At 39.4% G+C, this 113449-nt stretch overlaps 4 protein-coding genes across 9 annotated transcripts; 3 read left to right on the top strand and 1 right to left on the bottom strand.

Annotated features, from left to right (window-relative positions):
* The first annotated feature begins 24731 nt into the window (after positions 1 to 24731).
* Positions 24732 to 34564, top strand: ednraa (endothelin receptor type Aa). Its single transcript, XM_038713133.1, has 8 exons — positions 24732 to 24965; positions 25891 to 26422; positions 28153 to 28280; positions 29818 to 30016; positions 31250 to 31402; positions 31545 to 31678; positions 32072 to 32180; positions 32522 to 34564. The coding sequence occupies exons 2-8, from the start codon at positions 25934 to 25936 to the stop codon at positions 32657 to 32659; spliced, it is 1350 nt and encodes a 449-aa protein (XP_038569061.1). The 5' UTR covers positions 24732 to 24965; positions 25891 to 25933; the 3' UTR covers positions 32660 to 34564.
* Positions 34565 to 38352: 3788 nt separating this feature from the next.
* tmem184c (transmembrane protein 184C) lies at positions 38353 to 43721 on the top strand. Its single transcript, XM_038713132.1, has 10 exons — positions 38353 to 38887; positions 39637 to 39767; positions 39852 to 39888; positions 40012 to 40217; positions 40829 to 40903; positions 41014 to 41107; positions 41237 to 41349; positions 41515 to 41614; positions 41693 to 41864; positions 41963 to 43721. Exons 1-10 carry the CDS (start codon positions 38771 to 38773, stop codon positions 42268 to 42270), a joined length of 1353 nt encoding a protein of 450 aa, XP_038569060.1. The 5' UTR covers positions 38353 to 38770; the 3' UTR covers positions 42271 to 43721.
* Positions 43722 to 43761: 40 nt separating this feature from the next.
* prmt9 (protein arginine methyltransferase 9) lies at positions 43762 to 54092 on the bottom strand. Its single transcript, XM_038713131.1, has 13 exons — positions 53742 to 54092; positions 53004 to 53202; positions 52701 to 52849; positions 52328 to 52564; positions 51955 to 52122; positions 51730 to 51832; positions 51156 to 51265; positions 50752 to 50944; positions 49749 to 49932; positions 47547 to 48240; positions 47271 to 47424; positions 45011 to 45133; positions 43762 to 44403 (listed from the first exon to the last, which is right to left on the bottom strand). Exons 2-13 carry the CDS (start codon positions 53199 to 53201, stop codon positions 44161 to 44163), a joined length of 2556 nt encoding a protein of 851 aa, XP_038569059.1. The 5' UTR covers position 53202; positions 53742 to 54092; the 3' UTR covers positions 43762 to 44160.
* Positions 54093 to 55879: 1787 nt separating this feature from the next.
* arhgap10 (Rho GTPase activating protein 10) lies at positions 55880 to 111462 on the top strand. 6 transcript variants are annotated; one of them, XM_038713127.1, is made up of 24 exons: positions 55880 to 56443; positions 70003 to 70098; positions 70354 to 70415; positions 71752 to 71823; positions 72051 to 72152; positions 74077 to 74187; positions 75336 to 75440; positions 76116 to 76245; positions 76801 to 76907; positions 77075 to 77169; positions 78011 to 78092; positions 78269 to 78311; positions 78421 to 78489; positions 79632 to 79706; positions 83669 to 83753; positions 86439 to 86497; positions 88833 to 88938; positions 92594 to 92753; positions 95134 to 95275; positions 98794 to 98959; positions 106127 to 106228; positions 106998 to 107090; positions 107699 to 107768; positions 110001 to 111462. In XM_038713127.1, exons 1-24 carry the CDS (start codon positions 56290 to 56292, stop codon positions 110001 to 110003), a joined length of 2289 nt encoding a protein of 762 aa, XP_038569055.1. In that variant the 5' UTR covers positions 55880 to 56289; the 3' UTR covers positions 110004 to 111462. The 6 variants fall into 6 exon arrangements, with proteins under 6 accessions (XP_038569055.1, XP_038569053.1, XP_038569056.1 ...); XM_038713125.1 differs by having other exon boundaries at positions 107699 to 107790; XM_038713129.1 differs by lacking the exon at positions 106998 to 107090 and having other exon boundaries at positions 55881 to 56443.
* Positions 111463 to 113449: the final 1987 nt, after the last annotated feature.

The raw sequence follows: 113449 nt of genomic DNA, 5'->3' as shown, positions 1-113449 counted from the left end.
GAGGAGTAACTCTTATTGGATATCATGGCTCCAATGGCAGTGCACGGATTCTTGTACTGATGAGATGATAGATAGATAGATAGATAGATAGATAGATAGATAGATAGATAGATAGATAGATAGATAGATAGATAGATAGATAGATAGATAGATAGATAGATAGACTGCAAAATAACTTAAGGCAAAGAGGGGCAATTAGGAGCAGAAGTCTCTCACTAATGTCCTGCCTCTGTCAGGCCAGCATGACCATTGCAGGTCTTCAGGTTATTAACATGTTGGCAGGGGTTCCTACATGAAAAGACCCCTGTTTCTTTGTCTTCTGGTGTGTAAATATTGTGCTAGCGGAATATGAAAGTAGTGCAACTATAAGGTACAAAAACATAGGGAAAAAAGATCAAGAGTGGGTCTCACATCAAGGAGGACCCTGAGGATGTCTTTGTTGTCAACTTCAGAAGGGGGAAGAGAGGAGCAGAGGAGGAAACTGGCAGAAGGGGGAAAGATGCCAGAGAGAGCTCAAAGGATTCGGTCTGGGCAAGGTGATCGGTATTCCTCGGCAGTCTGCCTTCTGGCTCAGATCAGTGGGAGTAAGCTGGCAGCCAAGCCAGAGGGCATAACAGCACAAACACACCTTCAGCACTACAGTGCTAGAGGCTTGGCTTCACAATCTGGAGGGGCGGGAGTTCGAGGGAGAGACAGAGGGAAGAGCGGGAGAAAATAAATACACTGTAATTATCTTCAAATCATCAACCCCTGACATCCATTGTAAATATGTGCATGTGTGTGTGTGTGTGTGCACATATTCCAGTAAAAGCCATAATGCATCACCTACTGTTGTTTCAAAACAATGGTGCGTTAGATGAGATGCAGCCGTGGGTTATGCGTGGTGAAGGTACTGAGGTCACCAGTCAGGCAGACTCATCCTCAGGCCAGCGATGTCGTATCTACTCACATCATCACCTCTCTCTTGGATGAAATCCAAAAACCCTCAATGACGTGACGCATGGAGAGACTGTACACCTCTTCAAGGACTTCCTACCACCATGCTGGGACACAAGCCTGACATACAAGCCTGACACACTCCTTGCATTAGACACCTACATGGCCCTGTTACATCTCTGACTAAAGGTCTAACCAGGTACCTGATGGGTGGGCAGAACTGGGCAGGGCACACCAATGAAGTGCTCACACACCCACAAAGTGTTGTGACAGGTACCAGATGTCCTGGCAAAGGCCAACTGTCTCCACGGACAACCACTTCCCACACACACACACACACACACACATTGCATTTGGCCTTGATGAGCATTCCATGCAGTGCGTGTCCCAAAGCACCTGCGGTCTGACACGCAGTAAGTGGATTGTCCATTCTGCTGTCACACTAATGCCCTGCTACACACATTTAGCTTCATACCCAAGCAAAACAAATGTCTCCTGATATTATGAAGGTTTTGGCCACCCGATGATGAAAAAATGAAGAACAATATTCTCACACAAGTCGATTAAAATGTTTTGTCTGTCTGGCAAAAACACGACAACAGAGCATTTTCTTGGCAATTGAGGGCTGATGCAATCGCCTCAACATAGAAGTCAGTTAGGTTTATTCTTAAACTACGGCAGACACCTTCACCTCCTCATGCCCTCAGATAAAGGCAACGTAAGATTTCAACAATTTTCCCGCAATATCGTAATTTTTTCTTTTCTTTTACTTTCTGAACCCCACGTTTTACATCATGTGCTCACGTGGCACCGCTGACCAAATTGATGCCTCCCCAAATTTAAATAGTACACTAACATCTTTAATTCTCTGTTCACAGATATTAATTACAGTTATAAAGGTATGTCACCTAGTGAATTAGTGGCTTAGTGAAAGCTAAAAAGCATTTTTCTTAATGTTCACTTTTCTCAGAACAAATCAGAACTTTACAAAAGCACTGTGTCCAATTCAAGGTATATTTTGAAATAGTGTACATTGGTCCTTCAGCTGGTCAGTACATTATCACTGCAAGCATGCAAAACATTGATTATTCTGAATTACTAATTAAATGTTAAATATACTGGGCATGCTTTAGGTGAGAGTCCCATCAAAACAAAAAGAGCCCTGTCCCATAAATGTACAGACTGAATGTATCTGTGTAGATTTATAATTTTCGGGATGGATATTGGCCACAAACATTAAACAAACTTGGTTTAAGTAAATGTTAAATTTTAAAACTATTTTTTAAATTTCCTCTTTCACTATTTATCCCAAATATAATTCTGTTCTCATGGAGTTAGACCTTGAGTTTCTGTCAGGACTGATGTGTAGAGTAACTAATTTAAGAGATATGAATACATTTTTGATGTGCTAAATCCAATACACCCTTAATGATGAATAATCTTCATTATTATTCTATGTCTTGGATAATGTAGTGTTGTAATTGATCAATATGATGCCATCCCGAACCTTCAGTAATGTCTGTGGAGATTTTCAAGAGCATCACTCTTCAAGGCTGCGGTGAAGACGAAACTAAACTATCACCCGATGTTTTCTCAACTTGCATTGCCATTCTGCTTATGCTTTTCAACCTCATGAACAGATCATAACCAGCATCTTTTTCTTGGATGGAAAGGAGAGAGAGAAGTCCTTGCTGTTTTAATGTTTTAAGTGGAATCTTAATATGTGTTTTTCCTCTTCTGAACAACCCTTATATTTCCTGCTGCACAAGGTCAGCACATTCATATGGCCAGAGATGGAATTAAATAAATAACTGCAAGAAACAATTAGCAATGCATCGATAGTCGGATCAATAGTGATGTTGGTAATTATCACTTTTGGGATATGGGAGATGGTCTTTCCTTATTGATGCTCTCTAATTCACGGGTATAACCTCAGGGCCTGCAGAATAAATCAAAACACATCAAGGTAAACCACATTCCCAATTCATTTATGACAGATGTGAATAAATATTGCCCCATAACTTAAAATATTAAAACCTGAACTTAGCTGGCATGAACATGGTATTATGGTCATGATGAGCTGTTTTATATTTCGACTCCGGCTTTGATTAGATCATTATGCTTGGATTCAACAAATGGAATTTATCAATTAAAAAATCGGATAGATAGAAATAATCTGATATTTGAGGTAAAGGCAAATATGTTTTATGTAGCTACAAAATAGAAATGTTATCTCTGTTAAACTAGCTAACACATCCTTTTTGAGCTTAATGTTTTACTTGATGTTTTTGCACGTTTTGTTCTTCAATCAATATTTCTCCTATCAAATGACACCACTATATTTTATTAATTGGATACAACAATTTGTTTGTTTGCAATTTAATCCGTATTTATTTAATAATCCCTCCATTAATGTTTTCCCACTCAGCCATGATGTCTGATGAAATGTGACACTTAATTTAATTTTAGACAATTTGTATTGGGCTGAATGAAAAAGCAGATGCCAAATTAACTCTGACCCAGCAAGCTTCTTGAGCCAATTACGGTCTATCACATTAACCCCTATCGCAGTAAGAAAGATAGTGTACACTGCTCTACACCAGAACAAAAAGCTATGCTCCCAGTGCATTTAACCAATCACTTATGCTACATCTAATTAATAGTGTGTTTCATAGAACTGTGCTTCAATTAAAATGTAGCCCTGGAAGGCTGGAAAGAATTGAAAATCTCAAGTCTTGTTACGTTATCCATTTGGAAGCAAAGCATTTCTACAGTTCCTGCAGGGGTCAAATAGAAAAATTTGCTGTATTGTGCATAACTTCTGTTCAGAGATTAAACGGTTTATTAATGTATAGTACAATATTGTCAAACATTATTTCCATGTTTGTCTTTTGAGACTATGCCACCAGAGTATATTCAGTCAATTTATCACAGTTCTTATTATATTTTGACTACTATATATTAGGGCTGCTAACAATTGATTAATCAATTAATTATTTGGTTGATAAAATGTCAGAAAGCTGGAACCAAAAAATGACTGGCTTTAAAAATTATTTATCAGTGTATCGTAACAGTTTATAACAGGTTATTTTTCAGACAAGTATGATATTAAACTGCTCATTAATGACGTCACCCAATTCCTGACAAATTTGCTTCAAATTGGAACGACAAATGTCTACTCCATTGAATCATTATTATTTATATTTGTGCATATGTGTATTTCAGGCCTGTGTGTTTAAAAAAAACAAACAATAGCTTATCCTTCTTCTTTATTAAGGGATACAATCTAGTACATAAACTACATCATAGTACAGATTTATTTTATACTATTAACTATTGACAAAATGGACTTAAAAGGTGCAGAAAATGGTGAAGCATTCTATATACAATAAAAATGTGATTCCCCTTCGTTCCACATTGCCTCTGTTGATGTGTCTTGTTCTCTGTGCTCTTCATCATTCCCCTGTGTTGCTAAATAAGACGCTGGAGCAATCCCTGACCATCAACTCTCCCAAGAGAGGCCTTGCTACCATTTACTTTCAGTTAAACTGGAATAAGTTGGCTCAGGTTTTCAGCTTTAGGCCTCATTTTAGTTTTGTCCTAGCTTACCTCTGAGCTCTCTGAAGAACCAGACTCTCTCCAGGCACACAGCAGAACATTTTGAGCCTGTGTACCATCTGAGCCTGGGCCCCTCAGGCCCCTGCTGTATCAATAATGCAGACGTGACCACACTGATTGGAGGAGACAACTGGTGTTTAAAAGGAGTAAACCCGAAAGAGTTCTCTGTCTCTACACAAGTTAGCCCTGCTCTCTCGGTTTGCCACTGATTTAGATGTACAACTGCCTGAATCATTGCTCGGCTTTCTGAAAGAGCTTGCCGCCATGGACGTGCTATTGCGTACATGTACTCACACTCACACACACACACACACACACACCAAAGAACATGCACACACTCAGTCACCCAGGTGAGGGAAGGCACACAACAGCCAGTCTTGTTGATGGATCCATTGATTTTTGAAGGCCTCCTCTCTTGCTTTGATTATTAATTCACAGAAGCAAAAGAGAACTGCCCAGTGCTTTTAAATCTTAACTGCTCACTGACTGAAGTACCATCTATGGGAAAGATGTGCGCTACAGTGGGTATTATTATGTGTTTGATACAAGAAATTAACAACAAAGAGGTAACTTTGTTCCTTTCTGTTTTTATATATTGTTGTATAGTGTATACTATATCAAGCCCAAATTAAAAACTAAGGATAAATTAGAGGATAGACATTAAGTAAAATTTCATATCTGTTGGATACATCGGCAGTAAAAATGACTTCCTCAACAGTTTGAAATTTCCCAATTACCTACAATCCGGTATGATGATGAAATCAAAGTGTAAGTACTGCACTATGACCAAAGGGTAAGAAGTGCTGGGTGTTTGGAAATGGCCAAGCTGACTAACTGAGCTCGGAGCAATTAAATTTTTCTCTGGCTGAATACAATATTACATGTAAAATAAATGCATGCAAAGATGCAAGAGACTGTGTCTGGTGTTTCTCTGCTCATGTACAAACAATTCCTATACTCCTTTTGTGATCAAGTGTCCAGTTTGTCATTTTCAAAATTATTCACTAGAGGGAGTAAATACAAAGCACTTCAGTACTTCCACACTCAGGAGACAAAAGTGGACAAAACGCACTACAGGTTCTTTGGATTCATTATTTATCATCCATTTATATCTACAATCCAATACTTTACACAGCAAACAATATACAAATTACATTTCAATAACATTTTATTATTGAAAGGCAGTTTACATTCTTCATACTGCACCCCTCAGCATTCCGGTGCAATACTTTTCTTTAGACAAATTGTTTGTGCTGAGAGACTGTGACATTTTGAAAACTTTTCATTTTGGATGAAGAACATTCACAAATAGCAGGGGGGTAACAAGGTTTTCTCCAAAGCAAAGCCACTGAATGTTTATGCCTCCCGAAGATGATTTCGCGAAGGGACGGTGGTTCAATACTGCATGCTGGACTGTTTTTGATCAGTTGACTTAGCAGTGTTTGTTTGTCCAATGTTGTGGTGCTGCTGATTAGTAAAGACAGATTAATGAATCATAAAAAGACATGTTAGAAGTGTCTTCTCCAAGGAACACATGCATTCATCTGCAGAGAAACTCAAAATGCATTTTTTACTTTTCACTGCATAATTACACATATTGATGAATATTAACAATTAAGTCTTCCAAATGTCTTATTTTATCTGACGCCAGATAAAGACTCTTAGTTAATTTAATCTTGAGATGCTCCTTGCAGAAACATCTAAGATTCACCCAGAAGGCTGTGCTCTGCTTGCTCCATGCTAGCTGCCCCCCCCCCCCCCCCCCCCCATGCCTACATCCCTCAACTAGCACCCACCCTTCCACGCTTCCTTTTTTCTTTTTTCCCCACCATGATTTTTTCCCCCTTTTTGCTTGTTTGATATATTTCTTTCCACCCCACCACCGTATTCAAAGAGTTATACAATATACATGCTCCATCTGGTCAAACTTGGTGAACTTAAATATACCTGTCAAGTGCAACTTTAAAGTTTCCCTCGCAACCTCTACTAAGTCTCGCCCAATCCACTAAGGCTTTAATTAAAAAGCAGCCCCAGTTCCAGGATGTGCTTCTAAATGAGGGAGTTTGTGCTGGCAGACGAGGAGCTGGGGTCTTGCAGTGGGACCAGGCTTGTGGCTTTCATCACTTCCACTCCACAGCTCTGAAGTTCCGGAGAGGCATCTGTCTGACTTGAATTGGAAAGATGGAGAGATGCACAGTGAGAGAAATTTAGACAGAGGAGAAATTGAAGAAGCAAGACATGGGGCTGGGGAGGAGGGGGTGAATCATGTGGGGGCTGATACCCTTACCCTCCTTTTGTTCTGACTGTGCAGAGGGAAAGTGAAATGTTAAAGGTAGACTTTTTTTGGTATTAATGCAGGACTTTTACACACAAGTTTGAATGATTTCCTGTTTATATGAGATTGAACTTGGTGGAATTTCATTGTGCTTTACATACTCAATTCTACTATTTTATTTCTCTGTCTTCATTCATGTTAAAAGTTAAATGTTAACACTTTTGATATTTAGAAAAAGATTAAAGTAGAATTCATGAAGTTAGTATTTTTTGAATGTTAAAAAACACATAAGAAAACACTGAAATGATCAGAAATGTAATGGTGAATTAGATCAAAAGCATTTATACTGCCTTTGTGTCTATTTATGTGTCTATTTCTGCAAAAGTCTAAAAGGAAAATGTTGAACTGTAAGTCAGTCTAATGAACATGCATGATTTGAGTGTAAGATTGGAAATATTTGGATTTTGCAAGCCCATTAACAGAGGTATAAATAGTCTAACCTCAGTGTTTTTCTCAGTTTAGCGAAAGGTCTGTAAAGAACCATACTGGTGGATATTCCTGTAAACCAAGCAACTATGACATCTAGTGGTCATTTCCTTAAAACACAGTATTACTGGAAAATGTTAGAAAACTCAGTGAGCTCCATAAACAACTTATTCAAATTATCAAATTGTAAGATATTGAGCATCCAAGACTTCACATCAAAGGAGACAATATTTAACCTAAAGATTAAAGTCAGACTACCAGGTGAAATAAAACTACAAAATGTGCAGTATATTCTCCATTCTTTAATACAATGTTTACATAATATTTATATCCATTTATGAGAAAAGCTGTCAGTAGGGATCGCAAAATACATCTGAAGGGTTACAAGATGATTAACAAAAAAAAAAAGGAAAGATAAAAAAGCACATAAATGTTCCACATAACATTTATTTATATTTTATCTTCTTATATTCTTCTTCTATCTTCTTATATTCTATCTTTATTTTCTTCACTGGATAGTTTTCCATCATCTTGTTAAACTTAAACTTATATTTCAAAATAACATAATATACATAATATCTGAAAAGGTAAAAAAAAAAAATCAAGTGCTGATAGTTCATAAAATATATCACCTTTGACAAGGGGTCGCGATTTGGCCTTTCTTTGTTTTAGAGGGTCAAAAGTCTTAGACATTTATATCTTATTCTAATTCTAATTTAGAAGTAGTGTTAAATGTTAAAAGAGACTTTCCTAATTCTTTAATTTGCTTATTACTGTTTATAAAAGCTGTCCTTTTACATTGTGCAAGTCAAAAGGCCCCAGACATCATCCAGAGTATGACGATTTTAGGCAGAGAGCCAAAGTCCACTGAACCCTGTGAAGGGTTAGAAATTTCTCATGCATGTTTCAAGCTGGTCTCCAAGAATGCTTTTCGCTTAAAGTCTGTGCTCCAGTAATGTATTGTCAATAACAGTATGCAACGCATTTCCAAACGCTTACAGTATATCCATTGCTGTGTAACTTTAAGTTCAAGGTACTGGAGGATAGTAAAAGTTGCTCTGAGAGGATTACCCAAAAGTATGGTTACACAACTGGCATAATATCACTCTAATTAACTTGATGACAGACATGATTATAAATAAACTTTGCATATTTTCGTCCTTTAACACACAGACAACTGTTAGATGTACCCTATTGAATAATTTTATATCTGTCTCCCCTGTAGTGTCATTACACAACAGCTGTTCGTCTCTGATGAAGGGCATCAAAGGAAGGATTCAAATATCAAATATGGACGTATGAAGGTAGTCAGTAACTTTGTATAATCTGTCCCAGTGTTACCTCTCTTAGATTTTTTTTAATCAAGATTGTATAATGGGCAACTACTGGAGGTATTTTGTTGCTTCTTTGCAGCTTTAGAAGGAACACAAACACATGCGGTGCGCAGCTGCTATGTGACATGCACTAGGATTTGACCCTGTGTATTCCATCTTCCCAAAGGAGGCTTAGTGGCAGAAGAAAATTTGTTTCAGATGCCATAGTTAAACCCGGCAGTACATTTTACACTTTATCTTTCAGCTCTTTTGATTGCAACATTATCTTCACAGACAGTGAGTTAACCAGCTTCATGGCACTGGATTACGTAACATAATTTATTTCCAACAAAGCCAATAAATCCTTAGTTTTGAAAAAAACAACAAATAGCCTACTGTATATATTTGATATCATTTGAAAAAGTTAATTAGCATCGAACAAAATAAACTCATTAAAACTATTGCCAGAGAAGGTCAAAACAAAAAAAATCCTCCCCAAAGTCACCATTTTGTACCACCAGCAGTCACAAAATGTTTTGTGATATCTGCTAGATTAATCTTGGAAAGTAATCACAGCTCTGTTTAGAGAGCAGAGTGTTGTATATTTGTACTTGCTTGAATCAAGTCAGGCCAGTGTTTGTCATTCTCTTCCCATCTGATCTTTTATTTCTAATCCCTTTTTCTTTGACCAAGCTCAGTCTTGCCATCGACCCGCCAAGGAACCATTCCAGCCTTCAAGCCTTTACCAATTAAATGTTACCATATGTAGGGTACTACTGAAGCAGTCACATGTTTGCGATTATGCACTACAGAAGCAATCACAAAGGCATCAGGGCATTAAGGTTTTTGTTTTAATATTTGTTAACGTGAATGAAGAAGCAAAATTGTGGGAAAGCCTTTTAATGCTGAGGAAATGTCTGTGAAAGTGCTTTATCTCTACCAATATTAACAAGAAATGTGTTCTCCAGAGATTAACACTGAATTTCAGGGTAAAATAGTGTGACCTTCGCGTGCTTATGGATAGATGTGATAGACCTGTTGGCTGACATTTCACGGACAAAATGCTAGTTTATCAATGTCTGCACTCTTCAACCTATGTCAGTCACACTGTAGCAGTCTGTTTTCATTTTTATATGCTCTGGTATGTAAATAAATCATAACAGTCGCTAGAATCACTCTGTTTCTTGTCTGTCTGGTCTGTGCACATTCTTTCAGCCATGTCTGTGCCTCTAACTTTGTTTGCTTTCAAGACCATGTTTTGTTTTGTTCTTACCCCCCCAAACACCTATTTTTATTTTACAATAGCCCTCTTGTTCCTTGTTTGCACATGTAGTTTTAATGTTTATGGTTTTATACAGGGAGGTTTTGTTGATAAAGTGGATCATTTGAACCGAAGTGTAGTGTGGGGACCACTTTGGAAGCAAAAGTGTCCCCGTTGCTTTTCAAAATCTTATTCTGAATTGTTGGTGGCTTGGTGGGAGTAGCAAGGATGTTACTGCACAATATAACTTTTAATAGGTGTGTTTGTGGGGAATGATTGGATATATGTGGTATGCTGTGGATTTATGATGGCCAAGATTCATAATTACTATAATATGTAGTCACTTCTTTGGTTCAGCAAGTTGTAAAATATGTTATTGTGCGTACTATTAGCATAAAATAGTCTGGTTGTGTATCTGTGTTTAAATTGTATGATTTGGACAAAAAAAATTAACTTCTTCTGTTTTATCTTATTCATTAAAGGCATAAACATTTTCTTGCATAACGCACCTATTTGCCTCTCTGTGGAATAGTGAGATACTTCTACAATTTCTTTGCGGAGTGGAGGACATAAAGAGAACAAACAGAAGGAGCACAAGACACGTAAAGAGACGACATTTTAGCCAGATCAAAACCAGCTCTGATCTCATCTGGGTCCACTAAACACACACCACTGGCTCGCCACAGACACCAAAACACAATCACGGATGTTCTTTCTATTTGTTTCCTTCTACACTCCCTCATGGATTCACTCCAAACCATCGTCTTTTTCCATCATTCAAATATTTCAGCGGACTACTTGGAAATTAGAAGACACATGTAAAAAAGAAATAATGTGGTCCAAACAGTCCCCGGTGCTGCGGTCAACACAGATAGTTAAACCAAGTAAGGGAAGTAAAACATGGCTATATATACACATACACATAACACACACACAATGTTTTCCTAGTGTAATTAAATCAACCCATGCTCTGCCCCTGAGATCTCCCTTGAGGATTCAGAGGCCCACACTGACAGTCCCTACGGGTCACGGGGGTGGCTGTTTTTCTTGGACATGTTTCATGAGACTGCATGTGTTCTCTCTGGGAATTTGGTCCTTTGGAGAAAAAGGCACAATGGTGGAGATCAGGATTCTGGACATCAGAACAATTGTCGAGACTGAGACTCATCTCAGTCCTGCAACCAACACCACAAGCGACCCAGGTCTTTGATTGAAGAGGCTCCCAGTGGGTGACCTCGCATCCACAATATACCAGAGGTCATCTCAGGTCTTCTCATGTTTGCTCTATTTGTGTTTTATTAAGGAACTCACAATGGCAATGTTTCTGCAAAACAGGCAGAAAATAAACACTTGATGGATCTAAATGTAACATTTTTCCTCTTTCACCTAAAACATTTTATTGTGTGTGAAATGTTTTGGTCCTTTTGTGTATACAACATAAAACCACAGATTACCTTTTACAGTTTTTATCTATTGCTTAAACACATTTCTTAAAATGATGCCTCTTTTTCTTCTTATGGTCCCCCCCCCTCAAAAACCTTTTCACATGATGAACACAACAAATGAAATAACAAACGTAAAATTTTGCATATTTTTTATTCCTTCGTACTATACAGTACAACACAACAAACAACTAATTATTCTTCCCCAGTGTCTTGTCTTTGGTCCGGGACAGGCCAGGGATTCTCCACTTCCCTCTTCATCTATGCCTCCTCCTACTCCTCGTCCTCCACCGCCTCATCTTCCTCCTATCCCATTTCCTCCTCCAACTCCTACTGTTCCTCCTCTTCCTTCACCTCTTACTCCTCTCCATACTGATCCTCCTTCTCCTCCCCTTTATCTTCCTCTTCCTCTTCTCTGGTGTCCTCTACCTCTTCCTTCAGATTTTTCTGAATCCATTGTTCCAAAAATGAATGAACTGACTCTGGCCCTTGTATCTATCTATTGAAACTTCTGATTGGTGTGTTATCAATTATGACTCTTTGTGTTTCCACCTGGGTAGCTTTGCTGACATGAGTGAACAATATTGACTGTTAGTGCTTTCTCAACGACGACATGGTGTAGGCAATGAGAAATGAATGGATTTGTTTGTAGAGTTAAGGAAAATGGGTGTGCTTTTAGTTCAAAAGCCTGTTTATAGTGTTTAAGCAATGGAGAAAAACTGTAAACATCAACATTATGTCTGACATATAACGTGAAAAACAGACAAAAATACAAGACCACATCCATTATCATATGCAAATGGGTGTTCTGTTTACAAATAAGGTGATAAATAAACCGAAAATAAGGAGGGGCCTAGAATTGACCCCTGAGTAAGGCCTCAGGAAAAGGGGAAGGAGAGGAAGATGCTCTCCCAACTAACATCTGTTAGTAATAATAATAATAGTCAGTTAGTACTACATTTGGATCAGAACCTATCAAGACCTGTATCTGAAATGGAAATTAATTTATATGCAGTGGATGAGTGATTCAATTTGTGTGATCAACTTTGTCATTAGTTGAGCCCATCCCAACATATCAAATGATCACCAGGGTCACCGGAAAGAAGTAAAAGATTTGTAAACTTAATAAGGGCAGTTTAGTGCCATTTATGGTTTGCAAACCAGAGCTGACTACTAATCATTAACATAAATGGATTTGGTAAATATCATTTAAAGTTTTTAAAACAAGCAGCTTAAAACTTTGTTTAAAACTGTGTCAAATGAGGATTCAAAGTAGAAGTCTAAGGGCTCAGCAACAAGTTAAAGTGTTGCATGTTTCTTGAGTTACAGTGGATATAAAGATAACACAATCACAACTTCAGTCATACCAAACTTTTTGTGCTAATGCCATAAAAAATAAAGATCTTTAAACTAACTCTAGTGCTAACTATTGGGAGAAATGCTCTGAAAATCAACTTGAAGGACAGTGGACCTCCTGCTGATGTAGAGCTTCAAGTCCATCCTCAGGTTAGACATATTGATGACTGGCCCATTTGAGCAGAGAGCCAGCAGGCTTAGGTCATTAGCCTGGCCGTGTCTGGCTCCGACACCAGATGGAGGTGGAGGTATGGCTGTAGGCTGTACTGTGATCCAAGACTTCTGAACATGTAATCCACTCTCCTCTGAGGGTCCCTAACCACAGGAAGCCTCTCATGCTGCTCCACTGAACTCTACCTCACGGCCACCTTAACACGTTTCACCCAGTTTCGCCAATAGCTAAATAAATAAATATATGACATCATGTTTTGTATGGCGATAAAATGTGTGGTGAAATGACTTCCAAAGCACTGATCTTGCTTCTTATTGTTTATGATGTCTGTGTTGTTTGTTCAGTATGAAAGACTGAAGTCAGTGTATGGATTTTTTGATGTTGTTAGTTCAACAAGAATAGATATAATCAAATTGTCTTCAAGGGGACTATGTAACATGAGAGATTTATGGGGTTAAGATTATCTTTGAGGAGTGTGATCTCAAAAGTAAACCAGACCTATGACAACTACCTCAAAAAAGGCAGTTATTATGCGGCTGCTTCTTCCAAGTACATTAGGAAACTTTAGTAACTGCATACTTCTCATTACATTTAAATCCCTCAAGGAAAGGCAAAAAAGTGGGGATTATTCGAAATGATGATACAGAACAAAGGGAACAATTATGAAAATAAATAAAACAAAGTGTTTATACTGATTGGCAACATTATGATTAAATCAGTATTCATGCTTTGCCAAATCATCTTTTCTACACAGTATGTCCTTTTGTGGGTACCCTGGGTCACAATTAATGTCTCTTGCCAGAGCAACTGTTAAATACAAATAATGAGTCTGCTGATGACGAATTTTGTGGTGGGTGATGATAATGATGATGTATTCTGGCTTTTAGGGGGTGTTGTCACATGATGTATATGGTATTTTATGTGAGCTCATAGGTTTTAGCATATGTTTCACATTTAATATTATTACCAGTATAAACTCTGTAGCTACTTGTCAAAATCCTTAATTAAAAAGGGGATCACTTTACTTGAGGGGGCACAAAAAGAGTAATTAATGATTAAGTAATTAGCCGCTAATAGTTTTGTGCTGCTCAGCACCTGGTTCAGTGTTAACCAGGAATAACTCAAGAAAGTGGTCAGTAGGCCAATTCAAAGATATTTATTACGTAATCATTACCTGTTAATTAATTAATATTGTATTTCAGTTCTCTAGTAAATTATCATTGTCTACTTTTACAGTCCTCCATTTGAAATGATTCACTAAATACCTTTTAACAATTTATTAGTTATCAGGTCATCCTGATTCGTTCCTCACTCCTTCCTTAGTAACTACTCACAATTTTATGTACCAGAAAAAGAAATTTAAGCACTCACCAACTATCAATTCTTCCACTGATTCTTGTACTTTCTCCAATTTAATGCTCTCCTTTAATTTTTGTTCAATTCTTGTGTCTTTTAAGATAAATATATATTTACATATACTGTATATACACACATAACATTTTAAGACTTTTTGTCACATATAATTAGAGGAAAAGTTATGTTCCTAGTGTAATTAAATGCTTCAAGAAACTAACATTGGAGTTTTGTGTGCATACGCTGTACTGTATGTATACTCTAAATTAACTACAGCACAGCTGAGTGACCAGTGAAATGGTCTATTTCACATACGTACAGAATTCAGGCAATTAACAGACATTTTTGATAAGTCTTTCACATTTCAGATAATTATAGTTTTACGGCTATACAGCAGTCCTGTCTTCTGAAAGAACATCCAGTGTAAACAAGCACAGGAAATGATAATGATGTCAGAACATGCTCATGGTTTTCGGGAAGCCTGTTTTTTGGCATGCATACTCGTTTGACGTGGACAAAGTGTATGCCCTTTGTAAGTCATTAAAGTGTTGACACATTGGCTGCCTGACTGTACTTAAGCCTTGTGTGAATATTCAGTCAGACTACTTCAATTTGTGAAATTACACTGGACCTCACTGTCATCATATCACGCTGTTTTATAGCATTTTATTGGAGGTCTCAGTGAGACATGCTTTGCTGTCAACACCAAATCCCCCCACATGCCATTAGGATAATAAAACCATGCTACCTTTGAATATCTATGGTGAAGTCCAGTTCTGATATGCAATGATACTGAGAGAAACACATCCAACAAAAGGAACATAGAATTATGAAAGCATGGAGGCTGCAGTTAATGACCCGTATCTCCAAACACACAGTAAAGTTCTCAGTAGCCCTGTCCTGGCATGCCTGGCAGTGCCCATTTCCTCAGCTTTGATCATCAAGCACAGGAAACACTAGTCAGTGTGAGAGGCTTGGTCACTATTACTCTTTCTGCACTGAAGCTGATTGCATGAGTGATAAGTAAAGAAGTTGGGAAGCAACTATTTTGGTACCAGGACATGAAAATAGTGGACAGAAAGGACAGAGTACAGAAAACACAGTATGTTACACATGGTTCATTATTACTAGCTATGTAAGATTTTTGGTTTGTAACTGATGATTCATTTACAGGATAATAAATAATTAATGCTTCACAGATCAATCATAATCATAAGCTGTTACAAAGCTGTGTTGCCAGATTGTGGGCTAACATTTGCAGTAAGAGGGGAAACCCCTGTTAGTTGTTAGTAGTTTGTTTCTGTCTTTTTCGTTATTTAAAGCTGCAAAGGTTGAACTTCAATCAATAGTTTTCTGTCGGTTCATCTTATATTACTACACCTAGTCATTTGTTGTATTGTTTACATAAAAGTATCTCCCTTGTAGTTCCTTTTAGCACTAGAGCATTTTTAGCTTTTTTAGCTCATTGTTTTGGTTCACTCTCATCAATTTGGTCTCCAGCTGCTGCGGACAGCTGTTTGCATGGAAACACTACCTGCCCAGCACCAAACAGCAGACAGACAAAGTTTGCGACTAGCTGGTGAACAGGGTGGAGCTGGTAAACATTTAGCAGCTAAAGAGTCAGATATTTCTCCTAAGTAGAGCGAAAAAGTGAATATTGGACTTGAATTCATTGGGTGGACAGAAACACAGCTACAAATAAGAACTAATGTTCCTCTATGTCTGCTGGATGTGTAATAATTAGGCAATTTTTGGCAAACATGTTTACCACGACAACTTTATTCAGCCAGTGTTCTGTTTATTGGTTGTTCCGCTGCCCCAAGTGCCTAAACATCTATTAATAGTGCTTTAAAAGTACATCATTCAGATCAAATCAGATAATTTCTTGATGGTTCATTGCAACGTAGATAACGTACAATCCATTATTATTATTGTTGTTCTAGCAGTTCAGTCTGCAGACTTGATAGGTTGAAAACTGAGAAAACCCACAACCTTTTACAACAAGCCATCAGGTTTGCAGTAATGTTGGTAAGTCATAAATATTCATATGTTTTAAGGTTAGTGTAACCCGATGCTTTGCAAGCAATGAGGCTTTCATTGAAACGTGAGCTCACAACGTGGCAACGCAAATGTTTTTTATTTATGCATTATAACCACTTATTGCAGATCTGTGAAGCATTATAAAAGATTCAGTAACTGTTAGCTCAGTCAGCAGAGAGACAATGAAACCATTTAAAAGTATGCCACATTGTTAAGTATTACCGCTGAATTATACAAATCAGTGCTTGAAGAAGAAAAAATGAGTGCCACCACCTCAATATTTATATAACAGCAATAACTTTAGTCAAATACATATAAATAAATAGAACAAGGGGACCATGTTGCTCTTAGGAGCAGGCTGTCTAGACGCAGCACATACTGGCACAATGACACTGGCATCGGCTGAATCTAGCCTACATCAGCCCACTATAGATGCACTATACACAACCTTGATTTAGCATAAATGACTGTATTAACACAACACAGCAGTATGAGAAATACACTACTTACATTTATCATTTTTGTAGGTTTTATTATTTCATTAAATCCTTTTGCAAACAAATTATCTACATTGGTAGTTCGTCTCTAATTTGTTAATGCTCAGTACTAACTCAATAACTCAGTACTAACTCAATAACTCAATAACTTTCAGGAAAGAACAGAAACAGGTGAGCGTGGTGTAGTTATGTAGTTACGTAGATTTACCATTAGCTGCTGCAGCATGTTAAAATGATCTTTTTAGTGTTGTGTTTCAGTTTGACAACATGCTTTCTGTTTTAATTGCCTACACAGGTGGGCCTCAGTATCCTTTGACCCTCAGGGTTGAATGAGGTCCCCATTATACAAGTCAAAGGTCAGTTTAGTGCTTGAGGCTAGTTAATCTGAGTGGTGCTTAGATATGCATATCCCATGAATCACAGCAATCAGAGCTGACCAGTGTGATAATCTATGCATGTTAACATGCAAGGCCATCAAAGGTAGTATCGTTTTTATTTTGTGTCAGCCGTTTACTCAATAAACTGTGTGGTATTAAGCAAATTGTAACTGTTACTTTTTTTAAGTTATTGTGTGTAAATGATTGCAGCTGAATGCTTTTTCTTTGCAAAGGCCTTTATTAATTAAAAGATTAAAACCCAATATTACAAGGCGTTCTGTACACAAACAGACCACCACCACAAATACACATCAAGCACATCACATATGATATCTCAGCCTGTCATCAGAGACATAATTACTGCCAGACGGTGCCAGTCTTCTCTCCTCTAACCTTTGACAATCCCTTCTCTTCTCTTACTCATACACAAGGGAACACGATAAGGTCCGGGGCATTGCAGTCCAGTTTGCTGGAGGAGTAAAACTCAGAAGGTCATTCAGTATGAAAGGCCAGATGAGGCAAGGAAATCCCTCTGGTCTGTTAATCAACATGGAGGAAGGAAAGGTAATGTATCATGCATGAAGGTCTTATGAGATAACCAGTCTGCAACACTGCAGCTGTTTGACAACGTGATGACATGAGATGCCAATATACATTTAAAAACACTGATTATCATCACAATATAGTGCGTGAATTAATTTTTGGTTTCATCAAGAGTTCTGGGCAATATGGGTTATCTGTGCTATGAGGATGATGATGACAACCGTCTTAAAGGATAAGGCTGGCGTTATTTTTCTTATTGGTGACCAATCCCGTGAAAAGACCCAAACCAACAACATTTTAGTCTATCAATATATTCTGATTTCTCTACACTGTCTACTCTGCCCTCAAGTCCATTGGTTGCTTCTGAAGGCATAAATCTCAAAAACAGGTCACAAATAGTTAGCTCAGTAATTACCTAAAACAGCTCACTGCAGTTTTCTGAGCAAAAATTACTCAAACAGGAATAAGCAATGCATTGCTGAGGGACAGCTGTTGATTAATACGTGCTTGGTGCTCTAGTGAGTATTTACAAAGGCAGGATGATTTTCATGGGATCAACTCAAAATGGATTACACTGCCCACTGTAATGAAGAAACACCTCACTCAATGCTACAGTGTGTTGCATTGATGCGTTTTTAATACAAAGAACCTCTATGGCACAGAGTGGCTTTGGGTACTCACACAGTACTTGTTAGTTTGCTCAATTCCTGTTGGTTTTAGTCTTTTCATGGAGTTTGATTATCACCAGACATTTCTTTTAAATGTTTTAAATGCATTGCCCATGTTATGTGAGAAATATTATGCAAATTTACAGAACATGTTCAATAAGCGTCCACCAACACACAGTCTAGCTTCCAATTATGTCTGACTACTCTGACAGGTGCAAGTCATACAATGAGCATGTGTGTGTGCATGTGTTAAAAACAGACTTAAAAAATAACCTTAATAATTATTAACGCTTTCCAACACAAGAAAGAAATTTTCTTACTCTTGTGAATGGCAAGACTACAGTGGCACTATTTCTGGTATACTTTTAGCTCATCATTATATGTCACTTGTGGACTTCAGCGCAAGGCATTTTGGTGGTTGGAAATAACCAGTGTCAGTTCTGCTTCAGAATGAATCATTTGAGGTCCCTATTTAATGGATTATCCCATATTGCCATGTAGTTATGAAGCAAAAATAAACTTTGTTCAACGTGAGGCCCCAGTAGATCCCAATCAGCTTTCACAAATGTTAAGTATTCATATAAAGTAAAAAAGCATTGTATTCAGTAGTAGTTCATAAGGCAGTCTAAGAGAGGAATACAACTTGGCCAACTGCCCTGCACCAAAGCAGAAACAACACTACTAGCAATCAAGGGAAATAAGTGGAGGGATTAAGTGTTCTGGAGGGAGGGGGACGGTGGGTGGGGTAAGGCAGGAGGTTGATCCAATTAAAATAGCAACTGGATATGATGGACAGTTGGTAACAGATTGTCAGGAACGCATGCACAGAGTGGGCGGGCAGGCGATCACATCTTGATAGACCGCCATTGCATGCTGCACATAAATCAACATAAATCAACATCCACCTGTAGCTAAAAACAGGGGCCATTTCATCCAACATTCTTTTTTGCCACAATTGTTTCCTAAAAAGACTGCTCTTACCAAGCAGATGGATGCAATTACAAGGTGAAATACATTCAAATTGTTGTCTGATATCAGGTCTTTATCAGGTATCAAATTGAGCAACATCTGGAAGTTCAACAAGGTAACCCCTTCAGTCTCTCTTGACTGAGGTTTGTTATCTTCACTTCTGGCCACTTGGTTTTCACAGCTGTGTTTACAAGTAGCATGCCACGTTCAGATTGCCCACAGATGTTGGGGTTTTTTTGTCTAACATGACCTACCTGAAGTAAAGAATGCAAAGTGATCACAGCTTCAGTGGCAGTTTATATGTTGGTGAGACTAACAACCTAACACCATCACAACACTGTCTCACTGATTATACGTTTATACAGAAAGTAATCAGGTATCTATGTTTTAAAAACACCACAGCACAAAATGTCTAAAAGCTGAATTTTATCCAAAACAGAAATGGAGTTATTATTATGTCCCAGACATTTTGAGCATGCACTCAGGGGCTTTCTGATAGGGGGAAGCAAAGTGTGATGGACTCAGACCCTTGTGTTTATCAGCGCGTTTAGGGTCTGTCCGACAAAAGTCAGATTGTAAGCAGGAATGTGTCTGGCTGTAAGTGCCATGTCAAAGACTCCAGTTACCCTGTCATCTGAGAGCTCTGTGTTTAGCCTGTGAATACTAAAAGCATTGGGTCTTTATATTATGGCAACATGGCAATTAATAGTTTTTACAGAATATATCACTGGAGGATTTTACTTAGTATAAATGGTTTTACAATTAATAAAAGAAAACTGAACATTTTGGGAAACATGCTTGCTTTCCAATCCAGTAAATTCCATCTCAGTGCCTTCAGACAAGAGATTGATCCAAGATGCATTTAGCCTAGCACTGTACAAATAGTGGAAGCAGCATGGAAACTGCTACAGCGATATGTAATATGACAGTTTTAAGGACAAGTTTGACAGAGCTAAGCTATCACTTTTCCCTTGCTTCTAATGTCCAAGCTAGGCTAACATACTCTGTACACTGAACACACAGTTGACACTGATAGATACATTCTCATCTACTTCCTTGAAATTTATTTTACAGAAAGTACTTTCTCATACTCAGCATGAACAACACAACAACAAGTGCAATATTGTACATAATTAGCCTCAAATTTGAGGGCAGTAAATGTGAACATTAAGCAGCAGCGCAAAAGGTTCTGTTTTGAAATTTGAACTTTGTACAGCTTGTGATAGGGGAGTAAAATTCTGGGGCTGATTAAAAATAATTGTGGGTTGGAGTGGGCTGTTTAACTGTTGGCTGTCCACAGATGTAATGAAGTTTTATCACAGCTTAACATTACATTCTACTTCAGATCAGTTCAAATCAAAGAGCCTCTAGCCACATAAAATTACAGTATTACCTTTACGCACACCACACCTGGACAATCCTGTCTTTTACGAATAACATTATTGCAATATAATAATCTAGAAGGCAATGTTTTCATATAAACGTAATAGCAAATGTCCTGTCAAAAGGTGCTGTCTGGTTGGAATGCAGTTCTGAGATGTGATGCAGTTCTGAGATGTGAAGCAGCAAAGACATCTTTAAGTGCAAAACACACTGGCCTCATGCAGCACACTTCATGACAGCTGCCCCTGTTACTCTTGCTCTTCAGGTGGTAATCAAGTGAAAAAAAACTCACAAAACACTCAATGGCAGCAATTCAAGGTCACTTTGTATGTTAAATATGAAGCTGCGGAAACAAGTTCCAGCTTGTGCTGTAATCTCTGTATTGTCCATTAAAAAAGCGCAGTCGGCATAGTTTCTCTTTTCAGCACTAATACTAATATATTTAAGTCTTATACAGTAATATCATTGTCCATTGCTATAAATTTACCCTTTGTTTCAACTCAAAACCTATATCTCTTACGAGACGAGAAAAAACTGGAAAAACAGTTGCAAACAATTTTCATTGTTGTCATGTGGTCTTGAGGAAAACACAGTTCCAAAGATAATCTGCTGAGAACTCCAAGAGCCCCAAATTAGCTGTGTCTGCAGACTTCATCATAGCAAAGTTGCACAAAAGATAACCCCCTTGTCAGTTACCATTTACCATACACCTTCAGATAGCTCGAAGCCACAGCAAAGAAAGTTGCAGGAACTTTACAACAGCCAACACAGACTTTTCCACAGGCTCTTTTCATCACATATCATCATCACTGCTTTGAAAAACAGCTTCCCTCCTTCTAATTGAAATAGTCTGTTAATATTATTATATTGATTAATTTCAGATGAAGTCTAGTGCTGGCACTAACAAGGCTATTAAGAAAATTCTTCCATCAAGATTCACATTTTCCTTTCTCTCTGTAACTTTTTGTTTGCATGAACCATATGTCCCAAATTAATAAAGCCAGGCGGTACACTGAACCCTCTTCACTCTGTCACTGCTTGTCACAGTAGAATTGGCCTCAAACTTATTCTCTCCCTCTCTCTCCTTGTATCTCCCGCTCTGTTCTTTCTGTTTTTGCGCAAGTGTCCCAGTTAAGAAATTGCTTACATCCCACTCAGTCTGGGGCTGGATTGAAATTTCCCATAGGGTATGTACCAATATGCAGAGAGCACACTTCGACAGATGCCATCAGAGAACAAGCATATGAATTACCAGGCAGCCTGCCATCTTTGAGTTCAGACAGAATGGCATTAATACCTGATTACGAGCCAAACAACAACACAACAACAACATGAAAGCAAAAGCAACTGGGAGCAGGTAAAGGTTTCATCATTTATATATTAATGGATTTACTAACAAAGACTCCACTACCCCCTCGAAAGTTAAAATGTCATAGAAGCTGCCAACAATCAAGGGACTTTGGAAAAAAAGAAGGGGTAAGAAATTTAGATGCCGTCAGCAAATCACGTTCCAATAAATTAAATATTCGCCACTGCTGACCATGACTAATTCAGAAGCCATGATAAATTCATGACTACAATTAAAGAAAACATGATCCCTTTAATTTTAAATGGCTGTAAATATTGGCATTACCCAATTAAGTCACACTCGACTGTAGGAAAAGTACCTGCAAACGAACCATAAACACTGAACCAATATTTTCTGGTAGGAAGCATAAAAGTTTCACTCAAAAGTTAAAAGTTTTATGGGTAAGGTTTTATTGTTCATTAATTGTTCATTTTGTGCGCATTTAATGCTTGATTTACATGGAATCTAGAAAAGTTATTTCCATTTTACAAAATGTTTCCCATGTACGAATGCAAAATAACAAAATAATTCCTTGGTTCACGTAATTATGGTTATATAGTTTAAAATATATTATTTCTGGAAGTATATAGTAATGTAGTTGCATGATCCAAAAAGCTTTTATTATGTAAGTATTTGTATAACATGGCTGAGAGGAAAAAGCTGTCCTCACCAACACTGGCTGTTTGTTCAAATGCCTTGATCATTCCCTGACTTTAACCAAGTTGCTTTTGTGTGTAACCCTAACCAACCCTAACAATAACAGATAAGAAAACTGTGATTTGATTTGTGATTTTGTAATGGTCATATGCATTTTGGAATGCACTGAAAAACAATGGGCCAGCAGATCAGAAAAAGCGCATACTTTTTGAAAACGTTGACAAACTGCATATTTTGTCATTTAGATTGGAGGACTTGGTTGGCAAGAAAGACGCCTGTAACAAAAGGTAGAACATGATGATTCACATCAGCAGTGAAAATTTGAAAGCAACAAATATGTCAGCGGAAAAAGAAAGAATTGGAAACACAATGGAGCCACCTCAGAGGATATTCAGTCAGCACCCTTTGACACTGAAGATCTCATGGTAATGTCAATCGGGTTTTGTTTGTACATGTGCATGTGTGCATGTATGAGGAGAACGTTCCTACCTTCACCCAGATTGCTCTTTCTTTCATCATATAGGGTTTTAGTTGAAGGTGCATTTCTGATTTTTGCAACATCTGGTACATAAATTTACTCTGTACTAATTATTAATGCTATGTATTTGCATTACTTTGATAGATATAATATTATATTCTCATTAATAAAAAATAATATCATTACATTTCTGTTTAAGCTATGTACATTCTATAGATCGCATATACAAGTCTACTAATATACAAGTATAAACTCCTAAAATCACACCAGTGCAAACCTTTAAATTAAAATGAACCAAAAATAGTGTTTGAGGTGCTTTTGATTGTACCCAGTTAATTTTGCAATTTGAATTGAATAAAACAATTAGTTTATCTTTATTAAAGTGCATTTTGTTGTAAAGCAAACCCCGCCAACTCACAAAATCAAAATCAAATCTCCACCTTATTGTCAATGAACCAGATCTAGTCTTTACAAGTATTTATCTATTTTTTTGTTTAATGTATTCATCGGAGAATAGGTAATATTCAACAAATATTTACTGAATTCTGCCTGGCAAGAGGAATATCATATTCATTTTTTAATTGAGTGGTTTTCTCTTTAAGCAGTTGCTGCGTCAGCTCTTTGGCAGTGGGAAAGACTGTGGTGACTTTGATAGCCCTCTTCCTGCTCTCAGCGCACATCATAACAAATGGTCCGTATTGGAATCCATAATGGACACTGATGTAAAAGCACTCTTCATCTCTCTTTCAGGCATTTATCCATCTCACAGAGCACTGTCTGTTTGGAGTGTGTTGTTTTTTAAAGTTTATATTTGTTGTTTTGCATGCAAGGAAAACCAATTTATTGTATTTTATAGGGTGTTTTATAGGTTTTGTCATATAGATGCTTGGTAATTGAAGGGAACACGCATCTACACTCAACGACTTTCCCCTCACCTTGTAATTTACCACACTGTGATTATCCACATTTTTATTGTTAATATAAAGATTTATTACACTGCATGAGACATTCACATTTGGCAAGAGAAAGATAGTCTGATGTGGTTCGGCCACCCACACAGTGGTTAGTTTGTAAAAATAAAGGCAGGCTGATGGTTAGCTCCCACTTCCCGTCTCAGTTTCCCACTCTCAAATGAAGGAAACTTTACATCACAACATGGACACTGACTTCCTCGTGCCTTCCTCACTCCCATCTAATCTGTGCTGCCTCTCGTGTGAGGAAACAGTTACATGTAATGTATACAAGACATAATGTGAGTCAGAGAGGGATTGAAAGAGAAGGTAGGAGGGATTTAAGGAAAGGGGCAGATTGGAGGGGCGTTGTGTGTGTGTGTGTGTATATGTGTGCGTGTGCGTGTGCGTGTGCGTGCTGCTGTGTCTTGGAGATGACTGTCAGCAAGCGGTGCCTCTGAGGGGGGGGGGTAGATGTTTCCAAAGGGGGCCCAGTCTGTTACCAAAGGGAGGTGGAGATTTACTATCCCACCCAGTCAAAGTGTCTCACTGGTGCTCTGACACACACACACATACACATGCAGAGATACACACAACTTAACACACACACACACACACACACACACACACACTCAGACATACTGCAAACTCTCCACAGGAAACTCTGAGCCATAATGCGAAGGCACCTCAGAGCAGACGGGTGCATTGCTCAAACCAAGTGGGATACGGTGCGGCTTTGATAGTGCGTTAATTACTCATGTGATGTGATACAGATGTCTGGGGGCTTCAGCCGAAAGTTTGCCTGACGGTTTCCAAGGGGGCCAGGCAGACATTTTAGAAGAGGTAGGTGAAAACCAAACGTATTTATTATTTATGGATAGATCAGTTTGTGTGCTGTCACAGATCCCAGCAGTGTCATGCTGATGCTAAACTGTGCTGCTACTTGAAGGGCTGGCTGCTAAATAGTTCTTTGTGTACTTGGTGACAGCTGGGACTTTGAACAGGAAGAACTCTGGGCTGTAAGAGTTGCCAGTGCTGTGACATGATGAAAAGGGCTTCACTATCGATCTGACACTTGGAAACTTTATCTGCTCTTTACCAGGAGTTTAGTGCAATGAATTACTCTATTTTGTCCAGAAAGTTTGTGGGGAAGATATGTAGTTGTCTATCTATGTATACATATACATTCATAACAGTAAGTAAAGAAAGGGGAATCCAAGGTATTAATGTGTATTTTGTTTGGCGGATTTGGATGTTCATCAGATTAGGATTTGAACCTTTATGCTTGTACTGAAAACTGTTGACTGGGAATCAGCCCTGCAGCACTTCTTTCACGTTGAAAAAAAAGCTCTTTGTTTTGTAACCACATATTTAAACCTATAAAGCCTCACTGTGTAGCTGCAACAGTATTGACACAACTACATAACTGACAGTTTCAAATTTCAGAGACGACTGAGAGCAAACAAGATGCCCAATGCGCTCTGCTGATGCCTCATCCTTAACTGGCTGACTCTAACTAGTCGTGGCATCTGCCATCTGTGCCCCCTTGGCAAAACCTTTTTGAAGTCTTGAAGAAGTTGTTTAACTGTCTCACAGCTTTTGAAAAGACCGTAATGGCATTTAACTTTCTTGTAACTGACATATAATATTCCACTTTGGTTAGATTTTAAGCGGAGGCAAAATGCGAAACTACCAGTGAAGTTGTTGTATTTTCTCTGAAGAATAACCAAAATTTCCTCTTGTTATCTGTTTTCTTTTCTCACCAGTGATATATTGGGACAGTCTTTCAATCAGAGAAATCAAAGCACCGAATGTGTTTCATAATGGGCACCCCAGCTGTGCATATGTTGGTGCTAATGGCCTGTATGGCAGCCAGAGGAATGTGCCAGATAAACACAGCTGAAGCAGAGAAAGACTCTCTCCCGGACTCTCTCGTCCACTCCACCCTCCAGTCTCTGGGTTTCTACAGCACCATCAGTCCCAGTATGGGACCTGGACTCCACCAGTGGGCCCCAGAGGCTGATGCACAAGCTGTGGGATCTTCAAATAACTCTATCGGAAATACGCCTGTACGATATCCAAAGTGCTTGGCACCTCCCTCTATTAATTATTATTTTAAGTACATCAACACCGTGATTGCCATTAATGTGTTTGTGATTGGCCTGGTCGGCAACGTCACCCTGCTGAGGATTATATACCAGCACAAGTGCATGAGGAACGGGCCAAACGCCCTCATTGCCAGTCTGGCACTGGGAGACCTTCTCTACATAATCATTGCTATTCCCATCAATGTATACAAGGTACAGTTTTTACCCTGTTGGTGCATGGTTAATTAAAGTCTTAACCTTATTTTCAAAGCCAAGCTGCTGACTGAGTGACAGGTCTCCGTGCTGGTATGACGAAATGCAGCAACAATGGAGGCAATACGCAGAGATAAAGTGGAATATTACAGACGGGAAAGGGGGGGGAGTGGGAATGGGTGTAAGGGAGTGTGCAAATAGACGGGAAAATGCAATCAGTTGGACGTCGTTATCTTCTTCTTGTGGGCAGATTAGTGATGAGAGGAGCAGGGATATGGCTTTCTTAAATAAACACAGGAATCAGGCTGTAGTCACACATGGCAGTGGCCTTGTATTGACCTGGGGCATTAGTCAATGACCCTTATCTAGAGGCTTTATTTTTTTGTGCACTGCAACTCAAGTGATAAATCACTTGTGAGTTTTGAACTGAGGTGAAAAAGCTTAAGTCGTAAAGTAGTATGTTAGCAGCATTTTAGTTTCTCAGCTTGTAATAATTAAAGTCTCCTTATTTTATTCCTGTGTTTATAACTGATGTAAATAACAGTATCATAAACATTGAAAACATTCAGTAGTTGTCTAATAATTATGAGTGTATTAAAAAAGATATGTTAATCAGTTTGAGAACAATAGCTGGTTTAAATTTTGTGTTTAGATTTTTGGTGACTTTTGGACCACACTGTGCCTTTACAATGTTAAGCGTGTAATGACGATAGACTATGCTTAGGGTTGCTGTCTTGTGTTGATTTATACCAGGACTTCTCAAGAATGATGGTAGAATGGAGTGATCAGTCAACCTCAGCTTCCCAGTGCTTTATGAGAAGAGAAAGATGGGATGGCCACCTGGTCAGAATTAACTTGGGACTTAGAGGGTACAGCGACTTTGTTGTCTGGGCAACACATGTGCAAAAAGGAAACAAAAATCTTACTGGGGGAAACAGTTTATGCTCAAACAAAGAAAGAGCCACGTCTACAATGTTGAAACCATGTTGAAGCTCCTTGTTCTCTTCCTTGAGGCTGTCACAGTGTTTCCAAAAATAATCAGCTTATACACTAAAAACAGTGACGTGGGCTCCTTTCCTTTCTGCTGCTCTTCTATGCTCCTGGGAACGGCACAAGTAAACAATAGAGGACCGGGAAGCACGATGAAGTTCTTCCTTTGGTTTCAGCTTTGAGAAAAATGTTTAACGCAGGTGATGTTGTACTGAAGGAAAAGTGCCAAGACCACTTTGATGTAAACAAATGTCTCCTCTCACATGGCCCTGACTTTGTGGAAGTGGCTGTGAGATGCTACTGACAACATAGTGAGTTATTATTAAAGCTCGATTGAGCAATTTGAGAAATGTATTTTTGCAGAAGATGTGAAAGTTTTGCAAAAGATCTGCAAAGTTTTGTCAGCTGATGAGTTCCATATGGTCTGTGTTACTAAACTCACTATGACGTTAAGATGACGTTGAGAGGTCTTTGATGTGCCTCAGCCAGTGGTAATTTTGCCTTAAATAGACTTCAACGATCAGCTTGAATTCAGTAATGATAGTGAGACCTAGCTCCCTAAAGACAGATTACTTAATTAAAATGATTTACTTTGTAATTAAGCCAAAGGGGATTTAATGACAAATTATATTAGTGTGCACGTGACGAATGTTCACCAACAAACGTTCTTACAAATATGATCTAATTCCTTTTTAGATAAGTGTTTATGTGACACTTGTTGTATGTCCTTTTTTCACCAGCTCCTGGCATCACGCTGGCCTTTTTACGACAGTGTTGTTGGCCTGTGTCTGTGTAAGATGGTGCCCTTCCTGCAGAAATCCTCTGTAGGCATTACCGTTCTCAACCTGTGCGCCCTCAGCGTGGACAGGTCAGTGCTGTCACACTCGGCATGTTGTTTTTTATAATTCCACAGGATCATATGAAAAGCAGCAGCTTTCCATTGAAGTCACATTGCCTTGTAAAACCAGTACCATCTTTGTGAACACGCTGTGGCCAGAAAGAAGCACAATGTTTCACATATTTTCATAGTTGGAAGAGCGGACACTAGGAGGGTTTAAAAAAACATACAAATATTTTGATTTGATTCCAGTTTAATGACATGGAGATCTGGTTAGTTGGGATGAAGATCACTTCCAGGAAAGGTCAACACTTATTATGCATTTTCACAGGGACATTATTTATCACTCTGCTCTTCTATTTCTTGCCTAAGTGTTCAAAACCTTTGAGATCAGCTCTTTTATATGATCTCTTTACTTCTTTAATGTATTTTTTTAAATATGCAACATTAAGTGCATGATACACACACTGTAAACTCTCTATATGATGTTAATAATAAATCTCTGACAAGGTCTTTTTTAATTGTGCCTTAATAGAAATGTCCTAATGAATAAATGATGATCATGAAGTGCTGAAGCTCAGTGTCATCTCACTTTATGCACTAGACACAACTTTAGAGATAAGAGGCTTGCTTGCCTTTTCTAAATAGGCTCCAAGGTTCAACTAGGCAGACATATTTAATGACCTGAAAAAGACAGGCTACAGTGCTGTACAGTTGTGTTCAGGAGCAGATGCTCTCCATTTGTTTCCAGGAAATGTGTAGCATATCTTTTGTGTGTGTGTGTGTGTGTGTGTGTGTGTGTGTGTGTGTGTGTGTGTGTGTATTTGTGTTATGAAAGTACTTGAGACTCTTTTGTATCTTTTCAATGTTGGAGGAAGAGAAAAAGGTGGATACATTACCACTTAGTAAAATATAAATGCCACCATGTTGTTCAACAGAGAAATTCAAATGTGTCATGAAAAATATATTGTTTTTGCCATAAAATCTTGATGCAGGATTTTACTAAAACATTTCGACAAGTGGTTTCCATTAATGAAACAAACAAGCAAACAAGTATTCAGTGCATGGGAAACACAAGCCAACAGACAGACCTCTCTGCCAACATGGGCCAGTCTGTTTGGAGGCTTCACAAAAATATAAATATTAGATATTTAAAATAAACAATTGATCATCTCTCCTCATTAATTCTTAACATTTTGATATTCTTTGCTGACTGAGCAGTTTGTTGTGTTTGGCGTGCTGCCATGCATAAAGGAAATGTTGTTAGCTTCATCAGTCAGGAGAGACAAAGGAAATGATGACTTTGCTGATTTCTATTTAATGATAGAGCGGTGACTGAAAGCGACTGAACCTCTGCGGCCCCGTTTCAAATAATAAATAGGCTCTTTTCATATAATTGTAATTGTGTTACATGTTATACTTTCTCATTTAAATGTTTAAATGTATTTGTTTCCCAGGAGTGCCATATCGCAATCATCCCTGCTGCATCCCCTGATCATATTGTTTTAATCTAATCTATTTCCATCTGTTATGCCTTGACTTTGAACTCTGTGTCTGCCCTTCACAGGTACAGGGCCGTGGCATCGTGGAGCAGAGTTCAGGGAGTGGGCATCCCTCTCATTACAGGCATTGAGATTGTTTCTATTTGGGTGCTGTCACTCTTCCTGGCAGTACCGGAGGCTATCGGCTTTGACATAATCACCTTCAGCTACGAGAACAAAACCATACACACCTGCATGCTTAACCCCAAGGGTGGCTTCATGGAGGTAAGCTATCACGCTTTCCTTATCATTTTTGGATAACCAACTTTCTGTTAAGTGCTTTTCTGCCCCAATGTTTTCTTGCATTAAGGCCAAGATGTGCTGTGTAGTACACTCAGTCAAGGTACTCACACAGAAGGGTGGTTGAATTGTACAATAAAGAAACAAAACATTGCTGGGCTAAAGAGATAGGAAAGTGAAGTGAATCTGCCAGTTACAGGGTCATATATTTTTTGGAGCATTAATACACCAGTAAAATCAACCACCTACAACATTTCCAGTTTGAGCAATAAATAATTAAAAATATAAGACAATTAGAATACTAACCCAGTGGTACTTAGGAATGTGCCTAAAGATAAGAGTATTTGATACTAAAAAGATTTTGTGGAGTATCGCTTTAAGAAATAAACCTGGTCTTTTTAGTCTCTCCAAGTGATAGTGGCCTTTTTCACAACCTTTGAGCACATAATGGATTACAGGCCAAGAGCAATTACTGAGGTCTGAAATCTGGGGCCTCAAGCTGAGCCACATGTGTGTATCTATTCCATATGCACAACTGGAGTAATCTCTCTCAGATATCAGCAATACAATGCTGAGGTCTAAGCTACACTAGCCTTGTAACCGGAGTATTTAAAAGGGATGACATGGCACACTTTCTTCCTTGAAAGATTTTCTCACAAATTTTCTTTGATTGGTACTCAGCACAAAAGGCCAAAGTTTAAAGTGGATCTGCAAAGTTAAAATTTTAGTTTTTGTCTGTTCACAGAACTTTTTAAAGAGTGTTAGATGTTAGAAACACAGATAGGCCAGAAGTGGTTTGTTTTCACTTACTACACTAGCCATGAAGCACTCACATGGACAGCTATGGCATTGGGAAAAAAGGGTTTGGTCTGGCTCAGGTTCAACTACAAAAGCATGATCTCTCATTTGGAAACATTATCACTATTTGTCAAATCTTAAAGAGAGCTCCTCAGGATCAGTGAGAGCCATAGATGAAAAATGGGAAATTACAGAAAATTCATTCTATTCTAAAAAACAAAACAAAGCAAGGATGGAAAGATGTTGAAGTTGTGTGAAGGTGGATAGGGCAGCTCAGAGGATGTGTGTGTGGCAGACATCATGGAGCAGGCAGAAAACTCTTTGTTTTCACGTAACTACCAGGTCACACAGTAACTCGTGCGTTTATTTCAGTTTAAATGTATTACTGTTTCACATGTGTGTGTTTCCTTGTTCCCCTAGTTCTATAAGGATGCAAAGGACTGGTGGCTGTTTGGCTTCTACTTTTGTGTACCACTGACCTGCACAGCTGTGTTCTACACTCTGATGACCAGTGAGATGCTCAACCACAGGAAGGGCAGCCTTCGGATAGCCCTCAGTGAGCACCTCAAACAGGTTGGACGATACTTCTAAATGATAATGTAGTAACAGGCCCTTAACTCTAATTACCTCCAGCTTTTTGAAGGTACACTAAATTACACAAACTTTGTCATCACCTCTCTAATGGTGGAATGAAATCTGTGGATTCTGTCTGCAGAGGAGGGAGGTGGCCAAAGTCGTCTTCTGCCTCGTCCTCATCTTTGCCCTCTGCTGGTTCCCTCTGCACCTCAGCAGGATCCTTAAGAAGATGGTTTACAATGAGACTGATGAGGCACGCTGTGAGCTGCACAAGTGAGTTACTGGCAGATCAACCCTCTTACACAGACGTTACTTAAAGGTCTAAAGGCATCAGAGTACGCAAACGTAGATGACAGTTCTGTGGTTTTGTTCTGTGGGCTTTTTAAAATATTAATTCAGGATCTCACGTGTCTCTCTGTGAGCTGAGAAACACCCAGTGAATAGACTTTCACAAAAAATGACACAAAAAGATGTATCTTATGAAAATATATATGAAAATTAGTTAGTGTTTCTTATTTTCTAAAAAGTTGACAGAAACAAGGCTGACTGCCAGAAGTGTTTACCATTAAATGCTATTGAAATAGCATCCAATTTTTTAAATGGCCTCTGTGGTGCTCTATAAAAATAATGATAATAATCAGCCTTCCCTCTGTTTTCTATTTTCAGTTTCCTCTTGGTGATGGATTATCTTAGTATTAACCTTGCAACAATCAACTCCTGCATAAACCCCATTATCCTCTACTTTGTCAGCAAGAAGTTTAAAAACTGCTTTAAGGTATGGTACTTCCATACAACAAATGGATTTTAATGCATGCAATACACTTAAATGAGAACCCCTTTGCTCTCTCTCTCTCTCTCTCTCTCTCTCTCTCTCTCTCTCTCTCTGTCTGTCTCTCTCACTCCCACACAAACATGCACACGTCAGACCTAGTCTGGCCGGTAAAGCAAACAGTGAACCCAGGCCTTTGACGGTGATGTCATTCCATGAGCAACATGTTGAAGCAGCCCGTTGATTTATGTATTCACTTTATGTGGCTGAGGTCAAACAGCTAATCTGCCTCTGTCCAAAAAAACTCACAAAACACTTTCTCTTTTTCTCTTCACATGCTCTTCAAGTCATGTTTGTGCTGCTGGTGTAACTCTGAGCTCCAGTTGAGCAGCATCGGACCCATGAATGGTACCAGTATCCAGTGTAAAAGCCCTGAGCCCAACAACCTCCTCACCGATCGCAGCATGAGAAAAGACAGCGACTGAGGAATACTTTTAAGCTTTTCCATATACCCAGCAGGTTTTAAAACCAAACCAAATAAAAAGCTCACCCTAAAATATACACATCAAAAACTTCTCTTTCAGACAATAAATACACATCCTTACGACCACTGAAGCAACATATGAACCCGGCAGGGATGGATTAGGAACTGGACTTAAAAGGAATAAACAATGGATTTGGTGGACAATGCGCCGAAGTTGCCCGAGCCTCTCAGCGGGCAAAACTTCCTAAAACAAACTCCTTGTATTCCCACACCCACGAACAGTGATGCTGTTGCATGAGACAAAAAGGGGGAGAGTGGGTGAGGAGGAGGAGGAGGACTCCTTAACAGGATGCAGCTGAACAGTGACTATATATTACTCTCAATCAGTAGCCGAGTGTGCTATTCCTGTAAAGGGCAGCACTACTGGGAAGGATGCACAAAGCTACAGGAAGGAAAAAGCAGACTGCATGCTGTCAGAGGGAATAAGAGAGATGAGTATGTGTTGTCCCCAGGAGTTCACCACTCATTGAAAGGAAAGCATGTTACTGACTCGAGCAACAATTAATTTTCCATTAAACATGCGAGAGGTTGTACAGTGTATTTTACTCACACTCATTATAAATTGAGCTACTTAGTGATATAATTAGAAAAATGTTTTGAAGTTCATTTGCTTCATGACTCCTACTGTTTGGCAAAAACATTTTGTGATTCGTCAGGAAAAGAAGGGAAACAACAGAACACAAAACATGCATCTCTACATCAATAAACATCTAATTTCTGCTTAAGGTGATCATGAGCCACAGACCTCCAAACTTATAGCAATGCAAAAATTAAAGCTTTCACAACAGAATTACGTCCGGTGTCAGAATAAGCCAAAATACACTGGCACAAAATCAAGTACAGGGTTGTAGATTTTAGAGCTGATAAGGTACAACTCTGTATTTCCACATGACATGTCAAGCAAATTATAAATATGAAGGAATGCATTATGACAGGTTTGATACCACCACAGATTTAAAGTGGACAGGAATTAGCCTTTTTTCTAAACACTGTGAATTTTAGCAGATATAATCAACAATAATTGTGACTTTTATGCTTGTATAACCCATGGAAAATATATATGTCCACTTTTAAAAAGTGTTATATTGCAGTAATAAGTATAATAAGTATTTTACTCAGACAACATTACCTGTGTAATGACAGAGGCAAATGAGTTGATGAGTTTGACGGTGATGGTCATCGCTCCAAATATTAAAGTAAATAGTGTGATGTTTTGTAAAAATACGCTTAATGGCTTTCTTTCCAAGAGTTAGATGAGAAGAACGGTACTACTCTCATATCTGTACAATAAAGATTTAGCTACAGTCACAGATGGTTAGCTTAGCTTAGCATGAAGACTTGAAACAGAGGAAACAACTTGCCTGGCTCTGTCTGAAGGAAATGTCCAGTGTTTAAGCTAAGCAGGGCAAAGAAATCTCATCTGACTCTTGGCAAGAAAGTAAATAAGGGCATTTCCCAAAACTATTCAAATTGTTCTTTTTATGTGGAAATCATATTCAGCTACCAAACTAAAAACTATTTTGCCTTATACTATTTAACATGTGAATAAATGTAAACCTGTGTATGTGTGTGCATGTTCGAATGTGTGTTAGCATTTGTGTGAGTGCTGTGTGTATAATTACTTGCACTTCTTTAGTTGGAGTGTTTTGCACACTCGTGTACAGAGGAAAAGGAGATATCTGTAGACTCCAGTATTATTTTACCACTATTCATCGAAGCAATTTATAATAATCTGTAAAAAAAAAAAAAAATGAATTTCATGTGTTTGTTGTCATTGATTCGACATGTTAACCTCATGTTAATGCTGCTGCTTATACCAATAAATCAATTTCCATCTCCAGTGTAAGGAACAAGGAGGTTTATTTCACCATCATACTAATATTGGTTTCTCTGGGAAGTCAAGGGGGCCCCTTCTGTTTCTCATTTGCGTCTGTGAGAAAGAGGCGTCTTGGAGTGATTTGAAGCACACTGTGACCTGCTTGGCAACTGAGCCCTTAGGGTTGCTAATGTCAGCGAAGAGGATGTGAACAACTTGAATGGTGGGAATTTGATACACATAACTCACTTCTCATCCGTGTTGCCAAAAGAGGAGAGTGGAAAGCAAAGTTTGACCATTGCTTATTCTTGTTATAGTCACCCAGTCACAGTTTTGTTGTGGCAGGATTATGTATGTATATATATATATATCTACATATATATATATATATTGCTTGTAAACATTGTCATAATGGTCATTTGTAATAAGCATTTGCTGACTTGATTTGTACTTGTTTTAATGCAGCACATATTTCAACTACTGTTACTTGTGTAAAAAAGCTTTTTTGTCTTAGTGTCTACTTTGTTGTGACCAAAAGCCTTTAACCCAGGATTATGCTTAACTTCTCAAAAAGAGACAATTACCAGAGCCATGTAATCACATATGCAAAGTTGAAAAACACCCAAGACCAACACATATTGTAGCAGCTATGATTTTATTGGACGGTGGCCTGTTATTAGTTTCGGTGTGTTTGCGATATGTCTCAGCCAAGTCATAAACTTTATGAAAGTGGTTCATATTCCTCATATGAAATCATGTCTCAATCAGGTTCCAGCAATGCAGAATAGCTCAAAACTTTGGTTGCTAAGCTATAACAATTCATGGTGTAGCAGAGAATGAATAAACAAAACAAAAACATATTTTTACTTTGAAACATAGTAGAACATACTCGTTCTTTTCTGGGATGACAGAGAGAAATCAGAGGGTGACAGGGAAAGTGAAAGAGACTGAAACAGGAGTTTTAGCTCTGTGGTATTTGGTGGGAATCTTGTTCCTTGCCAGCAGTGAATTGAATAAAGCTCAAAAACAAATAATAAAGGATCCCAGAGGTCCAAAGAGCTTATTCAGATTTGTTTGTTCATACAGTAAATATGTTCAAAACAAATAAAGGTTCATGGCAAAGACAATAGAATTTTTTATTAGGAAATAAAAGAAAGCATGGTTTTAACTTAAGCTTTTTGTTAATGTTCATTCTCAACAACTCGTCACAGTATGTTGCATTTTCCTAGATGAATCATTTGTGTAATCAAATTAACATACAGCATTGCTAGTCCCAGGGTGTATCGTCATAGAAAGACACAGTGCACAGAGGGTGGGAAGACAAGGGGGCTAGTAAGGGCTCCTTTTTGATCTGGGGCCCTTAACCTGGCAGGTTAATCCTGCTATGAGTGTCACTAAGAATGACTCAGTGAAGTACTTTTGTCATGGCCTATAATTAAAGGATAAGGCTGGCGATATTCTACATTTTTGAAAAGACCAAAACCATATCTCTGACATGTTAAAAATATCTACGTTCACTTTTTTAAAAAAAAGGCTCACTAATTCCAAAACACATCTGCATTTAAAATGAAAAATGTTTCTGCTGATACCTGTTCAGAAAAAAAAACAAGACAACAAATTTATATATGTTGCTCAGAAGGTGCCTGTTCTGATGTTATGATCGTGGCTCTGGACTGTAACTTGTTTTAACAAGCTAGATAAAAGGTAATGCCCTGGCAGTGGCAAATAGCTTTGGTTTGAATAATAAATTTGATTACATTAATGTTTAAGTTGAGATTTACAAGACATATTTTATTGCTGCTGTATAAAGGGAATACTGCTGGTAAAAAGCACCTTATTTGTCTAAAGTGTTTGCAAACCAGATGTTATTGCACTTTTGTGTATATAGCAGTACATATAAATTAAAAGTGCGCAATACACTACTTTAGAATTCATATATATATTTATATATAGTACCAGGCATACTTTATAACCACTGTCCATGCTTCTTTAACATCATCCTACATTACTTATGTTGTTCTTTAGGAACAGATGAATTAAAGTGAACACCCTCAGCGAGACTGAACATTTCCTGACACAAAGGCCTATGGCAGACGTATTAAGATAAATAAGTAATTGTTGAACAATTGCAGACTTGTGTATTCCTCTGACAAAGGAGGTGCACTTTGGCTGATACATTATATCTCAGGAATCAGACAGTGTGTCTCCTCCTTTGTCGTGCATTGATTATTATTATTCCTCAGACCTATCCATTCTGCTTATACTGTCTATGTGTGTTTCCTGCAGGGTACATACTGTACGAGTTGCTTCACCCTACAGTTATGGCTATGATTCAATGAGACATAATGGACGCCGCATTCTTTATGCTAAAATCTGTTTTGGGTCTGATCAAACACAGCATATGTTTATCCACCCTGCCCTTACATGGCTGTACCCTGTATGCCACTTTGCATGGCAATCCCTTCAAGCTATCCACCATGGCACTCGGTTACACATCTTGTGGCAAAGACTATTTCTAATTCATAAAAGCCAAAAGGATCAATTCAAAATTCATGAACAATCTGTCCTGTTACAACCAGTGATTTCTGTGACTGTGGGGCAGTGGAGACATGGTGCAACAAAAAGGAAAGTTCTGCCTCCCCTCATTTTACAGGAAGACACACAGACACAAACACAAATGTACTCAAGAATGTGCACATACACGTGAACACACAAGCAAAAAAGTAAGAAGGATGTTATGATATTGTGCATGTCCGCTCTCTGTCACAGTCATGGCTGGGACATATGAATAGAACAAATCCATTGTTAATATTATAAGTAACACCTGTGCTTTTCCTATTATACCAAGTCAAAATGTCTGCTGTGGAGAAAGACTATGGGGATGCAGTTTTACTGACTTCATACGTATTGTATGATTGATTGTATTGCACTAGTTGTTAACGTTATGTGTTTATACTGCGTTTTAACTGGGGAATAGTTTATTTTACTGATACCAAATACTGACACAAAGTACAGGCTGTGCACAGTTTCAGTCCAGAACTACTGATCTCAGGCTTGGAATTTGAAAGATTGCGAGATTTGTGGACAAACAACAACAAATGTACAAGAGCGAAGAAAAAGCAGATTTATCACATGTCATTTGTCTTGTATTTTCATACGAATGAGCAAATATAGACATGAGTCTTGTAAAAATGGACTATAATGAACAGCTTTGTCCATACTACATCTATACAACTACTTGGGCTGGTTTCAAAGTATACAGACTGAGTCTTACTTCTAGGTGTCAGACTTAATATATTTCTTTTAATTTGAAGTGACAATTTTTTTTGTTTCATTTTTTGTAAATATAAGTTTAAGCAGGCAAGATTCCTTGACATGCCTGTCATTCCAATAGAAATGGTTTTTAACTCTCATTTCAATAGAAATGAGAGTAAAAACCATTTATTTTCAAATTGTTTTTTTTTTATGGCACCAGTAACCAAACAATTGCATAAATAGCTCAAACAAGGCCACAATTTCACAAGGTCTGGATGGCCTAAATGTGAACAGTTTAGCAAACAACATGATGGCAGAATATGGTGACCAGTCTGAGTCCTGCCGTTTTCAAACCAATGCTACACAAAATTATTTTGGATTTGGTATTCTGGTAATTGTTAATTCACATTGCCATCTGCTGGCGAAAGCACAGACAATATGGTTAGTGAGAATGCAGAGCAACCAAACTACCTACAAGTCCGATCCGCTTGGGTTGTAAACTCTCATTGTCCATTGGCTAATTTCCGCAATATCACCAATCAGATTCTAGATTGTAGGCGGGACAACTGAAGCCAATAACAGGAAGTGCACACTCGGTAGCAATTACTTTTCTGGGAACTTTTACTAACGTAAACGTACAGAAAATACTTATACGTGTTCAGTAATGTATAGATTGATATATAAGCGGAGAGTTTTATTACATTGCGTTAGACACTTTCAACGGTTAAGAAAGGATGCATCTTCTTTGTTGTTTACATGGTGAAACATTTGACAAGCTAACGTTAGCTCTGTAAAATAGAGTCATATGAGCTGATAATTATCCAGCAGCTTTGTCCTCACGAAGGAAAGTAAACATCAGTGAAAGTGCCGACATACATGTGTACACAAGTGAAGAGTTGTCGTAGGTCGCAGCGAATTTGCGAAATTGGTCTGTTACTGAACCTGCGGGGTTTAAAGGACTGACAGCGTCTTCATGTCAGTATGCCTTGTTCCTGTGGGAACTGGAGAAGGTGGATTCGGCCGCTGGTCGTAGTGCTGTATATTTTGTTGTTATTAGTCGTCCTGCCATTGTGCATCTGGGAACTGCAGAAGTCACAGGTCAGTTCGAACAATCAGTGGATCTGGGTCATGTTGCCTAATTTTGATTCTGGGAGCCCATTTGGTCTAACAAAGTGTAACTAAGCACATTTGGTAACTTACTCAGCTACTGCCCTTAAATACAAATTTTAAGGTATTTAAGTAACGTTATATTCTTTATATTCTCATTTATACTAATTCTCCTAGTTACTGATTAGATTTATAGATTCATTCACAACACATGACTCACTATTTAAATGTAAAGCATTGTTGTTTTTAATGAAGAGTCAAATTGTTTCAAATATTTGATATCTAAAACAAAACTTTGAACATGTTTATTTCAGTTCATTTCTTAAATAACTCTTTTTTTTTTTCAAGAGTTAAGAAAATAAAGCAAGAATTGTCCTTGATACATTTTTAAAATACCACTAAAACATGAATGCATCCATGATTAACTTTACAAAATAATATCTAAACACTATTAATATAGATACACTACTAAGTGACCATTCTGCATTATGTGTACCATTACTTTTGATATCTTGAGCACATTTTGCTGTTAACATTCTTTTCTTTTAAATTGGGAACTTTTTTAATTAATTGCTATTTTACTTGAGTAAAGGATCTGATTACTGCTTCCACCCTGACTTCTAATCAAATACATAGAAACAACGTTCTTCGTAGCCAAATTGCCAAAACCTTCCCAGACTTAAATACATAATTAAGTTTAATGATAAGTGTGTTGACTGTTTCTTTTCATGTAATGACAGGTTGGCAGTCATAATAAAGCATGGTTCATCGCTGGGATATTTGTCTTTATGACCATACCCATATCATTATGGGGCATCCTCCAGCATCTGGTTCACTACACTCAGCCCGAGCTTCAGAAACCTATTATCAGGTAAAGATGTCAACAGTCATGTCTTCCATGAACAATAGTCTGAAACTGGTTTTTAACTGTTTGTGTTTTTATTGTGTTTTTTAGGATACTATGGATGGTCCCAATCTATAGCTTGGACAGTGTAAGTTGTGCATTATATAATCTAATTATAGCCATTGAGCAACACATTCTGTATATGCATGTACAATTGAGAGAATAGCTTTACAGTTTCTGAAAATTAAATCCATGTAATCCCCTCTTGCAGTGGATTGCATTAAAATACCCCAGTATAGCCATTTATGTGGACACATGCAGAGAGTGCTACGAAGCCTACGTCATCTACAACTTCATGACCTTCTTGCTGAACTACCTGGAAAATCAGTACCCCAGCCTGGTGTCGATGCTGGAGGTCCAGGATCAGCAGAAACACCTGCCCCCTCTTTGCTGCTGCCCGCCCTGGCCAATGGGAGAGTAAGTTTCCCTTAGAATTATACCACTTTTACAAAAATGACTTGTCTACATACAATCAATGTGGGAGCGTTGACACCAAACTTGAGCGCTGTAATATTGTCTTGTCCAACTGTTACTTTTTAACTATTGAAATGCTTAGTTTGCATCCAACACAAGTTTGTTTGAGTTTGTCATAAGGTATTGAACTTTAGAGATGGAATTGTATTTTTGTCAGTAAACTAAAGAAACAAACTGATGACAGTCACCAGCTTCATATTAGCCTTAGTCAGGCAACATCCATAATTGGTTAACATGCAGTTCATTTTATCCAGAGCCTTTCTTAACATTATTAGTTTCAGTTAAATTCATACACATTTGCCTGAAGGTCAGCAGCTTCAGTGTCATTCATTAACTTTGTGTTAATAATAATACTGCCCTGTTTGAACCCTTGACAGTATTATTGCATTTTGCATGTGGATATCATAAACCATGGTTGAATAGTTGTTAATGAAAATCCACTCGCCATATTTCTTATGGTGATTGAGTTTGATTTTCAAAATTTACTAATATCCGCAATCTAGATGTTGTTAAACCAATTCAATTCTAATTCACATCATTCCTTTCCTCTGCAGGGTTTTACTGTTGAGATGCAAATTGGGAGTGTTACAGTACACGGTTGTAAGGCCCATCACAACAGTGATTGCCTTGTAAGTAAGCTCTGCTCTTCATGCACTTAATTTTATTCTCTGATACCGATCGCAGCTTTTTGTTCACCGTTTCTGTTGTGGCTGCTTCTTCTTCTTCTTCTTCTTCCTAGGATCTGTCAGCTGTGTAGAGTGTATGATGAAGGCAATTTCAGTTCAAAAAATGCATGGACATACCTGGTCATCTTCAACAATATGTCACAGCTGGTAATACTGCTACTAAGCCTATATCATACATTAGGCCCTGGGATGCATGCTAATAAACATAATGTAAAAAAAAAAAAAATTACAAGCAGCCTATTGTAAACTAGATTCATCTGTCTTCTCTGGATCTAGTTTGCCATGTACTGCCTGGTGCTGTTCTACAGGGCTCTGAGAGAGGAACTGAGTCCAATCAAACCAGTAGGAAAATTCCTGTGTGTCAAAATGGTGGTGTTCGTCTCTTTCTGGTAATTCTGAGTGTGTTCAAACTTAATGACATGAGCTGGACAAGCTTGGAAAACACACTTTGTATGAGCTGTTTTTTACCTTGCTTGTGTATATTGAAGTCTCTTGATTTACATACACTATGGTAGTGGTAGCTATTGAGAATGGTTATTTTGTAACTCTTCTAGGCAAGCTGTGTTTATTGCTTTGCTGGTGAAAGCGGGCATTATCTCAGAGGAACATACATGGGACTGGAAAAGTGTGGAGGCTGTAGCTACAGGTTTACAGGTGAGCTAAAGTGTCAGCAGAGTTAATATATATAACAAGTGTGAAACACAAGTAGACTCACCAAATTGTTATCTTCAGGATTTCATCATCTGTGTGGAGATGTTTCTAGCAGCCATTGCCCATCACTTCAGCTTCACCTACAAGCCTTACATCCAGGAGGCTGAGGAGGGTTCTTGCTTTGACTCTTTCATGGCAATGTGGGACATCTCTGATGTCAGAGCAGACATTTCTGAACAAGTCCGCAATGTTGGTAGGTGCCTCCTGGCCACTGGTGTACTTGTTACATATTGCAAGTATCTCAAAACCGAGAAGACAGTAAAGACTTTTTTTTTTTGTCCTCACTGACAGGGAGAACGGTTATGGGTCGGCCAAGGAAATCCTACTTCGGTGAGGCGCAGAATGATGGTGAGCGATCTGGCCTGCTTTCTCCGGGCTCCCAGGATGCCATCACAGTGGCGTCCAACCCCGTGTCACCCAAAGGTCAGTACCAGGGCCTGGGCAGAACCCTCACACCGCATTCTTTGTCTGCCCCCGCTGGGCTCAGCACAGCCCCTTGGGATGAAGGATACGAGGCTACACCTGAAAGAACCCAGGAAGAAGAAAGAACCAACCAAAGCATAGAAGTAACAGAAGCAGATCTCATCGTGATCACCTAGCCTATCGTTAAGGCTGCTGTCACCAACTGACTCTACCAGACATGGTTGGGCAGGACCCAATTATAGCCTTGCAGTTTTCTTTCAGATATGACCGTGATCATGCAACATTAAAAAGCTGTTGTTTAAAAGGGCACAACAACAAAGTAATAGTAGAAGTTTGCCAACAAATGCAAAACCAGATGGACCTCTCTGCCAGTGACAGCTCCAAGAATGTTCAGTGACGTTATGGTACTCAATCATTTGTAGATGACACGCATTTTATGCAGTTTTACTAGCATAATTGGCTCAGTAGGCAGAACGTCTTTTAGTTCATTGTAATTGGGAAAGACTTCAGGTACATTTTAGGTCAGTTTAAACTTGTGTCCCAAAGAGGAAACTTGTATTGAAAGAACCCAGTGTTTGTGCTGTTGTGTGTCTTGAGATGAAACGCTACATAACGCTTCCTGAAGTCTGAGTGATGCATGCATGTGTATCATTTCCAAATAGAAAATACAGTTTTCTTCCTTTTGACATCTTAGTCATATCATGTTCTCAGATGTGACAGTTAAGTGGTAAAGAGAAATATGCAACTTTTAAAATACAAGTGTTTTTTTCACTCTATATCTTTTGGTATAGTGATTTCAGGACATCAATTAAAATGAGTACTTGTAAATGAATATCTACTATGTTAAAGCACATTAGATGTCCAGAATCAGCTTTTTATGTGTAGCCTGCAGACTGTGTATACTTGAGGGAGGGGATGAAAAGAGCAGAAAAAAACAATTTTTGGGATGCACAGTTAAGACTAAACTGTTTCAATGGAGAAATTAAATTGGGACTAGTAGGTTAGCGCTATGCCTGCTGAAAGATGGGTCCTAACTGAGTATGACATCACTACAGAATTGATTGGTATTAAAATAATGTACATAAGTCAGACTAAAACTACAAATCAGCACATTCTATTAAATTCACAATAGTGCTTTAGTGCATACAGCTCACTCTGTAGTGTTTAACAAATGTATTCACTAGTCTTCTCAGATGCCTTGTTCTGTGTGCCATGGAACTAGTTCATCCACTACATCAATTTAGCATATATATTCCAGGGTGTTATTCTTTCATTGTTAGCTATTAATGTTATCTGATGATCTTCTTAGCCTTCAGTCTGGTTCCTGCATCTAAGCCATTTCCTTTTTCCCAAAACTTTCCCAAGCTCTTTAGTCATTGTGATTTACATGGGTTTGTGCAGGGATATTGACATGTTTATTGTACAGCTAATGTCAGAAGATACATAAATGTGTCAAGTCAACAATATAATCTGCATCATGTCCAGCTAGAGAATGTTGCCTTACATGATTTTATTTTTCTAAATAAAACTGACAGGATTACATCCGAGCTGATGTAAATGTTCCACATTCTTAATTTAATTCTCTCTCCGTCTCCTCAATAAATCCGATTAACTACGTTTTCGCCAATTTCTTTTGTTCTTGCATTTATTGAGGTGTCACATTGAAGGTTGTTTTTTTTTTAATTGACACAGACAACTTCACAAAAACAACTGTGCTCATAATCAAGGGACATCTATAATATATATATATATACACTCATATTATAAGTACAAATTATAAATGTGCTATGATCTTACAGCACAGTTTAGAAATAAACACCTGAAGGTTCATTGTTACAAATTCTTTATGATGGTGATTCCAACTGGTACAACGGTGTAGGTCATGCAGGCTTCTGCTAAATCTCAAAATAGAGACCCATTGTGTGTTTGGGAGTACATTTATGAAAAATGACACAGGAGAAGATAAATCTTTACAAAGATACCAGAAAAGGGAATGTGTCAATGGCCTCTATTTGATTGAGGCATAAAATACATAGAAATGAAAGTAGTTGCAAGGGACTACGAGATTATTGCTCCATTGGCCCGAGTACATTCTCTATATGGGCTGATATGGAGATGGTGCTTTTGTGAAGCTTCACAGCGAGGCGGACCCAGTCTCCGGCTTGTACCTCCAGGGGCTGCTGCAGCACGGCAGCCGCCTGCTTCCAGTGAGAGTTCTGGCTGAGGGTGCTGACACTGATCTCCTGGTCCAGGTAGATGTGGTACCAGAAGGGAACTGCAGTTATTTTGCCTGCAGACGTAGCCTGGACCTGCGAATGAGAACATACAGATGAACAGTCATCTGCGAATATACTGGGCTTGATACCAATTACCTATGAATCCTATGTTTTGCACCTGTTAGTTTAAAAATAATATATGATGCATGCATAAAAAAATTTAATAAATTCATTTTTTTAAATTCTTCACAGTTCTACTCTGACCAAAATGTTTCAGTTTTCACATTTAATATTTATGAGCATTGGGGAAATAGCGAGGGGATCAATTCAAATTGCACCTTGTGTTAGATACTGTCTGAATGTTTTAAGAATCTTGCAGAGATGAAAACTAAAACATTTCAAAAGTTTCTCTTGAAATTCAAACAGTGGATTTGTGCTGAATTTACATAGGACCAAAAGAAAGGTAAAGTAGAAAAGGGAGTTTTGGGTACACGGTCTTAGTAAGTATGAGTCATTTCTAGGTTGTTGGTGAAATATGTTTATGTACCAGAAAGTAGCTCAGGATTTTTTTTTTTGTATTGTGAATTCAAGTTTCGGCAGTACAGTATGGTTCTAGCACAGCACTTGTAAAGACGTGACTTTTTAAAAGACAGTTTACTTATATTAATTGCAGTTGCTAGCAGTCGGTAGTATGTCTTACCTTTACTTCTCTGTTAGTGTAGTTTGCATTGGCATCCATAAGGTCAAGAACAAAGAGCTCCACAGACTCACTGAGGTGCCTGCACTCCAGTGTGGAGAAGTCCAGAAACACATGGACCGGTACCTAAAGGACATAAAAGATAAACACAATGTTAGTGAGGTAAGAGAATGGACTGTCTGGTGACAATATCAATAAGTACGTACATATTATGGAAACCCAGAAAAGACCAGGGAGGAAGAAAGACGGGGAAGTTAAGGCACACTGCTATGGTTACATGATTTTTACAAAAGCTTCAGAAAAAAAACCCCTAAGAAACAGCAGTATATTAAACATCCTGTAGCAGAGTCAGTGCAGTAAAAGCAGACTCATAGTTGCACTCCCTCACATATCCACATTAGGTGTTAATTTATAGTGTCAGTGCATAATCACTCAATCACTGATATTAATGCTTGGAAAGTAATCTTCCACCTCAAACTCAACAAAACAGGCCATAGCTGCAGGGCAGCAGACTTAAAAGTTGAGGGAGAAACCAAAGTGGCAGCACAGAAAGTGTCACTGTTTCCTTTACTGCAGAACAAAAGAATCTTTCCTCCTCCCTGTCACAGTCGTGTACACTTCAGAGCCCCACTGTTTGATGTGCTTGATGTAATGTGTGCTGATGGATTCAGGTAGGAATGTCTTGGGCCAAGCTGTGTGTTGTGTCTTGTGTGACAGTGCCCTCCACTGAGGGCTTCAAAGACAACATCTGTTAAAACAAACGACCGTCCCGTGTGGGGCCATGCAAAATTGGAGCACAAACAAGATGCTGGAAAAAATTTTTTTTATAATTTCCAGACCAAATAAAGAAGAAGAATTCAAAGGGATTTCGCAGCTTCTTTAATGCAGCTGGGAAGCACACATCAAAGACGAGTGCACAACAGAAAACAGTCCTGGACCTTCGTATTCCAAGTGAAATACCTTGTTCAACAAAAGACAACCCATACATGGTAGGAAACAAAACAACTGGATGTGGTCTGGCTGAAAGTAAGATCTGTTCGGAGAATAGTTTTTGTACCTTTATCATATTGCACTATATGTCAGAAATATTTAACAAAACCCATAGGCAACATCTTTTTGGCAAACTTTGAATGTGAATGATGCAAGCTTACAAACACAGCATAGTGTATGTGAAAAGCATCAGTATTGCATCAGGAACATGAGATTGACTTTTGCCTCAGTAACTTGAGACAGAATACAAGCTATGAGTGACCAGAGATATACTAAAGGAAGATTTTGCTACTTGGGTTATAAAGACTGAAGTTTCAGCTTGACAATATGGTTTTAGTGTACTTCAATCAGCTTCTTGTTCATTCTTGTTATTCTAGACCTGGAGCCCTTTGAGATGGACATTCATTTTTGAAAAGAGTGTGTTCTCCAAATTGAAAAGATATCCTTGTATTTGGTATATTAATATTACACCCAGAAAAGAGATCTGCAAGAATATTAATTGATATATAGTATATATAGTATATACACAATAAACTTCAGTGCTCCCTGGTGGATAAACTAAATCATCTTTGACATTTCTGTAGTGACATGCCAACATCGCCCCTGGCAAGACCAAACTTTGCACTGATGGGTTGGTTAGGGTTTACTTACTTACAAGCAGAGGTCAGAAATTTAAATAAGTGATATTTCACTAGAATGAAACCAGAAAACTCTCGATGTTCATCACAGTGGATGCAGGGCCCTGGCAGATGTAGCTGTGAGCCTCTTCAGCAGGGATGCCGTTGTTTGATTTTGATCAGATACTTGTGTGAACCAGTCACTGTCTGCACAGCTTAGATGTCCCTGTTGAAGCTGACCAAACTGTAGCAGTAAACATGTAGTGCAGCGCATATTATGCCATATTTTCAGGGACCGCCGAGTACATTTTTACCTGCCCAGCAAGACTTTAAAAAATGTTAAGTCATGTTTGAACAGCATGTGTGCATTGCTGTTCAACTATCTTTACACAATCTGCAGACCAGTGTGCAATCATATTTTCCTTTTTGCTTTGTTAACTATACTATGTGAAAATACTACAGAGAAGCATTTGACATTCCTTTGTTTTCAAATCCAAGATAAGAAAAACTGAAAAATACTAAAAAGGGGTCAGTGGCCATGGCTGAGCACTACAGCAAACCCCGTGGTTACCATTAGAGTAAAGATCTTTACATGCAAACTAAATAGCAGAAATAAGTTAACCTTGATATGTGGTAGCTTATGTAGGTGTACTTACAGTGAACTGGTTGATGAAGGGAGCAATATTGAATCCCAGTGTTGGCTCCTGACCCTGGACAGCGCTTTCCAGTAGCAACGTGTCGGACTCTACCAGCATACCATGCACCACGATCTTCTCTGGGAAAATACGCCCTCCGTCCTCCAACAGACACCTAGTATAGATCATAGGTATATATTTTAATCTAAAATATCTAAAAAATTAAAGTACGAAAATGATGATCAAAACAAAATGAGTGATCACAATATTTCTGTCCTCTGGCCGCTGCCCCCTTACCTGGCCAGTGAAGCTTTTTCCATCAACTTCTGTCTAATGAGACCACAAGTCTCTATACAGTCCAGAATGATGGCACTCCACAGCTTCTCTCTGGACGGCCTTTGCAGCATCCCCTGTTCATCCTCCGTGTGGTTGAGCCAGAACTCCAGATGCTGTTCTGGGATATTACTGGAGCGAGCCAGTCTCTTTAGGACTTCCTGTTGCTTCTTCTTTTCCACAGAGCTGTATGCTTTTACATGACCATGGCTGGCAGCGATGAGGGAGAGCAAAGAGAAGCCCTCCGATACATCGAGGACATAGAGCAGGTCACTGGAGGGTGTGGAGTCAGACTTAATACCTGATCCCTGCTCTTGTTTTTGACTTTTAATCTTCAGATAGGAGATGAGCTTGGCCAGTGCACTGCAAAAACTCTGATGGTAATCCTCATTGTTCAGGAGCGCAATTTCTGAACATTCCAGCATGCAGAAGTCTTTAGTTTGAGTCTGATCAGTCTGAAGGCATGCTAGTGCACTGCACAGTTCCGCCTCTGGGTTTGGATTTGAAATGGGGTTTCCAGAGTACTGTAAACCTTGCGGACGCTTGTCTAGACGGATTTCATGCCCATCTCTCAGCACAGCGACACTGCAGAGCCTCAGGAAGGCATCTCGGCAGGAGACTTCAACAATCAGCTCGTCTTGAGGTTTCAGGAGAAAACCTGGAAAGAGACAAAAGAAGAAACCCCTGACTTCCTAATTACACTAACGCTGTGCAAACCAAATGTAATGTAGCACAGAGTGCAGTGAAAGTGAAAACAAGTACTGAAAATGGCATAGGTCAGATTTTTAATATCGTTTACTCCTCTTTTAATCAGAGAGTTCCTGATTTAAGTCTAAATTTTGCCAGTTTTGTTTTAGGTTAAGTCCAAGGTTCTTTGACTGCTTGTGCTTAGACAACATTTAAAACAATTCAGTATGAGACCTACAGTACAGGAATTCAGCTAAAGGCTTTATCTACGCCTGCTGTTAAAAACAACTTACAAAACACCTGAAATGACAAACAGAAAGGGAAACATAAATACAGATAAACAATAACATTAATTTTTTAAAAGATAAAGATAAAGGGTGTTGTATGATATACAGACTGTGAAGTATAAATTTGACTTGACTTGACAAGGAACAAGGAAGACTGAAATGTTAAAAGGTTGAAGAAAAAAAAAAAAGTCAATAAAAAAAAAGCAGGAAAGGGAGAGCAAGCCCAACAGAGAAATGAGATTCAGGGGACCGTGTGTGTGTGTGGTGTGTGTGTGGGGGGGGGGGGGGGGGGGGGGGGTAGGCACAGATATTCCTACAGGAATAACATCTGTTCATGTCTCCATGTCAGTGCGTGGCTCATCAGAGGCATTTGGGAAAAATGCATATTTATTGCCTATAAGAATTTCATGAACACTAAAGGGTGTCACAGGCGATCATGGCGCACACGTCACAGCGGCCGGGAAACGGATGTCGGTGATCACCGGGAAAGGTGGCGGCTCCCTTGACGCTGTCTTCCCCAATTAGGAGTGCAGTGAAATGCTGTTGAGCCCTGTCTGAAAGATGATGTACTGCAATGCCAACTGGAACGTGTCACCTCATGTCAGCATCTATTAAGTTCACAGTGGCATGGCATAACACCAAAGTAAAGAATACACTGTGCTCTTAGGGACATTTGGCACTCTTTAAAAATTCATTGTTACTTAATTTAAACTTTTCACAGTCACTGTCAGTTGAAGTATGATGCTTAACAAATATAAATTTTACTTTGGTATTATAGCTTTATTGCAAGCCTATAAAATGTGTATATATTAATTTGGACTCCAGTGAGGATAAAAAAGTAATGAAGTGTCAGGGAGCTAAATCTTTATGTACTATCATCCTGTCATTATAGTAAATTATTCTCACTATTTCCACACGGAGATCAAACACCGCCCTCCTCTGATGTAACATGGAAACAAATCAAAGTACAGAATATAAGCGGAGGAAAAAAAATACTGCAAAATAACTATAACTATAGTGAACATGCTGAATTCATGAGAATTTTAAACTAGCGACAATTAAAAAGACAATGCCCTGGACACACTGGAACAAATGGACAATGTTGATTAAACTGAAACCAGTGCAAATCAGTGTGAAATACTTTTGCCCAACATCCACCATGGTGTCTCCCTGTTTTTCTACTGAATCTTACCCTTGGTGTTGTGGACAGGGTAGATGGCTTGCTCCCAGCAGGTGTCCTCCTGGGGTCCAGTAGACAGACTGCTCTCCTCATCCAGATGGAGCTGGAACCAAACAGCCAGAGCATCCAGTTCCCCCTCCTGAGTGACAGGCAGGCGGATCTGCTGAACCTCCCTGGTGCTCAGCCCCTCAAGTTCCTACGGGTTACCAACAGTTCATGAAGAAACAACTGACCACAAAATCCTCAATGAATCCCTGTACTTTATATGTTAAAGTGAAATGGGAGAGAGTTCACAATTATTTTTGTTTTTAAATCAATTTGAGGCTAATGTGGAGCATATGCCTGAGTACTACATAACCAAATGCACTACAATGCAGTGCTCTTAAGTCCAAGTATCACTCCGCCATAGTGAGTTTGCCGCATTGATTCCTGACATATTATCTTGGCTCTGTCGTCAGGCAAAGTTTGTCTGTAAGTCCCAGCTGCACATGTGTGGAGAAATGTTCTTAGTGATGAATATCAACAAAAGATCCTATAGGTAATGTATGGCAGAAAAACACCATCTCCCTTAAAAATGACATGCTACATCTCAAGGGGCTATCCCTTCATTAAATAAAATATTCCTGTCTGCCAGGTGTGCACTCGGAGCTACTAAATCTGACAACAATCCCCAGAGGCCCATAGCTAAATAATAAGTGCCCACTGATGTGCAATATTCCAACCTGGGAGTCAGCCAATGTGTTAGTTTCATGGGACCAGTAGACATATGGTCAAATTAATTAATTATTTTTTCTCAGAGTTACATTATTCTCAAGCAGCAAATACCAGACACAAAGAAAATGCAACAGTCAAAACACATTAAATTGGTAGTAGCTAAATTCATTCCTTTCATCATTAGAAGCTGTATTTTAAGCAGATGATACATTAGTAGGGTCCATACATTTGAGGGTACATCATTTCTGAATGTAGCCCACACAGTTTATCAGCATCTGTTGTCTCCCCCATTTCTGCTAACCTGCATGTTGTTGAAATCTATGTTGAGGGCTGTGAATGGCTCCGTGAGAGTTTTATATCCCCCTGGCAGTCTGCTCAGCCTCTCTGTAGTGTAAGGCTCCATGGAGTCATCCGGCTCAGAGCTGCAGCTCACTGGGCTGCGGAGCTCCCCGGCTGCAGCCATGGACAGACTGCCCACCTCTGACACACAGAGCCTGCGAGAAAAACAAACAATCGATCTAATGATAGGTCCAGACGCCTCGTGCTGCTGCTTCAAAAAGCACCACCTTCTGTTTGTCTCCAAACTATTTCTAAAGGACTAAGAATGTAACAACTGGGTGGACAGCAATTTGTTCTTTTGTTCTGGTAGTTCAATACAGGAACATATTTTATCTTACAGGGATTCAGATGGACTCCAGGGCCTACCTGTGATGCCTGCGGATCTCGAGGGACTCAACAGCCATACCAAACACAGTGGCTCTGGCAGGGATGACCCGTCCGGTCGCAGACTGTTCCTGGAATTCATTCTCACCTCTCTTTGGGACAAGAAACATGTGCTTTTAATGAAACTACACATTAAGCCCCTAATTAAGTCACTAACACAACATGTAAGTTAACTGGATGCATTTACCATTCACCTGGTACACTATTTTCCAGTTACTGCATATGCTGAAATGAGGACGTTCAAAAAAATAACCTTCTGTAGAACTTAAGACATGTTTTGACTTTACGGTGGGTTGACAAGAAGCACCCTAAAGCCATTGTTAATTTTGTTCTCTGTGAGGCTAAAACATTTCATTGCCTGGCATTTGAGTCCACCAAGCCCACACCCTGAATTGTGACACAACTCCTTGTGTTTTTCAAAGATTTTCAACCCTGTATGTCGGCGGCAAACAGCAATAGATTTTTGGTGCCGAGAACTCACTGAAGCATTAATATTGCACTGTTGCAACTGGAGAACAAAGTTCTGTTTCCTGTTTGTGTTAATATTTAAAGTTACCTGTGGAGGCAGCAGGAGGTGGTGCCAGGCATGAATGAGACTCTCTATGATGCCCTCTCCAAACAATCCTGCGTCAACCGTCTCTGTCACCACCAAGGACACCCTAAGGAAAACAAAACATTGAATGGAAAAGCATGATTAACACAACTCAACTCTAAACAAGAGATGTCAGGTTTCATGCTTATACTATCAATGTAAAATGGTTTCGGTTTCATATGTAAATACCTGTGTGGGATGTCCTTTGGCACTTCCATCTCCAGAGATTTCATATGGAGGATCTTGATTTTACCATCCATTCCATTAGCGGTCACCACCTCACAGGCCAGTTCATACATCGTCTTTGACAGTTCACAGGCATACACCTCAGCAGCCCCTGCCTTCTTAGCACACATACTTAACAGAGAGAACCAGGAAATGAAAACAATAATACCCACGCATTAAAACACAGGTCCTATTCTAGCTGCAGGCAAACTTAAGATAAACTTAAGTATGTGGGTTTGGATTGACAAGGATCGAGTGCCAACTCAAATAAACGAAAACTCCGTAGTAACCTAAACAATTAAAAAAGGTTTCCAAATTGTCACAGAAAATATCTCACCCAAGGATCCCAGTGCCAGTACCTATGTCAAGTACAGTGTTGCAGCCGCTCTGAACGGCCTTCTGAATGGCTTGCTGGTACTTCCGGTTCCTCCCATGGTCGTTGAGCATTAAGAAATGCCAGCGCTCCACTAGCCAGTTGGCCACACGGTAGAAGTTCTCCCTGGCTTCTGGATAGTCTGGTCTCACCTTCAAGGCTTTATGGAAATGACCTGCGGCTTCGTCTCTAAAGCCCATTCTGGATAAGAAAAGGAGTCAAAAACAGTATTAGAACATAATTCACCTAAATAATGCATTAAGCCCTATGATTGCGGGAGTGGTGACGCATTATAAGAACAAATTTATATATTTGGTTGCGCAGATGGGGATAATACCTGAACAGGTGTTCACCCATGCTGTTCAGAATAACCTCATCAGCAGGAAACAGCTCCAGCGCTTGTTCATAACAGTCAAAGAGGTCTTGAATCCGGCCCACAGAGTCCAGCTCTTCTGCCCATTTGGAGAGAGTGAATCTGAAGGACTCCTAAAAAAGGGATACGTCACAAAACAGAGTTCCAAAACTGAACATCTTTCAAATCTGCAACAGTAAAAACTGGCTGGTTGACATGTAGGTGCGCACAGTGTTTTGCAGTGGCTGTACGCAAACAGGTTTTCAGAGTAGTGTAAGTAGTCATTACCTTCGCAAAGTCCTTAAACGCAGGCGCAAGGTTGAGGACAAGCAGGTAGTGCACAAACGCAGTTCCATAATCTTGGTTGAACAGGCACTGCTGGGCACTTTCTAGTGAACTAGAGACCAGCTCGTTCCTGGCCGAGTCCTCTCTGCGTCGCCTCCGGGACCTCCTCCCGTGCTTCGGCCTAGCACTGGCATTAGGCATCCTTGCAAAAAAAGGAGAGTGGAGAGTCTATTATGAAATGAGAATGTCTGATAATACAACAAACATATTAATGCTACTTTAATACAATAAGGTTCCACATATATGACACTGTTCTGTACGGCTCATTGACTAAGGAAGCCCATTTCTGCCAGGAAAACACAATTAAATGTCATACAAGTTATTTTTTGTATTTCTTAATCAAAATGTTTAATGTATAACAGGTCCAAACTTTGATTTACTAATTAAAGTAACACAGTCGAAATTATGAAACAATGAAAAAATAATGAGTAGATGTTAGGGGATCTCTTGTTTTTTTGTCATTCCAAAATATGAGCTAATCCAGTTTTTGCTTCCTGGAAATGGGCCATCATACATGCCAAAACCTTGTAAATTCAAAATAATTATCCTAATAACTTCAACACAAACTGAAAATATTTTACATAAGTAAGCTAACTTAAGTTAATAAAAACATTAACAAAGAAACTTTAAGCAAATTGCTAAGTAGTTTACAGGCATTATTGACAATTTATGTTGACTTACTGTATGTTTTTTTTTTTAAGATTACAGGCTGTAGTAACGTTATGGGATTGACTTTCACGGAAAGATCACTGCTTTCTTGGTAACGTTAAGGTGGCGTTGCTAATGTTGCAAACACGCCAACATTAACGTTACGGTTACGTCCAAAAAGTCGTTAGCATCATTCTTCTGGCAGCAGCCTAACGTTAGATAAAAGCTGGTCTGACAGTAGCTACTAGAGCTTAGCTTCATGTCCAAAAAAATTACCGTATCTGTTTATATTCGCGTTCAAACTGCAAGACGTTAATTAAAACTGTAAATCACATTTCTGCTGCCGTTAAACAAGAAACGTGCCCGTGCGCTAAACAGCTCGGAAAGAAACATGTAACGACACATGGTTCCAGGGGCGCACTTATAATCAAGTTTATTACATTTATGATTTAAAGTAACAAGCAGGACCTATTAGTCACAGAGAGCAAGGTGAATAATACTAACCGTGTTTATTTACAAATTACGCTACAGTAAATGTCACCGCCTCAGATTTGCCTCTGATGTAACCAATTAAACCTGAAGCACAGCCAAAGATTACAAAAGATCAAGATAGATCCCATGCGCAAAAACCACTACGGTTAAACATGAAAGAAGCGTTCTTATGTCTTGCGTGTGTTATTCTAGTGGGTTAAACCCTTTAGTACTAATTCTTTTCTTACACTTGTCCATTCCCAAATGACCCATTGACATTGCTTTACATTGTGATTTTTTCTGTGCATGCACAGGAGGTGGCTAATGGCACCTTGTCGCCATGGGGGTTGAAGACTATGCAGGAGCTTAAGCACTTAACCTTCATAGGCTTATATTCAGCACTTGGCTTCTGGTGTAGGCTACTTGATGGTTTATCTTGTTTGTTGACCTTGCTGCCTAGGCACTTAAGGATCCATATGGGCAGTGACTCACAGATATTCCTGTAAGGCCCTTTAGCTGTACAGTTTTATTAACATGTTGTGGGTTGTCTACTATATTAGGACATTATGGTAATCAGTTACTGTAGTTACTGAAAACTGCAGATTTGAGCTTTGTTGTAATGTGATCATTTGTTCTTCCATCTGCTTCTCCACCACTTTTCACTGCTCTTGCTACTGCACTGCAGCAGAAAATTCACTTTCGAATTGTTGTTTTGAGAGCCTCTGCTTCTCTGTTGTATTCACCTTGCCTTGTTGTAAGCCTTTGCTGTCGCAGTCCTGGACAATGGTCGGCCCATTTCGCTTCCCTTCCGTATTTTTTGTTTCACACTGCTTGTACAAACTCATGTAGTTATACTTTATCTTGTAATTATTTATCTTGTTCATAGTGGTTCTTTTATATTGCATGCATTACTGTATTATTATTACTTTTGTGAATTGTAATTAACATTTATGGTTTGCTTTGCATTCCAAGTGTTATCCCCACCATCCGGTTGACCCCAGTTAGCTTTCTAGAAGTGGTGGATGTGAACTAAGTACATTTACTCAATTACAGTAAATGCAATTTTGGGGTTCTTGTCTTGAGTATTTTTTCTTTTCTGCCACTCTATATGTCTACTTGACCCCATTTCAGAAGGAAATATTGTACTTTTCACTCCACTACATTTATCTGACAGCTGTATTAGTTACTTCGGGAAATTATGATTTTACATGCAAAACATATGATGAGTTTATATGCATCGTTATTGATTAAACGGCCTATAAAGTAGGTACAATTAGTACTACTTATACCAACTACAATGGTAATATGCTAATTATACTTTGATGATCAAATAATATAATAATAATAAAATCTTTTCACAGTCATTTTCTTTTTAATATGAAGTACTTTTTAATTGTAGCCTACTTAAGGTAATATTTTCAACCAAGGTGATTAGCATTTCCTTAACATATGCCTACTATTTTGAATGTAATTCTTTAACTTGTAATTAAATACTTTTAATCATTATGATATTGTTACTTTTACCTAAGTTAAAGATCCGAATACTTATTCCACCATTAATGACATCATTTGACTTACACAAAACCAAATCAGCGCTCCCGGTGCAGCGAAGCAAAGGCGGAAGTAGATATGACTAAACAATCTTCCAGAAGCTGCTTACTCTTTGGTAGAAGTTTGCTACACGCACACAGATGTCAAGAGTAGAGTTTCTCAATCTGTCACTTCGCTGGGTGGAGTGTTGTTTGATGGAGGAAGGAAAAATCGGATACAGGAACTCCATGACTTTCTGACAACTCCTGTGAACTGACTTCCGATGAATACTTCACCCGATAGCGTGTTGTTATCTTTTCACCGTTATACCTGTTAGCTACTCTTTGCGTTATCTTACAACTGTGGAACAACATCCGAGCGCCTGTGTCAGAAGTTAACATGCTAACCACCGCTAGCTGCTGCTACTTGACGTAGCTATGGTTCATCTGCTAGAAACTGCCAGCGAAAAGAGCGGTAGTTTGAGTGTCACGACTATTTTTTTTTTTTTTTAGCGACAAAGTGAGCGGCTTTTTGACCGATTTTGCCTTCTAGAAAACGAAGCTATCAAACTGTCACAGAAATGGGACTACACCCGCTGGAGTTTAGTGAGTGCTATCTGGACAGCCCCGGCTTCAGGGAGAAAATAAAGGCACACGAAGCAGAGCTGGACAAGACTAACAGATTTATCAAAGAACTGTACAAAGATGGGAAGAACCTCATCAATGCAACAAAGCGTAAGTTGATTTGAAGGCTTTTTAATTAGGTGACTTTATACTGTGAGAAAAGTTAAAAATAAATAAATAAATACATTTAACGTTACTTGTCCTGGGAAGGGGTCTTGGTGTGCAGTTTGCCAATGATTGTCGTTTCCATTTGGTTATGTTATGTAAAAAAGGGGAAACGGCTTGCTTAAGAGTTACAGCAAAGATTAAATAATTAAATAATATAAGAGGCTGTCTTTCTAATCTGTGTGAATATTTCTTTTTGAACAATTCTGTTTTATGGGGGACAGCTAGTCAATGTTATGAGCTGAACCAACAACCCTGAGCGCATTTAATGACCTCCTGCTCTATTTCCTCGCTGTCACACACACCTCAACTGAGTTCAAGTTATTAGATCGTTATCTCTCTGAACTCTAGTCTTGTGGGCTGGGCTTGTCTGTAAGGTGCCCAGTGCTTACAGCCAGACTACAACACACAGTCATCTGCTGTCAATATGCTTTGTTTAAAATACCTGTAGCTTCTTTATATAATGTTTTATAATTGTATTAAATCAAATTGCCCTGAAAGATGTCTTGCAAAATGGAGTATCACAATGTTAAAGTATTTTTAAAACGACCAGCCAGAAATGGCAAACTATTTTAGTCCTATGTGAATGCAATCTTTGAGACTAATATTCTTTAGTTCATCATATCGCTACTAATACCGTAGTGTCAAAGCTGTAGTGTTCACAGATAGGCTTTAGCAGCAGTGCCACAATTGTGCCTAACCTAAGTGCTTTTGGGGCTGGCACACATCAAGTTTTTCTGCTCTTCAACCCTCAGACAGACTAACTTCCTCGTGTTTTGTTTCTGTGCTGCTAGTTGGTCACAGGTATTCAGGTATGTTGCCTCATTTTGTCTTTAAGGCAGCCTAAATTCTTCATGGCACCGATCCAGCGAGGTCAAGCTTGAACAGCTCTTAGTTCATGCTGACTTCAAAGTGTCAAACAGTTCTAGTGGCACATTTACAGCTTGGATGCAATTTTATGTCGAAAAGGTCAAAACTCCAGCAAAAACATGTAGTATAAAGAACAGCCTTATTGTCAGAGATACATGTTTTGGCCTTCTTTAGGGTCTAGGCCACAAGCTGAAACTCGTTGGTCTTACAATTAAGTTGTTTTTTGATGCTACAAGTGTTGCTGGAGTTGTGACCTCTTCACACTTTTCCCCTTCTCCGTGCACCTTGGAAGTAGGTGAAGTATTGGCGTGTCATGAGGATATGATCATATTGTGTTGTCACTTTACAAGATTATGTAGACCAAATTAATGATTTTAAGCTAGTTAAAAATTATTATTTAAGTTAGTTTTACTCATTTTAGGAGTTTAGTCTGGTGTAATGAACAAGAGCAGAATACATTTTGATTGTACTGAACTTCGGAAAAATATTATATATTATTGTGACATTATTCATACATGCTGCAGCTTCAGTTTTAAAATTTTGCTTGGTTAGATTGAGCTCTGAGGACATTCCTGGTTTCTGGAGGGAATTGAAATCACTGACACTCCTAAATAAACACCTTGAAACAGCAGGTGCTCCGAGATTTAGTGGTCAAGTATATACTTGACATGGGGTCGATATGGTCACAAAGTAATGCTGAGGTATTCAAACGAAGCAGCAGCACGTCTGTGTCAAAGAAACCTGTGCACACCATCGCCAGCAAACTTTGTACTGTTGACACCAGGCCTCTTCTACAGATTCAGTCTGGTACTTACAGTAACATGAGAGGAACCCAGCATTGCCTAATGCTGCTGTAGCTCCGTCTGCTTCACGCTGTCGTCCTTTATTGTACATTACTCAACTGTAATACACTTACTTGTGATCTATTCTACCTGTTACCTTGAGTGAGTCTTGCTCTTCTCCTCTGACCTCTCTCACCATGGTGAATATTCCCCCAAAACTGCAACGTTCACATATTGTATACACTTTCAGTTGTACTAATTTGCATCAAAATGTCAGGGCAGTTATTTTTAAGTTAAGTTATCATACCGTGTGTTAAGCATTGTCTGAATAAAAATCTTTGCAACTTTCAGGTGAACTGTAATTGAGCGTCATGACCTTGTTCTGTCTTCTGTTTAATTTACCTGCTGTGACTTAGAGTTGAGAGTTTGCACATGCCTTTCTTCAGCCTTGGTTTTGGCAGCCACGCCGAGTTACCAGGCAGACTTCCACAGAACACTGTGGTGAACTCCGGTATTCACTGTTGCTCAAAGATGAGTTGATATTGATTCGCTGCTATGTTCGTGTAACCGGACACACGGTATCCCGTTTCAGGACATGTCACGTCTTGTATTTTATGCCTTTATATGACTGTGGCTAAACCATGCATCGCTTTTTTTATGTTGATTCTAAGTGTGTCCAACATAGTGACGTATAGATATCAAATTTCAAGTCTGTTAACCCTTATTAGGTCCGTGTTGCCTATGAGAATATGACAAGAAATAAGGAAGCTTGGTCATACACTGGGGAAAAGGCAAAGTCAGTTAAAGTTTCAGAGAGGAACTGGTGATCACGCTCTTTTGGTGCTGACATTAATGAAGTACTCTCAGCCTCAACCATTTTTGAGAATGTGGCCTGACCCTTCTTCCAGTGTCAAATTTGTCCGCATTCTTTAGATCACTGTAATTGTGAGGTGTTTCACTCCCCTTGCCGAAAGCAGTAGTAGAGCAACTTCAACATTATCCAACTGCAATAGCAAAATATTAAAACAATAATTCCCACTGCCTGGCTGTCTTGTTTTTTTTTTTTTTTTTTTTTTTTGCTGTTATCCAGATGTAAAAACAATACATGACTGTTTACAAAAGGTGGTTCCTAACTTGATATTTAATTTAAGGCGAGGATAATAAATCCAAACTGGGCTGAGTAGCTGTCAGCAGCACGTCTTTGAATGATAACACGCGTATTAAAGGTAGAGCCAAAAAAAATTAGTCGAGCATTAGAAAAATTTGTCAACCTCAATTTTAATATTTGATTCATCGTTTGAGTAATTTTAGGAAGGAAAGGGGAAAAAATGGCCAAAATGTGTTGGTTGTAGCCTCTCAAACATGATTTCCTGCTTTTCTTAGCCTTATTGCAAAGGTTTTTTTGGGGGTTTTGTTGTTGGAACAAAGGAGTCTCACAGCCTGGGGAAAGAAGTTGATCTGTGGAGTCTTGTGGTACGGCAGGGGAAACTTCTGTATCTCTTTGTAAGATGGAAGCAGGGTGAACAGGCTGTGGCTGGGGTGGACTGGCATCTCACCTCACCAATATCACTGATACTTCACTGATGCTAAGTTCCCAGTAGTTTTAGCCGTAGCTCAAGTTTAAATGAGTTATAAAGTAATAGCGCTGTTTATTTACACAGGGTGGAACTCAGTGCCAGCCTAACTGTTATTACTTTGACATTACTCTGATAATCTTCCCTCGTGAGAATGTGACCCTGTGGGTTTTTTTCTTTCTAAATCTGTCTTGTTTGTGGTTTGTAGCTTTGAAGTAGGTAGGGTAGATGAACCTTTGAGCTCAGACAGTGGTTTTTGATGAGTTGATTTGGGGAGGCTAAGCGGTTTAATCCTCTCTGTATATAATGGTCACTACCGGCTTCACTATTAGATCTGACACTCAGGAGAGTTGTAAAAAACTGTCTTAGTACCAACGTATAGTAAATGCTGTGGATTAAGTTTGACCTCTGAATGATCTGCTGTTTGGACTTTCCAAAAAGACAATCGTTGATGTCCATGTCCCAGGCCCTTCTCACCTTTCAGTGACTCCCTACACTCGTACTGCTGGGAGGATGTCCCACTATGGAAAGTCCTTGGTTCTGAGAGGAAGCTTTAGCAGGGCTCCGGGCCAGAGAGCCATGACATGGAAGTGCCCACTAGAGGAGCAACATGCAGATGTGCTTCTGTTTCAGAGGGTTTCTTCCACAGGAACTGTGTCCTGTCTCTACCCTCTCAACCACCCTTCACTGATTTGTTGTTTGCAGCAGAATATTTATACTCTACAGATCTCTGAAGAGCTTGTTATTGTATGTTATCTTGGCAATGCCCATTACCAATAGTTTTACAAGTTTCTCTTGCATGTTCTTTTATTGCTACAATCATCTGAAACATGACGTTGGCCAGAGGTGCAGTGGCGTCAGTCCTAGTCACATTCACAGCTGGACTTCCTCTGGTGAATTGATCAATTGGCTTATAAACCAAAATGATTTGTATTTTTTTTTTTTTTTCTCTCCACTTTCAGTTCCATGTCGGAAACCCAGCCATGTGAAGGTCTTTTTCTCACTGGCAGGCAGGTTTAAGAGTAGGCTGCCATGGTGTGCCTTGGCTCACTGCGGCACTCTGTAATCACATTACTGATTCTGCCAAAGAGCCACATCACAATCTTTCATTAAAATCGCATTAGCACAAGAAGTGAAGTCATGTGGGAGGAACGCTTTTTCATCTCCAGAAAGAACAAGGCCTACTATAAAAGTGAAATTGCTTGATGGCACAACTATGCTTTCGGGACTCCTTTTTTGGTGCAAGTAAATGTGGAGAACTATGTGAAGCACCTCTGACTGCATGATGTGTTGTAATAAAATTTTATATATGTACACACTGTATGTGCCACCAGCTTATCCAGATACTGATATATATATATATATATATATATATATATATGATTTTTCTCTTGATCATTATTGACAGGATACTATGAGCCTGCATAGGCTCACCCTACAGACTTATTTTGAGGATCAGGAAGTCATGAATGAAGTAATGCATGCTTGGTGGACGGGGAGCTGGAGGGGGAGAAAGATTGTGGGAGGGGAGGCTCTGTCGAGGGCAAAGGTGGGAGCCGAGCGTAGAGCAGGGATTCAGACTGGAAAAGATGGGAGAGTGGAACAGGAAGGACTGTGGAAAGGCGGGGCATGTAAACCCTGGCTGCTGGACCAGGCGAGCTCTGACCCAAGTGGCACATCTGATGGGACTGTAGAAATCATAACAAACAACACTCTAACAGGCGCCAAATGAATACACTGTGGACATCTTCTGCAGATGAACTTTGACATATACATACCTTTTCTGGTTTGTTTTGCGGAAAACTTTTGCAGCAGCAGCCAGAACATGCACAATGAAGTTTCCTGTTTTAAGGCATACAGTAAGTGGAAAAGAAGTTACACTAATTTTTGTAATATGGAAAACGTCAAAGCAATTATTTCAGACTTAAATGTGCTGCTAGGGATGTTTTGCATCTTGACTGTAATTAAGTAAACATTGGGACAGTGTTGGAAGAACCAGGCATAAAATATACAACTGTACATTGGCATGCATGTTGGCTATTTACTGACATGGACAAGCCAATCCTTGTTGAAAAATGTGTAACTTATCCCAAGCCTATTCTATTAATAATTACAGATAAATGAAACATTTAACTTACTACTTAAAATCATACAAATGTAAAGAATGTAAATGTAAAGATTTTGTATGATTTTAAGTACAGAATTATGCAGTACATAAGTGTAATTAGGGCTGGGCAATAAAACAATAATCATAATTATCGCGATATACTTTTCCTCAAGACAATATAACAAATGTTCAGTAAATGTTTGATGTTAGAAATTAGCGCTTAATTTTAGACAGACATTTTTTTTAGGAAAAGGGACTTAAAAAAAAGATTTTAATTTTACTTGTTGAATGTGGGCGGCATGGTGGTGCAGTGGTTAGCACTGTCACCTCACACCAAGAAGGTCCTGGGTTCAAACCCCGGTTGCCCTGGTCTTTGTGTGTGGAGTTTGCATGTTTGCAGATTGTCCTTAGGCGTGAGCGTGAGTGGTTGTTTGTCTATGTGTGCCCCTGCGATGGACTGGCGACCTGTCCAGCGTGTACCCCGCCTTTCGCCCGATGTCAGCTGGGATTGGCTCCAGCCCCCTGCGACCCTGTATGCAGGATAGGTGGTTGACGATGGATGGATGGATGTTTTGAATGTTCTTCCTCAGATTTGTTGGGTTATCCAGTGTTTGTTATGTTCTGACCATAAAGAATAGTTAAAAACTGCAATAACCATTAGGGGTAGGGGGGAAAAATCGATACAGCATAGTATCGTGATATTTGCCATGGCAATACTGTATCAATACACGGACGCCAAGTATCGATATTTTATTATATAAATTGCAGATGGAAGTTTTAACTTTTTGGTACTAGAACAATAAAATCTATTGCTTTTTTAGTCCACTAGAAAACTTAACAGGACCATATAGAGGACTGAAAAAGTGATATGAACAAACAAATGTATATTTTTAGATAAACAGATGTTGACAAAGTTTGACTTTAGGGACCTAATTGGAAGTTGGAAAAAGCTAATAAATTGCAATATATCTCAATATATTTAAAATCGAATCGCAACGTAAGTATCGTGATAATATCGTATCGTGGGGCCTCTGGTGATTCCCACCCCTAACAACCATCTGGTTAAAAAAAATCAGCCTTTAAAATTTAAAGAAATAATGATTTGACATTTATTGTGATAATTATCGATATTGAATGATAATTTTATATCGTAATAACATTTTTGTTATTGCTGTGTAATACAGTAATGATTTTGGCCCTAAGCTCATAAAGAGACCATTAAATGCTGCCATCAGTGTCTGCACAATAAACTAGCTGGAAATGACTTGATAGTATTTCTCATAAAATGCCAAATATTTGCTGGTATCTGCTTCCCTTTCCTGTTTCATTAAATCTTTGGACTTTTGGTCAGATTACAGTATTATCAAAACAGCGCTTTGGACCCAAATAAAAAGGTTAAAATAATAATTACGAGCAGCATCATAATCATGACCCTGTTCAACAAAAGCCTTATTTATTGATACACATCTGATATGATATTTTGAGAATGATCATTCATTATTGACCTTGGGAACAGTATGTGTTACAAAATAATCTTAACTCAAAGGTGCACTGACCAGCTTTTAAAAAGCACTAAGAGCTAGGATGTGGGCATCTGAGTCAAGATTATTTTCTCACACATACCTGACTTTTGTTCTTGTTGCTGTCAGCTTCTGCTTTGGTCCATAATAACCAGAGGGCCGCCCCTACCCATTGTGTCATCCTTGTTTTTCTTCCCACCTCTTCTGAATAGGGGCACCAATGTTTAATGTCACAGGGCCAGTTTTTTTTTTTCATGTTTTTCCTGTGAAAGAAAAATCTTGCCTGTAATATCAGATAGTTGTAAGGTGGGGTCTGTAAAACTCATACGCTGAAGCCAATAGACTGGGGTCTCTGGCTTTCTGCAGAGAAACTAGCCAAGTATGACAGTTCCCAGGTTTGCTCAGAAATGCCTTGCTTTAAAAGGCAAAAAGCAGGAGAAGCATTTGCCTTGGACTCTTGTGTGCCCCAGTGTATGTGTGTGTGTGTGTGTGTGTGTGTGTGTGTGTGTGTGTGAGAGAACTATTTCTATCTTGTGATAGCTGCTGTCCTAGAGGAAAGAACTATCATTTTAATCAGTTATGCAGACCTCTCATCTGACACTTTTGTGTATTGCTCCACTGATTGTATCCAGTTGATCTATGCTGCTTTAACTTCAATTGACTCTGCGCAGGGACTAAAATGTTGTCGCTATGACTTCCTTCTCTGCACGTTGCCTGCAGTGGGTTAATGCTGGAGTTTCATGTAAACGGATAACATTCATTCTTCATGTTTTATGTAATGAAGTCCACGCAGCTTGGCCTCATATATTCTCATATTAAATGTCCACCCCGCAGTGAGTTAAACATGCATTCAGCCTGTGTAATCAGATTGTGGATGGGTGTGATTTGTGCACCATGCTCACATATGGCTCTAATAAGGAGCTTGCAAATCTATCCATTGACATCACTGTTCTTGGAGTATACACTAATTGTCCACAGTGAACTGAGCCCTGATGCTGTATAAAGGATACCTGTAATATTCTAATAAAAGGCATAGGGGTGCGAACCTCTAGGCACCTCACAATTCGATTTGATTACGTTTAGGGCTGGGTGATTCTTTATGGTTAGAGCATGACAAACACTTGATGCCAAACAGTGGATCACTTATGATAAAAAACTTTTTATTTTGATGCATTTTGATATCTGGATAATTACCAAGCATTATTTTCTCATTAAAATCCAAAAGAAATGTCCCCTCATTAGCTTAAAATTACTAGTTTGCATCCCTAATTTGCTTTAGTAACCACACACATTACACACTGTTCCATACTTACGCTGCTCTTATAACAGCACCAGTCACGTAGATGTCCTTTGAAGAATGAGGAGTTCAGTGTAATGTTGTCAAAACATGTGTTTACTATCCGGAGTAGCTGAACTTTCCATTGATGCTCAGTATAATAATGACTCATTACAGAAAGTCACGACTACAACTACTATTAGTACTAATGACGACAGATTATTGCATGTGCTTTTTATTTATAACATAAACGCATGCTGTAGCTATTGCTTCGTTGTTGTCTGGCATGCAGGTGGAAAATATGTACAAGTTAAAAAAAAAAAAATATATATATATATATATATATATATCACACAACCAAACAAAAGCAGAGCCAAAAGCACTAGCAATGACATGATCTGTAGAGACGCAGTATGAGCATAAAATATAGGCAATATACAACCTACCAATTGCATTTCTATAAAAGTCACTACGGTCTAAAGAAGGGATTTAAAAGACAACACACTCATCATCCACACGTTCCTCTGGCAGACTGCTTCAAAGCACAGAGAGTCTCAGACTGCAGAAACCTGGACACTCTTAGTTTCAAGCCTGGCTAGAAGGATCATTAGAAGGGCAAACAAAGGCTATTGAGTTATAGCAATTAAAGTAAATGTTATATTTTCAAAATGATCACTAGAATAAGATATGGTGAAATAAAATAGCAAGAGGGCTAGGATCAAGCCTTGCGTAAAGCCAGAATTTAAAAAAGCACCTGGGGCCGAGGCAGAAACACCAGCAATCGTAACAAAAGGTTGTTTCAGATGTATTAGTTAAAGCAGTAGTAATTTTATTTATTTATTCAGCCTTTTGAGGGAAGTGGAACGATCTGAAAATACAAAACTGACCTTGCATAAAGTTGTTATGGTGTACAACTTGTTACTAAACACTGTAAGTCTTTACAGCTGCCTGCTGTGACAGGAAACAACGCAGATGAGGGCAGAGAGAGTTAACCAAAAATAGTTCAACCAAAATAATGTAAATAAACACGCTAAAAATGCGTGAGCTCTGGAGATGATGATAATTCTCTGTGGGTTCGTCACTACAATCAAACCCTCTCACATTACATATAGACATCATACCCATTGTTAATAAAGAATATTGATTAGTGCAGATTTAAAGAAATTGGTAGTACTAATATGTAGCTCAACCCAGACCCAGCCTGTCAAAAGTGTAAAAAGTAGCTGCTAATGTGGTGAGCTGTAACCTGAGGTTTGCACAGGATTTGATTTAAAGTAAATTCGTTTGAACACGCTTTTAAGGGCCTTTTGTAAGGAGGTGTCCATGCTGATAAAGATAAATATGTTTTCATACCAATAACCAGCTAGTAAAAATACAGACCTTGTACAAAAAAAGTAAAGCACTAAAAGGAGAAAAAACAAAAAAACAGGAGTGAAAAGGCGAGTTAATGAGACGGTGCTTCAGTGGTGCTGAATGGTGTGGTCAGTATTGGCCAGATTCTCACCACCCCAAGGTCTGTAGCTTATTATATATTGTCTTTGACAATAAACACAAGCAGCGGTGAAATATGACCATAGTGGTGTATTCAGCGCTAGAGGCCTCCACTCATGCATTCATAGCAGATGTGGAACATGCTTGGTCCAATAAAACCTATGCTTCTGATTTCTTCTCCACATCCTGTTTACTGGACTTATAAAATGATAGTTTTTCATAGACCATGCCAATATAGTTTGTGTTGTCTGCAGTCATTCCATTTGCTGGAAATTAAGGACTATTGCCTAAAAGCAAAGTGACCAGAGTTACCTTTTATGGACCCTGGTTTGGATTTTTTGCTGTCTGTGTGGTTTAGATTCCTTCTAGGTCTTACAGTCACTCCAAAGAAAATTGCTGTGTTTGACAAATAACCCGCACTTAAATACTCCCGCATAGCAGTGCATCAGGTTGTGTTGACACCAGTTGGAAGTCACCTCTGTGACGGAAACGTTTTTTGCAAATAAGTGAAAAGCTGATGTGCGTTAGCAATAAGAGCTCCAAAATGATTAGGTGTGGTTGACATGAGTTTATAATACAATGTTTCTACTCTAAACTATTGTCTAATTAAGTCTTGCACTAACTCACATCTGACAAACTCACAATAATAAGGCAGCCCATAATACTCCTTCCTCTTGTCCCTTCTCTAAAATAATGTCTTTAAAGAGGTGCCTGAGCCAGAGGATTTCACACTCTACTGTTATTGTTTGTCACTCTCTTAATGTTGCTTGTGCTGTGGCCTATTTTTTGTTTACCGTGTCTGAGGAAAGAACAGATGTAGACCCTTTTCCAGTCTCCTTGATTAATGATCTAAAGTTATGTCTGCGGAGTGTCATGCAGAATTTCATGAGCCAAGAAATGACCTATTATGAGCCATAAACAATTCAGAGTCCTTTTGTTTTGCTTACTCTCATTATACATGTACTGTTGATACAAAGCTGTATCTGATTTGTCATTGTACAAGTGAGGCAGTTTGCTTTTAATGGCCTTCAGCACATTTCGATTGCATTTCTTTTGCTGATTAAACTTTTTATTTCTTAAAGACAACAACTACGTTGCCCACAAGAAAATGAACATTTCCTCCACGTGCTATATAAAGACATACTCAAAGAACAAACAATTGTAAATACTGTAATAAACAAGCTCTCCCATTGTCTGGTTTGCATCCCTTTGCTTCCTGTAGTTTCACAACAAATTGGCCACAGGTGTTTGGTTTGCCCATTTATCCTTGTGTCCTTTGGAATTGTAAAGATGTGAGTTTGAGCTGAAGAGCGACCAGCACTGGATTTCACACAGTTTGAAATAAACAATTGAGGCAGAAGCCATGCCCTTTGTGCCAGCCTCTGGCAGACATTGTCCAAAACCTCTCACATGTTTGGGCTTTGGGCCCACTGCAGATTTAATCCATAGCATGTGTACACAGACTGCTCAGAGAACCTGGAGTGTGTAAGCCATGGATAGAAAGGAGCAAACATAGCAAACAGCTCAAATAAATGAATGCATATAAACATCTGCTGGATTTGTAAAGGTCTAGGTCATTGTTAAGAAACTGAGCATCCAGGGCTTTTCCTTCAGAGAATATGGGAGGGCTTCTGCTGTCTTTACGAAAGCCTGAGTCGGCACTAACAAACCCACTTTTAAATCCAGTTGGGGACCTTTGTTGCATGCAAACAACCCTGTTTTTTCTGTCTGGCTACACTTTGTATTATCAAAGATAGAGGCAAATTGACACAAAATAAATATAACAAAAATAATAAAATGTTAAGAGCTATGCATTAAATGTGTTTCTGACAATTTTAGTTGCAGTAACAGAATCACTCAAGGTTAGTGCTAGAAGAAACAACAAAGAATAGGGCTGGGAAATAAAACAATAATAATAATATCGCGATATAATTTTTTTCAGTAGCAATATAACAAATAGGGCTTGTTTTTTTAATAATTAGTTAATTTTGTTGAGGAAAAAAGCTTTTACTTCACTCATGCATATTTGTTGACAAAGATTTTATCATAATAGTTTTGAATGTTCTACCTCAGATTTGTGAAGTGATCCACTGTTTATAATCAAGTGTTTCTGTTCTTTCCGACCACAAAGAAGAGTTTAAACCCCAATTGACCATCTGGGTTCTTCAACTTTCAATCAGGAGCAAAAATCATCCATTAAACTCGGAAGAAATAACAATTTGATACTTTTCTTGATAATTATCGATATCGAAAGATATAAAGCTTTTTGTCGTGATAACAAAAGCTCAATTAATATTACAAGATACAGTAAATTTAACTGGTCTGATAGTAGCTAATGGTAATTGTGGACATGCATGTTAGCTAACTATTAACTATTGGATCTTAACATGCTGATGTTTAGAATGAAACATTTAGCCTGTTAGCGTGCCGGTAACATTAGCATGCAATCATGCTCACAGTTAGCATGCTCCTGGCTTTTTCCAAAGCTGCCAAACAAAGTCCAACAAAAAACTCTGAACAACAAAACAGTGTTGTTTACCAATGAGATTCATAATTATTTTAAGGAGTTTGTCAAATGCATGAGAACAAAATTCTATATTTATCACATGTATTTTTCTTTATGACATACCTTTGGGTATGTGCCACGGTGGTCACAAATAGTTAGCAAGTTGAAAACATCCTTTTGGTAAATAATGATGATATTTCTGAGTATGAACATATACATATTTACAATATTTTCTTGAATCACTCCATAATCATTAGTTGCAGCTCTACTTTCCAGCTAGCTGTCGAGTGACTTTGAAGCAGTTACAGATGCTCAGCAGTGTCTGAGCTTTATTCAGTGGCATTGCTCAGTTGATTGTTTCCTATAGTGTCCCAGCTCTCTGCCAAGTCTAATGACACTGCTGCTCCTCAGTAAACTGCACGTAGCTCCAGTCTTAAAAATACCCTTGCCGCATTCTGTCATACTTCCCTTGGGGACTGCCGTGGGTCAGAAATCCCACCTCGGGGAATCTCTTCACTGTTTGGAAATAGATTTGGTTTGCAGTGTTTACTGACATGTAGGGGTGCAGAGGAGGGTAAATTTAAATCTCATTTTTCCACCTCTCAATATCAGAACCTGGTTTAATGTAGATCCAGGAGCATGTTTGCAGTGTTTTGCAGGGTTTACAAAGGTGCGTGCAATTCTCAGAGAGTAGTCACCCATGTTAGGGCTCGCCTGAGGTTCGTCCAGCCAGAGGTTAGGCTTGGCATTTTCATTCCTATAGTTGGCCATTCATTAGAGGCATTAATGGCAACAAGATTAAAGAGATTTTGAGTTATTTCTTGTGCCTGGCTATCATGTAGATGTAGGCCTACTTTCCACTTTATTAAGTCCACCAAGTCTCCTAACAACTTCTAACGGCCTGAGGGTCTTTTCAGGGGAGATGATTTATCAGGGATGATGATTTTTAGGGTACTGGGGCTGAGCAATACATTGTAATATTAGATTTACTTTTTTGCAGTGCCATTGCACTTTTTTATGTCAGCATTTGGGTTATCCATTATCCGTCATAAGGTTATGCCTTGCACACAAATAATTAAATCACATTTGCTCTCTATTTGCATGTGTTAAGCTGTGGCACCTGCCCTCCTGCCACACTAGGGTTTGATGTGCAACAGGATGTAGCAGACTGTAGACAAACAGGATGTTTGCAAAGTGATTAACTCTGTTCTGCATCAGACGAACTTTTCACATGTGACTTTTTATTTTTATAATGAAGATGACAAGTAATTGTATTGTGCATAGTCTAAATGTTTTGACAAATTACAGTGGAATCCTATTAAGAATTCTGCCTCTTTTTTTTAAAGCCTGCGTGTAATGCTTTTTTATATTTCTTTCAGAGCTTGGGATGGCGCAGCGAAAGTTTGCTCAGTGCCTGGGGGAGTTTCAGTTTGAGTACATCGGCGACGCAAAGACAGATGATGAGAAATGTATTGGTAAGTGTGGGTTTGCCTCCTCACATGATGGAAACTAAACACTAGTTTTGTTACCACCATGCAGACATGCACTGTAAATGTTTGTTTATGGTTCTTTCTCTACCAGCAAATTAAGAGCAGTTTTGGTGTGCACCTGTGGTGGAAACAACTGATAATCATAATGTATTTTACGCTGCGCGTGAGAGAGAGAGAGAGAGAGAGAGTGAGGCAGAATGATTTCATTTGTAACCAAGTTGGGTTTTTTTTCTCCTTCAGATGAGTCTTTGCAAGAGTTCTCCTCATTCCTCAAGAACCTAGAAGACCAAAGAGAGCTGATGGTGAGAACAACCAGTCAGAACCTGCTAGAAAGCCAAGGGAAATACCTGTGTGTGTGTGTGTGTGCGTGCGCGCGCGCGTGCGTGCTAGTTATGCTTGGTTTATTTAACTGTGTGTCCTTGCACAGTGGGCATTTCCATCCAGGCTACACCTATTACTGTCCATATTTGGTATTTGCATCTATTAATGTCTGACTCCACCAGAGATCCAGGCACTCATAATTTAATTTTCTCCAGTGTACAGTACAACATCCTGTATGCAGAGCAAACCAGTTTCCTAGTGAGTGGATAAGTATTGATAGTAATCAAACAGTTCCTCCCCTTGTGTCTCAAGGTCACTGTCACAGCTCCTGCCTTGGAGGGGCTGCATAGAGGACAGGAGTCAATATCCACATTATTACACCCAAGCTTTAAACACCAAGACAGATCTACACGAGCTAGTACCGGCCATTATGACATGACACCATTACACTATCCCCTGCATCAGACAGCGTTGTTAAACTTGCTAATTTATAAACCACAAAATCACACATCCAATATGAAGAAAGTTATAACATCCTCATGAACTGCTATGCTGAAGTGTCAAGAAAAGTGTTACACGATGTTCTATACTGCAGATGTGGTGCACCATCCTGTGATTCATTTGTTATATTGATATACTTGTTCAAAAGCTCCTCATTTGAGGATTCTTTTAATTTTTTAATTTAAGCAGTAGGCTTAATGGCCAGTGATGGTTTAAGAAAAAACTTTCAGAAGAAATCCATCTAAAACATTCCTCTTCTTTGGACAGGGATGCACAGTTTAGCGTTTGTGACTTCCTATAAACAGCCATTTGTCTTGTAATGTCTGTCTGTAGTGTCTGAGGTTAGGGAGTGGGCCCCTCATCAGGAGCTGACTGAGATGACTGTTTTAGCGCCAGGCTCAGACCATAATGGTAAACACGCTGCTCAGCACAGCACAGCTCAGCAGAGTGGGATGACATCACAGTGCAAAGTAAGAAGGATGGGCATGCAGGCACAGACATGTCCTGCAGTTAGCCGAGCAGAAGCATTGGAGTAATGAGGAAAAATACAAACATACATAATAAAACATACTACATTATTTAAAGACAAATCTACTTTTAGAATAACAGTTATGTAATTTCAGACATGTAATTTAGTATATCAAGGCCAGTAGGGCATCAGTCATAAGGCAGCACCACTAGAGGCCAAGATACTTTATACAGCTGCCACTCTTCCCTGAAGTCAACAACACTTAAGACTGGGAAATGTTGTGTCATATGAAATAACAATGGGCTCTATCAATAATGAAGGTTTTGTTGTGGCTTATATCTGTCTAGATGAGAAACATCACAGAAACCTTAATGAAACCCCTGGAGAAGTTCAGGAAAGATCATCTTGGTACAGTAAGGGTAATGTATGATGGTTTATTTCCTCTTCACAATATGTTTCATAGCTCTTAGTTCATATGTTTGTATGCTTGCTGTATCCAAAAACAAAATAATCCATATTTCACAGTTGGATGCTTATAGCGTATAAATTATACAACAAACATAGCTTTAGTTTCTTTGTCCCAGAGAATGATCAAGTGTTTTTTTTCTCCTATATGCTTCTCCACCTTCCACTGTACCTTCTTAAGGCGGAAAGAAAGAGGTATGAGAAAGAAACGGAGAAGTACTACAGCTCTCTGGAAAAGCTTCTGAATATGTCGGCAAAAAAGAAAGAGCCACAACTAAACGAGGTATTTATCGTTCCCTGAACTCTCCGTAACATACAGAATCGCATCCTGATTTTTTTGGAGCCTTAAGTACTTTTATCATATCAGTGTTGTGCAAACACACACACACACACACACAATGTGTGTCAACATGGATGACTTGTCTGTCTACTGCAAACCAAATCTACCTACAGGTACAAATAAAATTACCCAACCTAACCCAGCAATTCATAATGACTGCAGAATGGGTGGAAAAGGGTATTTTGTTTGGGTCGAGAATCCTTGTTTTTGATTTTTGCCTTTGTGCCTTGTGGAAGAGCCTTGCTGCAAAGCCTGTTGGACCGTGTGTGTTTCCACTGACGTGCCTTGCTGCCATAGTTTTCCTGGCTTGTTTGGAAAGGAAATGTGTACTCACTTGTGCTGTGCTGCCAAGGTCAAGCCTGATTGCTGTAGTTTGGGGAACAATCCATGCAATGTACGATGACATAAAAATTTTATATTGTGGAAATTTCAAAGGATTCAAGGGATCTTTATTGTCATTCTGCCTTGTAAACCCGAAGAATGAAATTAGGCCAGTCTTAATACCATTTTATCAAAAAATAATACTAAAATACATAGTGAAGTAAATAAAGTGATGTGCAAGAAAATATAGCAACCTCTTGCTTAAAAATGTTTCCTCTCTTCTTGTCTTTGCAATGTCATGTAGCCATGTAAGGCTTACCCATATGTTGTATACACCAACCAGAGAGGACACTTGAAACTGTTGACATTATGACTGCAGGCTGTTCTGTTCTCTGTGACTCTTGTGACACAAGGGTCTGTGGTACCAACACTGATTTCTATCAGACTTAATAAATAGACCCAGTGATTCGTTCACAGCCACAGGAGTCATGAACCTTCTCAACACTGCATCAGTTGTTAGTCAACTCAATAGACAGTAGCATATAGTATGAAAAGCAGTATGTGAACTTTGATCTTATTTATTTTAAAGTGGGAAAAAAAGGACTTATCAGTAGTTGACATTTAGTAGGCAATGATATCAGCCAGTAATCTTACTGCAGTAAGAAGGTATGTTACTTACTACACTTAAAAATGCTTTGCATATATATATATATATATCACACACACACATCGGAGTAGGGCTGGGCAATGTGGCCAATAAAGGTTATCGCGATAAAAAAAATTTGATATCGGTTAATCATATCAGTAAATGTCAAATCACTTTGGAGGATAGCACACAGTGGTTAGTGCTATCGGCTCACTGCAAGAAGGAAACAAATCCCGACTCTGGCTTTTCTGTGTGTAAATTTGTCCCCGGGGTGCTCTGGTTCCCTCCCACAGTCCAAAGCCGCAGGATTTCACCGGCAACCCTAAATTGCCCGTAGGTGTACGTTTGAGTGTGTCATCTGTCTATACATGTTAGCCCTGTGACATCAAACAAATTGTACATTCAGGGTACTCCGCCTCTCAAACAAAAGTGAGCTGTGATAGGCTCCAGCCTGCCTGCAATCTTGCAAAAAAAGGACAAGCAGGCATAAATAATGGATGGATGGATATTTTACAGTTCTGCTACTGTTGCTTCAGAAGAGGATCCCCCTCTCTGTTTCACTTCCATTTTTTCTGGCTTTTCCTGTTTTGTTTTTTTGTCAGTGTGTAGCTTTTCTTTTTATGAATCGAGACAATGGAGGGTGTTGTATGTTATACAGATTATATAGCCCTATGAGACAACCCTGTTATTTAGGGCTATTTCAATTAAATTGATTTAAGTATATTCAGTATTTGATTGAGCGCTAAGCAATGTCAGTATCCCTTTTGTAAGAATATACTGCTATAACAAGAAAATCTTGAAATAGAACAGGATCACAAACATTGCAATGTTTCTTCTTTGCTTCCATGCATCTGTCTGTCTCGATAATCATCATGGTGTGTGTGTTCTCTGCCTCCACAGGCAGACAGCCAGGTGGAAACCATGAGGCAACATTTTCAGGAGGAGTCCCTGGACTATGTGTGCAAACTGCAGGAGATCCAAGAGAGAAAGAAGTTTGAGTGTGTGGAGCCGGTGAGTGACTGACCTTAGTGGCATGTTGGCACTGAGGTGGCTTGTCTTTCACACTAATAAAAGCAAGGGGCAATACAGGATGTGTAGGGTTGGGTATCGTTTCAAATTTTACGATACCAGTACCAAAACCAGTACCCTTAAAGTGATACCAATACCAATTGAGTACTTCAATACCTTGCATAAAATGCCACCTGTTGAAGCCATAGTAGTTCATTGGTAGCCTATTATTATTTTTATTGTTGTTATGGACAAGCAAGGTTATCTATTTTATTTTTTTCTTGTTTCAAATAACTGTTACATAAAAGTATTGGGAAATTGTATCAGATCGCTCCTCATCCTAATTAGGTCATCATCATGGGTAGTGTTATACGGTGAAAGACTATATATATATTTTTTATATTTATATGAGAGGAGTGAAATAGTTTAGTGACCAAATAAGTTGTGGGAAACAAATTTATGGTATTTTTTTGATCCGTGTTGAAAGTAAACAACGGAAAATTATTTAGTTAACTTTCAATCAATAAACTGAATTGAAAGATCTCCGAGTGCTTTTTCCTTTCATTGGTTAGTCGCAAACCTCCAAAAACAACAGTCATAAGTATAAAATGAGTAAGGAGTCTGTTTAAACAAGTCACTAAACTACACAAACCGAGGAAAAGAGAGGCTGCAAGTCCAGCCGATCAAGCCTGAAGCAGCTGCAGCTGTAGTAGACTCCGTGAGTAAAATCGGCTACAAGCACCACAAAAGCGTTTAATTGATGTGATGGAACGCAGCGATCGATCAGTGACAAGTGATGTGAATAGCAAATAAAAATGTACAGAGAAGTGTTAAATGATACCAGAAGATGAAACCAAAGGAAAGCCAAGCTTGTGGTGATAAACTTGCAACTTGTTCGTCACTGAACATGCCTGAGACCTCAGCCGAAGGTGAGCGGCTGTTATAATCACGCATAGACTCGGCACGTGCTGGCCTTTTTTTAATACAGTTTACGGTGCAGGCACATAAGGAAAAAAAGGCGTGCTCTTCTCTTTCTTTTGGTGTGTTGTTTGCATGTTTGGTTGGAAGCAAAACCATACAAATAGTAATTTTTTCCTGATAATTCTTTCATGTTATGAGAGTCTTACAGTCCTCTGTTGTGATCTTTTTAGATGCTGGCCTTCTTTCAGACGGTCTTCACCTTTTATCACCAAGGCTTTGAGCTCGCCAAGGACTTTGACCATTATAAAAAAGCACTACAGATCAATATTCAGAATGTAAGAAATATTAATATTTTATGATTTATATTTGTAATTTGTAATGAGTAGGATTCTAACCATGACAATTGCTTGTATACTATGTGCATGTTCTTGTGCTACCCAAAGAATAGAAAAAGTTTTGAGTGTAATGGGTACCAGAGTGAAATTTAAAAATGTTTTACCACTAAAGGGCAGACAGGATGGAGCAAAACTTTGATATATTATCAGCTTACCAACTTCCTATCGCTAACCATAGCACAACATAGCAAACAGTTTCCTACTTAACACAACCACTAAAGCTTAAAACAGAGCTTCATGGGCCACTGGAGTCCTCTATCTGTCTAACTGACAGATCCAAGTCCAACATTTACTTCCCTTTTTGTATTCATCTGGCCGCCCAATTCTAAAAAAATATCTGACTCTGCTTCATGTTTTACTTCTTCAGGCACTTGTTAACTTTGTACCTGCATCAGTTTGGTTTCTCCTATTCAACTGCGTCTTATTTCTGTTTTATTCTTGGTGTTAGATTACTACTAACAATTCAACTGATTTCATAGAGCTTAATGGGGTTTCTAAGGGAAGTTCCTAGGTCTTGATTTGCTGTGGCCTCTCATTAAGAGGATCTTCCTACCTAACCACTGAGTAACAGGAAGTGACTTCCTGGAGCGTGTGTTTGCTTCCTCTCCCTCCCAGACAAGGGGTCGATTTGAGGGTGCGCGATCAGAGGTGTACGAGCTGATGAAAAGGATCAGGGAGACTCCTCAAGAATACAGACAGACGAGCCCTATCAGTTGTGAAGGCTACCTCTATGTACAGGAAAAACGTAAGACCTTTATATAGCTCTAATGTGTTTTAATATGGGGTGTCATATTACACCCATTCATAACACGCACTACAGCATGGAAATGTAGTCAAGGCAAGAGCGCATGACATACTCTCCAAATATACGCGATCCAATGTCATGGTCAGAAGGGCAGATTTTACTGCTTCTTTTCAACTCCTGTAAAAGTGTAGTTTTGCCCCATATTAAAACCTGACTTGTGAAATGTTTTCTGTACCTGCTGTCGGTTGTCTGTGACATTATCATAAGGGTTGCAGGAAAGTTTGGACAGACTAGTAATTCTCTTTCATGCCTACTAAAAACAAAACGTGGAGGTTCAAATGTGTTGTTTTTTTTTTACCATCAGCAGCAGTGATGCAGTGTGATGCACCAGCAAAATGTTACTGAAATAGAGACAAAGTGATTGTTTTGTTGTTTTGATGGCACACATTGTCATGTCTGGTATCTTCCCTAACACTGCTGCAATTAAGCAATATTGATTGTAATGATCCAAATAATGTTGAATGTCTGTGTCATTGCTGTACCTTGTTTCTCTAGGGCCACCCCCTTTTGGTTCAAGTTGGGTCAAACGGTACTGCACTTTTGTCAAAGAGCAGAAGATCCTGCACATGGTGACATTTGACCACAGATCTGGTGGGAAGATTGTGAGTAGTCATAGAACACGAAGTGTTATACAGTGTGTTTATTAATGCCCCACACAATATCTCAAACGCATTCACTATGCAGTCTTGCATTTTTCAGAATGGCATGCTTTATTTATGATTCTTTTTTTTTTATCACCACAAATTTTTTATTTATTTATTTTTCCCAGGGTGAGAGAGAGTCTGTCACACTCAAATCCTGTGTCCGCAAAACGACAGACGTGTTGGACAGGAGGTTCTGCTTAGAACTCGACATAACAGATCGGTACGTCATCGCCTAACACTGTTTCTCTGTCTCACACACACACACACACACACACACACACACACACACACACACACACACACACACACACACACACTCTGCACACTGTAATGTAATGTAATTATGCTTGTAGATGCAGGTATCACTTTGCGTTATGCCACAAGTGACACACAAGTGCTTTATTTGAAAATGTTCTCCCAGATGACTCGCTTGCTAGAACACAATGCAAAATATTCTCATGTGCCTTGTCCATAGTGGTCACAAAGCACATAGATTATCTGTTGTGATATTCCACTTGGTGATTACACTTTAGCTTCTTGCTCTATGTGTTTTGACTCGCAGAGGGCAGGACAGCAGGATTTGTCTTACTGGGTTGCCCTCACACACTTAGCTGGGAGGATTTGTCACACCCTGCTGTTCCCTCCTGTAATAGATACCTGATTTTGTCACACAACTTAACCTGCCCTGCCCCTTTTCTGTATTATTAATAGAAGAGTAATACCCCAGATTTAGTATGGAAATTGGAGTCCACACATCCATTCTGACTGGGATGAGTAACTTGACATCCATCTGGTTCACCATGATTGTAGGTGTCATAAACCAGCTTGGATGAATAATAGGCTTCATATTTGTAGTTATTGCAAATCCAAGGTGCAAATGCCCTTGGGAGAGGGTGTTTCCTGTTGTTGTTGTTGTTGTTGTTGTTGTTGTTGTTGCTGCTGCTGCTAAGATTGCTAAGCACATTTGATGTTTCATATTGATATTGACATCCGCTAATGCTTTACTTGAGCTGTAGCTCTAAGGCTTTGCCTAATGCTGATTTGGTATGGCTCTTTTCAAGGCCAGGGACAGTGCTAACTGTACAGGCTCTGTCAGAGGATGACCACAAGTTCTGGATGCAGGCCATGGGTGGGAAGGAACCTGTGAGTCAGCCGCCTGTACTATGTCATCATCTACCACTCACACTTGACTCATGTAGCTCTTAACTGCCTTTTTATAAAAGATATAGAACAATTCTCTTTAGTTGAATATGCTTCCATATACATGCTCTTTTCTGTAAATCACTTATACTTGATAAGCTTTAAAAATCTTTTTACAGATCGGACACTATCTTGGGAGAACTCTTTCTAAAGAAAGAGGAAGTAAGTTTTCTAGACGTACCAGACTTTGTATCTGTAAAAGAATATCATTAACTTTCATGAACGCAACGCTTCGCCACATTTGAAGGTTTTATTTTTCTTCCATCTGCAGTTGATGCTCAGCTGGATGATATGGGTTTGAGTTTTGTGAAGAACTCCATCAGCGCCATAGAGACGAGAGGTGAGCTTCACATATGTAAATTAGTGTTGTAGTCAAGACCGCCCAGACAGAGACAAGACCAAGACTTTTAGGGGCTGAGACCAAGACCGAGGGAGTACGAGACCGAGTCAAGACCAAGACTAGTTCCCCACATTACATGACACAAAATAAAATGTGGAATGAGATCATAGTTCTCAAATTGATCTGACAGAGCCACATTCCCATTAAAACACCCACATACAAACACTAAAAACTTCAACGTAAGCATCTTTGTTTAATACTCCTTTTCCATGCTTACCATCACAGGGAGGGGTGACAATTATTAACGGTAACACATTTTTAGTTATGGTTATTGGTTGCATTTGAAGCAATACGTTTTACATCCAATCAAAGTTAGGATGTTAACAAATACATCAGATAATGCAAAAGCAATTTACTGATATTCCAAAGTTATGGTCTTGACTGGTCTTGAAATAAAATCCCAAGTCCTCTATGTCCGAGACCGAGACAATCGAGTACAAATGCGAGACCAAGACCATCAAAAAGTGGTCTTAAGACCGGTCTTGAGTACTACAACACTAATGTAAATATATAAAAGCTCAGTTAAGGCCAGGTGAGGTGATTTATATGGGGAAATTTAACATAAGTGTTAGTTGATAATAAAAGGTAACATGGGTGCAGTGTCTTGGGCTGTACACAAGGGGACAGACTTGCTCCAATATTGAAATAAAAGGCTGACTCGCAAGTACTGCAGGCAGCTTGTACTGTAGATAATACTAATGCCTTTCATTATGTAGCACTAAAGTTCTTATTAATTTGCTTCAGTCTTCACATGCTTATTTGGCCTCTTTTACAGTCCAAAATTCAGCTTTGGTCTAGTCCCTCTCAACGTGGACAGTATTTCGTTATGCAAATAGGCATCTATCTTACTGAGGGGACATTGCAATGGCATATTCATGTATCTGCTATATAGTTTCCACATACCGGGTTGTTGTCGTGAAAATATAATATTCTGTCCTCATTCTTTATGATTTTGTTGCTTGTTTTAGTTTGCCTCTTCTTTTACTGTTTACTTTATATATTCTTTTCCTGTAAAGCACTGTACAGCTTTACTAAGGAAAGTACTATACAAATAAAGTTTCTTTATTGTTATTACTTCTCAGGTATTAATGACCAAGGCCTGTACAGAGTTGTTGGCGTAAGCTCCAAGGTCCAGAAGCTCCTCTCATTAATGATTGGTAAGTCTGTTCTTTTCTTTCGGCTGTGGAAATGTATTCCCATGGAGTAAGAGTTGAATAAAGTTAAATGCTACTGCACTATCTCTGTGATATTAGGTTGCCCCCTAGTTAGTTGAATGTGCTGACGTAATGGATCTTTTGTCGGGGCAATACTTAGAAGATCGTGACTGACGATCAGCCCATGACTCAGCCTATCAAAACCTCAAGTGCAACAAGTGCCTGGGTCTATCTTTGCCTCACTTCCATTCAGTTAAATATCTCCCAGACAACTAGACAGGGTCTCCCTCGTCCACATCCTTGCACTTTTTGGCTTTTGCTTCATTAACACACCACTAAAACGGCCTCTCGGGGCTGGCTTAGACTATCGGTCGCGTTTCTCGATTTCCTTTATGCCTCTCACTTGTCTTCAATCCCTTTCACTCAACTCCATTTCTATAGAGCTTGTCCTCCATTGCTCCCTGTCTGCTCTCTGGTTTCCTGCCGTCTCCAGCAGACACCAGCTCACTTTCAGTGCTGTGTCCAGAATGACAACAAACTCAGGCAGCCGCCAGCTTGTCTCAGCTTCCTCTCCAAAACCTACCAGACTCCCAACCTGCCGACTCATGCTGTAGACTCCATTAACACTCTGCTGCTGCACTCTAAGAAGTTCCATTTAAGCCTGTATATGGCAAAAGAAGCGTTGGTCTGTGGTATTAAAATTCCACATTATATTGTGAATGAGGGGATATACTAATTATGTTTAGGTGTATGTATGTATGTATGTATGTATGTATGTGTGTATGTATATATATATATATATATATATATATATATATATATATATATCATTATTTTATGTATCCATGAAAGGACTATTATGTATGACAGAGTTAGTACTACTTCCGCACAAACAAACACATTCACAAACATCTCATGCATACAACAGTTCACAGTGAGTGGGTGAAGCAAGCTTTAAACCCTGAAGAAAGACTTTGGATCCTCCCACTCCTCCTCCTTTTCATCTCTCACCCACCGACATGGCCAGGGTCCAATCAGAGAGGACAGGCTGATAGAAAACAAATCTCCCATCATATTACAGTACAGAGAGAGCGGCACCTATTGAATGTCAGGCAGCAATATAACAGGAAGAAGACTGTAAAAGTGAGCTCCATTCTGTCTCTGACCTGTCTGTTGTACAGCATGTGGCAGGAGAGTGTGTGGCGTTGGTCTGGATATGGCTGTGATAATTGCTGAGTTAGATGTCCTGATTCTATAGATATAATTGCAGAGGGAGGCAAATTTGAGGGATGCTTTGAGATTTTTCCATGGTTTAAGGCAGAAATTACCATGAACACTGTATGATGTGTCAAACATGGTGGACCATTTATTCCAGAGAGCTGACCAGATGCTGAAAAGCTCTATGTTGCTTCCTACTTCTGTTAAATAGTATCGGTTCAAAACAATAAAGAACTGAAAAAACGTATTATTACTTTAAAGGGTTAGTTCACTTAAACTACCATTAAAGTCAAGGGCAACTGGATGAAGATACTTCAATAATGTTTCGCCTCTCATCCGAAGGGCTTCTTCAGTTCTGACTGACTGGTAGGGAATCCCAGCCATTTAACCTCTGTGGGGTAGTATTCAAGGTGATCGATACCGCTTGAGTTGTTAGTGCTCCTAGCTGTGTAGTTGTTGTGGTTGTTGTTAATGAGGCCAAGTCTGAATGACTGTTGTTGGCATGGTCAGATGGTCAGGTCAAATATGAGTGTTTGATCACTCTCCAGAGATAAGATGAAAGGACAGCGTTGCGTAAGTGGCGCCTTAGCACTCATTCCCTATTCAGAGATGGTCTCTCTATTCTGGTATAAAAGGCCTTTTTCAAACCATCTGTTCTCCCTGTCCAAAATATATACATGGTTGTCATTGAAAGAGTGTCCCTTGTAGGTAAACTGTTGAGTCTCGACCTGAGGAGTTTTTGTGTGGAGCCATGTAATCATTGTTTGGTTTCCCCAATATATAGGTGTGTGCATTCCTCACTGCACAGACCAGTTGCCCTTGATTTTAACCTCCCTTGGATAACGATGACCTGGATGATTGAGAATCTTCACATACAAGAAGCATTTCCACTGTGACGTCCCGCACACTGTGGCTAGTGGGCCGCCTCTTTGATCAGGGAGGGTCATTCTTGGCCTTGGCTTTCTTAGAGAGAGTCAGTGGTTTCTAAGGAGTTGCAAGACAAATCTAAGTGTCTAGTTTGTACAACGAGTCGTCAATCAAATGTGTTTGTAGTTGTTCCCAATGGACACACTTGAAGGAGGAGTGAGAGCTGGCCGCCATAGAGAGGGAGGAGATGATATTGTTTCAATAAAAGGGTGCACATTTTCAGACAGTCTCTCCTGGAAGACTTTCATAGTGTTGCACTCATGTGTTCACATAAAGTGACAGAAATAGTTGTAGAAAGAAAGGGAAAAAAATAGAAATTGAGACAGAAGTTTAAACCCAGGCTCCTTTCTCACCTCCACATTGCTGGCGAATCGCAGTGTGAAGTGGGTGTGAATGTCGGATTGTCAGTTTTGGAAAGTTACAGAAAAGATTGGACGCCCCCCCCTTCCAATCTGATTGAAATGTGTGGGGTTTCTGAAGCTATTCGACCATCCGACAAGAACTTCGTAAGAAGCATACAGATGGCTTAAGGGGTCCCGAGGTGAAAAAGTTGAACTGGTCATAAACTGAACATACAGGAAGCAACAAGTGACGAAGTTGACATTGCTTCTTCTTAAGGGCCAAAAATGTTGAGAACCATTGCACTAGGCTGTAAAAGCTGGCACTTCTTTTACCATACACCCTGCATCTTCTCCTCCTTTTTTAAATTTTGGTACGCTTCAACACATCTACAACATTGTTTATTTTGGGTAAAGTTGAGTAGATGATATTTGGTGCAGTCTGTCATGTGCCTCTACTTAGTTTTGAAAATGTGTGATGGTCAGGGAATTTTGACAGATCTCTCTTTTGGAATGGATTTGTACGGCAGAACGTTTTTCTGCATCTGAGGGTGTCATGGGAGCTGCTTCTATGCTAAAGTCACCACAGAGAACAGTAAATAGCTTAATTTAGATAATTAAGGTGAAATAACAAACAATTACATCTTTGAACTTGCGGCTGCTTTGTGGTTAGCAGTTTCACAATCAATATTACCCCAACGGCTACTGCCAAAATTGTGTTTTGCGTCCTTGACTTAACCAAGTCCAAGCCTGTTTGTGCTAGAGCGCAGTGCAGAGCCTGTGCAGACCCCATCAATTTCAAGTCATGCACACTTACCGAGGCGCAGCTTTGGCTGCAAACACTCTACAAGAAACCTTTTCTTTCAGAAGTTGTTATTGAACAGGCCATTTTGTAGACAGAGCAGGTGGAGAAACACACAGTCATCCTTGTTGCAGTGCTTAGGTGAAATAAAAAAGATAAATTTTCCCAGTAACACAGACCACCTACACATGAAGCTGAAGTCTGTGTGGTACCCTGAGTCCTGTACAGTACATGTGTCTAGCTCACAACACTTCACTGACACATTGCACTTTCACATCCTCTGTAATTCATCAGAAGTTACTTAAGGTGTGACTAAAGCCCCATGAATTTTCAGCACAAAACAGCCCTGGAATCCCTGTGGAGCCAATGAAGTAGTAAGGGATTAATTAAACTTGTAATGAGTGTAGAACCAGCAGCCCTCTACAGAAGCTGTAACTTCCTTACATATCCATTGGGGCTAGACTCGACCCCCAAGGCTAGTAGCACTGCTTTTATCCTCATATGACTTATTACAAGTTACATATTTATATTACATATTTGGACTTCCTAGGCTGCCCACAAAATCAAACAGTGTCTTCGGCTGCTAAATGCAAAAAGAATAATGAGTTGGTGCTTTGTGCCGTTTCCTCAGTCAATGAATTTTCTAGTAAGAATTTCTTTCATGATTGTGATTCATTCAGATGAGAAGAGCAATGATGTGGATCTGTCTACTAGCGAGGACTGGGATGTGAAGACAATAACGAGTGCACTGAAGCTTTATCTGAGGTAAGCATCAGTGGGATGAAAGACACACTCTCCCACACAGACAAACCAGAAAGGCAACAATAAATCCATTAATCGATTAGTTGATTGACAGAAAATGAATTGGCAACTAATTTGATAACTGCCAATTTTCTGCTTTTCAAATATGAGGATTTGATTTTTTATTTTGTCATTATCTTATAGTAAGTATATATAATATTTTCTGATATTTTAAAGACAAAACAATAAAATGTTAGAAAGAATTGTAACAGATTAATCGCTGATGAAAATAATCATTAGTTACAGGCATAAAAACATACATTTCTACCCAATAGGCATTGATGATATTGTTAATTTGCTAATCATTTCCTAAACTTTTGTTGTGATCAGTTTAACTGTTTGGTTGAATCTGGAGTAAGTTAAGTTTCGTAATTGGTTCTCTTTGTATCGATGCATTCAAACAGAGAATATGACATAACTAGTCCAGAAGCATCTTGTTGCATAATTGATCATTTTGATTAATCTCAGTGTTTCCTCTCTATGCATTCACGCCCGCCACTGCTAAAATTTCCCACGATCATTAAGCCACGCGCTACACATGTTTTCACTCCCACACTGTGCGAGCACGGCAGCACTCAAAGCTCGCTCGCTTCCTCTCCACGTTCTATGCAGAACATACGCGACAGATGGTGTTAAAAGAGCAGCGTAACTCTGAATCGGGAGGTGCGTAGCGAGTGTTTGATTGTCCGAGCGGCAGAAAGTGACGGTGAACGCGAGCGGAGGAAAATATTCTGTCAGTAAATGTACAGTGTCTGTTACAGTGTGTCAGCTTCTCGAGACCAAGAAAAGTCTGATGTTTCCCACCTGCTGGAAAAGTGAAGCCGGTTAGCGCTAAGTTAGCTAACATCTCCACTCCCCTTCAGACTGAGCTGAGCAGGAAAGCTTCTACCGCAGCTAACGTTACTCAGCTGCAATGTAACTTAACATTAGCTCAATATATAAAAAAGTATCTGGAAGCTGTATTTTATTACTGCCTACTCGTCCAGTGTTCAGAACATCAGGTACAAACTTAGACTAGACTGACGTAGCCTGCAGCTCTGTCCTGTACAGACTGGTTAAATTATTTCTCAGTTTTCAGTCTGAAAAAGTGGTTTTGGAAAAGAAATGACAGAGGTGACCTGAGGAGCTGAGGTTAGTAAAGCTAATTAGTGATGCAAACTAGTCCTTTTAAGCTAATGAGGAGACATTTATTTTTGGATTTTAATGTGCAAATAAAATGCACCTCAGAAGGGAGGAGGTTTCCCATGTTGCCTTTTTTTATATTAATGTCTACAGATAAATGTCAGAAGCTGTAAAATGAAGACACAAAAGGCAAACATGTCAAACAGTCGTATCTATAATGATTCTGAGGTCATATTAACAGGGTTTTCCTGCCGTTAGGGCTTAGGGGTGATGCCCAAAACATGCTGTGCCATCACTGTGGAGCAACAGAAACCTGTTTGTCCGGCCCCGCTGCTGAAAAAAATCCTAGAGGAAACACTGCATTTTATAAGCCACCAATCTGTATTATTCAGGGATGCCATGTGTCTAAGCACATCCACTCCTGACCCAAGAAAACCCAAGTGGTAAATGGAAGATTTTTTTACATATATATACTTACTCCTTAGACGAATATGGGAGAGCCTCAGTTCACTTTTACGTTTTTCACATTTTATCCATCGTCTACTCCATCTTTTTAAAAATAGACAAAATTATTTATGCAAGTGCTTTTTGTATAATTAAGTCCTTGCAAGGTCACATTGCTTACTGTATGCCTGTTCCAGGTTCATCAATTCCTTCCAGGTTGACAGATAGTGTGGGTGAAGTTCAAAGATTAAAAATGTGGTTATTAGTTACAAGAAGCTGAGCCACTTTAATTTAAATGGCAATTTGTTATTGTAAACATGTGCAGTTAGCAGCAAGAAGTTAATACTGTCAGTATTGTCATGCAAGCAAAATATCAACTATGATCACAATATTGTCAGAATTGTTTTAATAATTGGTTTGAGAAAATAGCTATCAACGCTATTGATACCATATTTGATTTGGCCCCTCCTGTATAACAGCAGGGGAGTATAAGTATTCTGATCAGGATGGAAATGACAAGTCCTGTTGAAAGGGGTTAAGCTTGTGTTTTGATGGGCAAAATTTAAGCTTTGACCCTTCCAAGGAAGCAGTTTGATGTAAGGGGCTGTGGGGCGTTGGACACTAACTCAGTCCTCTCTCACTCAACACCCACAAGTAAAGGAGAGCTTTATTATATTTAGTCATCCAGTTCTTACCACAACATTTAGTTACTTTTAAACTATATATAAACACATCTGTGTTGTTATGCTATATTAAACCATGCAGAGTGTTGCTCTAACTTGTCTTTTACTTTGTGTCTGGCCTGCTGGAATGAAACAGGGTCAATCTCAGTTTCCTCTGAGGCTAAGCACCTTTGGCCACTGGCCAGCTGCAGTGTGAAAGTACCTTCAGATGAACTTGGTTATCTCAATGCGTGCGCCATCTAATTCCATCCCCTGGCCTGGCCACATTAATCATTGCTGTGTGCAGACCCTATAAAACAGTGTGCCAGCTATTTCTGTCCCTCCTAGCTCAATTCAACTCTGCTTCTCTATCCACCCCCCACCCCCACCCTTCTCTCTTTCTCTCGCTATCTCTATGAAGGAGCCTTCCTGAGCCGTTGATGACCTATGGACTTTACAAAGAGTTTATTAGCCCTGCAAGTAAGTTTGAACACCTCTTATACCACCGCCTGATCTGAGTACAGACCATAAGCAACAGTGTAAACATGTGTTGTATCAGTCTGAAATCAGTCTGAAATCTACATTTCAGTTTACGCACTGGTTTGTTCTGCTTCAGCGAGTTATTGAAAACATGCAGTCAAAACAGTTAGATTACTTTTTACTAACTTTTAGGGAACATAGCTTATAGTGGGCAACCCTCTTGAATGAAGGATTCATCCTGTGAAAGCCATTTGTGTGTTAATGTCTTGAATGATACTTGTGTATGTATTATTCCTCATATTTAGACTTTAAAACACTTAGTGCTCTCCAAAAAGTGCAGTGTTTAATGTTATACCTTTGTCTTCTTACTTACACTGAACAAAATTATAAACGCCACACTTTTGTTTTTGTCCCCATTCATCATGAGCTGAACTCAAAGGTCTAAGACTTTCTCTATGTCTATTATCTGCCGAGATAATCCATCCACCTCACAGATGTGGCATATCAAGATGCCGATCAGACAGCATGGGTATTGCAGAGGTGTGCCTTAGGCTGGCCGCAATAAAAGGCCACTAGAAAATGTGCAGTTCCATCATACAGCACAATGCCACAGATGTCGTAAGTTTTGAGGGAGCCAATGTCCACCAGAGTTGTTACCCGTGAATTGAATGTTCATTTCTCTACCATAAGCCATCTGCAAAGGCGTTTCAGAGAATTTGGCAGTACATCCAACCGGCCTCACAGCCGCAGAGAACGTGTAGCCACACCAGCCCAGGACCTCCACATCCAGCATCTTCACCTCCAAGATCGTCGTCTGAGACCAGCCACCCGGACAGCTGCTGCAACAATCGATTTGCATAACCAAATAATTTCTGCACAAACTGTCAGGAACCATGTCAGAGAAGCTCATCTGCATGCTCATGAATGAAACTTCACATTTTCGAGTGGCCATTTATTGTGGCCAGCCTAAGGCACACCTGTGCAATACCCATGCTGTCTGATCAGCATCTTGATATGCCCACATCTGTGAGGTGGATGGATTATCTCGGCAAAGGAGAAGTGCTCACTAACACAGATTTTGACAGATTTGTGAACAATATTTGAGAGAAATAGGCCTTTTGTGTACATAGAGAAAGTCTTAGATCTTTGAGTTCAGCTCATGATGAATTGGGGCAAAAGTGTTGCATTTATAATTTTGTTCAGTGTAGTTTCAGAAATGTCTTACTCGCTCACTAATGTGTGTTATAGTCAAGTTGATGATGAGAAATGTGAGTAAAAAATAGCCTAAATAGCCTTTCAGCTGACTTTGGCTAAAACATTTTTAACACTTCAGACTGTTTCATACTGTGTTTCTATTTCTAATTTCTACCTATTTTAACTTGCTACTGGAAATGTGTGTCCAAATAAGCCATTAAATGTTAAAGCTAAAAGGTTTAAAATGAAAAATATGCTGTAATTTGCATGCCCTCAAATGGTCTAGTGAATGACCTTGAACAGCAAAGAGACACTTTTTTTCCCCTCTCGCCCACATAACATCATTTATGTATGAAATGTCTTTAAAGCAAGCCAAACTTGAATCTCTTTACAAGTGCTATAATTGGATCAGGTTGACATTTTTATCAGGCGCTCGCAATGCCCTCATAACGAGGGGGAAAAATGGATTAGCAATGAATATTTTTTTTTTGATGGATGACAGCATCCATAAGAGGCTTTTTCCATGTTTAAATCCTTGTCGTTCCCATAGTAATGATATTTTGTGTGTGTGTGTGTGTGTTTGTGTGTGTGGGCGGTCAGATGCCCATGTGTGAGGAAATGTTTAAGAGATGATCTTGGGGGTTTTAACACAACCCTTTTATACGGTAGCGACAGTAACGTAAAGCTATCTCCTTCGCCAGCATAGTGGACCCTGCTGCCAAATTCTGGGAGGCTTCAGACCATATATCACTATCACACCTCTTCTTCCCCTATTTAAAGTGGAATGTATCATCCTCTAACTCTTAATATTTGAGGGTGATAGCCTCTGATCATTATGTCCTTAAAGGTCCACTAACTTTTGCTCAATTTCCAGAATGTATCCCAATAGTTTTTCAAAGTAATAGAGGGTTCTGTTCTTCCACTAAATTACTTTTATTTTCTGTTTCAGTGACCTTAAACTCTGATTGTACTTTGCTGTAGTTAACAGTGTATATAGTGTATCACTCATCTCTTAAAATTAGCTGTTTGCTAATGTTGTACAGTATTAGATCGCAGCTGCGTTGGCTGTTTGCCACCCGAGGAGCGCGGAGAAATCCTTGTGGTTTAATGCGACTGTATGGCTGCTTCTGTGTTTGAACAGAGGGCGGTAGTCCAGAGGCTCGCATCCAAGCCATCCACTGCCTGGTCCACAAACTACCGGAGAGGAATCGACAAGTCCTCGGGCTGCTTATGAAGCATCTGGCCAAGTGAGTGCTCATAGCTCCCTGGTCATAGTTCATCCAATCTTCACAACCCCTCCCTCCTCTGTCTCAATTCTCTCTTTCTGCTCATCCTGTCTGTCTCCTCATTCTCACTCCACATGCTTTTTCTCTCTCTCTCTCTCTCTCTCCCTCACTCCCACTCTCTTTACTCCCCCTTCCCTGCTGTCACTCCATCTCTTCTCTGTCTACTCAGTGACTGCTGGGTAAGAAAATTGATGCTGCTTGTTTTGAATTTTTTTTGCCTTTTCTTAGGTCATTTTGATGTTTATTTAAAGTTGTTGTAGGAGGATTGTGTAGCCTGCTGTACCTGTTGTGCAGCCCACCAGTGAAGTGAAATGAAATGGACCTCTCAAATTAAGCCCTCTCTTGAGATTACTCTATACACCCATGGATGGACCGCTATTGTGCATCACTCCATTTGTGAGATTAGATAGGAAGAAAGATTGAAGAAATAATGTTAGCTAACATTACAAGGTTTTACCTCAGCAAGCTTTTTATAAACTAAATATGAGCAAATTGAAGATAAGTAAATAATCCCTCTTCCCTGAGGCAGTGAAAGTCTGGTGGATCTTATTTCATAGAAACCCGCTGCAGAATCAGGCTCTGGTAAAAAGGCAGCGCTATTGAAATTGAATTTGGATTATCCAGCGTGAAATTCTCCAGACTGGAGAGACTCGAATATTTTTCTGAAGTTGGCGTGTGTGCATGTCCTGCAGGGGAAAGAAGCAAAGCCAGAATTTCACACTGCTATCTGAAATGGTTTCAGAGATGTTATAAATGTGAGTTGTCACCAATGTTTTTGTCTTCAAAGGCATCCTTTGAAGCTATTTAAACTGTCTCTCTGCAGATGCACTGCATATCATCATATTTTGAGTGTGAAATCTCTTCACCTGTCCATATAACTTTTTCTTCACTTTTTTTGACCTCCTAAGATAAAATTTCATCTGTGGAAGGTATCCTGATTTCAAAACTGATATAGGCATTTAATAAAACTTATCATTCCTCAATGTCAAATGTCATTACTGTGTTGTTAAGATAATCAGAATAGCCACTGCCAGAAGTATTCATAGTTAGATGTTGGAATTGACAAGGAAATCAATGGCATGTGTATCAAAAAGTTGTGTGTGTGTGTGTGTGTGTGTGTGTGTATGTATGTATATATGTGTGTGTGTGTGTGTGTGTGTGTGTGTGTGTGTGTGTGTGTGTGTATATATATACACACACACAGTGAGGAAAATAAGTATTTGAACACCCTGCTGTTTTGCAAGTTCTCCCACTTAGAAATCAGGGAGGGGTCTAAAATTGTCATGGTAGGTGCATGTCCACTGTAAGAGACACAATCTAAAAAAAAAATATCCAGAAATCACAATGTATTATTTTTTAACTATTTATTTGTATGATACAGCTGCAAATAAGTATTTGAACACCTGTCTATCAGCTAGAATTCTGACTCTCAAAGACCTGTTAGTCTGCCTTCAAAATGTCCACCTCCACTGCATTAATTGTCCTAAATTAGATGCACCTGTTTGAGGTCGTTAGCTGCATAAAGACACCTGTCCACCCCATACAATCAGTAAGAATCCAACTACTAACATGGCCAAGATCAAAGAGCTGTCCAAAGACACTAGAGACAAAATTGTACACCTCCACAAGGCTGGAAAGGGCTACGGGGAAATTGCCAAGCAGTTTGGTGAAAAAAGGTCTACTGTTGGAGCAATCATTAGAAAATGGAAGAAGCTAAACATGACTGTCAGTCTCCCTCGGACTGGGGCTCCATGCAAGATCTCACCTCGTGGGGTCTCAATGATCCTAAGAAAGGTGAGAAATCAGCCCAGAACTACACGGGAGGAGCTGGTCAATGACCTGAAGAGCTGGGACCACCGTTTCCGAGGTTACTGTTGGTAATACACTAAGACGTCATTTCAAAATCGCATGGCACGGAAGGTTCCCCTGCTTAAACCAGCACATGTCAAGGCCCGTCTTCAGTTTGCCAATGACCATTTGGATGATCCAGAGGAGTCATGGAAGAAAGTCATGTGGTCAGATGAGACCAAAATAGAACTTTTTGGTCATAATTCCACTAACCGTGTTTGGAGGAAGAAGAATGATGAGTACCATCCCAAGAACACCATCCCTACTGTGAAGCATGGGGGTGGTAGCATCATGCTTTGGGGGTGTTTTTCTGCACATGGGACAGGGCGACTGCACTGTATTAAGGAGAGGATGACCGGGGTCATGTATTGCGAGATTTTGGGGAACAACCTCCTTCCCTCAGTTAGAGCATTGAAGATGGGTCGAGGCGGGTCTTCCAACATGACAATGACCCGAAGCACACAGCCAGGATAACCAAGGAGTGGCTCTGTAGAAGCATATCAAGGTTCTGGCGTGGCCTAGCCAGTCTCCAGACCTAAACCCAATAGAGAATCTTTGGAGGGAGCTCAAACTCCGTGTTTCTCAGCGACAGCCCAGAAACGTGACTGATCTAGAGAAGATCTGTGTGGAGGAGTGGGCCAAAATCCCTCCTGCAGTGTGTGCAAACCTGGTGAAAAACTACAGGAAACGTTTGACCGCTGTAATTGCAAACAAAGGCTACTGTACCAAATATTAACATTGATTTTCTCAGGTGTTCAAATACTTTTTTGCAGATGTATCATACAAATAAATAGTTAAAAAATCATACATTGTCATTTCTGGATTTTATTTTTCGATTATGTCTCTCACAGTGGACATGCACCTACGATGACAATTTCAGACCCCTCCCTGATTTCTAAGTGGGAGAACTTGCAAAATAGCAGGGTGTTCAAATACTTAGTTTCCTCACTGTGTGTGTGTGTGTGTGTGTGTATATATATGTGTGTGTGTATAATTATATTTGCCATATATATATATATATGCCAAACTGAACATGCAGGTCAAATTAATGTTTGGATTTAAGAGTATTGGCTAGGATTCGCTACAGCTTACTGTTGTTGGCAAAAGTGTGAAATGTCATAAGATGTGCTAAAATCCTCCATTTTTAGTTGTCATTTTATCTCAAAATGCAGTAGCTGCTTTATGTGTTCACAGTTTTCAGTGCCTCTGTGATGTGTGAAAAAAAAATCAAGAAAACGTTCTGTTCTAAATGTGAAAAAGTAAGAAGTAATACACAGAAGGAGAAAAGATCGAGAGAAGGTTCAAAGTTATCTGTCCAGATAGCAACATCTCATTGTATATCTTGAGCCCTTTTGGATGATATAAATATTTTTTTGCTTGCTTATTGTGAAATTAAGCATTTTATTGAAGTGTTTGCCTGCAGTAAGGCAGTCCAGAGGTGGGCCACCGCTCTGTTCATATCATAAAATCTATTATGATTTTATGAAATTAAACATTAACCTTTAGGGAAAAGAGAATAGGAGCAATTTTACACAGCAAATGCCTTTTATATTGAATAAGTACAGGACAATTTGGCACTGTTTTTCTTTGTTAATATTTATTCCATCCCTTACTGTAAAGTCTAAGTGGTCCCTTGTTAAATCTTAACCAGAACTTACCAGAATGAAGTAGTCAAAGTTTTACCATGTCCTAAAAAAGATCACATCAGTGAAGTTGACTGAGCAAGTTGGAGTAAAACATGTATAATGTGAGTTGCTATCTTCCTCAGTGTGGCGGCTCACAGTCAACAGAATCTGATGACCGTGGCCAACCTGGGTGTGGTGTTTGGCCCCACATTAATGCGACCACAGGAGGAGACTGTCGCTGCCATCATGGATCTTAAGTTCCAGAACATTGTGGTGGAGATCCTCATTGAACAACATGAAAAGGTAACACTCGGGGGGGGGGGGGGGTTGCCAGACGTGCATTGCCGTATCGACAGTACTATCACAAAGTAATACACTTGAAACTGAACACTCTGAAAGCTGGAGGTGTCTACTCATAACACTATATCTTCCAGTAGAAGTAATTAGTACCATTCTTTCTATTGTATTATGTTCTGTTTTCTCCCAAAATGTCTGTTTTTGATTGGTCAAAGTCTCTACTGCACTGACTGTATGATTCATTTTGTCAGAGATGTTGTGTATAATTGTGTTTCCACTTGCCATCCAGAACCATATTTACTAAAAGCTAAGCACCCCAGGCAACACAAGGTACAATCATAGCACCAGTGAAATCTGAATCAGGTGGCATGACATCAGTAAGCTGCACATAGCACCTTTGTGTTTACCAACCTGGGTGGCGTGTAATTACTTGATACTGAAGGATAATAAATGTGCAAGCGAAGCAAAAGATCTGATGTTTGTCCTGGTTTCTTGGTACTGCGCGTTTTCTTACTATTGTTTTGACGTTTTGTATTTGGCAGTTTCTGTTGGCAGAGGAGTGAACATGCTGTACTGTACTTGACACCAGGATTTCATTTGGGTAGAGTGAGAATGTCAATTAGGGTGGATGTGATGCTCCTCTCTTCTCCTCTGTAGGTCCTGTTTGTTAAGGATGTTTAGACTTCCACCTTGAAGTCTGTTTCCTTGAGAAAGGTTTTAGCAATAAAAATGCATCATATTAAATAATGGGTACTTTGGTCTGTTTGGGTATATGCATATTGTATTTATTGCTTGCTCTACAAAATGATGAGCATAAATAAAGTTCTCAGTTAACGAGACATGTACCGACTTAAACCCTTGGGACAGCATACGCTTCACCCTCTTATTATTAATGTACAGAGGTGTTAGACAGCAGTTTAATATCAATAGTTGTTTTAATCTGGCCAATAGGGGGAGCCCTAAGTGCTTATACAGGATTAAACAAATGGGATTCAGTGCCTTTTCAGTAGGTTTATTATTCTGTAGATTGTCATATATATTTGATTATATCTGGAAGGTCGTTTGCCTGCCTAAATACATTTATTTTGGTTGTTGTTGTTTCATAACCTGTAGTTCATGTTGATCATGTAATCTCCCCAGAATGTCATTAATCAGTGTCAATCCTCAAAGGGGGATAATTGTCTGTGTCAAAGGAGAAAAAGGTTTGAGATTAGTTTTCTAATCTGTTTGGAACAGCACTGCACTCTGCATAGAATCAGATGAAACCAGGGGCTTTTAGTGACACCCTCCCCTCCCAGCTTCATTAAATGGAAGATGATGTGTGTTGTGAGTAATGGCTCCCCCCAAGCACGCAATCTAAAATGGGGTGTGAGCGAATACAGAGGCCTGGTGAAAACCAAGGGGGTATACAAATGTGCTAAAACAACACCAGCAGCACTGCTAGTCTCTGAGACTACTGAGAGGTATCCAACACCGTCCGGGTGATAAAGGATGTAGTGTTAGAATGCAGCAAGAGCATTTTGGAAAGTACAGCGTGTTAGAGCAGGGGAAAAGTTGAGCAGACAGACAGACAGGCATTAACTTCCCTCACAGCTTAGTCCCACTCCAGACTGTTGATACCCCCAGATACCAACAGTAGACTCTGTTTTACATTCACCTCCATCTGCGGAGGGAGGCGAGAGGGAGAGAGGGAGGCAGCAGAAACTCTCAGCCATATCAGATTTCTCACTTTTTCTATCTGCCTTTCTCCTACAAACTTTCTCTCTCATGCCCCCTCCTCTGTGTCTACCTCTCCTGTTCACACTCTGTCTCACTTTCTCTGCCACTTTCTCTATCTCTCCTCCCTTCCCTACCTCCCTCCTCTCCTGCCTCTCTGTGATCCTTTCTGAGGCTCTGCTGAGAGTTCCTCTCCTCTGCAGCCCCATTCTCTTTTAACTCTACATCTGAAGTTTATATGTAAACACGGCCCAGTGTAAACAGGCTGTGCCAGTTGGCCAGCCCCTATTTATTTTACTCTCCACTCTTTCAGAGATTGGGTCAATTTCTCTGAGGAGAAATGTCACCTTAACTCAGACCCACACATTTCTGGAGGAGATGTGATTGCGTTACGTGTGGAGCTGCTCTTGTTTATTTTGGCACAAACAAAATCTTCTCACATGCAGTTTTTAGGGTCCAGTCAATGAGCTGCTCTGCTTTCCCTGGGAGCACATGCTGTGGCTGCAAATGGCCTTTTCCATTCATCTACCACTTTATAAAGCCTTTCAAAACCTGTTTACTAAGTGAGGTCAGTTGAGGACATGCTGCTTCTGCTACTGTTCAAACAGCCTCTGAGCATCTGCACTGTGACTTTTGTCTTGGTAGAGACTTATTCACATTGTGTATTCAGATCTTTGCAGATGCTCCCGAGTCATGCCCTCTTTCACCTGCTGCCCCAGTATTCTCTGCTACCACAAGGCCGTCCAAGAAGCTGAATCGACAGAATCGGCCCCTGGCTGTCTACAATCCACAAGCCCTTGATATTCAGAATGGTAAGAGACATACACACATGCACCTGTGAATACATTAGAGGAACTGAGTATACATTATAACATCATACAGAATTAGAATAACTATACAAACCTCAGCAGTAGGATTTTTGTTCTCTAGAAACTAGATTGGTCCTCTCTTTTTAGATTTAAACCAACTTAGTGATCCGGACAGTATGCAACTAACATATTCATTCATTTGTGGAGCCCAACAGGTAAATTTTATTTGATAATTTGATAATAGATATCTATTCTTGAAAAATTAATGTGCACAAATGAACAGAACATAAATGCTGTATTATCCTGTAATGTATGTATAAGAAATATTCAATAACAACGTTATCCGGTAATCAGCGTGCATTGCCTTTTTTTTTGCTTCATTATTTTATCCTGAGATTGTGTTCCTGTTAGCTGATTCTTGTTGGGTTTTGTTTTGTTTCACCCTGATCACTTATCAGTGAGTGACATATCCACCCAACATATGCCATTTTCAGTCAGTATTTTCAGGAGCAGTTAGCATAAAGTTTTTCATGAAGATGAAAGAAATGTGTGGATTTAAGAGTTATTTCTGAGTCAATTTGAAGAACCTATTTTTAATGGATGTAGCTAGGAAACTGGAGAGTTATAAAGTTAGCTAGCTAGCTACAGTGTCAACCTAGTTTGTCTTGAACCGGGCAATAAAGATATTCCCTTATCTCAGTCTAATATCAAAACAAAACTGTATACAACTTAATTGTATTAAGCTAAATTTAAATTAAATTTGTCCATTACTTGACAACTTTGAGTGTTTCTTTTGAATCATGTGTATTGCCATCTGCAAGTTGATACATTTTAGATCACAAAAAAGAAACCATTGTGCACTAATTGTCAAAATACACTCCGTTGCCGCATATCAGTGAGCTAAGACTAAATAACAGAAATAGGGCTGAACGATGAATCGTTTTCAAATCGAAATTGCAATTTGAAAGAACGCAATTAGCTAATCGTGAAGATGGTGATTAAAATGTAGTGTATGTAATGAATTATACAGCGCATCTGACCCGTTTTAACCAGTCATGAAGTCACAAATTCATTCCGTTGTCATCCTTGTTTGACAGACCTGCTCACCAATCACAAGCGTCATGCGCCTCCTGTTATGGTCCTACTCACCAATCAGAGTGAGCACAGGGCGAGTACATTTTACAACAACTAACGAAACTAGAGGAAAACTTGGGATAATGGTCAAACAGACACAGGCAGCAGCTGTGCCCGGGGTTTTGTCTGGTGTCAACTCACACTGAAGTTTTTCAGCTGCGGAACGTTTCGCTTACATGTTGTTAACTTGTCATTTTGTGTCATCTCAAAAAGATTATACAGTTGAATCAACACTTCTCTAAAAAATATAATCTTAATGAAGGTTGGACTGTTGTATTAGACTACATTACTGTAGTTTTAGCTAGGCGTACCTAATAAACTGGCAACTGCGTGTTTTACCGCTGATTCCTTGCTGGGCTCATGGTTAGTCTACAGATGACACACTGAACTCAGTCGCCTCCTCTCTGTAATACTCCGTGTTGGGATTTGCATTTGTGACTGTGCGTGCCCTTGTTTACTTTTAAATGCCTGAAATTTACTTCAGTTTCCTCTTGACACTTGCTGAAATGTGAGACAATGATAGACCTGTGCATCAGGTGAGCTGGTCACCTGACCTGGTGACCCAAACAGTCCAACTCCTTAAATGTCTAATCTGGAGCCACTCTAATCCCTTCCCCATCCACAATGCAAAGTAAATCTAAATCTGCTTACCAGATTGCCTCTCTTTACCTCCCTCACACTAGCTTTTACCATGGGATATTTTAATATCAGGGATGAAAGGCGTAATCCTTTTTTAACCTTTGTATCTCTTAAATCGTACCACGTAATAGTTTTAAAGTAAGTTTTCTCCACATACAGTGGGTAAAAGCAAATTTAAGCACGATGAAGTAAGAAAGAATAAACCGTGTTTATGTATGCGTGTGAGTCTTCTTGTGACACTGCTTGTGACTGATATACCTGCAGATGTGACAGCATACCATGTGTAGGGAAGAGCATTAATCAGAGTGTGTCAGGAAGCCTTTTTACAGGTACAGTATAGGAGTGCAGTGCAGGGAAATCATAGCTTTTAGTAGAGGATTTCAGATCAGTTGTATATTGTTAATCTACTTAAACCTGCAGTCCAGCAGAAAGAAGCTGTGAACTCAACATTGACATATCATCATCTTTTAAGTTAATATTGGGAACTTGTAGGCAAACAGTTGCTTATTTACACATCCGGCAGTTACAGAGCAATATGATCATTGTTGGACCTGTGTCGCGTGGTGAATGTAAGTCCAATAATCACTCTCTTTTACGTCTGTTTTTGGTCTCTACCAACACCTGAGGCAAGTACCTGGCTCTTGCGCTGCTCCATGCACTGTGTTAACCAGCTAGTCACTAACAGTTGCTATCTGCTACTTGGTGCTAAGCAGTAGTGTACAGTGGCCTATTAGACAATTTTAGCAGAAAATGGCTGCCTGCTACGGTTGAAAACAACTTTGAGAGTGAAACAAACCAGTGAAGTTAAAAGCCCAACAAGTAGCTGAAACTCACCATAAAGCTTCTTAAAACCAAGGGAAGTGGCATGATCATTTTCTGTATGTTCTTCACAATGAGCGACACCTGTGACTTTTCCAGAAAGAGCTACAAAGTCAATCAAAAGATTCATAGAGTTAAATACAACCATTATGGCTGTCTCCCCCAAGTCTCCTGTTGTACCTGCAAGGGTGCGACCAATTACACCTTTATCATTCTTATTGGTTAATAATTCCCAACATAGCTCCACCCACATTCAGCATGAGTGACGTCTAATTAATCATGACTGAGAACACCCGTGTGGGTGTGCAGGGTATCCCATTAAGGTAAAATAAAGATAAAATTTAATAAAGAAACTGTTACAACTCAATACATAAGACCAACAATTCTGTGGTTGCATGCATGGTCAATGTAGAATGTATTATTATTGTTCAAATATTTGGTAATAATTAGGCCCAGCACCAATTAAACATTAATTTAATATGGGCTTTTAGTTTTAGTGATTTGATACGTGTTTGCTAGGGGGGAATAAAAAGAAATGCTCTACCTTTAACTACCTACCTTTTTAGCACATTAACAGTTGTTTCTGTGCCTCTCCCATCTCTCCAAATGTTTACCTGACAGTAAAATTGAAATAAAATAGCTTGGATCTCCCTTGTGTTTCTGTAGGTTCCTGTCTGTGACTGCAGAAATGTATTATTATGAACAATGCAAACATGGTTGTAAGTCTTGCCTGTTTTGACAGCAGTTTGATTTTTAAAGTCTCGTGTTGGTGCAGCATTGCCTTATGTATTGATAAATTATTCAGCTGTTTTATCAAGCAAGCTATCATCAGTAAACTGGAATAGGCTGAATATTTTACAGTAGAATAAAATTAATGAAAATCTGTGATTAAAACAAACGCTGTATTTTTTTATTTTTTCCCATCTAAGTGTCAGCAGTGGGCGATAGTTCCAGCCTAGCTACAGATGAGACATCAATGGGCAGCAATGAGTCTGTATCATCCCAGTCATCTTCAGCGTCGGCCTCAGAGACATCTACAGAGAGGAGCGACCATGCCCCACTTAACACCACGCTCTGTTCAGGCAGCAACTCCAAGTGAGTGGTTCACTATGCTTCACTCCCAAATCAATATGTGACTGTGCACCACTGAAAATGCAGGTAGTGAAGCAAGTAGATCCACAGTAAACAAAGTGATAAATGAGTCTACATGGTTTACATTCAAATGTGGACTGTATACACTGTATGGATTGCTAAGATTGTAACTGAATGTTCTGATCACTATTTTGGCTTCCACAGTTAAAGTTGCTCAGATGCTATCTTGACGCTTCATGCTTAGACTTATTTCTCTGCATTAAGTCTAAATGATCATTAGTGTTTTATATGAGCTTGTTGTAATTGACTGGTCTCTGCTTCCAAAACACAGTCGTTATCTTCATAATCAGACTGATTTGCCATCTCATTACTTCATTCATGACCATATCGGAGATGTGGGCGGCAATTCATAGGTTTGGAACCAAGCTACACAGTTATAACTTCAAGCAAGAGCACTTTCACTACGCAGGCTAACTACAAGTATAATGCAAAGCCATTTTATTTTTGTAGGGATCAATACATGTGGTTGCATTCTGGAGTAGCATTATTGCCATTATTTATCATTATTGTGATTATATAAGTAGTAATGGTAAGTATTTATTATTAAGTATTACTTAAGTATTATTAGTACTCTTATTAGTGTTATTAGGGGATGTTAGGGGTAAGAATCTTTAATTCAGAATGAAGTAGTGTTTATTATTTTGTAATTCATTTGTAACAAAGTGTTAAAATCTGTCAGGATTATGCTGATCATCCTAAACTGCCAGTATCATATTGCAGCAGAATAAAATGATGACTAAATCCTTCCTATATTAACATGCAGCACACTCCAATAAGAGCCTGAAGATGGGCCGCGCTCAGATTGCAGGCCTAAGTGTCCCAAATCAGATTTTTTTGCTTGTATGTGACTCAGATCAGATTATTTTTAGTGCTGGGCAACAAATAAAATTTTTAATTGCGATTAATTGCATGATTTCTTGCGAGTAATCACGATTAATAGCATTTTTACGCGCAAAATTGAATAATAAATTCTAAAGTAGTGTGTTGCGCACTTGTAATTTAAATGTACTGCTATATACACAAAAGTGCAATACCATGTGGTTTGCAAACACTTTAAACAAATAATGTGCTTTTTACCAGCAGTATTCCCTTTACATAGCAGCAATAAAATATTACCTATACCTATAACCTAAACATTAATGTAATCAAATCAAATATTAAACCAAAGCTATTTGCCACTGCCAGGGCATTACCTTTTATCTAGCCTGTTAAAACAAGTTACCAACAGAGTCAAGTTTTCTTATTTATTTATTTTTCTGAACAGGTATTAGCCCGTGCCCCATGGTTTGACTGTATGTGTATTCAGAGCCAGTGAGCAACGGACTTTCAAAATAATAAAAAAAAAATTTAAAACTGTGTTAACGTGCGATAAAATAATTGTCGGCGTTAATTAATAAATGCGTTATAACCACTTAACGTGCCCAGCCCGAAGTTTTTATAACAGTGTCCACTGGCAAAGTCACATGGAATCTGACCTTTTTAAGTTTGGATTTGAGACACTTTGGCTACGTTCAGACTGCAAGCCAGTGTGACCCAAATTTTTTTTGCCCATATGTGACTTTATATATGTGACTGATCTGAACTTTCTATGAAAGTGTGAACAGGCCAAGTCACATGGAATCTGATCTTTTCCAGTTTGGAATTGGGCCACTTCCATATGCAGTCCAAATCCGATTCATAGTGAGTTGTAGGGCAGTTGTGAAAGAGAAAGTTGTGAACACTTGTCATAATTCGGGAGAAATGTGACCCGTAAGAGGACAATAAAAAACCGTGAGTCTCCCGTGAGCTAACCGGAGCAAACCTCTGTTGCTCCTTGTTTACTTCTGTAGCCTGCAACAGCGTGCTGCGTGTCAGATCTGGGGGGAAAAAATTGGAATTGAGCATTAAGGCCTGCAGTCTGAACGTAGCCTTTCATATGAGGTCCAAATCAGATACAGATGGGAATTTTTTTGAAATGCTACTTAAGCCTGGACAGTCAGATTCATGCGACTCTGTAGTCACAATTCTGCACTAGTGGGAGCGGAGGTGAACGCCAACATGGAGGACAGCAGCAATGGAGATAGTCAGTGGACTCTTTTTCTCCTCAGCCTCGTTCACATTGTCATTTGCTCACGAATTCTATTTCTTCCACCCTAAATCAACTTAAAAATAAAATTGTAGACGCTAACCTCTGAGGCCTCATTGTTTACTTCCATAAGACAGCGTGCTTCGTGAGACATATTATTTTTTTGCACATGCGGGTCACTTGCAGGCCGTGAATTCACACTGGAGTCTGCTATGGGCCACATTTAAAAAATAATCTGAACAGTCGGTCAAAAGATTCGGATGTAGTCGGAATTAAGCAGTAAGGCCTGCAGTGTGAATGTAGCTATAATGGCTCAATCTTCTTGCCTCTTCCCCATGAGATTATTAAATAGGTAGTACATCTTGCAATACATTTGTACTCTGATATAGCATCACAGTTGCAGTTACACTTATCTGTACTGTGGTTGCGACACAGGTCTGTATTTTCCACTCTCGTAAAAAGAGTATTTTGCAAGCAGATACTATGTCATTAGTAATAACAAACAATATTAGATTTTTGAACATTGTGAACTGACTCTAAATTTTTATGTGACAATGTGCACTCGTAGCTGGCATTAGTAATTTTTTTTACGTCCTATACACTAAATAAGTTATGAGTTAATCAAAAATGAAACGATAGATTAATCGATAATGCATTTTTCTCGTCGGCCACGTTATTAGTCAAACGTCAACTGTTTGTACTTTTCTTTCTGTCTTTTGTCCTAGTAGTAGATGGTAAAAGCTTCAATAGTTGGTTGCTTTGCCTCTCTCTTGCTCTTCCTCTCTGTCCTCACTCTCTCTACTAAGTCCTTGGTCCTTTTTGTTGTTTCCAGCGCCTGTCTTGTCTTGAATGCTGATGTGAGAGATGAATTATTGGGTTATGCTGCAGATGTTAGACTCTTTGCTGTGTCATGTCTACAGATTCACCTTGAAATAGACTTTTTTTTTTTCATTCACTGTCCCTTTCTCCTTCTCCATCAGCTGAAAAGAGAGCTGTAAAATAAACACAAATCCACCTCACAACTTGACAGAGGACAATGTGATTCCTCTCTCACTTTGACCTCAGTGGGTGGGTGTGTGTGTGTGTGTGTGTGTGTGTGTGTGTGTGTAGGCATGTTCGTATCAAGTGTTTTCTCTAAGTTGCTGGATTAGACAGACAAGGCTCTATATTACTTATGTAACCAACTCCTTTTTTCCCCCCGTGGCTATTTTATTTTGTGCTTTCCCACATATGTGGCATCATGTTGGAGGACGGAAGGAGCAACCAGGAGGAGGTCGTAAATCTCAGCTCTTATTTGTTTGGGAGACAGGTGGCCGAGCGTTGGCCGTGTAAATCGTATTGACATTGGGGAGATATTCATCTTGTTTACCCTTATAGCCGCAGCCCCTGTCCCTTTATGAAGACTTGCGCCATATGTCACAGGGTGTCGCCCTGGCTTTGTTCACTCATAAATCTTAGCATGTGAGATGGTGGAGACCTGTTAGCACAGCGCCTCTCTGGCCTGGAAACCAGGGATTCGGCTTCAGTCCTAGCCAAAAAGAGCAGTAGGGATCTCAATTGGTAGATTACTTTCATCCACTCTCAGAAATGTATTATCTGCACTCTGGTGTGCTCAAACGTGCACCTGGAAAACAGCATATTTTCGTCGGCTTTCTGCAAGAAAGCTGCAGCAAAATCTGCCTGGTCATACACAAATGCATCATGACTCACTATATCATGCAATAAGTCTTTTGTGGACTGTGGCATGATTTATCATCTCCTTCATTTTCTCTGTCTTCCCTCATTTCTCCTCTTCTCCTTAAATTTCAGTCACAGCTTTTCCCAGTTGTACTGTTGCCCCAAGTCCTGCCCATTGAGTTTTGTTATTTGGCTGCTTTTCCTTTTCCTCTTCCCTATCCTACCTCCAGCCCTCCATGCCTCTTGCTGGCAGACAGCTGTGGATCATAAAATGGTGGATCAGAGCTTATTTCCTGCCCACCCAAACTGGCGGTGGCTGAGCGGGCAGCTTGGCTGGAGGTTTGATCCCACTTTCTAATAGAAACAGTACAAAATCCCACCGCTGCCCTTCCTCCTTTAGTAGAAAGACAGTTGATAGCCCTGCTCATCCCCGTGTTAGCTCCACGCCAGGATCAACGAGGCCTGGATGCTGCAGGGTGAAATTCCTGCAGTAATGAGAAACAGCAGTCCACTTCTGTTGATGAATTTTTCCCTGCTACATGTGATGATGTGATAACCCTGATGGTTAAAATAATAAACTAAAAGAGCCCCTAATGCAGTTCACTTTGGAATTTGATCTTTGCATTGTTTGTTACTTTTGATCTCATGATGCTTTTCATGTATAATAGAATGACTCCTGGATATTGTGATATGTATGCCTATAAAAATTCTTAAAATTTAACATTCTTAAAAAATTGTTATGAATATTACCTACATCTGGAGAGGGATTTTTATGAGAGCCTCACATACAGTGTATTTTCACACGAGTCCCCATTTACTGTATTTAATCATGTTTACAGAAGAAGCTTAGCTAGGCCTGTGATGAGTAAAAACAACGGATGAGCAATTCAAAGCTTGATGCTATTTTTGTTGAAGAGAAATGGCAAACGATTTCCCTCGCTTTGGCTTAGCTATAATTGTGAAAGCAATTTTGGGATGAATCCATTTACCTCTGGTGCATTTAACAAGTTTCTAGGGCAGTCATGTAGCATTCACTGATTCCCCCCAACTGTTTATTCTATAATTATTTAGATATCTGTTCATTTTAAAGATCTTCACTGATCTGTATAATCCTCTTCCAAGTGAAATAAGCAGTTAGATATGTTAACTTTTCTTAAACATGTGTGTGCATGCATTTTCTGTTTTTAATTTTATCGCATTTAGCGGTTTTGTGTGTATCTGACTGGGTTCACCTGCAGGTGGGTGAAGTGTTGGTGCTCCTCTGCTCTCCCTTCTCTTGGCTGTGACCCAGGCAGACAGTGGTTGTGCTTGGGCCCAGGTTAATGAATGGATTTGCTGCACTGCAGCGCGCTATCCCCCCATGCTGATGTGGAGCAGCTGAGCACCACAGTGGCCGCACACTGCTGCAGAGCTATAAATCACCCACAGTCAGGCCAGGCCCAAACAGAACAGCCACCGCTGGGGATGGACAAGCGCACAGAGAGGGAGGCAGGGCAAGAAATGGAGGGAGGAAGCGTTGCAGAGGAGGGAATGAATTCGTGAGCCCAGTACCGTGTGTTCACCTCCACCTATGTCCACATAAGATCCCCAACCACGTTCCCACCTTAAGGCTGTCTTGCTCTCTCTTCCACCAGTGGCAATGTAACCACTATTCACAATATCCTCTCAACCTCCAGCCCCTCCCCAGCTGCTCCCTCTAATTGCCTTTATTAACGTCTCTATGGGAGCGGCAGCTAGGAGCAATTTGCTCATTATGTACTGTATTAGCACTGGCCCTGGGGCAGGCATGGAACACAGAGGGATGCCTGGCTTAGACTCCTGCTCTCCTCTGCTCCACTGTGTCTTTACCCGGACCCCTATGTCCATCCTGTAGGTCGGCCATAGACTCGTTGGCCCTGATACCAGCCAGTGTAAAGCACAGCTACTACTGTAACAGATAAAGCTGACGGTAAAAGTGTATGGTCGGAGTGTTATTGTTTGACTTTACACATAAAGAAGTAAAACATTACTGTAGGCATTGAATGTGTATGCATGGTTGACAAATTAAAGGAAACATCAACATAAAGTGGGCCATAAGCCTCCAGAACAGCTTCAGCGCACCTTGGCGTAGATTCTACAAAACTCTGAAACCTATTTTTCCAAGACATTCCCTCATTTTGTGTTTTGTTGATAACTGGGGAGAGCGTCGTATAGTAGGATTGTTGTTCATTCTTTGGACGTCACTCTACACACAGGTTTGAATTCCAATTTCACTTTTGGCTGTTCTCTGAACAGAAAAGCAAACACCTGGCCCATGTATGAATATTCCTCCAGAATACAAACATTATGTTTAATTCATGAGTGTTTGCGTCTCTCATTCTGAATCCTCTCCATTGGCATTTTTACAGACGCAGTCAAGCCAGATGATTTTAGACTGAGAGTTTGTTATTAATCAGGTCGGTTTACTTTAGAAAAGTTGAGAATCAGTCCAGGTCAGATTTTAGCCGGTTAATCTTAATGTTACTCGTTGGCTTGAGTTATGGAGCGCAAGAAGTTTCAGAACTACGACACAGAAGGTCAAATAAATCTCTTTTGTAATTTCAGAGTGTATCAAAGCTGCTCTTGATGCTTAGCTTTCAGGTTAATATGGACTACTGTTGAGAGTCGGTCCTTTTGAAGAGGCTTTTTGGCAGATGGACTGGAATGGATTATTTAATTTATGGAAGCCTGCCGGGATAAATGTACAGCCTGCACACAATGAGAATTCAAAGTGCGAGTCCCCGTGTATGTAGCTGCTGTACAGTACGATGAAACAATTTTAATGTATGATTCAAATTTAAAAATGTAACTTCAACTTCAAAATGATTGTAATTATTATAAATGATTACCCTGCTGCATGTTGATATTTTATCATTGCTTATGACTTCAGTAGACCCAAGTTTGCAATGATTGTGGAATTATTTGACTTGACTCCCCATGACATGAATGTCCCGTCCAAGTGAAAGAACATCCTGAGTGCGCTAGTTAAAATTATGGTTGTGGATGCTGTCAAAATGAACCACTGACAAAGCTACACACCATTGAAATTTGTTTTAATTCATACCCCCGCAAGGTTCTGGACAGGAAATTTATTCTCACCTTGTCTCCATAACAACAGGGTGCTCAGTTTAGCTCACCTGTTGCTATCTTTCCACCGCTTACAGTAGTTGCTACCAATTCTGAACAATTAAACAATGTATAAAAGTACAGCTTCTGTTGGTCGTGGTGAATGTCTTCTCCACTTGGCTGAAAAACCACCAGGTCCATCTTTTTTTTAACATGAGACAGCATTCTTACTGCCTATTGTGTGATTTTCTTCACAGTATGTTTTTTTGTTTGTTTTTCTACAGGGCCCCCATAGCAGGAGCCTCATGGTCCACTCCTGGAGCGCCAGGAGAGAGCCAACCTGCTGCCACCACGGCTTCTTCTGAAAAAGAAAATCCAGGGGAGAGGTAAGACAGGGTTCCCTCTCTTTGGAACCTTTGCCTGTTTTCCTCGCAACTGGATTTTTATAATTTCAGTTGACTACTTTTTTCCTGCCTTCATTTCTGTTTCGTTAAGTCATTTTCACACTCACATACTGGTTAAATGTCACACCCTGAGATTCCTTCACTCTCTCAGTTTTCACACACTTGCTCCATTACTCGCTTGCTCGTCTTATCTTGCATGTTCACTCAAGAGAATCACCAACTCTTTCGCTCGTGTAACATCTACTTGCAGTCTTGCACATAAATATTTTCCCTGGCTTTCTCATATATTCACCAGCCCTTAATTTAGTTTACCTTTGCAGTAAGGCAGCACAAGGATTGGCTATAGCAGGGGCAGCAACCTTTTCCCCTTTCTGTCGAAACCCCAGATACACACAGTATCTGAGCGAACCGGGTGGGACTGTGTAGACTGCACATTCTGCCCATTACACTCCTCTATTGCTCTGCTTCCTTGAGAATAAATGATGAATTCATTTTCAGTGCTTTCAGATGTTTACCAAGGAAATTGCAAACAGTCTCGGTCATTCTATGGGCAATCCATTAATGTTATTTTCATATAAATACAAATCCTCGTTTTTACCAAATGCGGTTCCACGAGAGTGCATTATTCCAAAAGTCTGAATTCAAGAACTCTGCTGAACATTGTTGTATTGACAACTCTGTGACCACAAACTTTTTTCAGTTTGTATATCTTCTTTCTCCTCTCTCATCCTACATTGTTGCTGCTCTGCAGAAAGAATATGAAATATTTATCAGGGCATCGTGTGTTGAAGGCACAACTTCTACATGGTAATGTTGCTGGCATTCGAGATAACGGTTTGCAATGGTGAGCAAAACAACCTTTCTGTGGAAACAGTTTTTATGTTTTCGTGAACGCAATGGCATAAATAAGGCTTTTTACTAACCTTTGCAGAGCGATGAATATAGTTTCTTTGATGGCGCACTTTTACATCAAACTGATTTAAAATGCGGCTTCTAAGCTCACAAATATGAATTTAAAAGCTGAAGCACGACGGAAGGAGATTTCTGTTCTACCTCTGTTTGTGTGCAAACCTACTTTAGATTCCCCTCGCCACTTTTTAATTATCTCACCATAGATGGTTGTCTGCTGTGCGGACCTGATGTGTGCCTGCCTTTTCGGCTATACAAAACCTGCTACAAAGAGCTCTGCATCTCATTGTTTGGGCACGAACATGGGTGCATGTGGGTGTGTTTTCACTCGCTCACGAGTCTGTCTAGACTGGAGATAGGGCAAGACAAGAGTGTGTAGTGGCCCGGCTCCTCTCTTGGTACTTTTGCTTATTTTCCAGCCTGGTCCATTTCTGCTGTTTCGGGCTAGTGAGTGAATGAACAAGTAGGCCTCAGGCCCAGATTGAACTGTGCGGTAATCCTCCCCAAAGCTCCGCCAGCTCACTGATTGCCTTCATTTTTCAGTGTCACCAGCAGGAAAGCCATGGCAGTGTACCCATGTGAGGCTGAGCACGACTCAGAGCTCTCCTTCCAGGTCGGTGCAATATTCAACGCCGGTAAGTGTTATCGCCTACACCAGTCGCTCACTCAGAACCAGCCCTGGCATATTGGATTTGGAGGAAAACCGAACACCCAATCTGATCTTCAATCGAACAGAGAGATGAGACGAGAGGGAGAGGGGGGAGGCAGGAGACACAGATTTGCTCTTCCTGTCTGGAAGAGGCTCGACTGAGCTTTAATCACTCTCAGAGGAAATGAGGATTTTGTAGTTTCTATAGTACTATTTTTTTTGTCAAAACCGTCTTTTGTGAGGCACAGACACTGTAGATGCACTATAGTCTTTACAGGGTAACATGTTGTGATGTCTTTGACAAGATCACACAGTGAATTGCAGTTTATTGGTTGTTATGGTTGGGTATAATGTAATCAAAGTTTTTTTCTTTGTACTGAAAAGGTGAGCCCACATCTTTTTTTCGACATTGTTGGCCTCCACTGTTCCACTTTAGATTTAAGCAAACCGTCTCCCATCGAAGATATAATAATCTAAAGTTATGATCTAAACATCAAAATCTGACCGCTTCCATTAAAATATGGATTCAGCGACTGAAACCTCACCTCAGTCACATTCTTATATACTATATTCATGCTTATATACTATACTTGTGTGAAATCTTTCCTGTTTTGATGCGTGTACATTAAAGCCATCAGTGTGTCATTGTTGGTCGAGTTCATGTCCGGACAAAAGCCTACAATAATAAACAAAAAATTACACACAGTCACATTTTCATTAACTAAATGAAATTATGTTCTAGAGCTCTTGTTCTGAAATTTCATTTGAAGCTTAACGGTTTTGTTAGTAAAAGTATTGCTGAATGATGATGTGTTTCTTTTGGATCTCACCTTAAATGTCCAGTTACCTCGATAGAAAGTTTGGGGAGTTTCAGTGTAGTTCATTGTAGTGTAGTAATCAGGCTTCAAATGAAGTGATTGACATGTTACATGAATGTTACACGATGAGGTTCTGATTAACTAAACATCTACAGTACCTTGAGGACCCTTGGCATTTTAAATAGTTTGCCGCACTATTCAGTTTTTTCTAAATGTATGTGTGATTTTGTTGTCAGAGCTATGTGCATAACAAATGTGCAAAAGGTCAGGAGGTCTGAATACATGAGCAAGCCACTGTGCATACAGTTGCTCTAAAGAAAAATTCAGTCACATGTTGTTTCCTCACTCTTAAAACTGGAAGGACAACTTTGCCTTGCTTATTTATTTTCTTAAAGGCTCAATCTGTAATCACTTGACTGTGTCGATTTTAAGGTGTGTTCACTGACCTGATTGAGTTATAAAACTATATATACATGAACAAATTTTATTCTGCAGTTTTAATATGTACAGGGAAAAGCAAACAAGTATGGAAAAACGGGTAATAATGTAGATAAAGTTTATCCTTCTATCTAAAAATGCGCATAGGATTTATTATGATTTGACTCATTAATAAAAAATATAAAAACTACATTTGGGGATAAAAACTCACTGTTAAAATAATGCCACAGCAGAAGGGTTTGGAATTGCAAGTTTGTTATTGTACTCTGCACATGTACAGATAGGGGCAGGGGTTAAGATACAAGTTTTATTTTTATGTATTTTATTTAATTTGTTTTAATGAGAACAAACTGATCAAAAAACATCAGAAAACCTTAATAATGCAGAATTGTTTTCTTCGGGCGTCCTTGTATTAGAAGACATGGCTGTCAATTTGGGAGTAAAAGCTGGGTCAAATCCTGTACTTTGAATTTTGGTGGCGGGTTGACTCTTATTTTAGTTTTGTATGAAAGATTGGGCTTTGAAGTTCCTTGCCCATTCTGTCTTGAATAGACACACGAGCACTGCCGGACTTGTAAACACATTTCTTTCTCTAAATTTTAAATTGGCTCACTTTGTAGACAAATCGAGAATCCTGGGAGGATTTCGAGAAGGCATGCCACAAAAATGTTCTGTGCTCTGACACATCTGTCATACTAAACAGTTTGTGAGAGCTCCGTTTTTCAGCTGAGATTAAGCTGAACAATAGAGATAAAAATGAACCACAGTAGATTTTAGTGTACCCGCATCATTACTGTATCCTCTTCAGACCTTTGCTCTGTTCTTTCTGACTCATGCACATACTGTATACTCGCTGGAGGCTCTTTGTCCTCTGTCTGTCCCCCACACTCACCCTCCCTGTGGTGCTGTCCCCACGGTGACGCTGTGTCCTCTCCTGCAGTGACCCTGTCGAGAGAGCCGGGCTGGCTGGAGGGCGAGCTGGAAGGAAAGAGGGGCCTCATCCCTGAAAACTATGTGGAGATGCTGTAGCCCCAAATGAAAAAAATTTCCAACAGGAAAAATATGCAAAGATGGATGTGCCTCAACTCTGACATTCACAGTAGAGCCTTGTTTATCCAAATCCCTGAATTCTGTCAAGCAGGTGACAATATGTTTGATGCATGTGCAAGCATGAATTTACTTTGGTCAGAAATCCACATGACTTTCAGCGTTGTAATGAGTTTGCACTTATATTCTGCTGTTCACAAAGATGCTGTAGCTTCTAAACATGCAGGTAGCTTTGTTAGCAGCAGCACCAGAGAACGAGCGCCTCTCGGTTAAAGGCCTCACTCTCTCCCCCAGTTATACATGGTATCCATGAGCTCCCAAGTCAAAGAACGGTCCTCAGAAGGTGTAGGGATCAAGGAAGGTCAGAACTCAAATCACTGTAGTCCATTTTCGTTAAGATGTCCTGCAGCTTTAGACCGTCTTGACAATGACGCACAGCTGGTTTTCAGCTTTTAAAAGATTAGAGACACTGTCCCGATCATGCCTTAACCTTCAGAACACCCAGTGTAAATGTATGTACGGGTAATGTGAAAATGATTTGGCAAGTTACTGCTTTACCTTTTAAAATGTTGCATATTTCATCCATTTTAAGAATATTTGGATATTCAAAATAAGGCACATGACTATTGTAACTTTATTTTATTTAATTGGCACAATGATTGCATGACTTTTGAATTTTAAATACACTCTGTGCTGTTATGTTGTTAATGCACTCCACAGAAACGCAGTTAAACGCCTCTTTGATGCATGATTGAACTTCTTGTGTTTAACACTAGCATCAGACCAAGTCAGCAAGGTAACTTTAAATAGTTAATGATTGAAACCAAGTGTTGTCCCTGTCAAATTATCTGTTCTGTTTGTTTTTGAAGTGTATTTTTAACGCTGTTCAGTTTTCCTCTGAGCAGAGAAATGAGACACTGCCACAAAGTTGAAATTTTAGTTTATCGTTATTTTAACTTTCAACTTCAGTGGAATAAGTGATTAGAAATCAAAGCTTTTTATCAATAAGACTAAAGAATGCAGTATTTCAAAGTTTTACATCCATTCAACGTATAATTATTGAAAGAGCTATGACTGCCAAGTATGTTTTACAAGTCTCTGTTAAGTGATGGACAGGTTTGAAGTTTTTGGTTTTAGCATGTACACACATGTCCTATTACAATTCATCCCTCAGCTGTTCAACAAGACACTCTAATTTGTCTGAGAGCTTTGGTCCAGCAGACTGTGTTTTCAATTGCAATAATTTAAGACACTGATTTATGACGTTTGTAAAGGGCCTTGACTTCTTTCATTTTTATACCTTTGGGTATCTTCTTGATCAATGTTAAACAAATAAAGATTTTTTTGCTCTTTACAGTATTATGTATTCTTGCCATGAGATAAATGTGATGAATGATAATTTAGAATTTAACATATTGAAGTCTTATTGAAGGTTGTTGTTTTTTTTAGAATTTCAAGTTTAGTTTAAGCAAACATATCTTGTATAATCATTTATAATATATACAGTAAGACATTTGTTTTCCAAAATAAGACTGACATGTTAATAGATCGGTTTTATTTTGGAAAACAAATGGACCAAAGGAAATTAAAGAAATCACTGTAGCCACTTTCACTGTTGACTGAGAGTTATAGTAAGTGTCAGGAAATGTGTCTGGTTTTACCAATGTGAAATCTAGTGCTATGTCTGAAAAAAAAAAATTTTCATGACTCATCTATTGTGTCACTGAAAAGGCCCACAGTTTCCTAGAGTCTGAGGATAAAGTGAGTGGTGAAATGAGAATTCATTCTGCAGCCAGTACTGTTACAATGAGCCATGTAGTGTAATGTAACCCTTCCTCTTTATATTGACCTGCACTGGTCCATCTGACTAAAAGCAACTTCCAAAATAACTTTCCAAAAGGGGATTAAAAATAGATGGTAATCTTTCACAGAGGCAAACACACTAATCCACCTCCCCGATCCATTAACATCAGAGCCTCACGCATGTTAATTCTTAGACTACATCTGTGTAATTAACACACCAAATGGCCTCCAGACCCGGTGCTTTGGCCTCAGTTTCATAATTACCATCAGTCCACCACCACACTTAGACTTCCAGTTGGTGGGCTGATGCACTATTTAAAAGTATAAACACACATGCGCTGTCCATTTTGAAAATACCAGAGGTTGGAGCTGTGGTTTCAGTGCAACACATATGTCCACCAGCTCCCCGGAGCAACTACAGACGCCATGATTACATAATGAAATGAGGCTGAGCTAATGAGATGGGCAAAAGTTCCCCCCACCACCACCACCCACCCCCGGGGCCCTTCATCATCATCTTCCCTCTGCCAGAATACTGCTGAATCATAGAGACATCCACCCTGCCGCCTCTCACTCTGCTTTGGACTGTCTGTCAGAAAGCGTGCCATATTGCTCTTTCTCCCTGCCTTTCTCATTTTTCTTCTGCCTACCTGTCTGTGTCTCAGGAGTATTTAAAACTCCTCGCTGTCTCTCTCCTTCTTGCCTTCCGTCTTTTCCCCCTTCCGCTCCACAGTCAGTGCTCCACTTCTTTTTCGGGTGCTCTGATAGTAATTTGTTTATGAAATCAGTTCATCTTCACGCATTTATTTTTCCTTTCCTCCTAAATTTGGGAATATGACTCATTGAACTGGGGTGTAATCAGACTCATATTTGAGACCTTTGAGCTGCCTTAATATATGTTGAGATTGAGTTTGAGTTACCTGTGGTGATTTCTGTCTGCATGCATTATGCATCAGTGTCTATCAGTCTGGGATGATGTATACATCAGTGTGACCGTGCTGAAGTTGGTGTGTTTGAGTAAAAATCCAAATGGACGTTTTCATTTCTCGTTTCCCAGACTCCTGGCTGTGTGCCAGATGTCCTCTGCCTCCCATGACGCAGTGTCCTTCAGCCCTTAAAACGTAGTCCCACACCATGACTCAGCTTAGATCAAAGCCTACAGCAGGTTACATCTAACTATGAGAGAATGGCACAACTAAGTGCCACAAATGTGTCTGAATTTCCTATATGTGCACGTCTGGAAGTAACACTGACTTAATACATTCCTGTGTTTTCTCAGGTTCCTTCAGAGTGCAAAGCTTCTGAAATGTAATCATCATAAGACTCGATGGATTATTGGGGGTGAAAACTGAGTGGGAATTTGGAGAAAAGTGAAATTCAAACATAAAGGAGAGAGTGTGGAGGGGGTGGGGAGAGAACCCTCAGCTCAGAGAGTGGGCCACAGAAGCCGCCATGTGCGCGGGCGCAGCCGTGAAATCAGCCTGATCCAATAGATTCTGTTTATCTGGCACGACTACAAGTGAAAGCAATTGGAAATCT

Source organism: Micropterus salmoides, unplaced genomic scaffold (genome assembly GCF_014851395.1).
Source record: "Micropterus salmoides isolate LMB-PRFRI ecotype aquatic unplaced genomic scaffold, ASM1485139v1 Ms_hic_scaffold_12, whole genome shotgun sequence".
NCBI classification, from domain to species: Eukaryota; Metazoa; Chordata; class Actinopteri; order Centrarchiformes; family Centrarchidae; genus Micropterus; species Micropterus salmoides.
This window is presented reverse-complemented; position numbering and strand designations above follow the sequence as displayed.

Coding starts and splice junctions, on each gene's coding strand:
- ednraa (XM_038713133.1), top strand. CDS start 25,934: ATGTGTTTCATAATGGGCACCCCAGCTGTGCATATGTTGGTGCTAATG. Junction 30,017..31,249: donor CCAAGGGTGGCTTCATGGAG/GTAAGCTATCAC, acceptor TTGTTCCCCTAG/TTCTATAAGGATGCAAAGGA. Junction 31,679..32,071: donor GCACGCTGTGAGCTGCACAA/GTGAGTTACTGG, acceptor TTCTATTTTCAG/TTTCCTCTTGGTGATGGATT.
- tmem184c (XM_038713132.1), top strand. CDS start 38,771: ATGCCTTGTTCCTGTGGGAACTGGAGAAGGTGGATTCGGCCGCTGGTC. Junction 39,768..39,851: donor CTTCAGAAACCTATTATCAG/GTAAAGATGTCA, acceptor TGTGTTTTTTAG/GATACTATGGATGGTCCCAA. Junction 39,889..40,011: donor CAATCTATAGCTTGGACAGT/GTAAGTTGTGCA, acceptor CCCCTCTTGCAG/TGGATTGCATTAAAATACCC.
- prmt9 (XM_038713131.1), bottom strand. CDS start 53,201: ATGCCTAATGCCAGTGCTAGGCCGAAGCACGGGAGGAGGTCCCGGAGG. Junction 51,266..51,729: donor ACCTCCTGCTGCCTCCACAG/GTAACTTTAAAT, acceptor CTTGTCCCAAAG/AGAGGTGAGAATGAATTCCA. Junction 49,933..50,751: donor TAGATTTCAACAACATGCAG/GTTAGCAGAAAT, acceptor GGTAACCCGTAG/GAACTTGAGGGGCTGAGCAC.
- arhgap10 (XM_038713125.1), top strand. CDS start 56,290: ATGGGACTACACCCGCTGGAGTTTAGTGAGTGCTATCTGGACAGCCCC. Junction 75,441..76,115: donor TACAGATCAATATTCAGAAT/GTAAGAAATATT, acceptor TCTCCCTCCCAG/ACAAGGGGTCGATTTGAGGG. Junction 95,276..98,793: donor AGCCCTTGATATTCAGAATG/GTAAGAGACATA, acceptor TTCCCATCTAAG/TGTCAGCAGTGGGCGATAGT.